Source organism: Haliotis asinina, chromosome 14, assembly GCF_037392515.1.
Source record: "Haliotis asinina isolate JCU_RB_2024 chromosome 14, JCU_Hal_asi_v2, whole genome shotgun sequence".
In the NCBI taxonomy this organism is placed as follows: Eukaryota; Metazoa; Mollusca; class Gastropoda; order Lepetellida; family Haliotidae; genus Haliotis; species Haliotis asinina.
This window is the reverse complement of record NC_090293.1, coordinates 22,051,170-22,195,348: the sequence shown is the minus strand read 5'-3', so window position 1 is coordinate 22,195,348 and position 144,179 is coordinate 22,051,170. Positions and strand designations below refer to the sequence as shown.

The following is a 144,179-nucleotide window of genomic DNA, read 5'->3' as shown; positions in this document are numbered from 1 at the left end:
CTCTCTCTTTTCTCTCTCTGCTATTTCAAGGTTACTAACTGTGACTTCAGAGACAAGAAACATACAGAGCTTCACTATTTGCCCAGAAACCAAGGTTTTTCTTCTCTCAAACAACTGAACTGTACTTCAGATCTAAATTGAACTTCTCCCACAGATAATCCGTGGGTTTCCCTGTATTCAGACTGCGGAACTAAATTTTTGTTTTCTGGTCAATATTTGTCGTACAGGCCATGAGTCCAATGCTCAAGCTCCAGAGCATGTCTTCACATTGAGTGATGCGATAAAATCGTTATCGCGCAGCCTCAACCCTGTGCGGAATCTCCCCGCATCGCATCTTTAAGTCGCCGCGACAGAGCCTACATGCCTATTTGGTCCCTTAACACAATAAACACTGTGTATATTGAATCAATAAGCTTATATCGAAGAATCACCACTCCCGATGGATTCCGACGGATATGTGTAATCGGTGTTCGTCACATCTCGCGGCAATTTACAGCAAAATACAAATTAATCCAGGCAATCGATTTCTTGTCGGTTCTATCGCTCGTCCATTTTCCCCAAGACAAGATTACAAACACACAATTTATCAAAACACAAATTTAATGGAAATGTTTTTACTTTAAACTCTTATTACATCCCAGATGCTTCTCGGTAATGTATCTATATATAGATTATCAAATGGACTCAGATTTTATACCGCCCAGGACCCTAGGGACGCGTTAGAATAGGGACCAAGCACGCTACTGGTTGTCGTGAGTGATGACTCTACCGGCTCGTGTGATCTGACAGTGTCATCGTGCCCCACGGCGTGGGACGTTGCTATTACATGTGGTGCACGGGTGTAGCGGTGGGACAGGATATGCTACCACTTTGTAAACATCTGACATATTCAATACTTTATTGTAATTCATTAACCACAAGCTTATCGTGGAATGGAGAGGGCGTTTGGTGCAGGTTTCTTATGATTTATGGATTAATTTGTTATCAAAATTAATAAATGCAGCAAAGAGGGTTCGGGTGAACAGTTAGGCTGGTTTGGCTCATCATCAGCTTATGGCCTTTGCCCCGTGTACATGCAGCACCGACAGCCCATGGGACTTCTCCTGGAGCCTTTGCCCCGTGTACATCCAGCACCGACAGCCAGTGGGACTTCTCTCGGGGCCTTTGCCCCGTGGATATGCAGCACCGACAGCCAGTGGGTCTTCTATCGGGGCCTTTGCTCTGTAAACATGCAGCACCCAGTCAGCGGGTCTTCTCTTTTGGTCTTTGCTCCGTTTACATGCAGCACCGATGGGACTTCTTCTGGGGCCTTTGCCCCATTTACATGCAGCACCGACAGTGACATTTAGTTCTCTTAGGTAACCGGTCGGTAGCCTAGTGGTTTAAGCACGCCAAAACGAAGCTTCGATTCCAAACATTAGGTTAGTGTGTAAAGCCAATTTCTTGTGTCCGTCGGTGGCAACATTGCTAAAGGCAGCGTAAAACGAGACTCCCTCCCTCCCAGGAAGCAATACCTAGTCAAACCCATGAAGAACCGTTTAGGAAATGGAAGGTACCAAACAATGGCACTAGAACAGTCGGGAATGAGACAACTTGGCACTTGGGATGTAAGCGCGACAATTCGTTCGTTGTGCCTGAATTTTGTCCATTAGTTTCAAGAGACAGAAATTCAGTGATATAAATGATGACATGGCATTTCGCAGAAAGACAGCGTCATTTTTGTTGAGGTAGTGTAGGCCTGTTACAGAGAATGGCATCATACGTCATGTATCATGATTACTTTTACATATTCTAGGTAGAACCATTATTGGCCCTCGGAGACAAACGATGGCGCCATCGTGGTGCTTAACATACTGTATTTGTGCATTCCAGACAAGGTAATAGACAGTCTCTATAAATCATATAGTCAACGTTTCATATTTACATTTTGGAACAACATCACTCATCGATATCTGATGACTGATACTCTGTAGCCAAGATAAAACATTCTGTGTCACATTTCAGGTTAAAAATAACATTATCATTACAGTCAACATCATCACGATCATCGTCGTTCCTGGGGGCGGTGTTGCACCTTTGTGATTAAAGCGTTTGCACGACACGCCGAAGACCAGGTTCGATTCTCCACATGCTATCCCTGTGTGATGTCCTATTCTGGTATCCCCCTCCCCTCATCCCCACGGCAGTGATATTGAAAGAACATTCCTAAAAGCGGCGTAAATGTAAATGCACCCACTCATTATCGCCCCATACTACTTTCGCTTTTATAGCCATTTTAATATTGCGGGAATATAGCTGAAACTGGCAAACAACTGGAAAATATGTGCCACAGTCACCTATGACTAAGATAGCACTTGGACCAGCTTCCAAACGCCAGCATGGAATATTTTGATTAAATTAATTACTCAAAAGCGTCAAATGTCTTTGATCTTCAAAGTTCTTCAGTGGGTATTATCCTTTCAATACTTCCTCTTTTTCAAACACGGAATCTGATTTTTAAATGTTGTAATATTTCCCATATCACGCAAGACAACTAAAAATACTAACAAAAATAATCCGGTTTAGCGTGACGTCAAACGTGGCCACGTATTGAATTACAAAAGACCATGGATGAGAAATTACCATACCGTAGAGATATAATTAAAACCATGAGTGAATGTTATGAAATTCACAAGTTGCGTTTGTGCCAACCGGACATAACACTTTGAGCAATTCATCCATGTGTATGTTTGTTTTAAAATAAATATATTACGACATAATGAAACACTGCAAAACGCTGAAATCGGAATTACGTAACGCTAAATATATAACAGTTAACATTCAAATTAGTTAAATTAGTTCAAATTGTTCATACTTTAGTTAAATCTACTGAAATGTGCGTATCACTCAAAGTTTGTTTGTTTCTTAATTATGTGTCTGAATGTATTTGAATACATTGTTTCTGTTACTGCCTCTGTTTCGACGTGACCTTCATGACCTATCTGGTGACTATAGTTACCAGACACGCGCAAACAAATCTTAATGCCAATATATATTGTGAACTCGGTATTTAGTTTGAGATCAAGAACTTCGTGGTTCTACAATACATATACGTATATACGTTGGATTGCGAACGTTCTGTCAATATTTCTGTCGCTTTCGATTGTATTCTCTGACCCAAAAAGCTTTTGGATAGGGGATTGTGTAAAAAACAAAATAACGCAGTGATCGATAGGGAGTCCTCATCATATACGTCATGACAGTCAAATGGTGAGTGACATTTCAAAATATGCAACTACGTTTCGTCATATCTCGCGGAATCAGAGCCCTTGCACTATATGAACATTATGTCCCAGCCTGTGGTAAATTACAGATCATACCAAGATTATTGTCAAGTACAAAGTCATATCACACACACACACATATATATATATATATATATATATATATATATATATATATATATATATATATATATATATATGATAAAGGTCAACTCTCTGTATAAGAGCGTCGATGGCGCCGTATTGGGAACATCTCGAATATGTGTCAGCTTAGTCAGGTATAAGGATCACTGATTGTAATGTATACAAAAATACCAAAAACGTTGCGTGACTGGAAACTATATGTAGGTGAAAAAAGGGATCGATAAATCTAGGTATTAGTATTAATCTGGTAGACCTTTTTGCTGATGGGGGTCACAGTACTAATGACATGTCCGCATTATCCAGGACAGGCAGAGTAAAGACATCCATACCTTTGACTCTGGCTTTCGAAATCGATAGCCATGACGTGCTCAGTAATAGTAGAATTGTAAACAAGACACGTGAAGTTTGGCGGTAAGTAATTGTTTCAGCCATCTCCCTGGGGATGGTCAGCAGTCATGACACTGTGTCCACGTCACTCTGCTGATGGTAACATCGCTGACACTACTGACCATTGCAGGATGTCAGCAATACTGAGACCTGACCACGTCTGTAGTGACGGTGGCAAACATAAAACGTGGATAGAAAACAACACAATCAGTTTTCTCTCTCCTCAGAAGCACATTCCATTTTGGCATAATGTACTAAGCAGTTACGAAAATGACACGACTGGACCACTGAAAATCAGTGATGACATTGGGTGTCCGCGGAAATGCTACGCATGCCTTGTCCTGCAAGTAGTACTCCACAATTTGGCTTAAAGAACAATCATTAAAACTGACTGACGCACGTCACTACCACCCCTGCCATGTGACGGTGGAAAGCAAGCAGTCCTTTCAATCACGTGATCGATAGACCCAAAACCCCAACTCAACACATGGTGGAGCACCTGCTGAAGTAGGAACTAAGTCATATAAATCTTGAAATACAGCTACTGTGAAGAGGTTCTGTGATGTCGCTAGTAATAATGGAACAACAGTTTGGCGACAGATGTATTGCAGTGTTGTGGGGCCGGTATTAAGGACTTTGTCATGTGGTTGACATAGATACTAAGGTACTGAGTCTATGATGAAATGCTAGAATTGCAGAAACGTCAAACCGGTGTTCGTAAATATGAGACGTCGAAGAAGAAACGTATGTACGTTTACCATCATCCAAAAACATTTCATATTTTGGAAAGGGCAAATAGCTGTGGGCATGTTATGAATGGAACGCTGAAAATGAAAGTCAAATGGTAAGTGTTGTGACAATGTGACAACCGATAGGTTGTAAGTAATACTGACAATGAGACCACACCACCATTGAATGTGGTCAGCAATACTAAGTGGCAATGTGACGGTAAATAGGAAAAGACAGGTAAGTACTGACAATAAGACCACAGCACCAATGGAAGTGACCAGCAATACTGATTAAGTGACAATGTGACAGTTGACACGTGGCAGATATCACTGTCAATGTGACCACTGAAAGTGGTCAGCAATACTAAGTGGCAATGTGACGGTTTATAGGTTGTAAGTAATGACAATGTCCCATTTGATAGGTAGTATGTGATACTGTAGATGTGAAAATATCACTAGTGGCGTGGTCACTGATACTAACTGACATTGTGACTTTTGATAGATGTTAGGTAATACCGACAAAGGGACCACATTACCATTAAATGTGGTCTACATACACCGTAAAGCAGTGTAAAAACATCTATATGTATCATGTATCTGTATCCATATGTTTATATGATGTATCGGAATTAACGCTGTTTTTGTGATGCTGGCTACCAGACATATACATTTTTTCAAACTCAACAGAAAATTCCACAAAATGTGCGTCTGTAAATTATATTAGTCTATAAAACCATGGTGAATATAAATTATGCTTGATCCCCACGGGCTAACCCAGAGTTAAATAGCCACGGAGGATACGAGCCAGTAAGCAGACTACATACAACCGAGCAGACGACTCCATTCGGCGGCAGACGACCTAACGAAGAAGTCTGGTCACATCTCCAAGCAATGCCTCGAGTAAGGGTCTAGAGAGAGGTGTTGACGCCTTCACCTCCCTAATATTGACTTTACAGGATATATTTGGATGGGTCTTTGTCTGTATCATTCTATTTAGAGTTGTATGGCATTCGCGGCTTCCAGAGGCAGCGGGGCCAGAAAAATCAAATTTCTCTTCACCGGGTCAGAAAGGATATTGCTTATTTCACCGCAAGCCGTAACTGTTGTCTGCTAATACCGCCCTCCACCTTGCTCTGTGTGGTGCTTGGCCTGTCTCCAACACCAATAACGTTTATGAGGCGGGAACCAGCACGAGCCATTACGACACTGTGACGTAAGAGGAGTCGACACTTTTTACACACCATTAGAATAATTTACGGGCGACGGTTTATTGTCGTCTATAAAACCAAACAGAGGATTTTGATTAAAAAAAACCCCAACAACTTTGGCTTTGATAATGAGGAAGTAAGGTAAAGGCGATTGATGAAACAGTGTCAGTTCCAATCTCAACTCTTTAACGGACGACAACAGAAAGGGTTGATAACTGGCGGAACGCTACAAGAAATTGAAAGATATGTACTTACATGACTTAGCCGACCGGCGGGAATGCTTAGAGGCCTAGCCAGACGACAGGCCGGTGTTGTAAGAGATATCTCCACACATGAAAAAGGGACACTATTGATACAACCAAAGACAGGCACAGAAGCGTATGAGACGTCCAAGTAGAAAGTCGTCTGCTCCAAACGCAGCTCGGATCACTGTAGACTCAACTGCCTGCCCATTCAGGAAGGCTCCAAGCGTCATTAAGGCTTCGAGCGGAGTTCTCGTCCCTTCTGCATTGATTTCCTATAAAACCGTAGAGGCGGAATGATTGCAATTTTGCCAACAAAGAACCACCAAGAAATAAGATTGAGTTATGTCAATAAGTTTGGAATACTTTAATACAGATTTAATAACTCCCGATTCTAACACTCTATCACCGTCTCTCGCTGATAGGGGTCGTTCACATTTGCCCCACCACGGACAACAACTCCGGCCCGGAAACACCTGACAACACTCGTCACTCCAAGCCGTCAAGGAATCTCCCTCGTCACCTGAAGCTGTTTGTGTACGTGACCCGTGACCTCTGATGTCACGTTTTATGGGGTTGTGTTTCTTGAACTGTTAACGTGGAGAAAGGCAACTGCAGAACTCCAACCAGGGTTATCTCTCGAATGATTTCTTATAACATATTAACATATTTCTGCAGTGAGCATTAGGTTATAACGGTGTCTGAGAAAACGTTCAGATGGGTAAATTATGTATGTTGATGTGATTGATGTCAATGTATGTATAGTGATAAGGAATTGTGTGTTTCCCTTTTGAAGGAGGAATGATTTTTTTAGCTCTCTTAATGAACCCTACACAAAATGATGCCACAGCACGCAACCAGGCGGTAACTGCACAAGCCATGTCTGTGCACTTATCCAACAAAACCTCAGGTAACGAGCAAAAGAACAGGATGGATATGAATGATGACAGAATGATGACTTCATTAATAGGCTGATTCCATGTAATTTGTAGTGAGTGTGCGAGTTCGGTTTTACGCTGGTTTTAGAACATTTCCAGGAATATACTTTGCGGGGTGAAATGACCTTGTAACCATGTGGGGAATCGAACCCGGGTCTTTGGCGTGACGAGCGACGATCTAGCCACTTGGCTACCCCGTCGCCCTTGTAATTTAAAGACTCTCTGCTGACAAGACTTGGTTTGTCAGATATGATGCTATTCTCAAGCAGGTTTCGTTCCTGTCCACAAACTGTATAATATTTATCTACTTCAACGTTGTGCCACGTGGAGCAGTCTAGATTTGTCATTATGTCTCGTCAGTGACGGTGACGATTCCAGAGTGTGCTGGCCTTAGACGTAAACCACATTGATGATGAGTATGAATGTGGTGCAGACAGATCAAAGGTCGAGACTCGAACCCTTGAACAACGGACTCCGTCACTACTTAGGGTTGAACCTTCTCCAGATGTGGGGTATGTGGCTGCGGCTGCTTGGCGACCATTTAGTTGGGATATGATGGGCACTACTTTGATATGACCGATGAGACTTGGATATGAGAGACAATGCTCGGTTATAAACGTCGAGGCTTGCTAAAACATCTTGGTTATGAGAGGCCATTCTTGCATTAGACACGTAATGCGTGCATTTCGTAGATAGTGCTTATATATGACGGGCTGTTCTTGGATAAAACTGGCAAAGCGTGATATGCATTCCTTGCACATGACATGTAACACTTGCACATGATAGACAATGCTGGATGTGACCAGTGATGATTGCATATGATAGACGATGTTGGATATGACCGATGGTGATTGCATATCATAGCAATGGTGGATATGACCGTTGAGGTTTGTATATGACGGAATTTACCTGGATACAATAGGCTGGGATGCAATACATGATGCGATGTCATAAGCGACGTCGTGGCAACAGAACACCGCGTCGACTGCACATTCAGCGTTTTACAGAATCAAATTGTTGACAGGTACCACCCTTAACCCTTAAAACAATAAAGTTTGCCAACAGAAGAACGTTCAGACCCTTCGCTGATGCGGCTCGATTCGGCCATTCATTAAGTCCGGCAAACGTCAACCCATGTTACAGTTAGGATAGTACGGCAGCCTTGAGGTCTGAACGTGTCAAACAAACAAGAGTTCTGTTCCTAACACGGGCACACTACATGAAGCATATTCCTAGTGTCCCCCACGCTGGGAAAACTGGAGAAGCGGCGCAAAACTAAGTTCACTCACTTTGTTATAGCTTAACACGAACAATATCCCCCCCACCACCTCCACCCGCACCCCAACCCCATCCCCCCAGGAGTCAGGACCAGAGTGTCCACCTACTTACTCAGTAAATATAATCTTTAAGCACAATAAAACTAAACAGCGTTTGTGAGGCATTGAAAGTGACGTCAATCTTTGATAACCTCTGTTTACACATTAATTTATTAATGTATTAAGTATTTACGTCCCAGCCGGCGAAATCAACGCCAGATATAGTATCGGACTTTCATTACTAATGATACTGGCCTATATAGCACGATGAGGCGCATGACATAATCGATATGTTGGTGACATTAATTACACCTCCTCTTCATCCAATTTGCCTCCCCTGACCCCCGTTCTCGATGATCTCTACAGAGCGATGTGGCCCTCGCTAATCACTCATTCAATGGGTCACAGCTGCTGGTAGTAAATCTCATACGGATTATAATAACAGTAACGACTACGGCTACTCCTGGACGGATGATTGATCAAGTTATGCGTGCTTGTGATGGCATAACGATGTTTACGTGTAATTAGGTAAATGTTTTGAAATGAAGCAAGGTAGCAGTATAGTCTCTCTAACATCTGAAACGATTGGTATCAATTAAATCAGAAGTAAAAGCCCTTTACAGTAACTGTGGAGAACACTTTTTGTGTTAGGGTCGTTTCCGACATTATATTTGTGTAGGAAGTTTTAGTTGAGTAGGCAAGTGGTTACGTCAGTCACTCATCACGATGAACACCCGAGTTCGAAACAAGTTGTCATATTCCGGGACGCCCGGTGCAGGTGTCCCGGTGCAGGTGTCCCGGTGCAGGTGTCCCGGTGGTTCTGGTAGAATACTGGAAGAGTCGTGAAACGATGTTCACTCACTCACTCACTCACTCACTCACTCACTCACTCACTCACTCACTCACTCACTCACTAGTTCGTACCAAACACTGAAAGCTTGTACTTATTTCACACTGCCTACCGCACGACATTAAAGGGGGTAAAATAACAGACAATCAGCTATGTCTGTGGTATCTTCGTTAACCCCGATCTGGTATCCCAGTTTGCACTAGGCTTTGTTTGATGTGACGTTATGACATGGGGAAGCTGGAAGTTGACGTCAATGTGACCACTTTTGGCGAAGTAGGGTGCAAGTTTAGCACCTGTAAAAATGTGACAAAATAAATATAAACCGCTCTTCATAATAAACCAGCAAGTTGTGCCCTTGATACTTCTCCCGCCCTGTTATCCCATTGGCATGGTAGTCCAACTTACTTCCAGAATACAGAATCTCGGACAAAGAACAAGAAGTAGAAATACATACTACAGCAGTTTATAGTGTTAGTACACAGAGTCTATGGTGTGGTGGAGTAGCCTAGTGGTAAAAGCGTCATGTCCAAGACCCGGGTTCGATTTTCCTCATGGGCCAATTTCAGGTGTCCCTCGTCGCGATATTGCGAAAAGCAGCTTAACATCTTATTCACTCACTTATAGTATATGAAGAAATCCATACAATAATGCTCTTTAACTAAAGCATATAATGCTCCTAAAATATTTGAAGAGTATATATAAAGAAATTCACAAAATAATGACAGGCACGAATTTTCCTTATACGTTAAAACTAAAGGGAGTGAGCGCAGGTACAGGTTGTACATCCCTGGTCGGATAGCAGCCAACTTTTATAGCGATCGACATTATAGGAGTAAACCCATGCATGTCTAGATATGTCAAGTGCACTTTACTGCAGATTTAATTTCAGACACTATATAGCTACATGTTGCTCTGACTGTTTTTTAGCTAATCAACCTTGTCGTACGAGGCAACTAACGGAGTTTGGTGATCAGTCTAGCTGGCTTAGTAGTTGACGCGTGTCATCGTATCCCATTTGCATAGATCGGTGCTCATGCTTTTGACCAGCGAATTTTCTGGTCCAGTCTAGAGAAGTGTTAATTTACATCTTTATATCATTGAAATTACATGAAACAATTCCTCTTAAACTAACGCAATAGCTTATTCTAAAAACGTGTTTTTGCGTTTCTTTCTCTGAAGAGTGTAATACAATGTTACACAATTTTTTTGCAAGGCGGTAAAAGCTTAGAGTAATCATGTTGAAAGTGTTTTGAATGTTGAAGACATGGGCATATGTGGTTTATTGCCGGTATTGAAAGCAATTGTTGTTGTTGATAACATATGTATAATTGAATAGCACCTAAATGTTTATATTTAAATCAGTGCAATAGAGAAACGTGGTTCCAATTGTTGACAGGTTTTTGCATCACACAAGAGATTGGTGACAGTATTGTTCTTTTCTATTTCTGTTTCTTCAATTGCTTTCTCGCTCATCTCAAACACCTGAATGAATGGTATCCATCACAAAGTATCCACGACCGACGGACATGCATCGTCAAAGATAGACGCCATAATTGAAAACGTGGAAACGTGGCGAGTACGTCAATTTAAAGCAAGAAATTAGGACTAAAGGTGCAGTTTATGCAAGTAAACATGGAGTGATGAAAGCATCAAGAACATTTTCATCGGAATTAAAGTGGAAAGTTAGTGAGTCGGCAGTACGAGGCATGAAAAGAAGTTTTCAAAAAAGCAAATGTAAGGCATAGAAACACTGTGTATAGAAAGTATAACATTACTATTTAATATTCAATCAAAGGAACTTTAAAATCCACATGTACTAACACTTACATGTTAATTAGAAACTTATTGAACAAATTCTGTTTATAATAATGCCAATGCCATATTAACAGTACGAATTTCATAATAAAAATACACTACATACTAAAACAGTAAGACTTATCAAATTCAAAGTGATAACTATTGAGAAAAAAAGTTCTATCATTCATTGTGTTTAAAAGCAAAACAAGGCGAAAATATAGGAATGGATTGCTGAACTCAGTAATGACACCAGGTGTTCACAACATGCGTGTACATATCCTACCTTACCAGATACACCACCGCAATTAGCATAAAACTTTAATGGTGTGTTGCCTACCTGAAAGAGTCAATGACCCCTTGAAGTTATATAATTAACGAGAAACGGAACAGTGACGACGCGTGATCACCCTCGATGATCACGTAACTTGTGTGGGAGTAGGTGTAGAGGGCTCGTTGATCCTACACATTCCAATCAACATGCAATCATGACTTAATATATTACATGATGGCTTCTGACACTATTTTAGACAGTCGTTAAACTTGAATCAACGTGCGTGTCTAGACCCCACGAAATCGTCAAATCCTGGTAGGTTACATGTTCCTATTGTAGGGATAGCTGAATAAATGTTTCAGATACAACTTTGGATTCGAATCTAATCAAAGCTACCTTACCATCCTAATGAAATATTTACCAAGGGATTATCTTCTCAAGGATAGAAACAAACAGATATTTGCAGAATTTCTGTCTGCCGTGAGAAAGAATTAAATCTGATCAGCTGTGTCAAGACTACAGTGAATAACGATTTGGTGGGTAGAGTTTACTCATTATCCAAGTGTAGAACATCAGAAATTGACTTCACACAGTGTGTCAATGAAGACATTGAGCTACCCAATAGCTCCACTACATAAACTGTTCGTATCAGATATCGGTCTAGTTTATGTACTGGTTTACTCTGAATCAATTTTAGCCAAGTGGCAAGACATGTCGTGGTGAAAGTAGGTTCGAATCCCAACGTGAAAACACGACATGTGTCTTTGCATGATATTGCTGGAAAATGCTATTTCCAACGAAGTAAGTGAATATAACTACTAGCAACATAAGACCTGCAAGGCTTTGTTCCTTACATATGACGATCCGCATTAGAATTGTTTTTCAGCACACGGACAGTTCTAGCCAGGACCCGTTCGAACGATGACGTCATACGAACGGTAGAAAACGTTATGAACAGCAACGATTGTTGACCAAATTGCAGCATTTTTAAGGGGATAACAGTAAAAGTTAATGGGTTTTGAAATGGAGACTTTTGGTTAAGCGTTCCTGATGTTGAGTGCTACAAACTTCTTGTCCATATCTTCTTCACAAATGGTTTACTTTACATCAAGAGATAGTTGTATATTTTTGTGAGGTTCAGAACACACTCATCACCCCTAGTACTCGGCATATATACTGAGTCAAAAAAGAAACTTCACAAAATGTAATTTAAAAAAAAAAAGAATAATATTTCACTGATGATACATCTATGTGTCCGAAATGGGATCCCTATCTTTCGACTCTAGAAAAACGTTAGCAAAATCCCATCAAACCCATCCATTCGTCGTGCAAATGACCAAATTAGTGCCAAATCAGGTTTTGCACGTGCAGTCGATCATGTAATCTTCGCATCGAAGTTTTCTTCATTTGCATATGTTTGCATTGGAATCAAGAATTGGCAAAAACACTTTTAAACCACAGTTCTAACGGTACTTTACATGCGATTGTCAAATGTGCAACGTGAACGTGCCGTTGGCATGTTGCAAGCGGGAAGATCAGTTACTGACGTCGCAAGAGCAATGGGATGCAGCCGTCGTACTGTGTATGACTGTGTCTGAGGTCGTCTACAACAAACTGGCACCACTTCTGATCGGCCAAGGTCGGGACGTCACGAGCAGAAGTCCGTCAAATCGTCCTACGTCACCTACGAGACGGATTTCTCCACACACACCAGGGCTGAGATGTTTAGAGGTGGAGTGTCCTCACAGACCATTCGAAATCGGTTGCGGGCTTCCAATCTCCATTCTCGACGTCCATGTCGTGGGCCAATATTGACGCCGTTTCATCACCGTCAGCGTCTGCTGTGGGCCCAACGTCACCTCCGATGGACCCAGGGAGACTGACATCGAGTCGTCTTTAGCGATGAATCCAGGTTTACCCTCAGATTCGCGGACGGCAGGCATAGAGTCTGAAGACGACGTCGTGAACGGTATGCACAATATTGTGTACAGGAAGGCGACAGATTCGGGGGCGGAAGTTGCATGACTTGGGCGGACTTGTTGTCATGCGCGGAAACCTCACAGCTGCTGCTTACCGCGACAAGGTGCTCAGTATAGTCACGTATATGAAACTGATTGTGGCACTGTCAGTGTATGGAGTACATCACACAGATCTCAGCAATGAAATATAAACAACTTAACCATCTTACAACTCTTGTTCTTTTATAGTGCCCTGAAGAAAGAATGTGAATTGTTTTTAAGATTCAGTATAGTCACGTATAGTATGCTTCGGAATTAGAACATTGGATATATCCGTGTCCAGCTAACGCTCAACTATGCGTGAAATTGGGACAATATACTACTTTGTGTTTTCTGATTATTACCCTAAGAGTAGATACTCAGTCAGTAGGGTGCATTATTTGTTGCACCTCAGAACAATACCAAGGTAGGTATTTCTGACGTTTCGCAGGAAGTGTCCGTTGAAGTCTGTGCCACGTGATCTCACTAATTTAGCCTTTTCATTAATTATTTACCATCGCAACCTTCAGCTGAAGTAATCCTGTCGCCATTGACAAGCACCAACATCTCCCATCATGTTACACAGATCTTTAACTTGGAAAAAATGCATCGACCGATGGAAGATTCTATAGGTCAGCTGGAGACATGAGCTGAACTGACCAACTTGCCAATAAAGGCGAAATTAGGCGAAGTCAGGGGTCCTGCCGAAGGAGCTGCATGCTTTCAAGGCCCCTCTATAATACGTAACGTTTGTGATCATATGCGTGTGCAATTCGACTGTTGTGTATTCTATACCTTCACCTTATATCAGCATTGTTTCCTCCGATATTTTCATCTTCCCTCGAAGATGACGCCAGGAACAACTCAGTCAAAATACCGACCTCATCAGGAACACGGTCACGTGCTGCAAAAAGCAAAGGTTCCTATTAGCGTCTCCGGAACAAACCAACGTGTATGTACTGTGGTAAAGAGAGTTTTCAACATAAAACCTTCCACGCTTTTCTCTGCATTATTTGAGCAGGCCTTGAAAGAGACAAAGTCCAGTATTTCCTGTCGTGTCTGACTGTGAATACAAACATTGTTTGCCCAACTAGCATGGAGCGGTCGATAGCGGACAGACAGTCCGCACGTAAACGCTGGTGAAAAGAAGGGATGATTAACTGATGCCACACTTATACTCTGTGCTATTTCTGAAACAATTATTACCACTTCCATTCACGTAATAATAACGCTCATCTTCTCTAATCTGATGGTGGACGGCTTGGTGCCTGTACCGGCTTCAGATGGCCGTAGACGAAGTCGCGTCAAGATTCAAGTGATTATTTCAAATGAAAATGACTTATGCTTGCATATAGCTTTATTTTTGTGTCAATGCTAGTATCATAAATGAACAATTATAATCATTGTAAAATTGAACGTAAATATTAAACTGCCGTCTTTTAGAGACTGTGAATGTTTTGATTTTCATTCATATCTTACGGGAATGATGAACACCGGTGACAATATTCAAGATCTATACGTATGTAAGGTTCAATATCGGACAAGCTGCATTATACGGCAGATAGGCTATTCACCTGCCTCGTTGGATGTAACATGTTACAACAATATCATGCAATGGCAGATTTAGTGATTTCACATTGGGATTCGAACGTACTTCTACACTGACAAACAAGCAGTCTTACTGATTCAGAGTCTAGATCAGTATATAATCTATGCTGATACCTACACCTCATTTATGAAGCTCGTGGGGTGGAGTGAGTGAGTGAGTGAGTTTAGTTTTACGCCGCACTCAGCAATATTCCAGCTATATGGCGGCGGTCTGTAAATAATCGAGTCTGGACCAGACAATCCAGTGATCAACAACATGAGCATCGATCTGCGCAATTGGGAACCGATGACATGTGTCAACCAAGTCAGCGAGCCTGACCACCCGATCTCGTTAGTCGCCTCTTACGACAAGCTGAGTCGCCTATTATGACAAGCATGGGTTGCTGAAGGCCTATTCTACCCCGGGACCTTCACGGGTTTTCGTGGGGTGGAAGGGGTAGCCCATTGTCTACACTGGCACAATGTGTGAAGCCTGTTTCAGATGTTCCGCTTTCGGACAATGTACTGTATATCGCTAAAAGTGGCGTAAAGTGTAATGCTTATGCACTCACGTACCATTAGTAATGTCTACGTACAAACTCGTTATTAAGTGTAATCTTGGCGTAGCTCATCAAATGTAATTCTGTCTCACGACAAACGGAAATTCTGCAAATATATGTTTTGTTTTCATTCTTGAGAAAACAATCCCTTGGTAAATATTTCATCGGGATAGCAGGGCAGGTATAATTACATTCCAGTCCAAATTGCATCTGAAACGTCTAATCAGTTATCCCTACCATCTCAAAATGTAGACTATCAGGATTTGACGATTCACTGGGGTCTGGACACGCACGTTGAATCAAGTGTAACGATTGTCTAACAGTGTCAGAAGCGAACACGTGATTATTAAGTCATGACTACGTGTTCGTATGTGTAGGATCAACAAGCCCTCTACACCTACTCCCACACAACCTGCGTGATCATCGACGGTGATGACACTTCATCAGTGTTCCCCCGTCGTTACAGCGTTTGACGGTAATTATATAATTTCAAGGGTCATTGACTCATTCAGGCAGAATTATTGTTTTATGTTAATTGTGTTGATGACCTCTGGCATGGAACACATGGCACAATGTGGTGATGACTTCTGGAAAGGAAGCACATGGACACCCTGTTTGTGAATATTTGGTGTCATTACATTTCGGCAATTCATTCATCTATTTTTCAAAGCATTTTTGCTTCAATGGATAATAGAGACTTGTTAGATTTCGTCGTTATCCATACCAATTTGGCAACTATATTCGCCTAATTGTTTTAGCATGTAATATATTGTTTTTCATAAACATATGTATTACATGTATTAATATTGCGTTGTTATTATAAACAACATTGGTTTTGTATGTTAATGATTGACAGGTAAGTCTGTGATACCAGTGTGTATTAATATTCCTACATTAAATATTGCATAGTAATGTTGTACAGAACATTTACTTCAACACATTCATATTGCACCCTGTATTATTGAACAAATGGTGCCATAATTATGTTTCAAACTGGGGTGATTAGGGTAGCCCAGTGGTTAAAGCATTCGCTCGTCGCGCCTAAGGCAAGGGTTTGATTCCCCTCATGGGTATAATGTCTGAAGCCAATTTCCGCTGTCCACCGTCGTAATATTGCTGGATTATTGCTAAATGCCACGTAAAACCATACTCCCTTAACGAACTGATTGACCATTGCTCCACGATAGAGTGGTTTCGTTTTTTGATGAAAAAATTAATACTGGCAGTATCTGTAAGGACTTCGGAAATGTTGAATTACACAGATATAGAACTTCAAAGAATATTCTAAGATGGACACTGGGGAAATCTGTGTGGGGCATGTATATGTGCGTTATCAGTCTTCGGTGAAAAGGAAGTTATACGGAAATAGTGCAGTCATATAAATCCTGTTTTGGAATATCCCTTGATAAATAAAAATGCGTACTCCACGCACACTCCGATGAGTGATATTCATCGTATGAAGTGTTTGATAAAGCACTATTATATGGTAACGTATGTCTGTGTTGTTTGTTCGTATGTTGATGCTGACAATATTCTTTTATCATTCGAATGCCACCTAATTACTTCGTCACTTCAGCGCTTCTTACAACTTAATGATATCTATATCAGTCAATAACATTAACATCATGCTAGCAGTTACGTCAACATCCGCATTGCATCGTCATATATAATGGCATGACGTCAACCGTGGTGTCTGTATTATGATAGTGATGATTGTGACGTGAGCAGTCCTGTGAAACTGTCATTATCCTATGCTTCAAACTCTTAGTCTATGCACGATAAATAAATAACAGATAATATCGTCATGGCCGATTCAGATAATCTTTCGCATTCAGAAACAACGTTACACCATTGCATTGATCTAAACGAAATTTGAAACAATTATTCCTTTACATATATGTGATATAAACATTGACAACAAATGCAAAGAATACCAATATCCATGCAAAATTTCTGTGAAACACAAAATTGTATTATTTTCGAATTTCCGGCGTTGAGTTTGAGAATGAAGTATGATGAAACATGCCCATTCCCATCCTACAAAACACAACAAGCTTTCAGCTCGTGTCACAGGCGTGTTACACGTGTTCTTAACGCGAATACTCTGCGAGTCCGTTGTCGATAGACTCCAAAACCCACCCACATTTTCCGAAACATACTATCAGAGAAAATACGAGCACTTCCACTGACAACTTACATTTCCAAAGCTGGGCGATCAAACTAATGGGCTGTGAATTCTTGGATCATTCCACTGCATCTTGACATTATCCATAGTGCATTTATATCATAAAACTTGGCGTTGACCGCGAAGATGTCATGACATTATTAAAGACCAGCCAATGTAAAATGTTTCAGTGATGTCTTAGAAACCGTTTCTTTCAGTAACTAAACCTCTACCGCCATGAATTACTGGCTGAACGAGTCTTTGTATTTATCTGGTCGCCATAATTAATAGAACTGTTACGTAATGGAATTATCGAGTTGGGAGAATTGCGGTAACACTGCTATTTATCATTCTGTAAAGCGGTAATACATTCTGTACTAAATGGCCTGGTGTGTTGATCCTTGAGGAGGAAATCGTTACAGGCACGCACCGACTAAATCATCACTCCAGATACAACATGTGAGGTGTCCTGAGATATGCAGAAATACAAGGGTCACTATAAGTGTGGTCAGGGTATTGCACTACCCGGAACATAGCACTGCTAAGACAATGTCGTCTGTGGTTGTAGCACACGTGATTGAGCAGTTGTACATCCTCGGCTGAAATGGTTTTACAATTCGGGGTTCGCTGACAGAACTTCATGAGATGCACTGAGTTTAGGTTTACTGATAGTACTACCTGTAGTGGGTGTGGCTAGCCTAGTGGTTACAGCGTTCGTTCGTCACGCTGAAAACACAGGTTCAATTCCCCACATGAGCCCATTTCGGGTGTTCCCTGCTGTGATATTGGTAAAACCATGAAAGCAAACTCACTCACTCTACTGCCAGGGATGTCCTAATTCCGCTATGAATGATGTACCTGTCCTTGTGCTTCTGAGATGTTGCGATCATATTATCTATGATACGTTGTTTCTGCTATCTTGGATGGCTATATAGTTCCACAGGCCATGATGTTCTGATTCTACATGACCCATCATGCTCCGGTTCTATTACCACAGATATTCTGATTCTACGTGACCCATCATACTCTGGTTCTATTACCACAGATGATCTGATTCTACATATGCTCTGGTTCTATCACCACAGATGCTCTAATTTTACATGACCCATCATCTTCTGGTTCTATCACCACAGATGTTCTTATTCTACATGACCCATTATGCTCTGATTCTATCAAACTCTGGTTCTATCACCACAGATGCTCTGATTCAGAACATCTGTGGTTTTAGAATCATAGCATATGTAGAATCAGAGCGTCTGTGGTGTAAAACCAGAGTATGATGGTTCATGTTGAATCAGAGCATATGTGGTGATAGAACTAGAGCATATGTAGAATCAGGGCATCGGTGATAATAAAACCAGAGCATCATGGGTTATGTAGAATAGAACCAGAGCATGATGGGTCAAGTAGAGAGAACATCTGTGGTGATACAACCAGAGCATAATTGGTCATGTAGAATGTCATTAGCACAGATGCTATGATTATATATGACCCGCCATGCTCTGGTTCAATCACCACAAATGATCTGATTCTGCATATGATCTGGTTCTATCACCACAAATGATCTGATTCTACATATGATCTGGTTCTATCTCCACAGATGCTCTGATTCTACATGACTCATCATGTTCTGGTTCTCTGTTAACACAGACTCTACATGACCAATCATGCTCTGGTTCTATCACCACAGATGCTCTGATTCCACATGACCCATCATGCTCTGGTTCTATTGCTACATATGTTCTGACATTACATGACCCATCATGCTCTGGTTTTACACCACAGACGCTCTGATTGTACCTATGCTCTAGTTCTGTTACCACAGATGCTCTGATTCTACATGACCCATCATACTCAGGTTCTATTACCACAGGTGCTGTGATTGTGCAGGACCCATCATGCTCTGGGTCTATTAGCACAGATGCTCTGATTCTACATGAGCTATCATGCTCTGGTTATATCATTTCAGATGTTCTCATTCAACATGACCCACCATGCTCTGGTTCTCTAATAAGACGGATGCTCTGATTCTACATATGCTTTGGTTCTATCACCTCAGATGCTCTGATTCTACGTGACCAATCATCCTCTGGTTCTCTATTAACACAGATGCTCTGATTCTACATAATCCATCATGTTCTGAGTCTATCACCACACATGTTCTGATTCTACATGACCCATCATGTTCTGATTGTTTATTAACAGAGATATTCTGACTCTACATGACCATCATGCTCTGGTTCTATTACCACAGATGCTCTGATCATAAATGACCCATCATGCTCTGGTTCTTTTGCCACAGATGATCTCATTTTACATATGCTCTGGTTCTATCACCACAGATGTTTTGATTCTATATGACCCATCATCTTCTGGTTCTATTACCACAGATGATCTGATTCTACATATGCTCTGGTTCTATCACCACAGATGCGACCCATCATGCTCTGGTCCTATCACCACAGATTCTCTGACTCTACATATGCCCTGGTTCTATTACTAAAGATATTTTGATTCTACATGACCCATCATGGTCTGGTTCCATTAGCACAGATGCTTTATTGTGTGTGTGTGTATGTGTGTGTGTGTCTGTCTGTCTGTGAGTGTGTGCTTAGCATCATCTCAAAACATTCAGATGTTGCAAAGTTCAACGATCCGAGACATTCTTTGACTTTACAATAGTTATCTGAAATTGTCTGCTGTCGTTTCAGTGTTTCCATAACATTTTGTCTCTCCTGGTGCTGGATTACATAGATGTATACGCGGGTGGGTACACTCCCTTTACTTGGCTCTGTTCAGTCGGACAGTGGACCAGAGATTACTAAGGTCACTTGTGTCTAAATGGAGCTATCGAAAACTAGGCTTACTGGTTATAGTTGGCCACTCGGGAACTAATTTACCAACCCAATTATACGGCTGTACCGGGAAATCAAGAATACACTAATAGCATTCAAAATCAATTGCAAGGAAGCCAGGACACAATAATTTAGAACACGTGGCTCACAAAGAACATTGTATACTCTTTTAAATGCCACTGTTATAATATCTGTGAATACACAATGTATTTCAGGAAATGGTCACATGTGATATTTCGGATAACACTTTCTGAGCAAAGAACAAATTATCAAATTCTAGGAGTTTTAGGGTTGTGTCTCATGTAGGACTCGAACCCATGCTCAGAAAGTGTAGTCCCAAATCTGACACACGTTGTATAATCTACGAAAAGTTCTTTTTGTGAATTTATTATATTCTAAAATGTTTTAAGCATGCATCTACAATGACATTTTCTGGAACGAATTGATTGATATTAAGAGCATTGATATTCACAAATAGGATACGATACCATGTGTAAACCAGGTCAGAGAACCTGACCAACCGACCCCGCTAGTTGCCACGTACAACCGGAATGCTAAAGACCTTTTGGGTACACATATTATAATTAGTAATTGTTTCAATGCACAATAGTGAAGTCATGATGTATACTGGTACAACGGACAATCAGTGCATGATAAAACAAAATTTCATCCAAATGAATGATTGGTAATTCGTATTTAGGGCGAACCTCACAGCTGTAGCCGATGATCAGTGGGTCCCTTGGACAAAACTGTCCACAGAATCATGTTCAAATCACCTTGATCATCTCTAGCTTAAGTTATTGTTACCTAGTGTTCCCTAATTTGTTGCTGACTACGCTGACATCTTGTGTAGCTACATCTTATGTCATAAATAGGACATATTGGATATATCCGTGTCTAGCTAATGATCGACTGGGCGTGAAATTAGAACAATTTTCTACTGCGTGTTTTCTGATTGTTATGGTAAGAATAGATACAGAGTCACTTTCATGTATTATTAGTTGCACCTCAGAACAACACCAAGGTGTATACTTTCGCAGGAAGTGCCCGTTGAAGTCTGTATGACGTGATCTCACTAATTTAGCCTTCTGATTAATTATTTACAATCGCAACCTTCCGCTGAAGTAATGCTGCCGCCATTGACAAGCACCAACATCTCCCACCATGTCACACAGATCTTTAACTTTGAAACAATGTCTCGATCGATGGAAGATTCTATAGGTCAGCTGGAGACATGAGCTGAACTGACCAACTTGCCAATAAAGGTTAGCATAGTGACGTTAGCTCCTAACATTGTCTTATGACATGTTCGTGAGGAACTATGCATCATGGTATACAGCTATTTGAACTGGGTACCTTGTCCATATCGCTGAAACATGAAGGATGTACCCTGGTATTTTAAATGATTTTGTAAGAGATGATTTCATTAACAAGGCAGCTGTCCTATAGATGGATGTTGCATGGGACTAGAAACTTAGAGTCCTTCCTATGGAATATGCTGTGGTATTAAGATTCGTTATAAAGACGTGACACAATTGACTTGTAAAACGTTTCCATTTTTTCAAATTTAGGTGGAAATAGGTTAATGCTTCTGTGAATTCGTAAAGCTTATGGACACTATGCCAAAGTAAATAGAGAATGCGTTGTCTAAAGTAATGGGTGTTAAAGTTGCACTGCTGATGTAATTGTTTAGGAGAGCTGTCTAGGGCACCAGCCTGATGCAACAAGCTTGAGGTGCCGAGATCGAGCCCACCTGTGACCGGTTGTAAAAACCTCGGAGTCATCTTCGTGTACAGTGATTTCACAACCCCTAGTGAACAGTACACAACCCTTTGCACTTAACAGAACCAACGAATTCGTTGTCAAATGTCCAGATGGTGGCCACATGAATACACTTAGTTGCGGGTACAGCAAGGTGCAGTAACTTTGGACAAAGTACTATCACTATGTGTCCAAGTCCACCCAGATGGAAATGAGTGGAGAAGCCACATTAACTCAGTGACTGCAGGTGCTGGATGAACCCCAGGGAGCTGAGACTGATTGTACAATGTGTCGTTTGAGACTGACATTCAATGAGAGAGGGAAAAGCAAAGCGCCTTTGAGCACCTGACCTAGATATTGGCGCAATACCAATATTAGTAGATATAGTATATAGTGTACTGTAGTATATTGTGAAAAGACTCATATATACTAATAGTATGTAATTCTTCCTCAATGGGAAATGTTGGCCACTAACTATTCAACGGTTCTTTGGATACTCTGATCAATATGGTTTCACTTCCTTGTTTAGATTTTACTGTTATCTCTGTTCCTTGTGACTGATATTGACAATCTCTTGCTTAAAAATAATAACCAGTTATATCAGTGATATATCAGAATTTCTTCTCGTGTCAGTGTTCGCCCTGTAGAAACATACTGTATGTACACATTCGTATCACCCGTGAAGATTACGGTCAGAACTGGTCGTCAGCAACCCATGCATGTCTTAGGAGACAACTAACGGGATCGGGTGGTCAAGCTGGTGGTCAAGTGATAGTACCCCAGTTACACTGATCGATGCAAAACAAAACACGTGGTCATTTCCAGATTGCAGTATATCTACAGTATATATGTAGCTATACAATATCAGAAGTTGTCAATCTAAGGTCTTTATACTCAACGAAACAAATTAGGGAACAATAAGTAACAGGGCATATCCTTTGAGCCAGAGATTATTGTTTGTCTGTTGGGTGCTAGCTAAGTCAAGGTCGCCCGACTTTATTTGTTTTTCACAGTTTAATCCCAAAAGTAGGAATCTGTCCTGGGAACCTGATTCTGTTTGCGGTGTGCAGTTCAGTCCCATAGCTGGAATCCATCTGTCATCGGGTTTCTACGAATTACCAATTATTCATTTCGAGATAATCTGGTTTTATAATGTGCTGAGTGTCAGTTGCTTCTGCATTCATCGGAACTTCAGTATCTGCGTGTGTTAAAGCTCTTGTTAATTCGTGTGCGTGTAAGATCCAGGTTTTCAACAGCCACATTCTGTCGGAAGAGGCGACTAACGGCATCGGTTTTCAGACATACTGACTTGGCTGACGCATGGAGAGTCTCACCCAAGTGTCTGCTGATATCAAATATATCAACACGAGTTGATAAAGTAACAAATATCCGAGGCTTGCCGACGATGCAACGATGCCATAGCGTTGTGACGTCATCAAGTTCATGACGTCACAACGCTATAGCATCGTTGCATCGTCGGCAAGCCTCGGATATTTGTTACTTTATCAAGTTCATGACGTCATAGCATTGTCAGGACATTGTGCAAAATCTACTGCCAAAGCAATATCGCCTAGGAGATATCTTCTGATCTCACACAAGCGATATCGCCTGTGGAACATCAGTTTTGGATGATAAATGTTATCGTATCCCAACTGCGCATGGACACTCACCACTCACTTGCAGTAGAACCACCATGGGTACTAAGACCAGTGCATCACGGGTACTGCAACTAGCTCTCTAGTGCCCACTATAAGGAATATGCATTGGAAAATTCTCAAACTTTGTTAAAATATCTCTCTCAGTCATATCTGAACCTATCTACCAATATCTGTACCATTGAGGGATTCACAAAATGTATCATATATGACACAATGGGAATAAGGTCATTGTGCATCACATATTATACAACATCATATAACAATTCAAACTAACATCATATTTGTTTAAGCAACTGTTTTACTGACTGAATTTGCACATACAAAATTGAATTAGCTTTGGGAAAATTGAGCTCAGCTGTATTTTGAGAGCAGAAACATTGGACGCGTTTGACTGTCAGTAGGATATGGCAAAGTTGAATCTAAATGGCCATGATTAACGAAAGTGAGTTACCATCTGTAGCACTTGAATCATATCGTGAGTAGGAAGGTTATACACATATGAGAAACACATTTAGTTTTAATATAGAAACCTACTATCGAAGGACAGTAAATAAGTGTAGTAAGCTGTCACAGGTGTTTACAGTCACTTTACATCATGAGCTACATGTCCACCCTGTGACCCGACCTCCAAAACAAAACCTATTTTTTCTGAAGCTGATATGTACTGAACATGAAGTCGAATAACATTAAAATATATCTACCTGTTTTTATCATATTCGTGTAGGTGACAGATTTCGAAAGTACCAAAGAGTCATTTTTCACGAAAGGAAATCGTTCAAAGGATGACCTAAATATTTCCAAATATTAAATGAAAGGAATGTATTGATGACATTTCCACTTGGATATCATGTAAAGTGTATTGATTATGAAATGTTTAGTTAATATTACTCAACAGTCATTCGTGACCAGCTCGAGTTGTGCCGTTATGAGATCATCTTTATTTCCACAGTTTACATGATACATGTGTAGTACATTCAGGTATGTGTCAAGGAAGGTATAAGTAGTTACACAGTGTATAGTTGCTTACAAAGATGTTTGCTTGATATACCTTTAACACACTTTTACAAATGAAAAAAAGACATGTTTCTGATAAGACAAACAAGGAAATTTTGTTGAAAACATATTACATTCATTGATTCTCTGCTGCTTGTTATCGTTTCAAATGTATATTTCTAAACATGGTTTAAAAGTTTATACCGAGGAAATTATGTCTGATGTGTGCAAATAAACCTCGATTTTCCCTGCCATTTGAGTAGCGTAAATGTGAATAGTCATTTACATTAATCCATTTAATCATAAGATTTGTCATGACAGATATAAGCAACATTTCCTTTTTGTATTCCATTATAAAATACCTGTTTCACGGTTTTTTCAGCCGATGTTTGACCAGAAAATAAGAAAACTGGTATTTATAGCTAACAAATTAAGATTTGAAAGACATCATAAGAAAACAATGTCAAAATGATCTCCTCTAATATACTGACATCTTTCCCGTTGTATGATACACATCACTTATCACACATGTTAATAGTAAATTAGAGTGGTTTATGTGTAAATAGCAAACTATAGAGATGCATGGATACCAAAAATATCAAAATTAAAATTTAATTTCACCTGTAACAGTGTGTAATATCCAGTGAATGTGCAAATGCACACAGACATGTGTTTTTCATGGAAGTCCTGGGTGACCTTTCTGCACTAAGCACGTAGAGGTAATATTTGTACGAAACTACTGAATGACTAGCAAAATTGCATGGAGGTCTAGTTAACCTTGTGTTGTATACAATCTGTCAGTGCACCCCGAGTTGTAAAACCATTATAGCCCATGTTGTACAAATGCTCAGCTACGTGAACCACAGCCATTTTACGTGTTGCATTACAGTCTAATCAGTGTTGTATCACGGGTAATCCAATGCCTCGACTGCACCTATTGTGCCCCTTGTGTGTCTGCATACCTCAGGACAGCGTACCAAAGACGCATGCTGTTGCTTCTAGAGTGACGAATTAGTCGGTGCGTGCCTGTAACGATTTCCTCCTCAAGGATCAACACACCAGGCCATTTAGTACAGAACGTATTACCGCTTTACAGAATGATAAATAGTAGTGTGACCGCAATTCTCCCAGTTCCTCCAACTCGATAATTCTATTACGTAACAGTTCTATTAATTATGGCGACCAGATGAATACAAAGACTCCTTCAGCCAGTAATTCATGGCGGCAAAGGTTTCGGAATTGAAAAAAAACCCCAGTTTCTAAGAAATCATTGCAATTTATATTATTAAATATCGCAATGTCTTTTTGACCAACATCACTACAGAGGACACAGTTATGAAAGAACGCGTAGAAACATCAACCGATTATAACCATCTGTAGTTCCTGTTACTAAGATTATTTCACATCCGTTCAGCTCACAATTGATTCCTTAACTAAACCAATATAACTGAACTCATCGTTTCCCAGTTGCGTAGACCGATGCTCATTCTAGTGATCACTGGATTGTCTGGTCCAGACTTGATTATTTACAGACCGCCGCCATATACCTGAGATATTGCTGAATTCGGAGTAAAACTCAACTCACTGACTGACAGCATAACTGTATACATGTGCATATAGGGAATTCTAAATACAAGTATTAAAGAAGTCCACTCAATAACGACAGGTTCAGGCTCAATGACACCAAACGAATTTCCATCCTGTACGTTTAGACTTAAGGGAGTGATTGCAGTTACAGATTATACTTCCTTGGGCAAGTTGTACCAAAAAGTGCCTAAGGGTTGTACTTGACGTTTGGTATTATAGGCTAGATATAGCAAGTGCAGGTTTTGCAGGTTCTGACATTAGAAAAGCACACTGGATCCGTTTTGCCATTATAATAGATTATTTAAATAGATCATAATAGATGATTTAAAAAGTCTATTTTCTTTCAACATTTTGTTCATTTCAGACACTATATAGTTGTATGTAAGTCTGACTGATTGTCTGACATTGTACAAGCCTTTGGTCACAAGAGCTGTTCATCCGTGAAGATCCAGGTTAGAACTATCTTTCACCAACCACATTCTCTTCCCACAGAGGTTTCCTGGAGTATCTTCCTACGAACCTGTTCTCATCCCAATTCTCATAAAATACCCTATGACTTATCTCCCTTTCTTCTATCCAATCAGGACAAGTTTTACGTCGACTTAGATCCAGCTAATCCAGACTAATACAAGCGAATGTGGGCCACAGATATCCCATCTCTGTCAGGGACATGTGTTGATGTGACTCGCAAAACATTTAATGGCTGACTTGTCCGTTGTCAACGAGGGGTATGGAGACGTCACTGATTCGGCCATAACAAAACAGAGTCCTGTCTAGAGGAAACATTTGAGCATCGCGCAGGGGAAGATGTTCTAGATTCCCGAAGCATACGGGAATTACTGAGGCTTTACGAATGATCACTTTTGAAACAACGTCGCTTATTGCACAACTGAAGCTGTAAGCATCCAATCACGAATCATGAACACATGCACCATGAACTGGTCGTATTAGAACAGAGTTTCATAGGAACATATGACAAGTAATAGGAACATATGACAAGTAATAGGAACATATGACAAGTAATAGGAACATATGACAAGTTTTAGGAACATATGACAAGTATTAGGAACATATGACAAGTAACCTTAGTGGGAAGGGACTGCAGCCACCCATGCTAGTCGCAAGAGATGACTAACTGAATCGGGTGATAAGGATCGTTGATTTATATGTCACATCGCAGTTGCCTAGACCACTGGAATATTGACATATCACCGCCACTTGAATATTGCTGAGTGCATTGTTAAATGACAAACAACGCAACAGTTACTCAAACTTGTCAGCATGCGTCCCAAATATATGAGTAATATCTTAAACTAGTATAAGCTGTCATATGTAGTGAGGCGATATATCTCTTACTTAGATGTTGGTTCACGATCAGTATATATTCTGTTTAATGGACGTTTACTCACCAGATTATGATTGGTTGGAAAGTACCTTATCAGTTTTCACCTCAAAGGCACTTACTGAACCACGCTAGAGTAAGAGGAGATTATAATCTCGTGTTTCAGGATAAAGCCAAATTTGTGATTGTTCAGCATTGGATATCTGTCTTACCTGACACCAGGCGATGTATCAAATACTCTTTGTTGGTTTATTGGGGGCACTGCAGTATAGAAACTGTCCTTCCCGCGATACGCATTTATCAGATGATATAGACACAGGTGTCGTTACCGTCATCCTTGAGCATTCAATCCTACCTAACTGTATCCTATCTTGATGAATAAACACCCTGGATTCATTTAACACCAAAGCTTAAATTTACTCTCTAAAAAGAAAACAAACAAAAAAGAAAAAGAAAACCCAAAAACAACCCCCACCCACCCCCCGAAAAAAAAAAAATTAAATAAATAAATAAGAAAATAAAAAAATAAAAAAAGTAAAAAAGAAAAAAAACCCCAAAAAATAAAAAAGGAAAAAAGAGAAATGCAACATGATATTTTAAAATATGTTTCTGCGCATGTGTCATATTATCATGCATTGAGGGTTGAATATAGTTGTTGGAGTAGTTTAGAAGGTTATCATAAACGATACTGAACGGTTTTATCAACCATGATTGCCATGAGGAACTTCACTGTGAAACACATGTTTTTCATGTACAAAACAAGATTTCAACCTAAGACTATAAAAGACCTAACAGCATCTCGCACATACATCCAAAATCTTTGCACACATTTGGATGAAATGGAAAATGTGCATTCCAATTAGACAAATGACCGTCCAAGATCAGAAAGACTGCGTATCACCACACCAGCCAACAGACTCTTCTGAATGAGAGTTCGGCCAAGACCTATATTTCATACAAACAAAATAGTCTTATATACAATGTATTACGTTTTAGCTGGAAAGGACTTTTTTTCCTGTTTTGAAGATCTGGGTAATGGGTAATAGACATTTCAGTTGAACTTGACGAGATGAGTTTTAATCATGAGACACCAATATGTATTATCATTCTTCGCTATGTTCAGCATCATGTCATGATGATAGTCTGCCTGGACCAATTCTACATTTTTATCTCTCATCACAGGCTATCTCTTGTTCAAACTTTGAAGCCCGAAATTGAATAGTCTTTTCTGAGCCATGGGGTCGGCATAAATCTATGTTTCGTGTCAACATAATGTTACAAATGTTTTTGCTTGAAAAACTCTTTTCCTGTTTTTCAAGACATAGGAATGGGTAATCATTATATCAATAGGGGTTCCAGTTGAGTCTTAACTATGAGAGAGCAATGTCATTTTACAGCACTATTTTCAGCATCGTGTCATTCGAAACTTGACAAATGGGTCAAAGATATGAATCAAAAGATACTGAGATATTGTGACCTGGTTAATCGAGGATGTCGCATGCAAAACATTAATATTCTTCACAGGAAGGGCTCATGTGTCGTAACCACACTCCTTACTCAACCGTTTCCTCCTTCAGCTGAAGATGTTCAGATATGTTCAATAACCTAGGTTTGTCATTTCAGAGCATCTGTACTATCATTACACATGGGTGACAAATAGACAGCGTGCACCATACATTGTCTCAAAAAACTCTACTATGATCTACTAACATTCCCATCACAGCATCTGAACAATCTCCAGGTTCATCCTCCGTAATTCCTACCAATATCCTCTCGCCTCCTGTTCCCAGAGGGGCTTCCGGCAGACAGATCTCGATACTCTTTCTCTTTCTATATGGGGTCGGCCAAGACGCGTCGGGCGCCACGATGGTTTCCAGATGAGGAAACGTCTAGCTTGGTTGATATCTTGTCCACCTACTTTGTCCTCGTCCCGCTGATCACTGCATCCGTGGGATTGTTAATGAGTTTAGGTTCCAAGATGCTTTATGTAACTGGCGTCTACATGGATTGAGTGGGACGTGGATGATGGCTTGTCGACGTCGTTAAACTTTGCTCATGATATCAACCATTGCTTTCCCGATCGGAGAGCGATTATTTGAATGCTACTGCCATATTTCTCCAGAGAAACTGTTATGTCGAGGCATCATGATTAATAACGTACGTCTGGAGTGGAGCTCACACGTACTACGTCTTATTATATGCTTGAGCAACCTCAACGCTGACCTTTCTTGTGGTCGTTGTCGTATATTTAACCGTAGACATCACTACCTTCATTGCTGCAGTCGTTGTACACGTTGTTTTCGTTGTAAGTGTAACCGTCGGGGTACTTGAACTGTAATCTTTCTATGTGGGTGTAACGGTATAAATAAATGTATCGGAAATAAACTCACCAGCAAAAGAAAGTACACAGGTGTAATTGTTGCAGCAATCCCAAATGTGCGTTCTACCTAGTAAACTTATTGAAGAACATTGATTGTATAGAACGCAACCATCATGTTTGTTTTGTCAAAATGCAACCGAAAACATTTGAACGTGTTTTGACGAACTTTCGCAAAATTGTGATTATTGTTCAAAGCACGAGCAATTCTTCTACAGAGGGCATAACAACATCTTTGTCGTCAAGACTGAACAATCACTTGACAAAAATCTGAAAATTCCAATATTGACCTCGGCGCCACGAGAATGGACCACAGGAGTGTCACAAAAGGGTACTTCCAACAGTCATATTGCGAAGACATTGAACTGCACAAGACAAACCATAATTCGGCTGTTTAACCGTGTCAGTATGACAGGCCAGATATGTGATCGCCCCAGAAGTGGACGTCCCAGAGTCACCACACCCCATGAGGGTCGCTATCCGCGGGTTATTCACCTACACAATGGGATGCTGACGGTGACGTCATCAGCTTCCACATCAGTGGGTCGTCGCGTGAGCCGATTCACAGTGACCAGACGACCTCGTGCTGTTGGTACACGGGCCAACCGACCGCTGTGTGGAATGGCCTTGAACTTCCAGCATCGTTCCTACCGTCTGCAGTGGCCACCACTACATCGCTGTTTATTGGTGCAATGTCAATTTGTGCTAAAACATATCTATTTCTGTGTGGTTCAACATGCATTTCCCATTTCATCAAAAGGTTTTGTGATTTATATTTTACTGGAAGAAACACAACCTGAGTATTTTCTCTTGCTCCTCAATTTATATCTTGTTTTGGTCACTGTAGCAGTCGATCTATAATCTTGTCATGTTGCGGTCACTGTGACCACAGATTAAATTTATCTGTAATATTTTATGTGTTTATAATTGTAGATGAATTGAATCTGTAACCATTTTATGCTGTTGTCGCCAACAGCCTTCTATTTCGCTTTTATTTCATCAGAAGGCTGCTTCTCAACTGTCCATATGTAGAAAGTTGTACGTGCCACCCGTATTTGGCTACCCGCCAAATCACGTGCGTTCCATGCCTGTGACACTTCCATGTCACCACCCGACTATGTCGGACGTGCAAAATTTTATAATGTTGCAATCTTGGTAATTCACAGGTAAGCACCCTCTCTACATCTATTCTTTCTACATCTATATCATTGCTAGTATGCATATATTATTATCATAAATATAGTAAAAGCACTTTGTCAAATTAGTAATAAATCGCGACCGCGTAATATAAACTTTCTTCAAGCAGATCACTTACTGACTTAAAGCACATGCTTTGCACGTAAGACGTGTGTGAATGGTTAATAATTATCACTTTATATCTACAGTATAGCAAATCATCAGTTTTATATAATTTTATATTATTTATAATGCGTGACGTCACATCAGTTGTAAATATCCTATACGAAGCGCTAATGCGTGACGTCATATATATTTTATCAGTTATACAATGATATCATAATTATTACATTCCAATCTCATACTTATAATTGTATTGTTTATTGCCTATGTATTCATATCACATATATTCGACTTCCCTGTCACCATCCGACTATGTCGGACGTGCAACATTTTATTATGTTGTAATCTTGGTAATTCACACTTCACAGGCAATAAACTGATTCACATCTTAAGCGACGTCCTCCATCTCAGCATTTATCGTCCTTTGGGACATTTCAAGACCAGAACCCGTGCCATTGTTAACTGATTGTTAACCATACAGCTCATCTCAGAAATCAGTTGAAGTTAAGTAACATTGAGCGTTGACAGTCCTTAGACTGGATGACCGTGTTTGGTAGCTTGACTTTCGAGAGTTTCTAGAACTTCAGTCCTGTCCCACAACGAAGCACATGTGATATCATGTGGTCTCATCTTAGGCAAGTGAGTTTGCTCAAAACTGCCTCTATTCACCCAGCAGGAAATGGGTACCCGGTGAAATAAATTGTCAGACCTTCTAGAGCCTAACAGGCAGCTAGGGTTGTCCAGATTGTGCGCTTTGAGCAATATATATCTAGCCTGGAAAAGGCGCGATATGAATATTCCCAACAAATTGCCACTGTGACCGTAGACGAATTGTATCTATAATCGCTTATTTGCGGTGACTGTAACAGTATACGAAGTCTTCCTTTAATCGTTGGAGAATGCTTAATCATTATAGCTGAAACTATAATCATAGGTCGTTATAACCTGAATTACGGTTATTATAAAAACCGTTGACAAAAGTAGCTTGTGGCTTAATTTTCCGGGTTGTTGAGAGACCTCCTTTAATTGAATTGATTGACAGGAAAACACGACTATCTCTTTTGGGAGGAGAAACTGAATTCTTGTTCTTTCAGCAAATTTAAAATGTTTAATATTTCTTGGGTTTCCTGTTGTCAAAACCGCTTATGACAAACACTGGATGAAAGGAAGGCTGATTACCCATTCATACCGTAGACGAACTTGCGCATCTGAATACTGGGGACCTAGACTATTGGGTTCTCGAAACCTAATTCGAGGCTTCTACAAGCCTTCTACTCTATCGATATTCATAAGCGCTGTTCTAAGTCTGCATTTCAGACGATAGTTCATCGTAAACGTTAAAAAAATGGAGATAATATATTATTATTATACAGTGACCTATTTGTCAAAGGACAACGTTGTTTGACGTCAAGAAATCCGTTTGTACGTCAGCATTCACTGAAAACAATCCACTGGCCGGTCTCTCGGTGTGAATATCAGGTGAATCGGTTCTACGTTCACAAAACAAAAAGAGTATAACGAATAGGAATTTGAGCTCCTATCGGAACCGTTAAAACTTCTTTGAATGAAATTCAAACCCCACAGTTTTGATGCTAAACGTGTTATTTAAAGTTGGAACAAAAAACACACTGATGAGTGACAGTGTAATAGTGTGTGATGCTATTCAGTCGAGTTATAATTTTATGTGCGTGCGTGCGTGCGTGCGTGAAATTACTAAAGGCACTACTGTTTAATAAAAAAAGACCTAACACATTTACTTGCTTTATTTTTTTTCAAATCGGAAACTCTCTTCGGGGTGGCTTCTTTGCGTATTTGTAATAATATTCCCCTTTCACTACAACCGTGAAAAGGACAAAACCAGTACACCCTTTGCATTTTCTATTAAGTATTTAGTTACGCAAGAGGGTTTCACTCCATGCTGGAAGACACAACCAGCCGTTTTAAACAAAGGATGAATACGCATGGGTTTTGTGGTAGATTGTTAGGATAGATGTCCTAACAGTCCGTTGTTCCGCTAGCCCTCATAGCTATAGTCCTAAGCGTTTTTCATTCGTGTACGATGTATTAGCCGAAAACTTCCTTTCTGCTTGATTCCATATGACAGGTACGGGTATAAGAATACACTTTTAGTCTAAGCTGACGAGCGAAAGGAATTGCTCCTCTCACTTGATTTTTTTAGATGGTTTTCATTATATTTGAACTTGAGTTAGCGATTCTATATCTACACGGGGTACATTTACCTCATCTCGCGCATAATAGGCATTGAAAGAAAACTTCCCGAAGTTTATATTCTTAAAATTATCATCTGATTGAAAACTTTAAAATATGTGACAATTTAAGCGTGTAATATAGAACTGTCTTCTTTTTTAAACAACATTAATCAGTCGCACACCTTTATATAAATTCTTGCAGAAACGATATGTGATTAAACAGATATGATGAAATTAATTAGCAACCCTTTTAACATAGTTTTACATATAACAGAAACTATCTTTGGCTACAGGAGTGGTGGGGGAGCCTAGTGGTTATAGCGTTTTCTCGTTACACCGAAAACCCAGGTTCGATTCCGCACATGGTTACAATGTATAGAACCCATTCCATGTGTCCTCTGCCATGATATTGCTGAAAAACTGCTAAACGCAACGTAAAATTAAATTCACTCACTTCTTTTGCCTAATTATATATGTATCTGTCCTTCCTGTTCTTGCCTTAAGTTTCTACTGCTACAGTCTGATGTATGTCCTTACATGAACACACAAACTGAAAACGACGGATTCCTACTTTTAGGATTAAACTGTGAACAACAAATAAAGTCGGGCGACCTTGACTTTGCTAGCACCCAACAGACAAATCATCTCTGGCTCAAAGGATATGTCCTGTTACTTATTGTTCCCTAGTTTGTTGCCGTGAGTATCTAGAAACATCTACAGTAGCTGTTTCTCTGATACATTCTTGTACAGCTGGGGTATAGTCACGTACATCTTACTTCATAAATAGGACATATTGGATATATCCGTGTCTAGCTAATGATCGACTGGGCGTGAAATTAGAACAATTTTCTACTGTGTGTTTTCTGATTGTTATGGTAAGAATAGATACAGAGTCACTTTCATGTATTATTAGTTGCACCTCAGAACAACGCCAAGGTAGATACTTCTAACGCTTTGCAGGAAGTGCCCGTTGAAGTCTGTATGACGTGATCTCACTAATTTAGCCTTCTGATTAATTATTTACAGTAGCAACCTTCCGCTGAAGTAATGCTGCCGCCATTGACAAGCACCAACATCTCCCACCATGCCACACAGATCTTTAACTTTGAAACAATGTATCGATCGATGGAAGGGTCTGCAGGTCAGCTGGAGACATGAGCTGAACTGATATTGTCAATAAAGGTTAGCGAAGTGATGTTAGCTTCTAACATTGTCTTATGACATGTTCGTGAGGAACTATGCATCATGGTATACAGCTATTTGAACTGGGTACCTTGTCCATATCGCTGAAACATGAAGGATGTACCCTGGAGGTTGTGAGAGATCACTTGGTTAACAAGTCAGATGTTCTATGCATGAATGTTGCATAGTACTACAAACTCAGACGCCTTCCTAAAGAGTATTGTGGTATTAATATTCGCCACAAAGACGTCACGGGAATCGCTTTTGAATTTTTTAAAATTGCGGATGGATATAGATTAATGTTTCTGTGGACTCGTGAAGCTTATGGACATGGCTTATGCCATGGTGAAAAATAGTTCTTTGTCTAAAGTAATGGATGTTAAAGTTGCACTGTTTACGCAATGGGAAAAAACGCCTGTATGATATGATTCAATGTTGACCACTAACTATTCAACGGTTCTTAGGATAATTTGATCGGTATGGTTGCACTTCCTTCCTCAGATTTTACTGTTATTTCTGTTCCTCGAGTTCATGACTGACATTAAGCATCTCTTGCTGAAAGATAATAACCAGTTAAATCAATTGAAAGTATTTCTTCTCGTCTCATTGTCCTCAGTATTTAACTGGCTCCATTGACTCAGTAACAATATAGTGCATATATGCATTCACATAAACTGTCAAAACTGGTCTTCAGCAACCCATGCTTGTCGTAAGAGACGACTAACGGGGTCGGGTGCTCAAGCTCGCTGATCTGTATCACATAGACTGATGTTAAACAATGTACATTCGCACATCGAGATATATATTCCCACATAGAGTGGTATTGGGTGTATTCTGAGTCTCACATAAATATATATTTATCTTTTGGTATAAAGAAAACCATCTGTGAAAATCATATAAACAGCGAGATTATAGTCTCGAAGATCAGACACTCTTGACTTCATTTCAAAAGACATTAAAATGCCTAATCTTTAAGGTTACCCCGTTAAAGATGACCCTCTTTGGACAACACTCTTGGCTGTTCAAGACGTTGTCTACCGATACTATGACGGTATCGTTTGGACCGAAGACTGTACTGGCCCCTAACTGTCCGTGTTTGGTAATAAGGAGGAAATAAGGCGAAGTCAGGGGTCCTGCCGAAGGAGCTGCATGCTTTCTAGGCCCCTCTATAATACGTAACGTTTGTGATCATATGCGTGTGCAATTCGACTGTTGTGCATTCTATACCTTCACCTTATATCAGCATTGTGTCCTCCGATATTTTCATCTTCCTTCGAAGATGACGCCAGGAACAACTCAGTCAAAATACCGACCTCATCAGGAACACGGTCACGTGCTGCAAAAAGCAAAGGCTTCCTATTAGCGTCTCCGGAACAAACCAACGTGTATGTACTGTGGTAAAGAGAGTTTTCAACATAAAACCTTCCACGCTTTTCTCTGCATTATTTGTGCAGGCCTTGAAAGAGACAAAGTCCAGTATTTCCTGTCGTGTCTGACTGTGAATACAAACATTGTTTGCCCAACTAGCATGGAGCGGTCGATAGCGGACAGACAGTCCGCACGTAAACGCTGGTGAAAAGAAGGGATGATTAACTGATGCCACACTTATACTCTGTGCTATTTCTGAAACAATTATTACCACTTCCATTCACGTAATAATAACGTTCATCTTCTCTAATCTGATGGTGGACGGCTTGGTGCCTGTACCGGCTTCAGATGGCCGTAGACGAAGTCCCGTCAAGATTCAAGTGATTATTTCAAATGAAAGTAATCTATTGTGGCCATTTTTACCTAAAGTTGCATAACTTAAGATGTCCTGTGATCGTAATGGTTCTATTGGAATGGGTTCTACCAGGAGAAAGGAGGTTATCGGTACTTCACCTACAGTGTATTATTGTGCCACATTTTGCATCATAAATGAACAGTTACATGCAATGTATAATTGAAAGTAAATGCTGAATTATTGTCTGTGTTTGGAGACAGTGAATGATTTGTTTTTCATTCATATCTTACGAGGATGATGAACACCGGTGACAATATTCAACATCTATACGTATGTAAGGTTCAGTCCCGGACAAACTGCATTATACGGCAGATAGGCTATTCACCTGCCTCGTTGGATGTAACATGTTACAGCAATATCATGCAATGGCACATTTAGTAATTTAACACTGGGATTCGAACGTACTTCTACAATGACGAACAAGCAGTCTTACTGATTCAGAGTCTAGATCAGTATATAATCTATGCTGATACCTACACCTCATTTATGAAGTTCGTGGGGTGGAAGGGTAGCCCATTGTCTACACTGGCACAATGTGTGAAGCCTGTTTCAGATGTTCCGCTTTCGGATGATGTACTGGATATCGCTAAAAGGAGCGTAAAGTGTAATGCTTATGCACTCACGTACCATTAGTAATGTCTACGCACAAACTCGTTATTAAGTGTAATCTTGGCATAGCTCCTCAAATTTAATTCTGTCTCACGGCAGAGAGAAATTCAGCAAATATATGTTTGTTTTCATTCTTGAGAAAACAATGCCTTGGTAAATATTTCATCGGGATAGCAGGGCAGGTATAATTACATTCCAGTCCAAATTGCATCTGAAACGTTTAATCAGTTATCCCTACCATCTCAAAATGTAGACTATCAGGATTTGACGATTCACTGGGGTCTGGACACGCACGTTGAATCAAGTGTAACGATTGTCTAACACAGTGTCAGAAGCGAACACGTAATTAGTTAATCATGACTACGTGTTGACTGGTATGTGTAGGATCAACAAGCTCTCTACACCTACTCCTACACAACCTACGTGATCATCGACGGTGATCACACGTCATCATTGTTCCCCCGTTGTTACAGCGGTTGACGGTAATTATATAGCTTCAAGAGATCATCGATTCTTTCAGCTGAGGAGCACACTATTATTGTTTTTTGTTAATTGTGGTGATGTGAAACACATGGCACAATGTGGTGATGACCTCTGGAAAGGAAACACATGGACACCCAGTTTGTGAATATTTGGTGCCATGACTGATTTCAGCGATTCATTCATCTATTTTTCAGAGACTGATTATATGTTGCAATCCTTTGTATTTGCGAAATGTACATGTCTAACTGTTTTAGTGTGTAATGTATTTTTGTCATAAACATATGTAACATGTTTTAATTCGGCGTTGTTATTATAAACAACATTTGTTTTGTGTGTAAATAATTGACAGGTAAGTGTGTGATACCAGTGTGTATTAAAGTTCCTGCAAAACGTATTGCATTGTAATGTTGTAAAGTACATTTACTTCAACTCATTCATATTGCATCCTGTATTATTGAACACTTGGTGGCATAATTATGTTTCAAACTGGGGTGATTAGGGTAGCCCAGTGGTTAAAGCATTCGCTCGTCACGCCGAAGGCAAGGGTTTGATTCCCTTCATGGGTACAAAGTGTGATGTCCATTTCTGCTGTCCACCGTCGTAATATCGCTGGATTATTGCTGAATGCCACGCAAAACCATACTCCCTCATTGTTAACGAACATCGCTCCACGATAGAGTGGTTTCGTTTTTTGATGACAATAATAATACTGACAGTAACTGCAAAGACTTTGGAATTGTTGAACTACACAGATATAGAACTTCAAAGAATATTCTAAGATGGACACCGGGGAAATCTGTGTGGGGCATGTATATGTGCGTTATCAGTCTTCGGTGAAAAGGAAGTTATACAGAAATAGTGCAGTCATATAAATCCTGTTTTGGAATATCCCTTGATAAATAAAAATGCGTACTCCACGCACACTCCGATGTGTGATATTCATCATATGAAGTGTTCGATAAATGGTAATGTATGTCTGTGTTGTTTGTTCGTCTGTTGATGCTGACAATATTCTTCTTTCATTCGAATGCCACCTAATTACTTCGTCACTTCAGCGCGTCTTACAACTTAATGATATCTATATCAGTCAATAACATTAACATCATGCTAGCAGTTACGTCAACATCCGCATTACATCGTCATATATAATGACATGACGTCAACCGTGGTGTCTGTATTATGATAGTGGTGATTGTGACGTGAGCAGTCCTGTGAAACTGTCATTATCCTTCAAACTCTTAGTCTATACAAGATAAAACATCTGGAACGTATACGTAGGGTTGGGTTATTTACGAGCATTTACCAACCCGCAACATTCCTGACAACTCAGTTGTTCACATGCCTATCCCGTGTATCACCATTCACTACGATTCTTAGAGAACTGGGGCTAGTAACAGTGGCTGGGCCGGATCCCAAAGGAATGGTTTAATAGGGACTCCTCCAGACTCGGATGTCACTTTTTTTTTCAGTCCTGCAGCCATTTGATCTATTTGTCGGGGTCTTCCGGCTCTCGCGTGGTCTAACAGTTGCATGCGCGTTTCACGCGCGCCACCATGTGTTTAACGAGTGCTGAACACACTTGCGTGTTACAAGTGTTCTCATCGCGAAAGCTCAGCGACTCTGTTGTCGATTGATTCCAGCTCCCATCCCCCAACCACCATGTCCATCCCCTCCCTCCGAATTATATGAGTCACTATCAGAGAAAACTTATATTTCCAAAGCTGGGCTGAATCGTTCCAGTGCATCTTGACATTATCCATAGTGCATTTATATCATGAAAGCTGGCGCTGACGGCGAACATTTTGACATTTTAAAAGACCAATCCATGTAAGACTTTGCAATAATTTCTTAGAAACCGTTTCTTTCAGTAATGAAACCTTTTGCCGCCATGAATTACTGGCTGAACGAGTCTTTGTATTTATCCGATCGCCATCATTAATAGAACTGTTACGTAATGGAATTATCGAGCTGGGAGAATTGCGGTCACACTGCTATTTATCATGCTGTAAAGCGGTAATACATTCTGTACTAAATGGCCTGTTGTGTTGATCGTTGAGGGGGAAATCGTTACAGGCACGCACCGACTAAATCATCACTCCAGAAACAACATGTGAGGTGTCCTGAGGTATGCAGACGTACAACTGGCACCATAGGTGTGATCAGGGTATTGCACTACCCGGGACACAGCACTGCTAAGACAATGTCTTCAGTGCTTGTAGCACACGTGACTGAGCAGTTGTACATCCTCGGCTGAAATGGTTTTACAATTTGGGGTTCGCTGACAGAACTTCTTGAGATGCACAGATTTTATGCAACACGATGTTTACTGATTCTGCTGCTTGTGATGATTGGGGTAGCCTAGTGGCTACCGTTCGTCACGATGAAGACCCAGGTTCGATTCCCCACATGAGTGCAATGTGTGAAGCTCATTTCGGATGTTCCCTGCTGTGATACTGCTGGAATATTGGTAAAGCCATGAAAGCAAACTCACTCACTCTACTGACAGGGATGTCCTAATTCCACTACCCATGGTGCACATGCCCTCTTGTTTCTAACTGAGATGTTGCGATTATATTATCTATGATACGCTGATTCTGATTTCACGAATGCCTATAAAGTTCCACAGGCCATGATGTTCTGATTCTACATGACCCATCATGCTCTGGTTCTATTATCACAGATGCCCTGATTCCACATGACCCATCATGTTCTGGTTCTATTGCCACAGATGCTCTGACTATGCATGACCCATCATGCGCTGGTTCTATTATCACAGATGCTCTGACTCTACATGACCCACTATGCTCTGGTTCTATTATCACAGATGCTCTGACTCTACATGATCCACTATGCTCTGGTTCTCTATTACCACAGATCTTCTGACTCTACATGACCCATCATGCTCTGGTTCTTTTATCACACATGCTCTGATTCTACATATGCTCTTCTTCTGTTACTACAGATGTTCTAATTCTACATGACCCATATTGATCTTTTTCTATTACCACAGATGCTTTGATTCTACTGATACAAATCCAAATGTAATACCATAGAGGAGCGGTGATGTATAGACATACAGGAATATGGACAGAGACGGTAACTGTCACCTCTCACCAACAGTAATCCAGCCTGGAGAATAGGCCCAAACAGTTTTCTTGAGCATCAAACGCAATGCTGGTTTTCTGGTAACTTGAGATGTCAGATGAGATGACAGACAATAGCCAGCACCCATTACATACACAAACATAGGATGCTAGAGATTCTATTATGGAATCAGCTCCTTATGATCTTTCTGTCTAGATCTAGTGCTAATTCAAATATAGCTCACTACTGTCTCCCGTGGTTAGCCACATAAACAATATATCACACTTGGAACATTGTTACACAACCATAACCTTTTACATTTCCCCCATACGGGCTAGGATACACGGGTGATTATTTTTGTGATTGATATTTTTTCATTGATAATTAGAATGTGTTGCATTCATACAATCCGAGATTAAAACAAAACAAAACAAAACATGAAGGGTAAATAATGTGAATACTCTTTCATTAGACACCATTTTGCAATAGAATCGCGTTATGAATAGTATTGTGATTAAAATAAATATATTTCATTCTTTCAAGCAGAGTTGTGTCTACCTTGGAGCTGGGTTATATAGATGCATACATGGAATGGGTATACTCCCTGAAGTCAGACGTGTTATTAGTCAGACAATGGACCAGGAATTGATAAAGGGTCACCTGTGCCTTAATGGCGCTACCACAAACAAGACATACTGGTTATTGTTGTCAGCTAGGGACCTAATTTACCATCCCTGTTATGCGGATGTACATAGACAGTAGACTAGAAACACTCAGAATCAGTTGCAAGGAAGCCAGAGCACACCAGATTCAGAACACGTGAATCACGAAGCAGTTTGTACACTATTGTAAATGCCACAGTTATAATGATAAATACACAATGACTTTTAGACAATGGTGAGCTGTGACGCATGTTATACTTAAGTTTACACTTTCAGAGTAAAGAAGTCCGCAATTGTAGTCCCAAGTTTGACACGTTATATAATCTATAAAACGATATTATTGTCGATCTATTATGTTCTGAAATGTTTTTCCGTATTCATTTAATATCTTCTGTGACGCATTCTTGACATGTAAGTGCTATTTTCTGATTGAAATTAACAGCATCGATTGTCACAGATAGGAAACAATTGCATGCGTAAACCAAATCAGCGTGCCTGACCAACCGACCCAGTTAGGCACCTCTTACGATGGTGATGGTTTGTTGTTGGCCGGATCTTTCCTGGTTTTAACACTTGCTTCAGCATACACGGTTCTAAAGTTCCGCTGTGTACTGATTCAATTGATAGTAAGTACATTATAAAGCAAACTTATCTCCAATGAGTATCAGATAAATCGCAAGTGGCTGTCTTGGAATAGGTCGGAGAATGACTATTTCATAGATTCATTGATTGTTTGAAATTCATTCTATGAGGTTTTCGGGTTTTCGTGAGATTAAAACCTGTCATTATTGGAAATAGCCTCCCGCCTTCAATCTAAGATCCTGTTCCATACATTAATGCACTGCTTATACAAACACACATCAAAGTAAATTAATTACCCCTTGACTCTGACATAAGAATCGATGTAACCTATTTCCCCCAAAAGCCAGATGTAATTTATTCTATTGGGTTATTTCTGGTGGCGATGTATCCTCTTGGCGTTGCTTCACCTCCGTGGCGTGTTAACGTTCTCTGACCCCGCTTCTTGCCCTATCCCAGTAGCGTGTGCAGAAGCCTTGATGCTCCAACCCAATGTGTTGATGACAGTGTAAGTATACACCGTCTTCATACGGAATGGACGCACATCGATTCTCGATCGGCGCACTCCTACATCATCTAACGCTCAATGCTTTGGGGGGAGGGGGAGGGGAGGGGTACACGTGGGGATGGGGGTAGAAGAGGGGAAGGAGGATTAAGAAATGGGAAGGGCGTGTTAGATTAACGTGCCCATCAGTAAAATGGTCGGTCTATGGTGGGAGGAATGATTTTGGAATTGTATATGAAGTTAAGCTGAGATTCGAGAAACTGGAAACTACGAAGTACGTACTAGGGCGTCGGTGAAGAAAGTGCAGAGTAGAAAGTAAAATTATATCATACTTAACGTTCAAACATCCTTAGGTGTTCCTGTGCACAACATACCTGCCAGTGGTAGGTGGTCAGGCTAGCTGACTTGGTTGACTCGTGTCATCGTATCCCAGTTATGTAGATTAATGTTCATGCTGTGATTTGATTTGATTTGATTTAAACATGTTTTATTCATTAAGAAAAGGATTGGGCACAAGTTGTCCAACTTAGAAAAGCCATCTCCCTGTAATTACAAATTCATCTTACAACATACACAAGAGACAGAGGTTAGGATATGTACAACAGATGTTAACTAAGAAAGTGTTTTGTTTGAGAGATATAGATATGTACACATTTGAAACGTTCTGACTCTGTTCACGCTGTTGATCATTGGATCGTCTAGTCCAGACTCGATTAATGACACATCGTCGCCATATTTACTCCCCATCAAAAGTTTAGATTCGCTTAAACACTCACAATATGTTATTATGTATATGGTAACATAGAAGATGAATTTCCCCACTAACTTGGGGGAACCAACTGCAAACCTTACACAGACAACTTGCTTGAGGATCCCGCCTCAAAAGCATGTGCAAATATCGTGCCTGTGAAGAGCTTTACTTTGTTGTAAAGTTTTGTTACGAATTCGCATTTTTTTCTTATTTCTAACTTTTATTGAACTCATGACAATAATGTTTTCAACGTTACTAATTTGTTTTCCAATATCTCAGCTCGTGTGTACACAGTACCTTTAAACAACAGGGAATATTTTTTCAGAACAGTTGAGTGAAGTAAGTGGCTAGATTTACATTAGTGAGTCTACACGTTTGATGGGTAGTATCGCTGGAATATTGCTGAGAGCGGCATATAATCTGATTCTGGTGGTGATGTTCTTAACTGAACTCTTACACAGTCTCACTCTCCCTTAATTGCATCCACAAGTTGCTCTGTCTTCTGGAACCGTATCCTGTACAGTGCCCTACCGTCCAAGGCTGTGTTGGTTATCCTATTCTGTGTACACCATGAACATTACGTGACAAGAATGCTATGAGTTTGAGAATAAATCTACTAAAACTGTCATGAATGCTTTTTTTAAGCTTTTGAACTCCAAGGAAGCCCGTTGAGAATTCAGGAATGGACCTTTTCTGTGCTACTTTACCCACTTATAGAACACAAATATCCCAATTTCTTGTACATTTGTTCTAGGTAAACATTAAGTGCAGCGAGTGAACATGCTCTGTTTCACAGTCCCTCCTACACGTTTAATTACGAATTACAATGTAATTTCCATATAATTATACTTTCTTACTGCCTGATCCTATATATCGCCTCTAATATAACTTGTATAAAACCCCATTTCACTGCCTCTTCGTAGCATGTATACAGCTCCATCTTATGCTAAGGACTGCTCCAGCCAAACTCGTAGACAACTTCATGTTTCCCTTTATACTGTCTCTGCTTAGCCTGTATACAACAACATCTTTCCTCCATACAGTGACAGTGATAAGATTGCATACAGTCCCATCTTACCCCATAAACTGCCTGTGATTAGATTGTACATAGTCTCATCTTACCCAATACAGTGCTTGTGATTAGATTATATACAGTCCCATCAGTATGCTTACCTCATACAGTGCCTGTGATAAGATTGTATATATACAGATCCGTCTTACTCCACGCACTGTCTATGAGTAGATTGTATGCTTACCTCATACAGTGCCTGTGATAAGATTGTATATATACAGCTCCGTCTTACTCCACGCACTGTCTATGAGTAGATTGTATACAGTTCCATCAGTATTCTTACCTCATATAGTGCCTATGATGAGATTGTATACAGTTGCACCCTACATACTTTCTCTGTTTTATACATATTCGAAATTTGTCATTGCGGAAACGTCCCTCACTCACTCTGGCATATGTAACTCACTCGTCTTCAGGATGAGGATCATGAATGGTTGGAATTATAAAGGCAGCCCTCACTCACTCAACCATATCTTCCTCCCTCCCTCACTCACACACTCGTCTTCAGGTGGGAATTATAAGGTGTCTCGTTACAGATAAGAAGAAGAGTGGGCTAGCTGTTATTCTGACTGTTCTGGAGTGGGATTGTAGATATGGCTCCTAGAAACCTCGCCACCGCTCAATATGTGCTGTATTTCCACAGTGCGAAGGTTTCATGGTCTGAAAGGAGGCGATAAATCTTCATATGTATCCCTCGTATCAATAAAACCATAAGCTGGAGAGGAGTGGGCAGAGTAGCCTCGTGTACAAGACTGGTCAATGAGAGACGTTGTCACTTAACAAGGAAAGCTGCGGAGGGGAGAGGGAATTATGGATTCATGAAAGTTCTTTCAATATGATGAATTGTGGGCAAGGTATGAGTACCAACTCGGCTACAGGAAACAGTATACTATCTCAGATAGTTCGATAAAGGAGCGGAGATTTCGTTTGGGAAGAAACCTCTTTTCTTCAACAGATAAATTCGGAATCTGTTTTCGTGGCTCCATCGTTGTTGGTATGGAAATGTTTCATAGCAACGTTATTCCGTCAAAAATCTTTCAGTGTTCTTTAGACGAATAGTGGATTGTGAGACCGCAAACTGCCTCTACAGCCCGCTGAAGTCACAGCCAATCAATGAAAGTATGTCTTGTGTCTAGTAGTTGAGCATAACATGGACACAGAATGTCCGTGGAGAAACATAATAGCCATAACTTGACCGCGCAGGTTTAATATAGTTAGGGTCTGTACGTTTCGTGCTGTAATAGCCTTCGTTGGGCCTTACAGGATTAACATGGCCATAGACTGGCCATGGTGGGATATATTAGCCATGACGTGACAAGTTTAATACATTTGGTTAGGGTCTGTCAGTTCAGTGCTGTAATAGCCTTTGTTAGGCCCTATAGGATTAACATGGCCATAGACTGGCCATGGTGGGATATATTAGCTATAAGTTGACAAGATTAATACATAACAGTTAGGGTCTGGAAGTTAAGTGCTGTAACAGCCATCCTTAGCCCCTAGAGGATTAACATGAGCATAGATTGGCCGTGGAGGGATATATTGACCTGACCGCACAGGTTTAACACATTCATTAACATGGCTCTAAATGTGATGCTGGATGTTATAATAGCCATAAACTGACCGCACGGGAAAAACACAGTCATTAACATGGCTATAAATTTGCTGTTGGGTGTTGTAATAGCCATAAATTGAAGACACATGTTTGATGTATTCACGATCTGGATGTTGACTGTTATACTAGATATAAGTAGAGAGAGAATAATCTAACACGTGAAGAGGTGGAAACCTTTATGACCGTCGAAATACGACGTCACTTGGCATCTTAAGCAATGTCAGTATTGGAACACCCTCACATCGTGCACTTGGACGTCATGACGTTAGCGGCTGTGTGGATCACAGCTGACCATGGTGTTCTCATCGTTGGTGTCTGAAAGACGCAGGACACAGACGATTGGCAGAACAATAACGCAAATATTGGAAATCAGCCCGAAACTTAAGCATCATGGGCGAAGTCTTAATCCTCACGACAAGGCAATGGAAGTTTATAGGTTTATAAGTGACGTGTAGCACAAAGCCCTCACTCGTTCAGTCTAACTTGTTGATTGCCACGTGTTTTCATTTACGGACCACGGGACTCCAATAACGAGAATCTCATGAATTACCCGAGAGTTTACATTTGTGATAACCTCTGTGTTAACTGCAATTGTGTGAACGAGAAAGGCGATCAAGGACATTTAATCTTGTAGCCGGGGATGAGTTTCCGATCGAGTACGTTCACAACAGATCCGTCACAAGAGGCCTTCTAACTCAACGCTGATCCCGCTGTGGGCGTGAGAACTCGACTAGAAACGGTTACATCTCAGCTGATCCAGTCCATGATGTTTCCACAATGGACTATTGACCCGTACCCCATCCACGGTCCATAACTGTAATAGAGGCACTGAAGTTGGTCAGCTAAATTCCATTTACTAGATTGGCTCTTAATTCGGACACACTGACTATTTAGAATGGCCACCACGCTGGCCAGAAAGCGGCGTCAGCCATTAAGAAGCAATGGCGAGTTTCCTCCAAGATTTTAACAGACAGACTTCGATTAGAATTCCTTCTGTGCACATTAAATCTATTAGTCCTATCAACAGGCTATCACGCTGACCTAATCTGATACACTCGTCAGATTTAGCTATTCCTCTAAAAGGCTTACTCTCAAGTATTGCCACAACGAATCCCTTGATCAAAAGGGCTACAACAGGAAAGGTTAAAGTGCGGATGATCTTCAAAGGGCAAAGACACAGAAATACTTCCTCGGGCATTTTTGCTATTACATGGTTTCGGAATCTCACATATGTGCAATGAAAAAAATGTCAAAGCATATTTTGTGTAATGTGAGTAATGACAAGAAAACAGAGGATCAAGACTGTGGTAGCGAAGTGACCATTTGTTCTGACGCAAACAATTGCTTCTCAGTGCTAGCAATGCTCTTTTTAAAATAACATTACGATATTTTTATTTTCGATCAATACTTTTAACCATCATTCCTGTTCAACTGCAGTCTGCATTAATGTGAGACAACCAAAAACTCGGCGCTGGCGTTAATTTTCATATTCATAATTCATAATTTTATACTCATGAATTCGCATTGCTTCACTGAACCACGATAAACAACCTCACTGACAAATGGAAATGACTTTAAATGCAAACAAGCAGCCGTAAAATTTGAATATGTTGGTCAATCTGACTGGTCATTGACATGCTTTCTGATTGGTCAAATGACAGTTAAAACACTCTGATGCTTGTTCATATGACACCACAGACACACCAGAGTTCCAGCGCGTCGTTTTTAACCCTGGAACTCTTAAACGCGTTGCTAAAACCAATTGTACTACTCTCACAGAAGACCATACTATTGCTGAGTGGTTAAAAGGCGACTGTCGGTGATTCCTCAAGTTGGCCTCACCCTATGAATACTTTGAGTCCATAGAATTATTATATTATTAATGTTTAGGAAACTATTACCTGTAATAAGAATGTCATCGTCATAGCCTCGGTGTTTTCATCCGAATGGGATAAGAGTTCAGGTAAACAAATACCAACAAAACGCTAATCCAACAGAATATAGTTGAACTGAAGTGTACTGGAGACAATGTATACAGTTCTGATGTATCAACTCCTATTTATAATCTCACTAGTGCCTTTTATTTCACGCGAGACCTATGGTTAGATCTCGTGATGGACATATAGGGACTTACTAAATAAAACACATTCTTCATTCAAAAACATAATAATATACATGGTAATATACTGATCGATGATGTCGTTACCTATTTCAACGAAATCCCAGCTCGTCATCCGTAGTTTGGGGGCACGGACGCTCCCCTTCGGTACAGCAATTACTGTGCAGAGTTATGTCCCCTGGTCCCAACAGGATCATAGATTAGAAGGTTGGAATCCCGTTTCATACGCAGACGTATTCGTTAATAAACACAGAAGCAGTGTCCATGAGTTTCACGGGTCGATGGGATAGCCTGGTAGTTAAAGGGTTGGCTCGTCACGCCGGAGACCCGGATTTAATTCCCCACATGGGTACAAAATATGAAGCCCATTTCTGGTGTCTCCCGCCGTGATATTGCTGGAATATTGATAAAAGCGGCGTAAACCCATCTCACTCACTCACTCGTCAGCTTGAGATTGAGTATGTCTGTCGACCAAGTGGCAGGTGTGTGGCAAAATGTGGCCTTGGTGTGCTGTTGTTATTCCATATATGCTAGATCAGTGTCTTTGAACCAAAGCCACTTAACTCCTTGAATATTTTCATTGGTGAACCTTTCTACTTGTCCTTAATTCAAAAACCTTACAATTTCGCGTTCAGTTTAGAATTTACCTCTGCATTGAAAACACAGTATGCATATTTCCCAATGGAAGATTTCATAGAGCAATCATACGATTACTTCAAATGCAGTCAGACCCCACTGGTATATGCAGATGCCTGTAATAGTCTTTCCGAAGCCATGATAAAAAATAGACACCAGTGTATTAATGTTCTTCGTTGAGGATCGATATCTGAAACTATGTCAGTCGTCATCTTGTTTTTGTTAGTGCCCACTTAATGACGTCAATGGCAAACACACGTGCACAGGAGCCGGGTAACAACCTCCCCAAGAGATCACGTGTACTTTACCGGAATGATACAGTGCGAAAACTGAGTCATGTCCTTCAAATGAATGGAGGCGGTAGCCAAGTGGTAACCTAGACCCGGTTCGATTCTGGACATTGGTACTGCGTGCGAAGCCCATTTCTGGTTCCCCGCCGTGATATTGCTGGAATATTACTAAAAGCGGCGTAAAACAAAACCCACTCACTAACTCTACACGTCAGGATGGAAACAAAGAGTAATCTTGTTTGTTTTATTAGTGATTACACTTTCTCAGTAAAGTACGGATTCTAGTACTTTTGGAGTTGGTACCATCCAGGATTCGAATCCACAATCTCAGAGTTAGGCAACTAATCGTAAACAAGGTAAATGCTTGACAAACCGTAATGTGTATACGTGTGTCGGTAATGTATCTATTACTCGTGTCTGTTAAACTGATACAGTTTAATACAGAGCTCCAATGTCATGTCAGAGATAATACCCAGGTGTCTGAGAGATGGAACCGTGAAGGTTCGAGGTAGAATAGGCCTTCAACAACCCATGCTTGCCATAAATGGCGACTCTTCTTGTCGTAAGAGGCTACTAACGGGATCGGGTGGTCAGACTCGCTGGCTTGGTTGATACATGTCATCGGTTCCCAACTGTGCAGATAGATGCTCATGTTGTTGATCTCTTGATTGTCTGGTCCAGACTCGAGTATTTACAGACCGCTGCCATATAGGTGGGATATTGTTGAATGCGGCGTAAAACCCAACTCAACTCACTCACTCACTGAGAGATTATGCTTTGATGACATGACTGATATCACGAGAGAACTGATAGTGAGTGAGTGGGTTCAGCTGTACACCGCACGCAGCAATATTCATGTGAAATGGTTGGGGTCTGTAAATTATCCAGACCACTCAATCCAGTGAGCATCAACATAAGAATTATCAAAGCCACTGGGATACGATATGTAATGTGTGTCAACCAAGTCAGCGCGTCTGACCATCCGATCACGTTAGTCACTTCTTACGACAAGCATCGGATGCTGCAGACCAATTCAAGAACTTATAACACCAAGGTATAGGTGATGTTGATCATCTGCGGGTAATGAAAATATATGAGGTGAATCATATAATTATAATGTGAATTAAAGACAATTTAGTTCATATAGAGATGTCAAATGCGCGGAAGTTAAGAAAATAAAACCGCACAAGTGAATAAGATTTTACTGCCGTTTCTCAAACAAGATGAGGATACCGTGCAAGTTTAATACTTTTCGAGGATACATCATGTTGACAAACTGAAAAATGTGTCACATAACGTTGAAGAATACAGCATTAAATTGTATTACTGGTAAATATGTTTAATGGGATATTAAAACTGTTTGTCATAAATACCTAACCTGATTACTGTCTCATGATGTTGGCAACAAGTAATTTTAAGTGAACCTGGGTAACTGAATGTTGTAAATGGGAATTCCTCGAGAATGATGATGACAGACCAATGTCAGAGCAAGGGTCACAGAAAGGGAGAAACTTGGGTTCAGATTATTGTCGATCCGGGGCGGTGGTGTAGGCTAGTGGTTAAAGTGTACGTTCGTCACACCGAAGAAGTGGCAAGGGGGGTCAATAAACATGTCGTAGAACACACAGCTTCTGCAGATGAGCCCGTGGACTTGATAAGCAGTGGATGTCTAAATAAATAAGTGTATTATACAGAGATCAAAGAAATATAGTGAACAAGGCTCCTCTATTTTCAACTGGTTGAAAGAAATAACTAAAGAAGGATACATATATAATTTAGTTTCCAAAATATCATCAAAGTACATGTATAAACAACAAAGAATTATATATTAATTGTCAATATTCCCGAGTGGCTGAAAATACGTGGGTCACGGGAGATGTGTCGGTGGTTGTTTTCGGGAAATTTGTTTAACTGGCACCACCATCGACCAGTCAGCCTGGATATGTATCCCTGCAACATGATAGCATGGCAGGCGCGTATATATGACCATGAAAAGAGTAAATTTAACATCACGCTTTGACTAATCACATTTTGCAAATAAATAGCACATGGTATATGTGTGAGTCATGATTAACTTGTGCATTAAGTTTGGTGAACAGAGCAGGTATAGTTTCTGTGATATGCTGTGGCCAAGTAACCATCAAACACATGTTTCACAAGGTCATGTTTCAAAGGAAACAAAACAAAAAAGACCCAAAGCCAAATTCTGAAAAAAACTTCAAAGTAGCAAAAGGCACATCAGTGGGTAATAATTAAAATGTGTGTGACGTTTGGTGAACCTAGCATGTAAGCGGTAAGAGATATGCTACGGAAACAAACAAACAAACAACAAGAAAAAACAAACAAAAACAACATCAAACACATTTGGCACTAAGTCGCGTTTCCATGGAAACTGCATAAAATAAAATTCTGAAAAACGTCAAAATAGTGAAAGGCACATCAGTGGGTAATGATTAACATGTGTGTGAAGTTTGGCGAACATGTAAACTTCAAGAGTAAAAGATATGCTCCGCACGAAACAATCCAAAAACGGTAACATTAAGGAGGTAGTGAAGAGCCTAAGCATGTTTTATATCTTGTAAGAGAAAACATATTTACAGAACTATCTGTCCCCTGAGTGGCACGTTGATCAAGTAATATGATATAGAAGAGATGGAATCTGTCCTTCTTCGACACTAGTGCCACTGTTGCTGTGCTGTGATTGTCTAAAGTTGAAACTAACACCAGCAGAGCCTAACGATCGTTTCTGTCCACCTTGTCCCTTAATAGTGTCTCTGCCCTTTATTATAGCTACAAGAGTATACCACACTCTGGCTGTCATGACAACAGGCTCCGCAAACATCACATCAAAAACTTCAGTGTTCACAGTGTATTTAAGTCTACCTTGAACCATGCTATGGCGAACATTATCCTCGTTTCCAAAGTAGGTGGTGACAGAGTAGGTAGTTGGTACAGTCTCACCTTTTGGCCCATACAGTCTGTAACCACAGAGCATCAAGTTTTGGCTGCTCTGAAAGGAAATGGCATCGCTCCTTTCTCCGTCAACAATCCAGCAGTCACTACCTTCTCTTGAAAACCGTGTTACGGAGTGCGGGGTTGTTCTTTGTCTTCGCTTGGTGTTGAAGGGTGTCACATCATTGCAAGGGCATATTATATTTTCCAAGATCTTAAGTCGTTCAAGATCTGTTAGGAGACCAACAGCTTTGACCTCCTTCGCCATAAACGTTTCCTTCAAAAGAGGAAATCGAACTTTCAGTAACGATTCGCCAAGAACTGATCGTTTGGTGTCGGGAGTTACCTCCCTTCCCTGGCGTCCACACTCGGCCTCTGCCCAGTTGTTGACAGCATTAAAACCCACGTGCTCCTCGGCCGCCAGATCATCTGACCCCACGATCTGATCAACCAACACTTGCCTGAGTGACAGGAAGCCAGCTGACTGAAGTGACTTGACACCGTTTTTCATAATCAAGGTGAAAGCCTTTTGAAATAGCAAGCGTTGATCAAAACGATGAGCAGCATCTAGAATTACACATGCATTATCAACGTCGAGGTTTTCTTCCAGAAAATCCAGACATTGGGATTCCAAGGCATTGATGGCATATTTTCTGGAGGCGTACAGTAGAGCTGTTACGTTGTGAGCATCAACACTTGTGTTGTCTGTGTAAATGTATCTGAAACAAATTAAAGATAACACATTTGATCAATTGTCAGACAGAACTCACCATCTCGATGACACGGACAGAGGTTTGGAAGCATGTGGAGCCTGTGTTCTGGTCTGTAGTTAGTAGCCAGGACAGCACTAATGTCACTGACGTTAACTAAGGAACACCAGACAGTGAACACAGAGAGATTGGGTGAGGTCAAATAAAAGACAATAAGTGATAATATTTAGGATTCCTACAAAAGATGAACAGATCCTAGGATAGAAAATAGAGTTTGTTAATGAGCTCCATGTTAGTGCTATGATTGTATTATCTAGCAATGATGTAATGAGCTTAACTTACAAGAGAAACTTGTTGAAAACGCTGGGCTCTATATCCGGAACACTGACATCGGATTTCTCCGCCAGAGACCCAGTAAACATGGCGTGGAACACACTGCTTCTGCTGATGAGGACGTAACGGTGGGCCTTGATAACTTGACCCGAACTTCCTACTCTGAAAGTGACGTCACACGAATCTTCCGCTTCTAACATGCGTAGATTACATTCAGCCAGGGTCTTCCCGCCTTGCCAGTTGCCCCTTTCAGCTTGTTCTACGTGGAAATCTGCCATTTTTATCTGAAAGTTTGCATGATGTGAAAGGCAGTGTCATGTATTTTTACACATGAAGACATAGATAAATAAAAACAATAGGGTTTAGGCGGCCACAGCGACTTGCACGTGGAAGTCGCGGTGGCTGAGCGGGTTAGAGGGCTGACTTTGTGTGCTGGTGACTAGATGCCTGACTCTGAGGGTGCGCTTTCGAATCCCGGACGGGACTCGAGCAAAATCGTACTAGAATTTGTACTTTACTGAGAAAGTGAAAATCCCGAATATGACATATGTTGCAGTTTTTAAACAGTTTTGTTTCTTTTTGTATCCATTGCACTAACATGTTATGTCATTTTTTTCACACAAGCCTGGCATGAATCTACCATAGATGCAAAAACATTGTACAAACATCTATTCTCTGATATGAACATGTGTTACAAAAACACTGTACAAACATCTAGACTCTGATATCAACATGTGTTACAAAAACATTGTACAAACATCTAGTCTCTGATACGAACATGTGTTACAAAAACACTGTACAAACAACTAGACTCTGATATCAACATGTGTTACAAAAACATTGTACAAACATCTAGTCTCTGATACGAACATGTGTTACAAAAACACTGTACAAACATCTAGACTCTGATATCAACATGTGTTACAAAAACACTGTACAAACATCTAGTCTCTGATATGAACACGTGTTATAAAAACACTGTACAAACATCTAGACTCTGATATGAACATGTGTTACAAAAACATTGTACAAACATGTGTTACAAAAACACTGTACAAACATCTAGTCTCTGATATGAACACGTGTTATAAAAACACTGTACAAACATCTAGACTCTGATACGAGCATGTGTTACAAAAACATTGTACAAACATCTAGACTCTGATACGAACATGTGTTACAAAAACAAATGCTCATAACCTAAATTATTTTAATGAACTAGGACCCAGAGATTTTCGTCATTTTCAGAAGCTCGGGTAATCTGGACTTGCCACGTGTTCTAAACTTGCGTGGGCAGTATTGGATATATCTTTTACAGGGTCTGTGTAAGAAAGTCGAATGTCAGTCATGGGGTAAGGGAGGTAATTCCTGTTGCAACTCCTGCTCCTGATCAGCAGGTTGGTCACGACACTGATATCTAATCGATTTACCCAAATATATTTAATAAGAATTGCCTGGAAGAAATGGATGTAACTGGAAGTCTATAAGAAAGGCATAATGCTCAGGAGTTGTATAAATCTGACGACAGACGTTGCACATGACTGCAATACTTCACACCTTAACCATAGGGAAGCTGTTGCTCAAATAGGTTGACGTAACCGAGATAAAATGACCAGTCTTCTTGTATGCGAGCGAAGGGAGCAACGGCTGGGAACTTACTCCCCTCGCTTCGGTTCAAATAATATTTTTCATGTCTGAACGAAATGACGCCACCATCAAAGGTACACACCCATTTCCAACCCCACATTTAATCATTATTCAAGTGAAATACATTCAACCTGCCGGCTTCCGTTCAACGAAATGAAGAAAAAAGAAGGAACAGAAATGAAAAAAGATTACCATGTTGCCAAATTTTACCATGAAACTGTTGGAGTTCATTTTATCTGTCACTGTTGTTAGAATTTTTGTAACATTTATTCTACATAAAACACTTCTGGTTTTGTGGGCGAATGAAGCATGGGAAGAAACTCCGCAAGTCTTTTTAATATGGCGGACACATAGTTCAGCAAGTATATGTAGATTTCACTCCTCTGTTCCTTCACTGAAAGAACTAAATTTCAACTGAAAAAAGACCATTAAAAATGAAGAATTTGAAAGATTCACAAACTAACAACATTATCACAAGAGCGAGTGCAGCATGCATAATAGTGACAAGAATAGTCTTTTGGTGATATAAATAATGAGGTGACGTGAAAATTTCACAAACCAACTAATTCACATGATGGAAACATATGATTGTTCGAGCACATGTGAGTAAAAATTTTTTTTTTCTTTTTAATTTATGAGATATGAATATAGCCAAGATGGCCGCCATTCAGTTTGACCACACTGAAGGGATTAAAAGGGCCAAGGACAAAAATTACCATAGAAAACAATCCAAAGTCAAGCAATGCTCATATTTCATTAATGGTATAAGTCTAGTTTATAACATAAGCACATTTATCATGCTTACGTTTAAAAAAACAAAAAAAATGAAAATTAATGTATCTTTATATGATAACTAATTAATGTTGCCAAATAGAGATCAACTCTCATCCATAAATGGGATGCCAGAAACAGTACGTACCAGTTATTTGATGTAAGAGACGTGCACACCATGTGTCCGGTTTAGATAATTAGATCAGGTCATATAAACACAGTAAACTCATCCTTGTTACCAGTATGAAAGCAGGGAGTGCTCCCAAAAAAGACAATGGCTCAGGATAAGGTCAGGACTGGGTTACTGAAAGAAGAAATACAACATTTGAAAAATTCATTACTATAATCTTCATACAGTGAATCTAATCTTTCGTGGCCATTTTCCCCCTCTCATGAGGTATAATATTTCATTTAGTGTGCTGACATCATGTCCAGAACAAAATACATATTTACCAACAATTTCAACATTTTCTGGCCATGGCAAAACACGACTCGCCCCTTTCCATGTCATACGTTTGACACTTGCTTTCTCACATCTATGTTGACGATCAGAAATAATGTTGAGGACTAAACCAACACACCAACCTTCATTGTATGCAACATAATCACTTTCTTTAAATTAACAGTAATAGGTCTGTAGTTTTGTTTTCTTGTTATCTCCCTGAAGCTGCTAAACCTTACTGAAACATGTTTGATAATTTGCTAGTTTTTCATATTTCATTAAATCTTTCAGAATTGTTAACTGTCTTGACTTGGTTACTCCATTTAAAAGTGCAGTCAAAGACGAGATGGAAGTAACCGGTCCACCATACGAACTGTTTACTTTCTGGATGATAGAAAGTATATTTTGAATAGCTCTATTTTCCCTCATAGTTGTTTTTCTGCCTTCTCTTATGCTTTTTCTTTTATTTTTTGTTTAAAAAGTATTTTACGTTCTCTATGTTTTACAGGTAATTCTGGTGCAACTGACCTGCCTTTTCCAATTAATCTCTTTCTCTAGATCTGGAGGTGACAAAGAATCAAGAAAATCTGTACCAATGTGTTTGCAGTAGGCATTTGTGATCCAAACGATCAAGGCCTGAAAATAATGTTTCTGTAGCAGCATTATGTTTTGGAACAGAAAATGTCTCCCGAATTATTACGGGAGAAGGGCAATGATATTTTCAACCACGGGTTTTTAGCATACGCTCAGTTACTAGAAGAAAAATCATGCAACCAACAAAGAGAGCTTGATAAGTTATAAATTCGATTTCTTCCTCAACAGTCATATACAAACAGGCATAAACACCATCCTTTACAGGTTCAAGATCATTGAATAAACATGAACTTCCATCAAGTACTTCAGGATCACTTGACAAGTTCTTCATCAAACTTTGGAAAATGGTATAATAATGTGAAACATCTACTGCAGTAATATTATTTTTAGCCATCAGCATAACCAGAATTCCCACAGCACGGACGCCTGCAATGATTAATTAATTTATCATCGGCATCTACTTCAATTGCTTTTATTTGTTTGTTTTTGTCAATAATAGTCAGCATGTCTTGTAAGTGGTCGTTTGCATACGAAGCATTGATAAATGAATGAATGTAACACAACCAAATCGACATTGCTGAAGTGCATAACAGCTGAAGCAGGTGTCGTAGCTAAGACTGCAGCAGCAGTCCAAGAATCCAAGTGTGCGGAAGACTGGTTGCCTGTCTAGTGACGCATATGTTTGGAATCATTTCTTCTTCATCTAGACACATGAACAAAAGTTAAGCGCCACCCACTATTTTTGTGATCTGCTACTTTGGATACTCAGTGGTAACTATCATAACGAGATCTATGCCTGTCACAGTGAAAGGAGAATCTCACAACAGACCGGTGCAACCAAGTGTGTGAACCTTGATTTTCAAGATTCAGATGGTAGGGAAATGGAGTTGCACCTACAGAACGTTTTCCTTGTCATATTTTCAAAATCTAGTCTATTCAAGAATCTACGGAAGGCTAATTCAGTCATAAACATTTATAGCTTCTATTTCTGATCTTCAGTGGTGAAATCAAGACGCCGTGAAAATAGTGGCGCTTAACTTTTGTGCATGTGTATATTTCACAGCCAAGTGGAATAAAGAATATAGACAGACATTCATAATAATACTGTTTTATATTCAGCGAAAGGATTTTGGCTTCATCTAAACATATAATTCTCAGAATATTTTTTTCTCTCAAAAAAGGACTAGTCAAATTTGGATGCAGGGTTCAAATGCGCAATGTTTATAATCTACATATATACGTAATAATAACTTGATAGTAAATGTATAGGTAAAATTTCCCCTAACAACTTTAAAAATATTTGGTAAATACTGTTTTTTTTGTAACGGGACAGCTCATTTATTCCAAAGGTTTAGTGGTTAAAGGTGGTGGGATGTAAGGACAGCTCAGCAATGTTTCAAATAAATTTACTTGAATAAATAGATAAATAAATACATACACCCACCCTCATGTTTTCATTAGTGTTGAAATACAAAATATAGGCAAATCCAAATCGAATTATTTATTCTATTCTTTACAATTACGTAATTTATATTGCGAATTTTAATACCATGTTATCACGTAACAGTCAAAGCAAACACATTTCACCAGTAATTATTTCATTGTGATAATAGCAGGAGGGTTAACGAAGAAAACTGGAAGTGAAATTGAGAAATAGTTTTCTCGGCAATTTACTTAAAATTAGCTGTATGTTGTTGACATTATCTTATTTCGTGACAGGTGTGTTTAATGGGAGCACACCTGGCTGTCCCTTTCTCTGCACTCCCCCCTGGTAACAAATAGTGAACTGTGTCAATATTCTTCAATATTTTAATGATAGTTCGTTAATCCACTTTTTTAGTTTAAGGAAAAATATTGTGCAAAAACTTCACAGAGTCGGTATGATGTTCTGATTATGATCAGCGTTTCATTGAGTATTTTATGTTTATTAGTTTTCAAGCTAGACTGTAAGTCATTGGTCCGCTTTCGAGCCAAACGGAATTTACATTTGTCTACTAGAGGCACTGTTCTTTGCCCACTACTTCCTCTCTCGTCACCCCCACTTCGGAACAAGCCCATTCGATCAGCGAAAAAATTGCTATTTTCTTCTGTGATTTATCATTTTTTCCTAAAAAATAACATTAATTCACATCAAAGAAATAACATACATTATGCCTTATGAAAGTCCTGTGTATTCACGTAAGGGTTTACCTGTCACAACGTCCGTAGCAACACTTTCATGTTTGGCGCGCTCTTTTCCTTAGTGGATTTGTCTGTTTGCGCGTCAGCCCTCGTGTCTGATGCGAGAAAGGGGAAACCGTGGAACTTTGTATGCAAAATAGTATGTATGTCTATCACTAAGATATGGATTTTATAAACTAGAGAGCCTGGTAATATACCCTGGCCATTTACCCTCCATTTTAACATTTTCTCAGAACATATTATTCAACTTACCTTTCAATGATTTTGTCGTTTTGTCGCCTCTAGTTTCAGAACGAGGAAATACAGTCTTCCTTCTGTCATGTGATGTAACTATTGTAGTCATGTGAATCAAGGCACACTTCCAATTTTTACCGTAAACACCGAGTGTGCGAATATTAGATGGTGCCGTTTTGGCTAATGGAAGCATGTCCTTGTAAACTTAACAAGTTGCATATGTGAAGAAACATTCATTTCAAAACAATAGACTTCATGTTTTATTTTTGCTTTCTTCACAAGCATATTCATTATGTTTGTTTCTGTTTATGAAGATGAGCTGTGATGAATTTTGATTAGTTTCACTTTCAGAACAAGATGGCCCCCGTGCCAGACCTCCCTATTTCAATTCCCCACCTAAATACATTGAGATGTTTCCAACGCAAGTAAACTTAGAACGAAATCGGAAATTTCGGCACGCACTGGAATGCATTGGAAATACTGTGTGATCATGTATTTACCGGGGTATCTGTTTAGCAATTTGTGTTTGGAAATACCAGACAATCCGGTCATGGCATACATGAATGAGATGCTTGTGCATACGAAAAAATGCGATGAGCATATGTGTCAAAGGTGTCGATTTGTATGAAGTATATGTCCGACGTTAGGAAATAATTGCAAACATGCCTAAATCCGTGGTCATAGCGTGTGTTTTCTACTGTATTTAGAGAGTTTACATGTACTGTCCTCCTTTTGTCCCGTGAAAGCAGTTTACCTTTGCCTTAACATGCGCACAAAGCCAAACACTGTACAGTGACATGGTGTAAGGGAGGTAACTCCAGCGTGTTCACTGTTGGAAAGATCGGCTTTTCATGAATAACTGACTTTGTACCGAACCAGTTTGATCCCAATAATGGTATGAACAGTGGAACCTTCAGTTCGGGGATGTCTTAGATAGTTTGCATACTGACTGTATTGATATACAACTACTTCGTCAACGACACAATACACAGCTATGACAGATAACACTCCACACCTGTCTGGTCGATGAACGTTGTAACTTAAACCAACAATATTTACATCCAGGATGAACACAGCACCTTTATGGGACAAACTCGTCATTACATTCATTTACATATTTATGTACTTACCTGTATCTTGAGAAACAAACTCAGACAGGGCTGTCAACAGTTTCATTTTTCTGTTTGTTGTCATAGGACACTTCCGTGTGTGAGGCAAGTTGTCTATTTTCGGTTTATGCGTAGAGGTGAGTGAGTGAGGGAGTTTAGCTTTACGCCGCACTCAGCAATGTTACAGCTATATGGCAGCGGTCTGTAAATAATCGAGCCTGGACCAGACAACCCACTGATCAACAACATGAACATCAATCTGCAGATTAGGGTCCGATAACATGTGTCAACCAAGTCAGCTAGTCTGACCACCCGATCCCGATAGTCGCCTTTTCTGGCAAGTATGGGTTGCTGAAGGCCTGCTGTACATCGGGACCTTCACGGGTCTATGCGTAGTGGTGAAAGGTTCACTTGTAAATGGAGTGTGGAAACTTCATGAAAATTTTAATGCTGGAATGCACACATAATTCAGTTGCAGGAAAATCTATCAAAGATATGTATCACTGAATGCTGGGCGCAGAGTTTCAAAGCTCTCTTATCGCTTAGATAACCATACATTAACATTCATAGAACAGTTGACTGATATAAGTGGCTACATTTACACCAGTGAGTCTGATGGGTAGTATATGTATTGGTAACAGGGGAATGTCGGGGGCTATTCTCGGATATGTTCAGTAAATAATTAGCTCTCTCAGATGAATATTTGTATGTCGAGTACAGGTATAGCGGTTGTGTTGGATGTGAAAACAAGCTTTTCAGAGAGCGATATGGCTCTCTGTGATGTCTTTGTTGATGAAATGGAAAGTTTATATATCCGTCACATTCATGATCGTTAATTTCATTTTAGATACGTGTGAAAGGAAATGACCCTGATTATGATGATGATTAATCTTATACAGCAATGTGTGCGTGCGTGCGTGCGTGTGTGTGCGTGCGTGTGTCCGTGTGTGCGTGCGTGCGTGATTGTCATGACCCAATTATCCTTTGCTTGGGGGCGTGACTAGCGAAAGTTCTTAGCTCAAATCCACCCCACCACTTTGCTAAAGTATAAGCCTCGGAATATGATATACGAAGCTAATTCAGGCGGAAATATGCTTTAAAATATGAAAATAACAACAATAACGAAGTTTATTACCTACGAGAGCTAACATATCGGGGTTCACATTTTTCATACGATGTCACATCGTCATGGTAACCTGACGTCATGAACAATGCTATGGCGTCACGGTTCTTTTTTGACGTTGCACTGTACACGCGGCGACATCAGGTAGACATGTATGTTTGAAAACAGACTTGTGTTTATTTTCCTCAATTTGACGACTTCGGTAATAAACAGAATATTATATTCATGCCCATGACATACTAAAATTACGACACTCGTCCCTAAATATCGGTATATTCCTCGCACTCGCTCGGGAAGAACCAATATTTAGGCAATGGAGTCGCAAACATAGGATGACATTGCAAAAGATTTTCTCATTGAATTGTGTCATTTGAAGTCATTTCCCCAAATCAATGTATAGTTAATATGAAATAAAAACAAGCTGAAGTAGTTGTAGTCTCTTTTTAAAAGCTGACAAGAAACTGGAAACCCAGATCAAGTAAAAAGTTTAAATATACAGAAGTCAGTAAAGCTCCAAGTCTTCACCGAAAGATCCTGTTTCTTTGCGCTACGCATTGTTTTAATCAACTGAAGTCATTTACAAAAGTATCGGTAGTCACACATACATCGATGATTTTTCATTTCTGCCATCGATTAATTGCTATCGGAGACGCAACAATTGCAATCCTTCATGTGGTCGATGCTTCGCCACAGTCCCATCATTAACACCGACGCATATATGTCATCGTATCCATATTGTGTAGGTCGATGCTCATTCTCTTGATCACATGATTTTCTGTCCCAAACTCGATTATTGACAAACCGGTGCCATATACGCTCGTAGCTGAAATATTGCTGAGTGCAGCGCTAAAAACCAAACAACTAATCAAAGATAATACTCCGGTGTCTGAGAGAGGAACATGAAATCAGAATCAGGATTCGGGATTGGGGATTCGAAATCCGAATCTCAATATTTTTTTGCAGATTCAGGATTCAAATCCTGAATTGTATGGTTCTAAATTAATCTGATTCGAAATTCTGACGAACAGTCTCAATATACATTATATCACCCCTTTAAATGTACCAGGTGACCGTTGTTATCCTGGGTACATTAAAAACATAAACAACCAAACTGCAGGCTTTCATATTTCAACCTAAAATTTGAGTTTTCTTTATATTCTTGTTTCGGCACTTGCATCCCGAATCTGAATATTGTTTTCAGATTCTTGATTCAAATCCCGAATCTGAATATTTTGTTCAGATTCGGAATTATGACCCACAGTGTTAATATACATTATCTCACCCCTTCTAAGGTACGGCCCTAGTAAACCCGGGTATCGTAAAAACAGGAAGACCCAAACCTACACTTTTCCATATTTCAGCCTCATATTTGACTTTTCTTTATATTCGGGTTTCGGCATTCGAATCCCGAATCTGAATATTTTTTTCATATTCGGGATTCAAATGCCGAAATCCGAAAATGAAGAAAAGTCAAACTTGTTGGAACACTTGACAAAGGATACACGCAACTTTCACACACAGCGCGAACGTGCTAAGCAATGCATGTCTAACCTGAGATGTGCATTGCGTTGAGATTAAATAAATAAATCGTGCACGTTACAACGGTAGTGGGGCATCACATAAGCCTGTTACACTTCAATCAGTATATAAATTCAGTAAATCTATAACAAAAGGCATAACAAATATTGCCATAACACCAAGGCTTTTCTACTTTCCACTAAATGAGAGAAAAACCTACAGAGAGATACAATTAGTATATTTCAGTTTCTAAACTGTCATCAAAATATACCACAACAAAGATTTATGTATTACTTGTCAATATTCACGAGTGGCATTGTAGAACCCGTGAGTCACATCAAGGAGAATGTTTGTCGGTGTATGTTTTCGGGACATTTGGTCAAATAGCAACGCTGTCGACCAGTCAGCCAGGACACGCAACACTGTAAGATGATATCATGACAGGCCCATATTGCACATATGCATCACTCTGAGAATGTGGGTTCAAATCCCCGATAGGAAGGTCCTAAAACTTGTATTTTACTGAGAGTTCACCCTGGAATAACATCTACTACTCCATACCACTTCTTTGAGAAATCATTGTGTGTTAAATCTTTAGTAACATAGCTCAAATCCGCCCATTCATGTGTGAAACAATAAATATATGACTTTACTTATACAACCTACATTTAGGAAATAAATATGCAATTACATTAGTGCTAACACTACTGGGGATTCCTAAAGAGGTTACGGTGAGTGAAACCCATTTTGGTCACCCATCGGGATATTCCTGTAATAATACTCCATGGCTCAATGTCACATGGTGTCTGCCGCGCCGTTCTTTCAGCCGATTTGCAATCTTATGTTCATTGAGTAAAGAATATGAAACTGCATGTAATAGACGACTTGACACGACTTGCTTTGATTAACATCGTTATATGATTTCCACATGTTATCTAGAATTGCAATTCTAATGCTAGAAACTTCACCAGATCGCAAAAACACAAAAATGATGCCTTGTTCAGATTTGGGCGTGGTGCAAGGGAGAAAACGCCCACGTGCATTTTCTCTAGAAAGAACTCATTAAAATGGATTGTGAAATACGCTGCATATATGTGAAACAAACTCATCTTGATAACTGTTATAAAATGAAATGTATTTAAAGAACTACCTCCTGAGTGGTGATGTAATATAGGAGAGATGGAATTTGTCCACTATTCACGTTAGTGCCATTCTTACTGTGTAGTGATTGTCTGAACGTAAACTTAACATCATCAGGACATAGCAGCTCTTCTTTTCCATTTTGTCCCCTAAAAGTCATTCTGCCTTTTATCAGCATTGCAAGCGTATACCACACTCCAGCTGTCATGGGAACAGGCTCCGCAAACGTGACATTAAAGACTTTACTGTTGACTGTGTGCGCAGTCCTATCCTGAATCTTGCTCTGGAGAACATTTTCCTCGTTTCCAAAGTAGGTGGTGACATAGTAGGTGGTTGGTGCAGAGCCACTTTCAGACCCATAAAGTCTATATCCACAGAGTAGCAGGTTTTGGCTGCTCTGAAAGGAAATTGCGTCCATCCCTTCTCCATCAACACACCAACCAGCACTTTGTTCTGTTGGAAACCGTGTTATGGAGTGTGGGGTTCTGTCTCTTCTCCTCTTAGTGTTGAAGGGTTTCACATCGTTGTGAGGACATATTATATGTTCCAAGATCGTAAGACGTTCAGACTCAGTAAGAAGACCACACGCTTTGATCTCATTAGCCATAAACGTCAGCTTCAAAAGAGGAAATCTAACTTTCAATAAAGTGTCTCCAAGTACTGATCGTTTGGTGTCGGGAGTTACCTCCCTTCCCTTACGTCCACATTCTGCTTCTGCCCAGCTGTTTACAGCATTAAAGACCACGTGTTCCTCAGCTGCCAGATCATCTGACTCCACGATCTGATCCACCAAGACATGGCTCAGTGTCAGGAAGCCAGCTGATTTTAATGACTTCTCACCTGCATCTTGTATTACGGTGAGGGCCCTCTGACACAGGTGTCTTTGATCAAAACGATGAGCAGCATCTAAAATCACACAGGCGTTGTCAGCGTTGAGGTGTTTCTCAAGAAATTCCAGACATTGGGATTCCAAGGCAGTGATGGCATATTTCCTGGAGGCGTACAGTAGAGCTGTCACATTGTCAGTATCAACAGTTGTGTTGTCCGTGTAAATGTATCTGAAACAAAGATGACAACAGACACGATCAACTGCCACACAAAGTACAACATCCCGATGACACGGACAGAGGTTTGAAGGCACGTGGAACCTGTGTCAAGATGTCGTGAGCAGCCATGTAAGACAATTACCGCTGTTAACTGAGGCAGTAAATAGTAATATAGCGTACTACACTTCAAAATAGAAGCGGAATTGTTGCAAGATGCAATAACAAAGGTTTAATAATGCAGTTACAGTTTCAAATAGTTGTGAGTATGTTGGGTTGAACAGTTGCTCAATAATGAAATCATTCCAGGAAGACGGAACCAGTCAGAAATGTCTAGGTGAGTGCCCAGGTAATATTAGACAGTGAACACAGAGAACATGGGTGAGGTCTAGACCAACGATCAACAGATCCTGGGAAACAGCACTGTGTTGGTTTTATACTTGTGTAATGATGTTAAGATCCTAACTTACAAGAGAAACGTTTTGAAATCGCAGGGCTCTATATCTGGAACACTGACATCGGATTTCTCCGCCAGGGGACCACTAAACATGGCGTGGAACACACAACTTCTGCTGATGAGGACGTAACGGTGGGCCTTGATCTCATGACCCGAACTTCCTACTCTGAAAGTGACGTCACACGAATCTTCCGCTTCCAACATGTGTAGATTACATTCTGCTAGGGTCTTCCCGCCTTGCCAGTTGTCTACAAATCCCGACGCCCTTTCATCTTGTTGTACGTTGAAATCTGCCATTTTTATCTGAAAGTTGGCATGGTGTGAAAACCAGTGTCATGAATTACATATATAAATAAATCAATTCAAGTGAGTAGGGCGCAGGATAATTACAGGTGACCACTGCAGAAGTACTCAGGTAAGGCAAGTGCCTGTCAAGTAAATCACATGTGATGACCCTTTGTGTCCGTATCTCAGACACTAGGGTAAGGTGAAATGACGGTCCAATAGTTAGCTATGTATATGTCGTTTGCTTATTTATTAAACGCTTAACTAAATGAATGTCTTATTGTTTTACATATATTCCATCAAACATGAATAACTGAATCAACTTAATCCGGTTTTAATCAGTTGTGTTTCCCTCAGTATTTATTAAATTTTTAAGTCATATTTTCACAGACGACTGGCATATATCTACCACAGATGTAGAAGCGCTGGATTAACAGAGACTATTCTCTGAAATGAACATATGTTACAAAACAAATGCTCGTTTCTTAAATTATGTTGATGAAATACGATAAATTGTTCAGGTTATCTGGACTTGCCATACATTCTAAACCTGCGTGGGCAGTATTGGATGGGTGGATCTGGGCAAGAATTTCGAATGTCCGTCATGGTGTAAGGGAGGTAACTCCTGCTGCTGATCAACAGGTTGATCACACTCATATCATATCGATTTTAGTCCAGCGGGTAATGGCATGATTTGTATGCAATTGTGCATTTTCATGTTACAAGTGAAATTTTAGTTATAATACTTAGAAAATAATATTCTAACATGTTTCAGATAGGGAGGCACTCAAAATATGTTTTATTTTTTTGGTATCAACTTCCAAAAAATATTGCGAAATATTGAGTCAGTGTTATCTGTTGTGTGGAAAGTACTAGAAATAAGGTTGAATGAGAGTGATCTCCCCTTTGTTATGACTTTGATGTTTTGTCATCAGTCAAGGTTAAGATGACGTAATCAGACAAATATACATATTTAATTGGAGGATTTTGCACTGATTTTGCACAAGTGGCAGGAAGAATGTTCACTGTTGCTGAAGAGACATGAATGGTGAGTAAAACTCATTTTACAGTGGTTTTTTTGTGCAAGCGGCACCTAGGGGCTTCATCACTGACAAGTTGCAGGGACATGAAATAATGGACAAGACAAATAATATATATCTCCTTCATGGGTGTATAATTTCAGAATTGTCTAAAACTAAAAACTGCCCAATTTACATTGTTCAGATGACTTGGTATTTCAAAAATATTGGTATCAAAGGTTTTGTAGAATTTACATGTAATAATACTTCCCTTCCACTAATCTTATTTCTTTAGATGGTGGGGACTGTTGAAAAGTTTGTTGAATTACAGTTTTGATGGCATTTCACTGCCTATTAAGTAAAAGCCATATGTGGTTTGTTTTGTGAAGTTTGTTATGGTTTGATAACAAAATAATGTCTCTGTTATGTGAAAAAAATTAGCTTCAGATTTCAAAATGATCTGGGTGTTCAAATTATGCCCATGATTGTAACTAATAACTGTAATATTTCTCTTATCAACATAAATAGAGCATGTTCACAAGTTATTCCAATTCTCAAGGTACCAATCATGATTTAGGTATTGATAAGGACATTTTCAAATAGAAAGATCACAGCATCATGTCATGAAATACTCTTATTTTGGTCACTTCTCCAGAAAATAAGAGCTTTATTGTTGTCCAGATTCCACGGATGATGACTAGTTACACAGAGTCCACAGATGCTTCGAAGATGGATTGGAGTTTGTGTGTATTTTGCCAGAAATACACAAAGGATCCTGTTGTCTGCCCTGCCAATGCTAAGAACAAATCAGGAAATGGTTACGCCCCAATGGCTAGTAATTTAGAAGCCTTTTCTGAACTTGAACAGCTGCCTATGGACATAAATTTGAGTTGTTTTGGGGGTGTTCCGAATACTTTCACCACTTTTGAATCTCAACAAAAACATGCTGCAGAGGGCAAGGAAAAGACGACTATCAAAAGAACTTGAAACTTCAACTATTGACTGTGGTGACTGCCTTTACCCATCACAACCCAGTGAAAGTAAAGCCGGATGAAGTGCATCTTATGACAGGATCAAAACCTCAGATACCAGCAACCTTTGCTTTGTTTGTGAGCAGTCAGGACAGCCTTCAGAGTTAAGATGTGTATCAACATTTCAACTGGACAAACGTGTACGCGAACGTGCTTTGAAGTTGCAAGATAGTCAGCTGTTAACTAAGCTCAGTACATCAGATTTGATGGCACAGGATGCAAAATATCACCCTGTATGTCTTTCCAATTTATACAGAAAAGCAGCTCAAACAGAAGAAGGTACACAGTCCGATGATATCTGTCATTCCCAAACACTTAAGGAAGGTCTAGCTTTCGCTCAGCTTAAACAGTATGTTGATGAATGTCGACAAGAACATCTTCCTGTACTGAAACTGTCAACAAGCTGTACTCAAGCTATACACCTGGAAATTAATCAAGCAACACCCCAATTTTTTCTATTGGAGCAACTTTGAAGTGTTCTGACAATCAAAATATGCCGGGTTGATATAGTTTGACACTTTTTTATTCAACAGACGATCTCTGACAAACAACTTAAAGGGAAAAAGTATCAAGACTTTGCTTTATTGCAACGAAATCCAAATTCTTAAAACTGTCTTAAATTCATGAAAAAATGGACACAATTTACTATTCATCCACAGACGTTGTTGTCAGGTGTATTAACACAAATGTCACATGGAAAGAAAGAACAGTCATCTGAGAGTCTGCACACCGACTTTCATCAATATCTAGTGTGTCCTCCCTGCGCACGCACCACCGATTCCAGACGCCTCCTCATTCCTTGGATGAGTCTCCGGATCTGATTCTGGGGGATCCTGTTCCACTCCTCATGCAGGGCAGCCGTCAATTCGTTGAGATTATGGACTGGTGGGTCTCTCTGCCTCACACGACGGCCAATAAAGTCCCACAAATGTTCAATGGGGTTGAGGTCAGGGCTCATGGCAGGCCATGGAATTCTGTCAATTGCATTTTGCCGCAAAAAATCATTTACAGCATGCGCCCTGTGAGGTCTAGCATTGTCGTCCATAAATATGGGTCTCGTTGCCAGAGGATGGTTCTCAAAATGAGGTACCACAGCCCTGTCAAGAACCTCCTGTTGGTAACGAACACCGTTAAGGTTGCCACGGATGGTAATGATATCCAACTTGCAGTTCATGGAAATGCACCCCCATACCATAACGGAACCTCCCCCAAAGGCCACAGTCTCCTGGATGTTCCGTGGAGCCATTGCTGTGTTCCTCTGCCTCCAGACCCGAGTACGACCGTCCACCATGTGCAGCAAGAACCGGCTCTCATCTGAGAAATGGACCTTCCTCCAAGAGGCAATGTTCCAGTGCAAACGGTCATTACACCAGGCCAGTCGGGCTGCCTTATGGGCTGGAGACAGTCTGGGTCGCTTGATTGGCCTCCTTGCCCGGTATCCTGCAGCTTTCAGACGATTCCGAACAGTCCTGTTCGAGATGGGTCTCCCTGGAAGCCACTCCTGTCTCAACCGAGAGCTCGAGTCGAAGGACCTGCGCCGTACAAGTCTCAGTAAAGCTCTGTCCTCCCGGACTGTGGTCTTCCTGGGTCTTCCTGGTCTAGGCAGGTCTTTAACTTCATTAGTGGCCCGGTATTTTTTCAAAAGTTTTGAAATTATGGAATGATGTCGTCCGATTTGAGTCCCGATTTGTCTTAGAGACATACCAGCATTCCTCATGCCGATTATTTGCCAACGAGTGGCCTCTGATAATTTCCTACGTGCCATGACATTGAAATGAATGAAAAACCGAATGCAATCGACAACCTGCGCTTGTAAACACCCCAGGGAAAAAGTGCATTTTTCGAAAGTTGAGGTTAAAGCAATGCACGTGCGCTGTGCAAGCTTCACGCGCGTCATATCAACCCATGAAAAGCTCATGCTGTATGTCAATACATCAAAATTGAATAATCAATCATCAAAATTACTTCGTTAAACTTTGTTAAGTTTTTATGTGTCTTTGAATTTGGTGTTGCTTAATTAATTTCCATATGTATATTTGCAATATCATGGCCTGAAATATGACATTCACAGCACAAGACTGAAGAACAAGATACTAGATGAGTTTCAAGATCTCCAAGCTCACTCAAGTGGAAGGGAAACACTTTTGGTCTTCACAGAACATGTAGGGGAAGCTCTGAAAACCTTTCATTATCAGGACTTTGATGATAATGGTCAGATACTCTGTAAAGCAGCTCAGCTAGTTAGAAAGGACATTTTGTCAATGACACACAAACCTTTTCCAGGAGCGTTTGATGTAAACTGCCAGAAACAGTCTATTCCACACTCTCTACTTTCTCTTGTTGAAATGATTCTGGAAGGAACAACTCCTAATTCACAGACAACTGCTAGGAAACAAACTGCCTTATCACTTTCTCAGCTACTTGTTTACAACTGTAGTAAACATGCAAAGGAAGGAACTACATCCCTTCGGCACAACAAGGAGCGAGAGACACCACTTCCCTTGTATATTGGAATGACACTTCATGCCAAGACACGGAAAAGAGACTTGATTGTCTTCATGTCAACTTTGGAATGTCTGTATCATATGACAGAGTTTTGGAGGTTTCCACAGAGGTAGCTAATGCAGCATGTCAAAGATACACTGAGGAACAAGTTGTCTGTCCTTCAAACCTCAAATTTAACCTCTTTACAACATCAGCAATAGACAACATTGATCACAACCCAAGCTCAACAACTGCACAAGGGTCCTTTCATGGTACAGGCATATCCATCTTTCAGCATCCAAGTAAAGACAATCAAGGGGCTGACAGAACGGGACCTTTAAAAGATGCAACCTCCAAACCACAGTCAAAGTCTGTGAGAGAGCTGTCTGATTTTTATGAAGAGGTTCCACCAGTTATCCCGAAGAAAGATGTTTCATCCTGTCCAAAGACACCAGGCTATCATGCTTCTACAGTTGTGAAACTTGATGACTTCATGCATCAAGAAAATGAGTAAGTGAATTTAATTTCTTCCAGAAAAAAATCCTCAATTATGTGTCAATTATAATAAGAGTCTTCAACCTTTTAATGATGTAAATATTGTATAAATACTCACTTACACTAATCTACTGATAGTAGATACAAGTAGGAGAAAAGTTGCTTCCTTTTTAACATGTCACTATAAAGTCTGTGACATTGATCAAACTTTCACCTTTACATATTGTACATACATATCCACACGAAGCATGCATGATAATTGAACATCGAAAAATTATTCAAAGGTTATTTCGTTTGTTTTCAGGTGGTTAACACATGTGGACACATTGATTAAAGAACGGCAAGCTGATCACCCTGATGTTTCCTGGGCTGTTTACCATGCAAAGAAGCAACATTCAGATCAGATCATCAAGTCCATTTCATGTCTCCTTCCACTTTTCACAGAAAATGCGGACTCTGCTGCAATGTTGAAACATGGCATGGATGTGATTGCACAGGCAACATCTTTCCTCAATCCTGGACAAACTCCAGTCATAGCTGCAGACCAACCATTGTATGCCACAATGAAACAGATACAGTGGCAGTATCCAGCAACACATGGTGAGGACAAAATGATAATAATGATGGGAGGATTGCATATAGAGATGGCATTTCTCAAAGTGTTGGGAAACTGGCTCATGGACAGTGGGTGGACAGATATGATAGTTGAAGCCCAGATTGCATCTTCTGGCAAAGCTGATTCGTTCCTTCAGGGATCACATGTCAGAAGGACTAGACGAGCACATGAAGTCACTGCTTGTGCACTTTATCATCTTCTTCTTGAGGCTCATGGAAAATCTTCAGCACCATTTGAAGACTGGATCAACACTACATCGAAGATATCTCCAACATTCCACTTCTGGTTGATGGTTCTAAACTTGGAACTCATGCTCTTGTCCTTTGTTGGATGCTTAAGAAGCGGAAACTTCTGCGAGTATATCAGACTTCTAGAAGTCATGACACCGTTGATGTTTGCCTTTAACCATACAAACTATGCAAGATGGATGCCAGTGCATATTCGAGACCTAAAGAGTCTCAGTCATGTTCATCCAAACACCACTGAAGAGTTCAAGAAAGGGAATTTTGTTGTTCACAAGACAGAAAGAGTTTATTCTGCAATTCCAATGGATCATGCTCATGAACAAAATAATGCAAGCATAAAAGGTGACGGAGGTGCCATCGGTCTTACAGAGAATGCGTCTGCCTTGAGAAGATGGACAGTTGGTGGTCCAGAAGTGAACAGAATTCTTGAAGAATTTGATGCCTCTTTGAATGTTCAAAGTATTTCTTCTGTTTCACACCACGAACAGAATAAGGGAATACAAGAATCATTTTACAAAGATGTTATTGCTCTTACGAATGTAATCAGAGAGTTTGGAAGTCCTTTTCTTGAGCATGGGCATGATCTTCTTGTAATATCAACAAGGGACATTGCACCATCAGCCGTTGTAGAAACTTTGAATAGAATTGAACGCCTTGGGAAAGATCAATACGAAGACTTTGTCGAGGAACGGTTCATCAAAGGTATTGCACTTTCAGAACCTATCAAGAAAAACAAACTGACGCTTTTGTCATCACCTCAAACAAAATCACAGTCATCTTCAAAGATGCAGGTTGTCAGCCTAAAGAATGACTGTAGTCTGTTCTCTCGCCTTTACATATCCTGTCAAACTAGAGAAGGCAATTTAGACGAGTTTTTCAAGCATGAGAATCAAACTTGTCCACCATCACTCTCACATCTTGGTATGCTTCGACCATCCACTAAATCACAGCTTCTTCAGTGTCTGGAAGATGTTTCCTGTCCCACCGTGAAGAGACCAGAAGTTGAGGCCACAATACTAGATGGAGCAACAGTTGTGAATAGGATGAAACCTGGAGAACATAAAACATTTTCATCTTTCAGTGAGGGAGTGTTTAACAAGTATCTGGAAAACCAGCTGGAAAACACAACAAGACTTGATATTGTCTGGGAGGTGTACAAGACAGACAGTCTAAAGGCGAGTGCAAGAAACAGGAGAGGCCATGGACAGAGAAGGCGAGTTGAACCACATTCCTTCATTCCTCACAACTGGAAAGAGTTTCTTAGAAGTGACAACAACATAACAGAATTATTCCAGTTTCTAGGAAAAGAAGCCATGAAAACCAATACTGACAAACTGATCATCAGTACTATGAATGAAACAGCTCTCTCAAATAAGCCATATGATGTTTCAGATATCTCACCATGCAGCCATGAAGAAGCAGATACCAGGATGATACTGCACTTGTCAGAAGCCAACAAGAGAGGATTCCTGCGATTTATGATAAGAACAGTGGACACAGATGTTGTGGTGTTGGCCATTTCATCAGCAGCAGTTCTTGATATCTCAGAAGTATGGCTTGCCTTTGGTACAGGAAAACAGTTTCATTACATACCTGCACATGAAATAGCTGTTTCACTGGGTCCAAGGAAATCACTCTCTCTCCCTCTCTTCCACAGTTTCACAGGATGTGATACTGTATCTTCCTTCAGTGGATGTGGTAAAAAGGAAGCTTGACAAGTCTGGTTTCATTTAGAGGAAGCAACTGAAGCATTTGAATTTCTGTCCAAGCATCCTGATCAAGTTACAGATTCTTTGATCAGCACACTTGAACGTTTCACAATATTGATGTATGATAGAACCAGTGACCATGTAAATCTGAATGAAGCAAGAAAGTACATGTTCTCTTCGAAAGGTAGAGCAATAGAAAATATACCTCCAACATCTGCAGCTTTCAAAGAACATGTTAAGAGAGCAGTTTATCAGGGAGCATATATATGGGGACAGTCAACCATCCGTTGTCCTGATCTACCTGATCCATCCATATGGGGTTGGCAACGCAATGCATCGAACATGTGGGAGCCCGTATGGTCAACAATACCAGATGTGTCAAAGACCTGTCAAGAACTGTTGAAGTGTCGATGCACCAAAGCATGTTGTGGGAGATGCAAGTGCCTCAAGGCTGCCCTAAAGTGCACTGCACTGTGTCTTTGTGGTGGAGACTGTGAACAATAATGTGGTCATATGTTGCTCTGAGTAGGTAAGCGAAGAAATCCCAGACGAGCATTATTCATGGAAATCTGGATTAGATTTACTCCTGATATCAAGGAAAATGGTATCATATTCAGGTTTTCAATGTTCCGATATATATGGAATGCTACGGGCAACATACGTGTATCTGCCAAATTCCAAGCATACTGTTAGAAAATTGTGGCATTTACATTTACTAAATCGTTGACGGTGTGATTTTGAGTGAAAAATGGTGGCAATTTCGAATATTCAATGCCTCCCGCTCTGTATATTATCTTTATAGTACAAACTGCCAAATCCCATGCATATCGTATGAAAATTGTGGAATTTACATTGAATCTAAGTCTCTCACAGTGTAATTCTGAATGGAAAATGACGGCCATGTTGAAAAACGGCGGCCATCATGAAATTTCAAAGTCTCCCTTTCTGTATATTATCTTTACAATACAAACATTATAACTGCCCAATTCCATGCATATTGTAGGAAAATTGTGGAATTTACATTGAATCAAAGGCTCTGACGGTGTACTTTTGAGTAAGAAAGGCAGCCATCTTGAAAAGTGGCGGCCATCTTGAATTTTCAATGCCTCCCCATCTGCGTATTATTTTTATAGTGCAAGCATCATATGTGGCCTAATTCGTGCATACTGTATGAAAATTGTGGAATTTACATTGAATCTAAGTGTCTGATGGTGTAATTCTGAATGGAAAATAGCGGCCATCTTGAAAAATGGCGGCCATCTTAAATTTTCAATGCCTCCCCATCTGCGTATTATTTTTATAGTGCAAGCATCATATGTGGCCTAATTCGTGCATACTGTATGAAAATTGTGGAATTTACATTGAATCTAAGTGTCTGATGGTGTAATTCTGAATGGAAAATAGCGGCCATCTTGAAAAATGGCGGCCATCTTAAATTTTTAATGCCTCCCTATCTGTATCTTATTTTTGTAGTATAAGCAACATATCTGCCAATTTTCATGCTTGTAACATGAAAATGCATAATTATACCACTATCTGCTGGACTATTTTACCCAAATAGATTTAAAAAAAGGTTGCTGGGAAGAAATGGAAGTCTATAATAAAGGCGTAAAGCACAAGGACTGTATAAAGCTAACAACAATAAGTCATGATAACAGCCTGAAATACATCACTGCTAAACGTTCAGGGTCTATCGCACAAGGCGGAACACTACTGTGATATGGTGCAAGGGGGGTAACTCCAGTTTCCTCGCAGTTGAGAAGATCAGATTTTCATGAAAACCGGACTTCGTGCTGAACCAGTTTGATTCCAGAAAGTGTGTTAACAATGACAATGGCAACGTCGGAATGGAACTTCAGGGATGTCTTAGTCAGTCTGCACATTGACCCTACTGATAATACGACGACGGCGACAACGACACCCGTGCACAGCTTTGACAGATTACACTGAGCACACCCGCCTGGTCGGTGAATCTTGTAACTTAAACCAAGACTATTTACAGCCAGGATCAACAAAGCACCTGTATGTAACAAACCCGTCATTACATTCCTCCAACACATTTATGTACCTACCAGTATCTGGAAAACAAACTCAAGTCGGACCGTCTTCGAGGTGTTTCTGTTTCTGCTAGTCGTGGGGCACTTCCGCGTCTGAGTCATGTGGTCTACTTTCGGTTTATGAGTACAGGTGAAAGGTTCATTGTTGAGTAGCGACATAGCCGTTGTGATGGATGTCAAAACAACTTTTTGGGACTTTTTTGTGTCTTTGTTGTGAAGTGAAGAGATCATCACTTGTGATGTAAATTTATATTTCCTTGATCGTTATTTTCATTCATGATCGTTAGTTTCATTTTAGATACGTGTTTGATTATATTGAAGATGATTAAACGTATAACTGAAATGTTTGTGCGTGCGTGCTCCATGAGCGTTGTGCTGTGTCGCTTTCAGCAATAAGCCAGCAACGTCACGTCTTCCAACAATAAGCCAGCAACGTCACGTCTTTCAACAATAAGCCAGCAACGTCACGTCTTTCAACAATAAGCCAGCAACGTCACGTCTTTCAGCAATAAGCCAGCAACGTCACGTCTTTCAACAATAAGCCAGCAACGTCACGTCTTTCAGCAATAAGCCAGCAACGTCACGTCTTTCAGCAATAAGCCAGCAACGTCACGTCTTTCAGCAATAAGCCAGCAACGTCACGTCTTTCAAATAAGCCGGCAATATCACGTCAACAGGAATGGGCTTCACACATTGTACACAGGTATCTGAAGGTGGGTTTTTGCGTGACGAGCGAAAGCGCTTAGCTCCAATCCAACCCTCTTCCCCTCTAAGGTATAAGCCAAGGATGCATGACACACTTGGCTGAGCAGTATCTCAGCCATATAGTGACGGAAACTGTTGAGCATATACAGTAAATATAAATTGGTTTAGAAGAAGTTATCGACGAATTGTAAAACATCTAGAGTATCACATATATGGATATACAACTAGCATGGAAAACTAAAACATTTTAATTAAAAGAGACAATACACTATAAAACACGAGCTATAGTTTGCTATTATCAAGATTCGGGATTCAAATGCCGAGACCTGAAAAGTGAAATTTGAAGTTGAAATATGGAAAAATGTAGATTTTTGTCTTCATGGTATTAAGATACCCAGGCTTGATAGGGGCTTCTAGTACCTTAAAAGAGGTGAGATAATGTATATTGACACTGTTGGTCATAATTCTGAATCTTAACAAATTATTCACGAATATGAAGAAAACTTAAACTTGAGGTTTAAATATGGAAAACTGCAGTTTGGTTATGTTTTTAATGTACCCAGGTTCACAAGAATCACCTGGTATTGACATTGTTCTTCAGAATCTCGAATCAGATTAATTTCAAATCAGATTATACATATAACACACACACACACACACACACACACACACGTACACACGTACACACGCACACACGCACACACACGTACACACGCACACACACATACTCACATACACACATACACAATTGTGTAGATCGAGGTTAATGTTTTTGATCACATAGTTGTCTGTCAAAGTTTCAGATATTGACAAACCGCCGCCATATACCTGTAATATATGAGACAACCAATTAATGCAAACAACCAAACAACCAATCAAAGATAATACTCCGGTGTCTTAGAGATGATGCTTGTGTGACATGACTGACACCAAGCAAGAACTGACTTGGCGATGTAGTTGAAATTGACGTGTAGGCTGTGGCCATAGGAAACCGACAACAGGAAGGTAATTTCTTTAGATGAACAGTACTTAAACATGTATTTGCAGAATGTGCATTACACCAACGATTGAGTTCATGCAAAACCGTTAAATATACAAAATGAAGAACACAGAAAGGTACACGTGAAGTAATATTTTATTAAGATTACACAACTGATATTTAGAAAGTCAAATGTTAATATTTTACTGGCGCTTCTGAAAGGAGTGGGAAAGGCGCAGGATAAATAACATTTGTCGAGGTTCTATACAGAGCCAAACACCGTTGTCTCGAGCTCGGGACCAAGGGGAAGTTTTGACTTATCCGAGTGTTCGACACATCCGTCAGCATAGACATAACCAAGTACCAACTCGACCAAAGTGCTTACAACATCGTTTTTCTTCAGTAGACTATGTATGCTGCAAACAGAAGGTATGGGAACACCCTAAAATCTGAGAGTCCTTCATACACTAAAACCGTGGTTAGGTTATTTATACTCTGTTGCAAATGAAACTTTTTGTGTGCTTAATAGGAACATGCTATGTCGGACCATGCAGTGAAGCAACTGATTGAATATTCATTGACTTGGCGTGAAATGAAACATTGTCAAAAAAGCGAACAGCATGGATACATAAAAGGTTGACAGAGATCTAGATGTTATAAGATACACTTAAAATGACATTGTACACACTATGTTGGCACAGATGACATAGGAAACATGTTGGCGGAGATAATATGAGTTATCTTATGTTGGAACACTTGACAAAGGATACCACAACTTTCACACGTAGCGGGAGCTTGTTAAGCAATTGATTTCCATACTGAAATGTGTATTGCACTGATATTAAATAAATAAATAGTACACATGTTATAACGGCAGTGGGGCATCGCATAAACAATGTTACACTTCAAACATGAAACATGAATGAGTATCTAAATTCAGCAAATCTGTAACACAAAGCTAAGCAAACTACCGACATGACGCCACAACAAAGATTTATGTTTTACTTGTGTATATCCCCTACTCGTATTGACAAATCAGGATGGTTACGTATCACTGTAAAATGACATCATGACAAGCGCACACTGCACATATGCATCACTCTGAGAATGTGGGTTTGGATCCCTGATAGGAAAGTCCTAAATTCTATATGAAATATATACCATGCTAGACCACTTTCCTAAGAAATTATTTGTTGTATTTGTAAACATAGACAAATAGTCGAATATTTCTATTCATTTGTCAAAAGTATAATGCATCCCCTCTGGATCCGCCTATGGTGTGAAACCTATTTTGGTAACACCCCGACGTGATATTACTTTAAAACGATTTCATGGCACAGCGTCACATGGACGTTACACATGAGTCCATATTTTTGTCAGATGGGTCCGTGTTCAGATTTGCAATTTTGAGGACTCAAACTTCATCAGGTGTAAGCACAAAAAGGCTGCCTGGTTCTGATATGGGCGTGATGTAAGTGTGATAGATGTACACCACTTACAAAGAGCTTACATTAAAGAAGTTGTAAAGGACGTAACAAATATACACATGGACAAAAGAAACTTAAATAAATCTTGTAATAGAAAATAAATATATTTAACGAACTGTCCCTTGAGTGGTAATTTGATCATGGAATACGATACAGGAGAGATGGAATCTGTCCATCTGTGACGCTTGTGCCACTACTGCTGAGTTCTGAGTTCTTGAAGGTAAACGTAACTCTGTTAGGACATTGGAGTTCTCCTTTTCCATCTTGTCCCATAAATGTAAGTCTGCCTTTCATGATCACTACGAGCGTATACCACACTCCTGCTCTCATGGCAACAGGCTCCTCAAACGCCACATCAAAGACTTTACTATTGACCGTGTACGCAGCCCTATCCTGAATCATGCTATGGAGAACATTTTCCTCGTTTCCAAAGTAGGTGGTGACAGAGTAGGTGGTTGGGGCATGCTCACGTTTAGGCCCATACAGTCTGTATCCATAGAGCATTATGTCTTGGCTGCTCCGGAAGGAGATGGCATCTTTCAGACTGTCGTTAACAGACCAGCCACATAACCTGCATTCTGTTCCAAACCTTGTTACGGAGTGCGTTGTAGAGTTCTCTGTCTCATGGCGTCTTTGCTTGTTGTTGAAGGGTTCCACACCATTGTCAGGGCACCCTATGTACTCCAGGATCCTGAGACGCTCCAGATCAGTCAAGAGACCACTACGTTTAACGTCTTTAGCCATGAATGTATGCTTCAAAAGAGGAAATCGAACTTTGAATAGCAAAGACTCACCAAGCACTGTTCGCTTGGCTTCAGGAGTTACCTCCCTTCTCTGACGTCCACATTCTGCTTCTGCCCAGCTGTTGACGGCATTAAAAATGACGGGTTCCCATGCCGTCAGATCATCTGACTCCACGATCTGATCAACCAACACTTTGCTCAGTGCAAGGAAGCCAGTTGACCGAAGTGATCTGTCACCTTTTTTCAAAATCAAGGTAAAGGCCTTTCGAAATAACAAGTTTAGATCAAAACTATGAGCAACATCTAGAATCAGACAGGCATTATCAACGTCGAGGTTTTGTTCCAGAAACTGAGTACATTGCGACTCCAAGCCAGTGATGGTGTATTTTCTGGAGGCGTACAGTAGAGCTGTTACGTTGTGAGCATCAACAGTTGTGTTGTCCGTGTAAATGTATCTGAAAAAAGATAACAGACACGATCAACTGCCAGACAGACTTCACTGTCCCACTGATAGGAGCAGAGGTCTGAAGACTGTGTTTAGATATGAGGTTAGCCGTCAGGACAGCTCTAAGAAAATTCTTTCCGTCAATTCAGAGAGTAAATAGGAATAAATCACACTACTATTCCAAATAAAACCGGAAATGTTGCATGATGCTATCACTGAAGTTGAATGACGTAGCTACATTTTGAAATAGTTGGGAGTATGTTGGCTTGAACAGTTATTAATGAGGGAACTATTCCAGAAGACGGAACGACTCAGAAATGTCTAGGTAAGTGCAAAGGTAATATCAGACAGTGAACACAGAGAACACGGGAGACGTCCGGTCAAATAAAGGATCATAGTCGGTCATATTTAGGATTTCTACCATTGATCAAGAGATCCTAGATAACTGTAGTTGTTTACTTAGCTCCGTGTTGGTGTTATTACTGTATTAACAAATAATGATGTAATGATGATTTTAACTTACAAAATAAACTTGTTGAAAACGCCGGGCTCTATATCTGGAACACTGACATCGGATCTCTCCGCCAGAGATCCAGTAAACATGGCGTGGAACACACAACTTCTGCTGATGAGGACGTAACTGTGGGCCTTGATCACTTGACCCGAACTTCCTACTCTGAAAGTGACGTCACACGAATCCTCCGAAACGAACATGCGCAGATTACATTCAGCCAGGGTTTTCCCGCCTTGCCAGTTGTCTACAATACCCGCCGTCATAGCAGCTTGTTGTACGTTGACATCTGCCATTTTTATCTGAAAGTTGACATGATGTGAAAGACAGTGTCATGTATATGCACGCACGTAAATCAGTCAGTACAAGTGATTGAGTCACGGGAAAATTACAGAGGACCATCGCAGAGGGACAAAAGTACTCAGATAAGGCTTTCAAGTAAATTACACTGAGGTGATGAACCTTTATGTTCGTTTCTTGGATGCTAGGATAAGGTGAACAGAAGACCCATAGTTAACTGTGTACATTACACGTATATACTTATTTATTATATTATATATTATATATTGTATTATTATATATATATATTGTATATTACATGTATTTACTTATTTATTAAACACTTGATGTATGTCATATTGCAATATCTTTCGTTATATTTTCTCACAAGACTGACATTTCTCTATGACAGATGTAAAAAATACTGGACACATCTAGTCTCTGCTATGCCACGAACAACACTAATTTCCTAAATAAATAAAATGTGATAAAATGGAAACCACAAACTTTCTTCATTTTCAGAATCTGTGGAAATCTGACTTATTTTAAACCTGCGTGGGCAGTACTAGATATATCTGTTACAGAGTCTGTAAAAGAAACTCGAATGGCGGGCATGATATAAGAGAGGTAAATCCTGATGCAATTTAAACAGGTTGATCACAACATTGATATCTAATTGATTTTCCCCAAGACAGGTTAGTAAAGGTTTCTTGGAAGAATTCGACGTAACTGGGCGCCTATAATAAAAGTGTAACGCATAGGGATTGTAATATTCCAACGACAGTACGACAATACAGAAGCTTTCACACCTTATCTTTCAGTTAATCACCGGTGTATCGCACAAGGCTGAACACTACTGTGACATGGTGTAAGGGAGGTAATCCAGCTTGTTCACTATAGAAAACACCTGCTTTTCACGTTGACTTCGCACTGAACCAGTTTGATCCCAGTAAGTATATTTACAATGGCAATGGCAATGGCAGCTTCGGAATGAAGTTCGGGGATGTCGCAGATAGCTTGCTCACCGACCGTATACGACGACTTCGACAACGACACTGAGCACACCTGCCTGGTCGATGACTGTTGTAACTTGCATCAGCAATATATAGCATGAAGCAAAACGTAATACTTTTATGCAACAGTCACGTCAATACCTTCCTTCAATATGTTTGTGTACTCACCAATATCTGGAACCCACACAAACTGGACTATCTTCAAGGTGTTTGTGTACTCACCAGTATCTGGAACCCACACAAACCAGACTGTCTCCAAGGTGTTTTTGTTTGTTGTCATGGAATACATTTGTGTTGGGGTCACGTGGTCTACTTTCGGTTTAAGAGTAGAGGTGAAAGGTTCACGTCGTAAATAGATTGTTAAACGGCTCATTGGTAATTAAAAATACACACATAATTCCATTGCCGAAATGTCATCAACATATATATCACAATGTCATTATATTGTACTTTACTTCCCGAAATCGAATGCAGAATCGGAAGAAACTATGTGGGGTTAACATGGAAGTGTCGGGGTTATTCTTGGAAAATATGTTCAATAAATAATCCATTCTTTCAGATGACTATGTTTGTTGAGGACCGACATACCGGTTGTGTTGGATTCAAAACAACCTTTTGGGAAGAACGGCATGACGCTCTGCGAAGTCTTTGTTAGGACGTTGTGAAGTGTAGAGAACATCTCGTGTGATGTGAGTATGTATTTCCTTCTCATCCGTGATCGTTAGTTTCATTTTAGAAACGTGTGAAAAGAAACAAGTTGACTATACTTAAGGTGTATGTGTGCGTGCGCGCGTGCGTGTGTGAGCGTTGTGCCACGATCAGCAATAACACTCTTAGCTCAAATCCACACCATATATGATATACTAGGCTAATAAAGTCTAAAATGTCCTTTAAAAGTGTGGAATAACAACAACACCGAGGCACATATGAATACTGACTGGGCGCGCACAAATCAACGTACCCAGGCTCGATTATTAACAAACCATATAGTTTGAAAATCGCTGAGTGCAGCTTTAAACAACTAGCTAAAAATTCAAAGATAATACTTCGGCTCCTGATAGACTGACAAAATGGTGTAGTTGACATTGATGTAAAGGCTGGCCATGGGAAACTGACGAAGAGAAGAAGGTGAATAAAATCATATTTGTCAATATGTACGGTTCAATTGAGTCAAAATCTCCCCAGTGAATTGCACTTAACCAAAACACACCTTGCTACACCCATGTCACAAGTCTTGCAGTATCGAATGAAAATAATGAAGGTTTGTTAAACAACTTATATTTTGTTGACAGATATTATAACAAAATTGTGCAGAGTTGGTGTGTTTTTCCTGTTATACTTTAGTTTGAGTCATTTACGATTAATTTTGGAGTTAGAGTGCAAGTCAATGATTTGGGTACACAACACCCGGTGTATCAACGAGTTCTTCATGTGTATCTTCATCCACAGGTAGAACGTCAACACTACCATCAACAATATAATCTATATATAGCTAGTTCAGTGCCAGTTCTACCATTTATTAAAATCGCCACAAATAATAAGGTTAGTATCTGGAAATTTGTTTTTCATTAACACAATGTAACTTTCCGGTCGCTATATCTCATCGTTACCTTTTGCTTGTCCTTAAACGCCGATTAGACGCAAGAAACACTGCGTCCAGACACTCCTTGTGAACACGACGGAGCGACAGATGAAACATTGCCATTCATCAGTACACCGACACATCCACTGAAACAGTCGATGTTGTTTGCCATACGACGAACTGATTGAAACGTTGAATGACGTGCGATTAAGTTACTAAAGTCACTATAGGACTTGGCCCAAAGCATGTGATATTATATTTAGAGATTACGTCACCAGAATCTGGTTGGATAAGTTTACTGTATAAACCGTTTACGTTCCAAGACAACAGGCGTAATGGCTGCAGAGAATGTGATGCAAATTTTAAAAACATTGGAAATGAAGTACGGTTTGAAGGGTCTTGGTAATCTAAAAGAAAACTTATTCAGTTATGTTAGCTAATTGAGAAAATATTGTTTTCGACACTGTCCACAGACAGGGAGAACAGGGAGGCGATCCAGCTGTCATGATCAAGTCCGTTTCCATAGACGACAAACTCAGTGTCCGCAACAGGGCTAAGGCAGAGATGAAAGGCAAAACGACATTAAGAATTTCTTTCTCTCCAAAAACAATACATGGAGGAAAACAACTCATACACCACATCACTCTAACCAGTGATCAAGACAAAATAGCACACATCAGTAGTGAATCTTTATTTATTTGATTATATTAAAGTCATGCCATGTAGTTCAGAATTACCGTAGATAACCGGGGACTGCCATCTTCGCTAGGTCATGTCGACTCAAATCATAATGTTTTGTAGTAGGTTGACATTCGTCCGTCATTGATATTGATCTTCGATAAGAAAGCTTTCTTTCTTGAACCATTCGATAGTCTTTCAGATCATGCAATATGAATAGAAGCCAGTCCAATGTGAATGAGTGAGTGAGTTTAGTTTTACGTCGCTTTGAGCAATATTGCAGCAATATCACGACGGGGACACCCGAAAATGGGCTTCACACATTGTACCTATGTGGTGAATCGAACGCGGGTCTTCGGCTGACGAGCGAACGTTTTAACCACTAGGCTACCACACCGCCCTGAAGCCAGTCCAAGTAATTGATCTACGTAATTAATGTTCCTGATGCAATCAGTTAAAAACACACAATAATCGGTTATCAGTAATTTCATTGAGACACTTACAACTGTTTTTACTACAGATCAAAGGCCACTTTAGATATCTAATCCGCGAGTGCATCTGTGCGTCTTTTAGATATTGTCTAAAAGATCAAACATTAATTTAAAATCTAAGCTGTCATTATATGTGATTTCTTCATGTTTATGTGTTTTTTTTTGTAAAAAAGATCTTTGATGTCAATCATGAGAAATCAGTAACTAAATCAGTAAAAAGGACTTCCTTGGTAAAAACGTAGCGGTGAGGTACTTTTTCACCAAAGACATTTTAACGAGGTGGGAATTGTTTCCTATAATAATTTTTTACAACTCTGGTATGCCCTTCTAGATCTCTTGATTTCTATATTACGACAGTGAGTATCTTAACTAACCACTAGGCTATTCAAACGTCTCCATATCACAATAAGTGAATCAACAAACAAACATTTGGTGGAAACCAGTTAAGAACAGTTTTTTTAAGACAAACTGGCACAAATTACCTGTCATTACTGATGATGATGTTGCATACGATGATGTGAACATGGTATAGAAATTATCAATGGCTATTTCGCCAAGCAATCTGAAGTTATACATACCGATGGCAATCTCCCTCCTCTTGATAAGTGTTGTAATACTACCTTTAATATTATCGTATTGGATAGTTGGTAAGTTAAGGTTATAATGCTATCTGTAGACACTGCAGAAGCAATATACCTGATAAAATCGGAAACGAAGTTTTAAAAAATTGTCTTAATCTTCTAGCTCCGATTGTAACTAAATTATTTGTTTTGAAAACTGTCCAAGTTCCCCATTTTTGGAGAAAACCGTGCGCAATGCCTATCCGTAAAACAGGCAATATATACGGATGTTCTAATGACAGACCTGTTGCACAAACTAATTCTACTGCTAAAGTGTTTGAAAAATTGATCGATAAATATATGTATATGTTTCTGAGAGATAATAACTTACTGTCAAGTCTCCCATATGGGTTTACTCCTGGCGACGCAAAAACTAATCAGATAGCCTATCTGTATGATTTCACAGCTAAAGCACTAGACGACTGAAAGGAAGTAAGAGCGGTATTTGTGACGTTAGCAAAGCGTTCGATAACGTCTGACACAAAGCAGTCCTGGATTTACTCCTGGCATCACTGTATTAATGTTCTTGGTTGAGGATCGATATTTGAAACTATGTCAGTCGTCATGTTGTTTTTGTCAGTGCACACTTAATGACGTCACTGGAAAACACAGGAGCCGGGTAACACAGTGCGTCAACCTCCCCACGAGATCATATGTACTTTACCGGAATGATACAGTGGTATGAAAACTGCCATGTTCTTCAAATGAATGGAGGCGGTAGCCAAGTGGTAGCCTAGACCCGGTTTGATTCTCCACATAGGTACAGCGTGTGAAGCCCATTTCTGGTTCCCCCGCCGTGATGTTGCTGGAATATTGCTAAAAGCGGCGTAAAACTCACTCACTAACTATACACGTCAGGATGTAAACAAGGAGTAATCTTCTTTGTTATATTTGGGATTACAAAAGTAATCTAGATTCTAGTACTGTTGGGGTTGGTATCATCCATCCAGGATTCGAACCCACACTCTCAGTGTCAAGCACCTTATCGGAAACAAGGTGGATGCTTGACATATTCTAATGTGTATAACTGTGTCAATAATATCTCTGTTATTCGTGACTGTTATGTTGATATGAGCACATTGATATAAAGATTAATGTACAGCTTCAATGGCATGTCAAAGATGATACCTAGGTGTCCAAGAGATGATGCTTGGATGACATGGCTGATATCACGAGAGAACTGATAGTGAGTCAGTGAGTCTAGTTTTACGCCGCACTCGGCAGTATTGGCGGCGGTCTGTAATCCAGACCACACAATCCAGTGAACAACATCATGAGCATCGATCTAAGCAATTGGGATACGATGATGTGTGTCAACCAAATCAGCGCGTGTGACCATCCGATCACGTTAGTCACCTTTTACGACAAGCATGGGTTGCTGAAGATCAATACAAAAACTTACAACACCAATGTGTAGGTGATGTTGATCATCTGTGGACAATGAAAACATGCGTCCGCAAGGTAACATATTTGAGGTGAATTATATAATTATAAAGTGAATCAAAGACAATTTAGCTCATACAGAGATGTCAAATGCACAGAAGTTAAGAAAATAAAACAAGTGAACAAGATGGTTCTGCCGTTTCTCGAACAAGATGCAAGTTTAATAACACGTTTCGAGGATACATCATGTTGACAAACTGAAAAATGTGTCACATAACGTTGAAGAATACTGTATTAAATTGTATTACTGGTAAATATGTTTAATGGGATATTAAAACTGTTTGTCATAAATACCTAACTTGATTACTGTCTCATGATGTAGATAACAAGTACCTTTAAGTGAACCTGGGTAACTGAATGTTGTAAATGGGAGACCCGTGAAGGTCCCGGGGTAGGCCTTCAGCAACCCATGCTTGCCATAAAAGGCGACTCAGCTTGTCGTAAGAGGCGACTAACGGGATCGGGTGGTCAGGCTCGCTGACTTGGTTGACGCATGTCATCGGTTCCCAATTGCGCAGATCGATGCTCATGTTGTTGATCACTGGATTGTCTGGTCCAGACTCGATTATTTACAGACCGCCGCCATATAGCTGTAATATTGCTGAGTGCGGCGTAAAACTAAACTCACTCACTCACTGTAAATGGGAATTCCGCGAGAATGGTGATGACAGACCAAGGTTTGACCAAGGGTCAGAGAAAGGGAGAAACTTGGGTTCAGATTATTGTCGATCCGGGGAGGTGGTGTAGGCTAGTGGTTAAAGTGTATGTTCGTCACACCGAAGAAGTGGCAAGGGGGTCAATAAACATGTCGTAGAACACACAGCTTCTGCAGATGAGCCCGTTGACGTGATAAACAGTGGATGTCTAAACAAAAATGAGTATTATACAGAGATCAAATAAATGTAGCGAACTGGGCTCCTCTATTTTCTATTGATTGAAATAAATAACTAAAGAAGGATACATATATAATTTAGTTTCCAAAATATCATCAAAGTACATGTATAAACAACAAAGAATTACATTTTACTTGTCAATATTCACGAGTGGCTTAAAATACGTGGGCCACAGGAGGTGTGTCGGTGGTTGTTTTCGTGAAATTTGTTCAAGTGGCACCGCCGAGGACCAATCAGACTGGATATGTATCCCTGTAACATGATATCAAGGCAGGTGAATATCGTAGATATGTATCACTGTGAGAGGTCGAGTCCCGATACAAAGTCCTAAACTTGTATTTTACTGAGAGTTATCCCATGAATACAAATACTACACATCGCCACTTCTTTAAGAAATCATTGTGTATCAAGTCTTCAGTAACACAACCAAGAGATGTACAACTTGAAAGCTGTAGTTATACACTTTACATTTACGAAATAAATGCACGATTACACAAGTGCCAATAGTAAAAGAAATTATTTTGGTAGAAATGTCGCGTGTTTTGATGATGAATGGTCGTCCATTACCGTCGGTGGGTAGATGGCGTAGTTGCATGGCGTCTACCGCTTTCACGTCGCCTGTTCACCTGTATCATTGTCAACGGCCTTATAGTATTGCACTGTTACCGGGTACGGCCACGGTAACAACACGTCTGGATTCCCATGCATCAAATCAGCCATCGGAGATGTTCCTATGGGCTTCAAGTTGGAATCACTCTCTCTGCATTTTTCCAAATCATGACGTCATCACTATCTGACACTGATTCACGAACACATGCTCCTGTTATAGCCAGAATTGCTATAGTTTAGAAGTTATAGCCAATCATATTTGTCCAAACTATCAAGGTCAGCACAGTTATGTATGTCAGTGTGTCAGATTACACAACATGGAACCTTTTTCACCACTGCTACGCACCTGTCTCTTTAAATGTTCAAAACATATCAGTATGTATGTTATAGCTCGGTGCTGCGGTTGGCATAAGATGCTCACACTGTCAATCAGATTCAATGATCCACACTTCATCACCACATAGAGAAACTTGCTTTCACACTTAAGTATAGGAAAGGCGACAGCAAGGTTTGGGTATGTACAGCATTCATACGTTACCGGGAAGATGCGGGTGCGATTTCCAAAGTGATTGCGATGTGTGAAGCCCAATTTGGTTCACTCCGTCGTGATATTGCTGTAATAATCGTCACACATGAGTTCATTTTGGACGGTGTTAATGACACTAACTTTATCAGATAGCAGCACAAAAAAGTGCTGCTTGGTTCTGATTTGTGAGGGGGAAAACTCCTGCAAGTACACTATTCACAAAGAGGTATCAATAAAGAGATTGTAAAAACATAACATATACACTAAACATTTCTTTTGATACATTTTGGAAAAGAAAATATATTTGTGATAATTTGATCATGTAATACGATATAGGAGAGATGGAATCTGTCCTATGTCGACGTCCGTGCCATTTGTACTATGTTTTGACCTCTGGAAGAGAAACTTAACACTACCAGGACATAGCAACTCTTCTTTTCCATTTAGTCCCTTAAGCGTCTCTCTGCCTTTTATGAACACTACCAGCGTATACCACACTCCAGCTGTCATATCAGCAGGCTCCTCAAACGCCACATCAAATACTTTACTGTTGACACTGAAGTCTGTTCTATGCTGAATTGTACTGTGAAGAACATTCTCCTCGCTTCCAAAGTAGGTAGTGACAGAATATGTAGTTGGTTCAGACTCGCTTACAGGACCATACAGTTTGTATCCATAGAGCATCGCATTTTGACTGCACTGGAAGGAAATGGCATCTTTCGCTATTCCATTCACATTCCAGCCAGCATCAGTTTCATTTTGAAACCGTGTTATAGAGTGCGGGGTTCTTCTTTGTCTACGCTTGGTCTTAAAGGGTGTTACATCATTGTCAAGACATATTATATTTTCCAAGATCCTAAGTCGTTCAAGATCAGTTAAGAGACCACAAGCTTTGACCTCCTTCGCTATGAACGTTTGCTTCAAAAGAGGAAATCTAACTTTCACTAAAGTGTCTCCAAGGACTGATCGTTTGGTGTCGGGAGTTATCTCCCTTCCCTGACGTCCACATTCTGCTTCTGCCCAGCTGTTTACAGCATTAAAGACTACGTGTTCCTCAGCTGCCAGATCATCTGACTCCACGATCTGATCCACCAAGACATGGCTCAGTGCCAGGAAGCCGGCTGATTTTAATGACTTCCCACCTGCATCTTGTATTACGGTGAGGGCCCTCTGACACAAGTGTCTTTGATCAAAACGATGAGCAGCATCTAAAATCACACAGGCGTTGTCAGCGTTGAGGTGTTTCTCAAGAAATTCCAGACATTGGGATTCCAAGGCAGTGATGGCATATTTCCTGGAGGCGTACAGTAGAGCTGTCACATTGTCAGCATCAACAGTTGTGCTGTCCGTGTAAATGTAGCTGAATAAAAAATGAAAACAGACAAGGTCACGTGTTAGACAAAGTACAGCATCCCGATGACACGGACAGAGGTTTGAAAGCACATGAAACCTGTGTCAAGATCTGTCGTGAGCAACCAGGACATCACTAAGAAAATTACCGCCGTTAATTTAGGCAGTAACTAGTAATATAGCATACTACCCTACAGAATATAAGTGTTGCGAGATGCAGCAACTAAGGTTTAATAATGCAGTTACAGTTTCAAATACTTGAGAGTATGTTGGGTTGAATAGTTGCTCAATAATGAAATTATCCCAGGAAGACGGAACCAGTCAGAAATGTCTAGGTAAGTGCTCAGGTAATATTAGACAGTGAACACAGAGAACATGGGTGAGGTCTAGACCAATGATCATCAGATCCTGGGAAACAGCACTGTGTTGGTTCTGTACTTGTGTCATGCTTGTCGTAAGAGGCGACTAACGGGATCGGGTGGTCAGGCTCGCTGACTTGGTTGACATATGTCATCGGTTCCTATCGGATCGATGCTCATGTTGTTAGTCATTGGATTGTCTGATCAAGACTCAATTATTTACAGACCGACACCATATAGCTGTAATATTGCTGAGTGCGGCGTAAAACTAAACTCACCCCATCAATCACTACCTGTGTAATAATGTAATGATCTTAACTTACAAGAGAAACGTTTTGAAATCGCCGGGCTCTATATCCGGAACAGTGACATCGGATTTCTCCGCCAGGGGACCAGTAAACATCGAGTAGAACACACAACTTCTGCTAATGAGTACGTAGCGGTGGGCCTTGATCACATGACCCGAACTTCCTACTCTGAAAGTGACGTCACACGAATCTTCCGTGTCCAACATGTGTAGATTACACTGAGCCAGGGTCTTCCCGCCTTGCCAGTTGTCTACAAAACCAGACGCCCTTCCAGCTTGTTGTACGTTGAAATCTGTCATTTTTATCTGAAAGATGGCATGATGTGAAAAGCAGCATCATGAATTACATATATAAATAAATGAGTACCAGGGACTATTTCGCGGGATAATTACAGGTGACCACTGCAGAAGCACAGGATAAGGCTACTCCCTGTCAAGTAAATCACACCAACCTGATGACCTTTTACAGATACTAGGGTAAGGTGAAATGACGGTCCAACAGTTAGCTATGTGTAGTTTGTTTATTTATTAAACGTTTAACTAATGTCTTATTGTGTTACTTATATTCCATCAAACATGGATAACTGAATCATCTTGTTTCCGTTTTAATCAGTTTCCCTAAGTATTCATTAGATTTTACGTCATATTTTCACACACGACTGGCATATATCTACCATAGATGCAAAAACGCTGGATTAACAGAGACTAATCTCTGAAATGAAAATGTGTTACAAAACAAATGCTCAGTTCTTAAATTATATGATACTAATGAAATATGATAAAATGGGACCCGGAGACTTTCTTCATTTTCATAAGTTCAGGTTATTTGGGCAGTATTGGATATGCGGATCTGTGCAAGAAACTCGAATGTCAGTCATGGGGTAAAGGAGGTAACTCCTGCCGCAACTACTGCTCCTGATCAACAGTTTGATCACGCTCATATTATATCGATTTTACAAATCTAGTTTATAACGGGCTGCTGGGAAGAAATGGACGTAACTGGAAGTCTACAATAAAGGCGTCATGCACAGGGATTGTAAGACACAAGTCTGTAACACATCACACCTGAACGTCTGTCGCACAAGGAACACTTCCTTGACATGGTGCAAGGGAGTTAACTCCAGCGTCTTCGCTGACGCTTTTCGCTGTTGAATACATCAGCTTTTCATGAATAACGGCCTTCGTACTGAACCAGTTTGATCCCTGTAAGTGTATTAAGAATGGCAGTGGCAACTTTGGAATGGTATTTCGTGGATGTCTTACACAGTCTGCACATTGGCCGTGTTGATATACGACGACGGCGACAACGACACCCGTGCACAGGATTGTTATGTTACACTAAACACATGCCTGGTCTGTGAATGTTGTAACTTAAACCAAAATATAGTTTAGATAGGCTCAGCTCAACCCAGCACCTGTATGTAAAAAACTCGTCCTTACATTCCCACGACATATTTATGTACCTACCAGTATCTGGAAAAGAAACTCAAATCGGACTGCCTTCCAGATGTTTCTGTTTGTTTGTCGTGGGGCACTTCCGCGTCTGAGTCACGTGGTCTGCTTTCGGTTTATGAGTATCGGTGAAAGGTGCCTTCGTGCATTCGTGAACAGATTGTGTGGCAATGTTATGAACATGTTAAACGGCTCATTGTCAGGAAATACATACGATTCCATTGCAGAAATGTCATCAAAATATATATCACACATATATTTAACTATACTTCTGTCTCTGGAGAAACAATGTGTGTGTAACACGGGAGTGTCGAGGGCTATTGTCGGAAAATATGTTCATTAAATAATTCGGTGTTTTATGTGAATGTGTATGTAGAGTACCGGCATAGTGGTTATATTGTAAGGACGGCATGACGCTCAGTGAAGTCTTTGTTGGGAAGTTGGGAAGTGTAGAGAACATCTCGTGCGATGTGAATATATATTTCCTTCTCAGCATTCATGATCGTTAGTTTCATTTTAGATACGTGTGAAGAAAAATGAGTTTGATGATGTTCAAGATGATGAAACTTCCATTAGCGTTGTGCTGTGTCACTTTCAGCTATAAGACAGCAATATCACGACACTAGGAATGGACTTCACACATTTGACAAAGGTATCTGAAGGTGTTTTCTTTTTGCCTGACAAGCGAATACGCTTAGCACAAACAAACCCCACTTCCACATCAAGGTACAAGCCAAGGATGTATGATACACCAGTCTCATAAATGAGTGAGTTAAAATTGAACGTTACCTCGGCAATATCTCAGCCATATAGTGACGAGAAATGTTGAGCAAATACAGTAAATATATCTAGGTAAATAACCAGTCATCGACGGATTGTAAACTATCTACAGTATCACATATATGGATATAAACTAAATCATTTTAACTAAAAGAGACAATACAATATAAAACACGGTCTATAGTTCGCTAACAACTGAAGGTAGATTACCATACTTGGAACCATGGGGACGTACATTACGTTTGCTACCTGCATGGATCTAGTGGGTTTGCACCATCCCTCAGCAATTTAGACACATCTATCAATGCATTAACAGACATGATCCGATTAAATAAGTGAAAAGTTTCAATTGACTTTCGATGTCTTTGGACTTACGTACCCTCTCAGGACGACAATAACTTTACAATACTTTAACCCCACTTTGAGGGTACAGCCACTAACATTCTAAGTTACTTATCTAATCTACCAAACATTAAAATACATCTATCTACAATATAGAACAATCAGAATTCATCAATGAAATAATTAATATTTAAATGAGCATTAACAGTGGTAAAAGGTTCCTTACGTGTATACCTTGTGATGGAGAATTCACCACAGTCAAACAGGGTATGCTTGACCGTGACTCTCTCATCACAAGGGGTACAAAGCGGAGGATCTTCACCTTTGAACAAGTATTTGGGAGTATATCTCGTATGGCGAAAACAACATCGTCGCATTGTGACCTCTTCAAATCTGGACTGACAACCAATGAAGGTGTAACCGATACAGGGTTTTGTTTCATGTAAGATATTTATACCTACTTGAGTGTGCCACTTCTTCTGCGTCAGATCACAGATGTAGGTTTCTAATGTTAGCTTTATAATCAGGGTATGGAATAACAAGTGGAGTCACAGATTTGTTGTTAGCTGCTTTGCAGCAAGATCGGTCATTGCATTCCCAGAAATGCCTACGTGGCTGGGTAACCAACAAAAGACGATGTCGTACTGGCCAGTAGCAAGATCATTATATAGTTCCATAATTTCTGTTTAAAGTGGATGTTTACAAGAAATATTTTTAATTGCCTGAAGGCAAGAAAAAGACTCTGAATAGACTATATATTGTTTATGTTTAGGGTGTGTTTGAATATATTTAAGAGCCATTAATATGACTTGGTTAATAAAGGTTGCAATGTCCCCACAAAATGAAGAATGACAGCGATAACGAAGTACTGGTATATATTGGTTAAACCATAATTATGTCATCGCATCCGAATTGTGAAGATTGATGTTTATGCTCTTGATCACATAGTTGTCTGCCCATGCTTCGAATATTGACAAACCGCCGCCATATAGCTGAAATATTGCAGAATGAGACGCTAAACAACCAATCAAAGACAATACTCTGGTGCCTGAGAGATGATACTTGGATGACATGACTGACACCAGGCAAGAATTGACTAGGAGGTGTAGTTGATACTGATATGTAGGCTGTGGCCCTTGGAAACCGACAGCAGGAAGGTAATTTCTTCAGATGAACAGTACTTAAACATGTATTTGCAGAATGTGCATTACACGAACGATTGAGTTTACGATTTGGGTACACAGGATCCGGTGTATCACCAAGTTTTTCAATTGTATCTTCATCCAAAGATAGAACATCAACAAAACCATCAACAATATAAACTAGTTCAGTGCCAGTTCTACCATTAAAATCTCCACAAATAATGAAGTCAGTATCTGGAAATTGGTTTTTCATTGTCACAGTGTAACTTTCCAGTCGCTAAATCCCATTGTTCCTGTTCCTGTTTTCATGTGTTGTACAGACACAAAAGAGAATAAGCCTTTTGCTTGTCCTCAAACGCAAATTAGACACACGAAACACTGCGTCTAGACACTCCCCATGAACAGGATGTTATATCATATTTAGAGATTATGTCGCAAGAATCTGGGTGGGTAAGTCTACTGTATAAACCGTTTAATGGTTGCAGAGAATGTGATGCAAATTTTAAAAAACATTGGAAGTGAAGTACGGTCTGAAGGGTCTGCGGAATCTAAAAGAAATGTTTATTCAATTCGTACTTTATATTTGCTAAATGGAGTTAATATTCTTGTCGACACTGTCCTCAGACTGGGAGAACAGGGAGGCGATCCGGCTGTCATGATCAAGTTCGTTTCCAAAGGCTAATGCAGAGATGAAAGTCAAAACGACATTAAGAATTTTATTCCTTCAAGGCGCAGAGGAAAACAAACTTATACCCCACATCCAACAAACCAGTGACCAAGGCAAAATAGCATACATAAGTGGTGACTTCCATCTTCGCTAGGTCATGTCGACTCAAATCACAATCTTTTGTAGTAGGCTGACCTTGGTCCGACATTGATATTGATCGTCGATAAGAAAGCGTTCCTTCTGGAACCATTCGATGGCCTTTCAGTTCATGCTATATGTATAGACGCGAGTCCACGTAATCGGGGCGCTCTAACACTACACCACGGGGGCGTTCTGACCGAAACATTGTTACATTTGAACATAAGTAACAAAGAAATAAAAAATCTGGGTGTCCATGCGCTATTTCGCTAAGACAAAGAGAGCCGGGGTTGAAGTGCACGTTAAAGAAAATATACTGGATAAAATTGTTAGGGATTTATGTAAAGTTGGAAATTATGAATAATGATCTATTTATCCATTGACGAAATATCAAACATGAAAATACCAATATCCCGAACTTATTTTGTCCAGTATATATGCGCAATGCAAATGCATAATTTAGACACAACTGGGCTCGAGACAATAGGGATAAAGCTTAAAAGAAACATATCTAATCGGTACATTCTCTGGAGCAGGCAGAAGTGAAGTGGCCATTGTCCAGTGTACGTTAACAATGGATCAGATGTACATAAAGAAACCTGCTGTAAACGGAAAATTTAAATTACTCTCGAGCAAATACAGATAGCACGGAACAAGCCATAACCCATATCGGTAATATCCTAACGGGAACCAAAGACATCGACAAGATATCCCAACTAACCGACCACCCACTTTGATCTGCAACTAAAACACACCAAACAAATCCATGATGATCAGGGCAAGAGACCTGGTATGATAGTAGTAGTAGTAGTAGTAGTAGTAGTAGTAGTAGTAGTAGTAGTAGTAGTAGTAGTAGGCAACACAACGTCGTAAAGAAAACTAACTGTCCATCTGAAACATTCAGATGTTGGTGCTTCCTGCAAACACGATATCATAATAGTGAATATAGTCTTACACAGCGTTTTTCGATAGTGCAGCAGCAATATCCCGGTGGGGAAACCAGAATATATATATACCCTTGTGGGGAATCGAACCCGGGTCTTCGGCGTGACAAGCCAACGATTTAACCACTAGGCTATCCCACCGCCCCCATGTCACAGTAAGTGAATTAACTGAAACAAACATTTGGTGGAATCTAGTTAAGAACAATTCGCAGGAAGAACTGGCGCAAAATACATGTCATTATTGATGATGATGTAAGTTCCATCCGATGATGTAAGCCACGTTACAGGAATTATGAAAGGCCATTTCGCCAAATAATCTGAAGTTATACATTCCGATGACGATCTCCCTCCTCTTGATAAGTGTTGTAATGGTACCTTTGATATTATCGTATTGGAGAGTTGGGAAGGTAAGGTTATAATGCTATCTGCAGATATGCCAAAGCAATATATACTGATACAATTGGAAACAAAGTTTTTAAATAATGTATTAATCCACTAGCTCCGATTGCCACTAAGTTGTTTCTCATTAAAGTTGTCCAAATGTCCCCCAATTTTGGGAGAGAAGCGTACCCAATCCCTATCCACGAAACCGGCAATATATACGGATGTTCTAACGATAGACCTGTAGCACAAACTAATTCTATTGCTAAAGTGTTTAAAAAGTGTCTATAAATATGTATATATTTTTCTGAGAGATAACAACTTACTGTCAAGCCAACGATCTGGATTTACACCTGGCGACGCGACAACTAATCACATAGTTTATATATATATGCTTTCATAGCTAAAGCACTAGACGATGGAAACGAAGTAAGAGCGGTGTTCTGTGACGTTAGCAAAGCGTTTGATAAAGTCTGGCACAAAGGAATCCTGCATGAATTAAAATCATGTGGAACCCAAGGTAACCTACTTAATGGTATTTGAATGATATAACCCTTCGAGTTGTTATTAATGGACACACATCATATCCTAGACCAGTATTAACAAGATTCCCCCAAGGATCAGTTTTAGGACCCCTAATGTTTATAATTATTATATATATATTAATTATACTGTAGATGGTATTGATAGTCGCAGATGACACGTCTCTGTATGTTATACTTCATGACCACGGCATAGCTACTGACTGTGTAAATAATGACTTATGAAGAATTTCAAACTGGAACGTTTCATGTAATTCTTACAAAACGAAATCAATACACTTAATCAGAAGTACCAAACCTGGTATTATACGGTAGTATACAATTATAAAAGAAAAAAACCTCTATGTACAAAGCTAACAAATAATCAAAACGTGGCTAACACTATCCAGTTAAATCCCATTTATTGTGAAATTCGTATATAGTATAACAGCATAAATGACACAAGTTAGTACGAGCAAGTAATCCACATTTCTGTTTTCACACAATCAGGTCACATCAGCAAAAACAGCTTTGTTAGGAGATGTAATCCAACACATGGTCAGGTAAGACTAGAGACTGACATTCCATTACTCCAGGGCCCTACCAGAGCACTGAATCCAGATACAGTCCGTATATAACAGCATGCGCACAGCGATCTAACGAACATAATGAACTGCTGTATATGTGTTAGTGAAATGAGTGTACCCAACTACAAGGATAAACAGCTAAAATTGGTGGTCCCTGGACATCATAACCGAAGTTTTCTGCGACTTTGGTACATTCTCAGATCATTCATTCACCAGGAATAGTAGTCTTTGGACGTACTGTCTTTGGACCCTATAAACCAAGTTTATATCATGTTCTTTGTGGCTGATATTCCAAGGATATACTGTTCAGTTGTAAGTTCTTCAGTGTGACTGGATCAATAATATCGGTGCTCACATCAGTCCTGGTCACACGATATTACTCTCACTCTCTACACTCAGTAGGTACCTAACCTTTCGAGCAGCTTTTAACAACATTCTGTTAACATTGACTAGTAGTGAGGGTTTAGTTTGCGCCGCACTCATATTCAAGCTACATGATGGCGGTCTGTAAATAATCGAGTCCGAACCAGACAATCCATTGATCAGCAGCATGAGTATCGACATGTGTAATTGGGAACCGATGACATGTGTCAACGAAGTCAGCGAGTCTGATCATCGGAATCCCGTTAGTCTCCTCTTACGACAAGCATAGTCGCTTTTTATGGCAAGAATGGGTTGCTGAAGGCCCATTCTACCCCGGACCTTCACGGGTCTACAAAAGAAGGTGACCCATGTAGTTGTAGCGGACAGCCTAGTTCCCTGGGTCTGTAGTCACTGACATAGGCAACCGTCACCGCATGAAGGCCGGCACACAAGGAAAACCAAGCATGGGTTGCTGAAGACCCATTCTACCCCGGACCTTCATGGGTTAATTTACTCATAGGATGATTACATTTGATTAAATGGTTTAAGGATAAAGTATATCTATATTACTGTCTTATATATATATATATATATATATATATATATATATATATATTGTGATGTTGAAATAGCTCTTCTGTTCATCAATATCAGTTCAGGTTCAAGCAAGACGATAAATGAGAGATGGTATTTGTCCCTTATACACAGTTGTGCCATTTTCGCGGAGACGGGAGTTCCTGAACTCAAAGATCACGCTTCCTTTGTCACATACAACCTGCTCACGTCCTTCTGTTCCACACCAAGCGAAACCTCCATCCAACTTCACTTCCAAGGTGTACCACTGACCAGCACAAATGGCAACAGGCTTCTCCCACAACACATCATACGTTTGATGATGAGCTGCATAAGTCTTGGCATCCTGAATACAGGTCAGAACTGTATCTTCTTTACCCAAATAGGACGTAACACTGTAAATATCATACCCACCTACTGCCCCATACAGTTCATAACCAGTTAGTGTCACATCACTGCTGGCTGAGAAGGAAATGCTATGTCTTTTCTTAAAATTTCCAAATAATGTTGTTTTCGATTTATATCTACTGACATGGTGAATATGAAGTTTCTTACACGCAGTTCTCTGTTTAGCATTAAATGGATGGATGTCATTACCTGGGTTGTCTCTGTAATCGAATATCTTAAGTCGTTCAGAGTCAGACAAGAGACCGCTAGCTTTCACTTCACCACCCAGAAAGGTCGGCTTTAAAAGAGGAAACCTGACCTTCATTAACGTTTCTCCAAGGATCGATTTCTTATTTTCTGGAGTTATCGCCCTTGCCTGACGTCCACACTCTGCTTCTGCCCAGTTGTTTACTGCAGTGAAGATCACGTGTTCGCGTGCTGCAAGGTCATCTGACTCCACGATCCTATCCACCACTTCTTGGCTCAGTGCCAGGAATCCTGATGACTGCAGTGACTTTTCACCTTCGTTTTTCACTAAGGCCAAGGCCTCCTGGTACAAATGTTTTACATCCAAACGATCAGCGGCCTCCAAAATAACACAGGCGTTGTCAACAGAAAGGTTTGTCTTCAAAAACTCCAGACACTTCGATTCTAAAGCAGTGATGGCATATTTTCTGGATTCGTACAGAAGAGCCGTGACGTTGTGAGCGTCAATGTCTGTGTTGTCAGTATAAAGGTATCTGTGGATAGACAGATAAGTCGGAAAAGGTAGTTCTCAGAAAGGGCGTTATAAAAGAACCTTTACTCCACCTGACCACCAATATACCTTTGGCCTTTTCGAGTTTCGACAAATGTCAGAAAGCAATAATTCAATTTCAGTAACGTTTCAGACAAGGTAACATTGTTCACTTCCCAGTGTATCTCTAACTTCTAAAGTTGTAAATAACCAAACAAACAATGTTCAAAGCATACCAATACGTAGATTAATAGGTCACAATGCTTTTAGGAGAGACTGTTTGCCTTGTGTTTGCTATTACAATTGTTAACTGTCAGTTTACTAAGCTTACAAAAGAAACCAAATGTTAGTGAGCGACAGAATTTAAAGTCACTTTGGCAATATTTCAACAATATCGTGACTAAAACAATATGTAGATTAACAATAATTAAAGACAGATCATGCAATCCTGTCAACGAAGGACAGTAAAATAACTAGAACATCACAGATATACATGTAAAACAAGCAATTAAAGCTAAACATTTTAACTATAGGGGACAACACAATATAAAAGCCATCTAATGACCATAAACAACTGAAGATAGAACACCATTATAGGGACCATGAGGACTTACAATACCCTTACCATGAACCCTTACCATGGACCTTTGTTGGAGTTACTAAATAATGTAAGGTATATCACAGAAAGCAATTCAATACCGGCAATTACTGAGTAATTGATATTTTGAATGTGCTGACATTTCATAAATCCACGATTATACTTACAACAGAAACTGCCTGAAGTGACTCGGCTCTATTTCCGGAACACTGACATCGGATCTCTCCGCCAGAGATCCAGTAAACATGGCGTGGAACACACAACTTCTGCTGATGAGGACGTATCTGTGGGCCTTGATCACTTGACCCGAACTTCCTACTCTGAAAGTGACATCACACGAATCTTCCGCATCGAACATGCCAAGATTACATTCAACAAGGGTCTTCCCAGCTTGCCAGTTGTCAACAAACCCTCTTGGTTTGACTCTTGAAGTCGCCATTCTGGTGGTAAATCTGGACGATATGTCTGTAAGTATCAAAGATATAGTAAACATGTATATTGTTGTTCTATCTTTCTATTATCAACGCTAGCCTTTGTAATACGACTAAATAAGCCTTACACATAAACGTATGAGTGAGTGAGTGCTTGAGTTTAGTTTTACGCTGCACTCATATCATTTTACACACAAGAATTAAATGTTTTAATGCTGTCGTGTGGTACAGCTCTGCAACGGTTGAATGCAACATATCAGCGATCTATCCAGTGTGAACATATGAGTGAGTGTGAACATATGAGTGAGTGAGTGAGTTTAGTTTTACGCAGCACTCTGCAATATTCCAGCTACATGGCGGCGCTCTGTAAATAATCAAGTCTGGACCATACATTCAAGTGATCAACAGCATGAGCATCGATCTGCGCAATTGGGAACCGATAACATGTGTCAACCAAGTCAGCGAGCCTGACCCTCTGATCCCGTTAGCCGCCTCTTACGACAAGCATTGTCGCATATAAACATATGAAGAAAAACACTAAAAGAAGAGTTATTTCTGTGTCATCACGAAGTGACGATTTCTTCATAAACCAAGAAATGAACAAATACAATGAACGAAACGTAAATCAAACACAAGGAGGAGGACTACCAAATATGCCTGCAGCTGACTTGCATGGTTTATCACATCATTCTAAACATTTGTATAGCGCCGATATCCAGTTCGCCAGTTCAGCTGCTCAAGGGTGCTTGTGTTTCCCCCAATCACAGGATGTCCATCACACCGGCCAATCAAACTTTCAATCTCAACTCCCTGGGGTCATACAATTCTTGCAGCCTACTATGCGCACCGAGTGAATGTGACTTTCCCATCCTTACGAAGTAGCCATTCAGAGCTGGGTGAATTGGGACCCAAAGTTCCTGTACTTTGTCCATGTTTACTACATGTATCTCTACCCGGAACTAGGTGTTTGCACGTATTCGTGTGGCCACTGCTATTGCACACTAGGGGTTGTGACAACACTGAAAGAGTCGGCACACAAAGTTGACTCCAAGGTTTTTTACATCCGGTCACAGGTGGGCTCGGTCAAGACATACACCTACATGTAAATGTCGTGTTGATACCATTTTCAAATAAGTTTTTGAACATCACAGAACGTCTAATCCTCTCAACTGTCATCACATCAGTTACATTGCAGATGACAAATAATACAATACTAGTAAGGTCATTTCAAATCCATGGGAGTTCCATGCTGGTGAATTTAAAAAATGACTTATTTAAAAAATTGGTTGACACATGTTATCGGTTCCCAATTACGCAGATCGACGCTCATGTTGTTGATCACTTGAATGTATGGTCCAGACTCGATTATTTACAGAGCGTCGCCATGTAGCCGGAATATTGCTGGGTGCGGCGTAAAACTAAACTCACTCACTCATATGTTCACACTGGATAGATCGCTGGTATACTGCATTCAACCGTTGCAGAGCTGACAGAGAAACATTTAATTCTTGTGTGTAAAATGATATGAAACGATTGAATGATATTGAGCACCACATAAGATATAAATGAAAAAAATGAAGTTTTCATGATCGATTTTATTTGAACTAGACGTTATGCATATCATGGGCCAGACTCCAGAACTGTCGAACACGTTTGTCAGGTACTACGGTAGTGGGCGTTGTTTATGTGGGTAGTGTAGTGGAAGAATAACCGAAAAATATACTGTAGTTCTAACCAATCAATTGCCAAGTGATTACATGCAATATGTACATTATCAGGAAAACCACTAGTTTGTCTGGTGAACAACATGAAACAAGCTAACATTAAAAATTCGCCCACAGACAAACACATCGATCGCCTGTCATAGAGGAAGTTGCTTACTGTAACAGCGATAGTTGGGAAAGCGCGGCAAACGGGTAGCAACTAGCCGTGAGCTTGGTTTGTTGTGTATGACGGAAGGGAGGTAACTCCAATATTGTATGCCTCGCTGTTTCGGTGATTCAACGAAGGGTTCACAAATGGGACGGTTGCCACCTTGTACAGTAACATATAGCTGGATAATAGGTATCATGAGCAATTATATTACTGACCAACTGATAGCTGTATCTATCGCCTTGTGTCAGTTCATGTCTCTTTCTCATATTCATTGATTCACGCCACGGTTAGAAGTAAGTCTGTGTCGTATGGGCCGACCATCTGGATAAACCGACTTGTACTGGTCTAATAAACAGCAACTACCTGAGTCTCACGTTGATTTCACACATGGCAAGCAACCATTTGTTGGGTAAATGAACTCACCCCAAGAAGGACAATCTGCATGAACAGCCAGCTGACAGTGCTTACTTTACTTCCTAGTACGCGACAGCGAGTGCGCTTCTATGTCCATGCCTGACAAAGTAGCTAAATATAGCGGCGCATAATAAGTAGTAACATGGAAATGAAACGGAATATAAGTCATTTTCAAACTGTGTTTTCAGTGTGTCCATTGCATTGTATATTATATATATATATATATATATATATATATATATATATATATACATAGATAGATAGATAGATAGATAGATAGATAGATATAGATAGATAGATAGATAGATAGATAGATAGTTAGATAGATAGATAGATAGATAGATAGATAGATAGATAGATAGATATAACCAATGAATCCCTCCTTCCCCCCCCCCCCCCCCCCGGACGAATTGACAGTTATGTAATGAATGATAGATTATGCATTTAAGATACAAATTCATCGATTTTATTGACGGAATATTGCATGTTTCATCAGTGGCGTCTTGTATGCTAGCCAGTGTTTTTGTTTAGGGGACATTTGTTGTCGGTAATGTGAAATGTTAAGTAACTGATTTCAAAATATGCATATATTGTGTATATAACAGTGTATACAGCAAACCATATTGGTTTTCATAGTATGACACATAAACATTTGAAATCATGAAGCAGCAAATTTTCAATCAACTATCACTTGCTAAAAATTGTCCAGCGGCCTAAATCAATGAGATTGTATAATTTTGGGGAAATAGAAGTGTTACTACAGGATTGTTTAGGAAGACACCTGCATCAACTTCAGTTGTAATGAAACTCGACATCATTTCACAGCGTATCAAGCCCAGATAAGAGCGCATGAAACCAGGGATACTCTACAACATATAGATATAGACTCCCTGATGAAACATGTACTATTTATGCAGACCGGCTACTGTCGTAGGCACCTGGACGAGGTATGACTTTTGTCAGGGGATAGTGACGAATTGATAAACAAAATCACACCAACTGACGGCGCTTGTTCTGAATGAGGTATTTTATTGGTTAAAGCGTTATCTCATCACCCCGAGGACCTGGGCTCGATACTACCCCTACCCACCCCCACCCCCCGATGGGTACTCATTTGTCCCCTGCCGTGATATTGTCGAAATGCAAGTAAGCGATGAAGTCAAAGGAGAATTCCAGATCGGACTGCAGTAAGGCGAAATGAAAGCTGTAAGTTAGCTATGTGTGTAGTATTTACTTACTATAAATACTCGACTCATGTGTTTATCTTGTGTCTGGCATGTGTTTTCATATTTGAGCACATCACGCATAAATATCTGAGTAACCTTTATCAGGTTTTAATCAGTTTCTCTTTGTATCATTGCACTAAATGTTATGTAATTTTCAAAGAAGACTGACTAATATCTACCATAGATACAAATACTCAGGACACACATCTAGTCTCTCAAATGAACAGACGTTATAAAAATTAAATGAAAAATGTAATGAAGTATACAAAAGAACCCAGGGATTTCCTTCATTTTCAAGGAGTGAGGTAATCTTGACGTGTCACATATTCTAGACTTGCTTAGGCCCACTGGGTAGATCTGACACAGGTTCTGTCAAATAAACTACAAAAAAGAATTCAACCCCATTGATATTTTGGTAGGAATGCGTGATGTGAAATAGATGTAGGTTAGAACAGAGAAGCTGTTGAAGTAAATTACATCAAATGAGACAGCTCATTAGAAAAATCTGTTGGTAAAGTTAGTCGCAACAGATAGTTGTTTCCTCTCAGCATCCATCCCTATCTGTTACAGGGTCTGCATAAGAAACAACATGACACTTATTTTCTTGTGCTTTATGATTTAAAAATAATTTATGTGTTTCACGAGTCTAGTTTGAAAGAGGGAAACTGTTCAAGTAAACCCAAGTTCAGGTTAACACCTAAATATCGGTATCTCCTTTCTATTTTCACTCATTGACTCCAACACTGACACCTCAGTGGCAGGCATGGTGTAAGGGGGGTAGCTCCTAGAGCAGTTTTAAACAGGTTGGTCACGGCATTGATGTCTCATCGCTTTTACCCAAGTAAGTTTAATGAGGGTTGCTAGAAGAAATGGACGTTATTGAAAGTCTAAATAAACGTGCAATGCATAGTGATGGTATACACATAACGACAGTAAAATAAAATATTATACATGGGAGGTTACTTTACACCTATGTTCGGTTAATTATGAGTCTTTCAAACACGGCAAAACAGTATACACTGTACTAACTCCAACTTGTACATATGTGAAATTTCGGCTTTTCACGGAAGGTTAATGAACCAGTTTGATCCTAAATAAATGTAAAAACACACACAACTTCGGAAACGAAGATCAAAACCATTCTATTACCCCTCCAAGGTATAAACTACGAATATATGACAGGGCTCGATTTAGTGCTAGTGTATCCCAATTTTACAAACTGCAAGCTAGGTTTTAGTCTAACTTGCACCGGGTGCACGTCAATATCACAGAAGTAAATCAGCAATAAATGTAATACCATAAGCACAATTATGTCAGCTCATTTCTCTTCTAAACTGTGAATAGCTATTTACAGACACGACTGGGCTATAACAGCTCTTGAAAACAGGGATCAGCTGTGTATCTTTGTTGGTATGGTTCCATGGGCTATTTACAGACACGACTGGGCTATAACAGCTCTTGTAAACAGGGATCAGCTGTGTGTCTTTGTTGCTATGGTTTCATGGGCGCTTCATCACGGAAACATGTTTATGTGCACTTATACCTCTGACATTTTAACACACTACGTCATCATTTTGAGTGACAACTGACATCTTTAACGCACATGCCGAATGAAAATAACCATGATGGACAGCAAAAGTTAACAACAAACAAACATTAAAGCTTTTTCAAGCAATCAAGTGAAGATGCTGACAAGTGGTAAACTCGGAAACAGAGACACGTGCCGATAGCGACGATACCAACAGGAGTGATTCTGTTAACAAAACGAAATCAGATTTGCCATTTGAAAAGGCAGAAAAAATGAGAAAAAAAACATTTACAGATTTCTCTAAGATGCTTGAACTTTACCAGGAATTAAATTTTTACAGACATGTGCAAATGACAACAAAACGAGATATTTTATTGACCCAATTAGTGAATCTTCTTGTCTGGAAATTGTTGGAGAACTTGAGACAGCTGATTTTTTGGTATTATGTGATGGTTCAACAGACAGCAGTGTTTTGGAACAAGAAGCGGTGTATGTGAGACATCAAACTTGAACAAGCCAAAGCTGTGATTGCGTGTGCACCAAATGTGGAAAGAGGTGATGCTGTTCAGATCAATGAGGCATTGTTGAAGATGTTAGGTGAAAAACTTGATTTGTTAGAGATGAATGGAAAAGTCTAGCTGGTTTGCGAGTTGACGGGGCAGCCATGATAGTGAGGGTGTAAGTCAGGTGTGCGAAAGACAACACAAACAATAGCCCCTCGTATAGTTGAAATCCACTGCTTTAAGCAAGTGAAAGCAATATCCATGCCTTGAGGTAATCACGAATGTTTTAGACAAGAAACCATAACAACTTTGCTCCATCGATGCCTCACATGTAGTGGATGATAAATGTTTTCAAACATCAAACGCATCAGTCAAATTACACCATCAGTAAATGTTTGCTTCAGTTATATATAAGTGTTCCTTTACGTTTTTCATGTTTCGTCACAAGCTATGCGATATAAAACTTGTAAAGAAACATGGAAAACTAAAGGGAACAATTGCATTTTCATGACTGTGATCCCTTATTTTTTGACCTCAGTATATCTACATAAGGATCTCTACTTTTGAAGCTAATTTTCAGGTACTGCATAGATGTAAAACTGCGATATAAAACTTGTAAAGAAACATGGAAAACTAAAGGGAACAATTGCATTTTCATGCCTGTGATCCCTTATTTTTTGACCTCAGTATATCTACATAAGGATCTCTACTTTTGAAGCTAATTTTCAGGTACTGCATAGATTTACTTTCCAATTGCAGACAGGGCTCTTCGACAACCTTGATACAAAGTGGATTTGACGTCCAGGGTGACACTGAAATGGTTCGACCCTGCGAAGATTCTTTAAGAAAAGTTCTTCATCCTTAACAGATGAAGGAAGTTTGTGCTTCTGTGCTCTGATTAGGACATCAGCTTGTTCATCCAAATTCTCAGAAGTACATTCTGACGAAACAAACACATATAACAAGAAGTAATCCTCAAATTCAATCAAAAATAAATATTTCTATTATTTTGTATCTGTTCATTTTAAAATATATCCTGTCGCCTCTTACAATACCCCCATTGTGTTTCCAGCAGACTAATATCTGAGTACATTCCATCTCTGCTGGGCATACAGAAAACTGAACAATCTCGAAACATTCAGATCTCGTGAACAAAAGCAATAACAATAATTACTGCACTCACCTAAAGATATTTGAAACTTGCTAGTACGAACATGAAATTGTTAGTTAACAAATCCAGTGAAGCTTCTCCGGGTCAAAGTAAAATCACTAATGGTGTTACCGTATGTACGTACGGATGGATGGAGGCATATGCAGTGCTGTAAAATCATTAGTGTGTATCATCTGTATTTCAGCATCCCCCGGAAGGTATCCCTCATGTCCTACATGACATCAGTGTATATTCTCCAATAATGACAGACCTTATAGTCCACTATGTGAGTAATATTTTATAGTGGTCACCGTTATTCACACGGTTCACAATAAAATTGTGTAAAGTATCCAGTTTTCATCTTCAAGTATTACATGATCTCTGTCAGCTGATATGACGTTTTGAAATCATAACCTTCCTGTTTCATATGTGTTTTAAAATACTATGACAAATTCAAAACGCTGAGCAGTTTCTTTGTAAATAATATAACTAAATCACTTTCTTGTTTAATGGAGAATATCGTATTTTTGATTGTTACTTAGAAGATGTGCTCTACATAACATTGATAATAGTGCACTTGAATAGAAAATTATTCAACAGTTCATATTTCATTTATTTCATGTATATTTCTTTACAAAGGAAGGACAATTCGTTTGAAAGTTTCTAAATAACAATGTAGTCAGGATGAAATCACATGCAGAACATAAACACTTGTAAACAGGTGACAGACACAACATCAAGTCAAAAAAGCCCCAATTAGTATGGAATGGATAAGTAGCATTATCATAGAAATATTTGTACTGTATTCCTGAAACGTAACATGTATAACTGGCTCACCCATCACTTGAAACTTGGATCTGTCATTACATAATGGTTTCAACAGAACAAAACTTAAACTTGAACAGGTGAACAAAGTGTATATTAAGACTTTTGATGGACCTTTTGCTCCTTATTGACCATTGATACCACTACCTGCACAAGATACAGGTCTTTCCATCTTGCTTTCATCACGCACTCATACACAAATCCTAGGATTTAAACCAAAGACTCCAGATATAGCCTTGCACATAATTTTTTCCTTGTGACCGTGTAGGCCAAAAGCACATCACCCAGTAATTCATGCAAGTGAACTAATTCCTCTGTGATTGCTAACCAGTTAAATGCTGCAAGTGCTTCATAGTCCTTGTGAAACAAGACACTACTTCTTCCCTCACATGCTGCCCTTGAACTCTCCGTCATTTCATCAAGAAGCAAAGCCCAACTTGCTTTCTTCTGTTGATCATGACTGAAGACTTGTTTAGCCAGACAAGACAGCTTAATGAGTGGTTGCTCTACACTAAGCACAGACATCCCTTCTTAAAAGCCTGGTCAATGTCTGCATCCTTCCCTCTTCCAAATATCTCGTTGGTCTTTTCTGCAAGTAATGTGGCAGGTGGTGATAAATCCAAAGACCTTTGACTTGATTTCCTCAGTCGCCATGTCAATGTGAGCTCTGTAAAGACACTGCGATATCCAAGTTACATGAACACGCTCACAGTTACGGTATACAAAATATCATAGAATTTAGTTATTCCACTGACAATAGTTTCAAGAATATGAATCAGAAGCAGTTAAAGAACATTATATGCGTTGACATCTTTGCTAGGCTTTCTAGAAGTTGAGTGGATGAAGAATGAGGACTATGATTTATGGATATACAACATCTGTTCTTCTGTGAGTGCGACGTTTCGACATAGATACATAATGTCGTTGCCAAGCAAATGGTACCATTAGTATCTATGTCGAAACGTCGCACTCACTGAATTAAAGAAGTTGTATATCATTTGCTTGACAACGACATTCGTATCATTCTTCATTGTATGCTTTGCCATGACTACAGTTAATCCATCCCATCTTGTGCGAGGTATGTGCACAATGTACACCGAAGAAATATTTTCACATTATTCTATTTGTACAAGATCTATCTTGAGTATGTTTCAAATGTTTCAAAGTACCAAAAGTTCTTGACTGTGTTCGAGTGATAAGTAAATGGAAAAAAACACTTTTACCCGCCAAGGAGGACAACAGGAATAACTGGCTCAGTTTGGCATTCCACGCGTCGAGTAGTCATTAAGAGGGGGCTCCATCCAAGATGTTCTGACATCTGAATTTTCGTGACTCGCAATATCGAAGACGACATAGCATACAAAGAATTAAATGTTACCGTCATCATTGAAACTACTGATGATTGTACTGTCATTCAAACTGGCTTGCTTACCAATAACTGCACTATCACGAATAAACTAATAACATGTGCTTTAAGTACGAGAGCAAAGCACACGCAATTTGAACCCTTGGGGCACACTTTTCCCAAACTGATGTGACTTGGTGGAGAGGCCGTGTTCTCCTGGCAATGTACACCGAGTATGATAGCTGAAATTGATTAAATGTAAATAAATTACTGGCTTATGAGCTAATGGAATATGCATTTTCTGCACGATATGATGATGTGCATATGCTATTTTAACGACGATTGATTCATTGACATTAGTTAATTAGCATTGCTTACCCTCATCTTACGTTTAGAATAAGGTGTATGACCTGTATGACCCTCGAGGCCTTTTCTTGGTTGTGCTGCTATAAGCGGTGGTGTCCGGTTTTCTTAGTCGGGTTTGCAATGACTGTGAAAAGACTAATAACATATTGATCAGTACCGGTGTCAAGTACATTTGGACAACTGCACATAGCTGGGTCTACGTCTCAAAAGCAATCTGATACAGCACGTACATTGGGCAAAGAACGGCAACATTATCATGATTAAATTTTCTAAAGATTCTAGCGATGTTTTATGGCTGTGGTCGTTCGCTTCCGTGTCTTATGAACACGATTTCGTGGCCATAGCGAGCTGACACGTAATATTAACGCAAATATTGCTGTTGAAATGGAGTGCGCGTCAGTGTTTACGTTTTGTGGTCGTGACGACGATTTCCCTGTCTCGAGTCGGGTAAGCCGTGCACTGAAAAAGATATGGACCTTCTTCTCGATACTCTCATACATTGCAACTGTAGTGATGAAAATGCTATGAAAAAGTTCTAATTACCCGTTCTAGCTTTTACCCATGTTACCTTACCTTGTCCACCATGTTGGTTTTCCTTGTGTACCGGTCTCCATGCGGTGGTGGTCACCTGGATCAGTGGCGGATCCTAGCGCAGGCGCAGTAGTCCCAGGGAACCAGGTTGTTATAGGAGACAGCTCAGTAAATTTGACGTAACCTAATAACCTAAATGCTTTATTTTTTTAATACGAATGTTTTGCTAATGTGTGAATGACATTTGCAATTAATTTCTATTTTCCTCGATGGGGACATTGTTTTTCCGATCAGAAAAAAATGATGTCCTTGTATGAGGACATTGGGTCTAAATGAATTCTGATCAAACTTCAAAGTGAGATGATAATAATTTGTTCAGTAATTATTTTCTTTCATCCCAAAACAAAATGACGGTTTTGAAAATCCACTTGGCCCGTTTTAATTTGCTTTTTAACGTAGATCGAAAGAGAAAGTCAAAGTGATTCAACTGAGATACCATACACATGTACAGTGCACAAACTATGTTGGATGACTAAAGTTTGTCTGATGGTGACTTTTCAGAGGACGAAAGTTTTGAGGATTCTGATGGTGATCCTACGTCTGGACTATCAGAAAAGGAATCAGATCCAGAATCAGAACTGGAAGCGGATCATGGTGTATATGTACAACCAGCAATGGAAGGGATTGAAAAGTCTTAATCAGAACAATTCACCTCCTTTGAAAAAGTGTCAGCTTACAGTCCGATAGTGTCCACAAAGAAAGATCAGGAGTATTTTTGCATCCTTTGATTACGTTCTAATTGATTCTCAGAAAATCTTCATTTTGTACAAACATGGGAAAGGATTTTGACAACTAATGAAAACATGAACGTCTTTGCCCTTGTACGAATCATCATTTCACTCGGCAATATGTGAAAGAGGATTTTCTCATGAAAAGAGTGAAATCTGACTGGGGAGGTTCACTGACAGCTCTGCTTTCTGTAGCACTAAATCTGAGTTGTGACAAGTCGGCAAGCTTCAGAATAAAACATCTAAACAAATGAATAGCATATTTCTTTCACTACATATTGCAATAAAAGCAGTGGACTGGTGCAACTAGGCTTTGTCTATGGTTGCACCTGGTGCAAGTAGGTTAGCATCTCTTAAGAGAGTTCTGTTGTGATGTACTGAGCCACAAAAGGCTGATACCTGCTCTAAAACAACTCAATTGTTTCCGTCGTATTACATTAATGTGAACTCTTCAATGTGTCCTCTGTGTTACATGTAATGTGTAATTATGAATATTTCTGAACGTGTGTACTGTGGAACTGTGGAGGTGTCCTCTTTGCTACATTCAATATGTCATCGGAAGGTTTTCTTCCTGTTGATAAGCGATTGCAAATGTATCCTCTTTGTTTATATGCAGTTGCAGCTTTTTCCTTCGTGTTAATGTACAGTTGTGAAATTTGCCTTCTTTGTCAGTTTTTAATTGGATGTTTCCTTGTTGTGTACAGCTGTCATCAGTGAACACTCATACAAGTATGACAGGAAACACGTAGGCGCTGATTTAAATCATCCGGTTTTACACTTGCCAGGAAACTGATAGTCAACCCCATGCTTTAAAGTGAAAACTGCAAGATATAGTCACATACAGTGTGCATATCTCTCACAGAAAAGCACCTACAGCACTGGGAACAGATCACTCACAACGTCTGTTTAACTGATCGTCACAGAGGTGAGTAAGTATTAGTCTTCACACTATTCGTATTTCCTAGCTGAATTCCACGATCTGGGCACTATCGCCTGACCATACATCCGTATTCTGACCAAGGGACGGTGGGGTAGCCTAGTGGTTAAAGCGTCCGCCTGTCAAGCCGAAGATGCGGGTTCGATTCCCAACATGTGTACTAAATGGCGAAGCCCATTTCTGATATCCCCCACTGTGATGTTGCTGGAATATTGCTAAAAGCGGCGTAAAACTAAACTCACTCACCTACTCTGTCAGCATCATACTGGTGTGTGGTTTTCAGCAAAGAGACGAACGTTAGCGATATGTGTCACTTGTGTCTCCACTTTCACAGTAGACTAAAAAGTCAGGACTCAACTGAAATATGTGAGCGAATGCATTAGTAATAGGATATGTTTTAATGATAAGCAAGACAAAAATATCATCGCTCAGTTTCGTTTTTGAAGCCTATTCATATTCGTCCATATATGCTGCTAAAATAGGCCCCATAGTGATGTTGCTGGAATAGTGCTAAAAGCGACTTAAAGTCATACTCACTCACTTACTGCTAAAATCTAATAAATTCCTCTACTGAACATTTGGTCCTCAGCACTGATGCTACTACTGAGATCGGTACTCAGACCCGCTGACATGGTTGATGCTCGTGATGTTAATCACTGGGCTGTCTTAATCTGACTAGATTATGAACATTTACATATGACATTCCTACATCTTGAACACTGCTGAATGCGGCACTGATTAACAAACTCGAAAAACTCAAAGAACACCATATTTCTTCCAGATCACAACAGTTAATCTGATATGACAATTACATTCAGTAATATTTAGTCTTTTAAAGTCACTCCTCTACTTCTTAAGCATATAACATTTTCTATATGAACATATGTGATCATACCCCATTCATGCGAACTCGCCCCATTGCTGGAAATTAAAACCTATTCCGTGTGTCGGCTCTGTTTCAGATTCCATTGAAGAATGGCGACTCATACACAGGCTGTCAGCAAATCTGAATTTGCTGACAACTGGCAAGCTGGGAAAACTCTTGCTGAATGTAACCTGCGCATGTTCAGTTCTGAAGATTCGTGTGACGTCACTTTTCAAGTCGGTAGTACTAGTCACGTGATCAAAGCTCACCGCTACGTGCTCATGAGCAGAAGCTGTGTTTTCCATTCCATGTTGTCTGGGTCCCGTTCGAAGTGGTCTGACATAATTGTCCCGGAAATAGAGTACCATCACTTCAAACGCTTTCTTGTGTAGGTATATCATGAAGACTAGTCATTTCATTTTGGTGGTGTTTGGGTCACAACCCATTCTTAATGTTTACATGTGTTTTGGTTTTTGAAAGGTCGGTTGGTGGTATCAGTACTGCTATACTGATAGTTCTGAAATTTTGAACAATAGACTGACATATATTTACATGCATTTTCTATCTCGCTCCGTGAAACAGGTCATGTATCAAGCTTCGAAACATTAATGAGAATATTCAGAACTGACCATTCTGCAACTGATATGCTATGTAAGAATACCATAATAGAATAAAGGTAAACTATACCTGACGTTTGTAATCATTTAATTATCTCCATTAAACTGAAGGGAAACATCCTGAGGACAGGAGTTGAGGTATATTCTGAAAGTTGGGTAGAGTGGTGTGGGGTGGCCATGAAATAGAGAGTCAAGAAAATGTCTTTCATGTGTTTTGCTTCCTCTTTGGCAGATACCTCTACACCGACAGCACACACGTTGACGTTGATAATGCACCAGCTTTACTGTACATCTCCAGAAAGTACGCCATAAACACATTAGAATCGCGTTGTATGGAATTCCTCGAAGAACACCTCTCAGCCGACAATGCCTGTGTATTTCTAAAGGCGGCTCATCGCTTTGGCCAAAGTGAGTTGTACCAGAGAGCCATGACTTTAGTAAAGGATGAAGGTGAAAGGTCATTACAGTCCCCTGATTTTCTGGCACTGGGTCAATCCTTGGTGGACCAGATCGTGGAATCGGATGATCTCGTTGCTCGTGAGCATGTTGTCTTTCACGCAATCAACAGCTGGGCAGAGGCAGAGTGTAGACGCAAAGGGAGGGAGGCAACTCCCGACGCCAAGAGATCACTTCTGGGTGGGACATTAATGAAAGTTCGTTTCCCGCTTTTAGAACACGCATTCCTAAGGGAAGAGGTGAAAGCCAGCGGCCTCTTGACTGACTCCGAGCGTCTTGAGGTATTCGATTACACAGCGAACTCCGCGTCTGATTTCAAGCTGTTCAATACAAAACGGAGAGCTAGATATCACAAAACGCCCATACACTATGTCAAGAGACTGACAGCAATGTATAAAGGGTATTCGTGGAAGTACAGCGGCAAACATGATGCCATAGCCTTCTATACCAACAGGAGGTTGATGTTGGTTGGGTACCAACTGTACGGTCCTTACAGCACCACTGGCGATTGTGTGTACAGTGTAACCTCCTTTCTCGGGAACGACGACACGGTTTTAAACTCCAAGATTCAGGACACCGTGGAGTATAAGGTTCGAGGTCGCGTTTATGACGTGATGCTGCAGAACCCCGTGACCATCACGGCCGGAGACTGGTACACTTTGGCAGTGAAGATAAAAGGACCCATCACACCTCGAGGAGATGATGGGGCTGAGCAGGTTGTGTGTGATGACGGAGTTCAGTTCAACTTCAGGAACTCCAGTCACAGCAAAAATGGCACGAAGGTGTCATATGGACAAATACCAGCTCTCATCTACCGTCTTGTCTAAAGCTACATTGTGACCTTTGATAACGGATTCAAAACGAGTTTGTCGAATTTGGGTTTGAACCACAACATAGTGTGCTTTGAGCGTGTTGTCGCGGAACAAATTTACCAAACACCCTTTCTTCGTTGGTATTGTGTGCATTTGTGTTTACGTTCAAAATTGCTCTGCCATTTATGTGTAAAGAGGCAAGAGTGTTATCACTGTGTGTTGTATGATCTCGTTAGGTGTAAATGTTTACTCCAGATGAACTAATACCTTCCCGAAGGCATCGAGTGCCTGCATTTCAAACTTCAGAAAACAAACATCAGTTTTCACGCTGCTCTGTAAATTCAGGTACAGGTAGGAGGCAGATCACTCAGTTGCACCTTACTCAAGGTACATGGTACCTGAGGCATGTTACTCCCTGAATCTTTGTGTTCAAGATATGATAATGGAATGTTTGGAGGATCCTGGGAATCTGATCTAAGATCATGTAGGATGTGATAATTGATACCTCCAGTGTCTTTGAGTACATCAGCATCGGAGCAATGGATATTTTGTTGTAATAATTTTGGATAGCAGAGATTTATGTTGGTAAAAACTATCAATATCAAGGATTAGTACGAATCTCAAACACAATATAGAATAATGCAAATAGAAGTGAAACGTATGTTACTAAAATCGTAAAATCTTTATTTTCAATATGCGTTTCAGTTAAGAACACAATTATTGTGCTTAAAATTAAAATAGCTTATTCTAATTTAGTTATTTGTTACAAAACATGTAATTCATAAATTTGTACAAGCCATAAGTACATAATTATGTACCACCTGTTGATTACAAATGAATGTCTAAGTTGTTATGCTATTCTGGTTTACTGCAAATGCAAAGTGTCTATGTTACATGTGCATGATATTACATACAAATCAATAGATCATATCTGCTTGAATTTTGTTTTGTGGAATATATCGCCAATGGTTTGAATCACGGTTTCAATCGTCAGAAAGACTTATTTCAAAGAACGGGCACTTCTGTAAATGAATGTAAAAGCTTTCAGAACCTCTCTTGAAACTCGTTAACAGTAAATCAGTTCAATGTCTGTCTAGTGTCGATTGTATGTTTTCGTGACGTGTGAAGAGGCGACACTGATTCCAGCACAGCGCTTTATTTTGAGAAATCATCCTGCTGTTGAGGAGCATCGGGCATTTGGGACACGAGAAAGTACTCTCCTTAAAAATGTATGATAAAGTATCACGATGACGCTTTGTTGTTGCAATAGCCTGCTATACCAAAAGGAGGGTGATATTAATTGGGTACAAGATATACGGTCCCTATACCACCAGTGACGAGTGTGTGCACTCGTACCATGCAGAGTGTCAACAGGTTCAACTCCAAAGTGGTCAAAGCTATGATGGTGATAAATAAAACAAATATTTTACAATTATTGTAATGGTCACCACTATTGCACACCAAATGGTCACCACTATTGCACACCAAATGGTCACCACTATTGCACACCAAATGGTCACCACTATTGCACATACAGTTTGAAAATAATGAAATTCCAGTTTGTATAACGCTTACCCATATGAACTTCCGTTGTATTGTGTACTTGCTTAATGTATTTTGTATACAGATTTGAATGAATAAAACAAATTTAGTCTCGTAAGTTTCGATTAGACACTTGAAACGCCCTCGCATGGACTTAAATGTTACAGTCCGTTTTCTATCCGTTTCACGCCTTCATACATATTGAGAAAACCGGCCCATATACGGTGGACAGGAAAACGAACCCCTACTTTTATTGGTATTGTACACTCTTCAAAAAAGTAGGGGAACTTCAGTTCTTTTATTTACGATTAAACATATCTAGGAGATTTATCGCAGTCAGTCAATGTTGATAATATTGCATGTTTTGAGAGTGCGTCACCATTTGCACTTTCTCACAACCATAGCTTTTGAAAAGTAGTCGCATTTGAAACATGACCGATGTATGGCATGTACCTGAAATGTTTGCCAACGTTTACACTTCCTATCCAAATTGAAAGTTCAGGTTCCCCTACTTGGCATGTTGCACGTAGTGATTGTTGGAGTTTGCCTTAGTTACATTTCGACCAACGTATCAAGAGCAATATGTTATTTCACCACGTTACGTCATGGCCATATTTCATACACTGCTGTGAGCAACATTTCTCCATACATTCACAATTTCCTTCATGTTTGACTATTTGGTCCCAATAATCACGTCTTGTGTTGTGAAGTGATTGAGTGAGTTTAGTTTTACGACGCACTCAGCAATATTCCATCTATTTGGGGCGGTATATCGAGCCTGGACCAGACATTCCAGTGATCAACTGCATGAGCATTTGAGCTATTGGGAACCGATGACATGAGTCAACCAAGTCAGCGAGCCTGACCACCCGATCCCGTTAGTCACCTCTTACGACAAGCATAGTTGCCTTTTATAGCATTTGAGCTATTGGGAACCGATGACATGAGTCAACCAAGTCAGCGAGCCTGACCACCCGATCCCGTTAGTCACCTCTTACGACAAGCATAGTTGCCTTTTATGGCAAGCATGGATTGCTGAAGGCCTATTCTACCCCGGACCTACACAGGTCTTGTGTTGTTAAGTATTTAGACGGTGTCAGATTCCGAACAAAATTACTCGGTACGGCTAGAATATTTACCTAAAATAACTCTCCACACTTTTGGAGGAATTTCATTCATTCATTCATTCATTCATGCCACTACGCATAACGAAACCCACTGTTTCAGTGTGGATCTACAGTATCATCGACTTGGGCTGTTACGTATCTGCATAAATGAAGACCTGGGTACACTTTGTGAAACTCATTTTCTGGTGTCCTCCGCCGTGATATTGCTGGAATATTGCTAAAAGCGGAGTAAACCTAATCTCACTCACTCGCTCACTCACTCACTCTCTGCATAAATAGTCCAGCAACACGATATTGTTCTTGGATATATCTAACACCAATACATATTGAGGATAATTAACAAAACAGACACAACGATATAAGCTGCAAGCATTTAATCATTACTATATATTTGAACATTACTGTCATTAGACTTTGCACAGTCAACACACGAACGTGATTCAAAGTTCAAACACACCCTGTCAGCTCATCCGATGGTGATAATATTTCCGCAACAGACATACATACACATAGTCCAGTCTAAGTACTTTTCGTTACACTCCACCACTGAGTCTAACAAAACCTTATGTGAGGTCGCGTCAGGTAACCTTTGAGATTGACCAATGAGAACACAGCTTACCAAATCGCGAAAGTGGACATTCGCACATACCTTCTGAGCTTTTTATCTCGAAAAGGTTCGTACACGAACGATTCCGAATGCTATTTAGTGAATGAATGAATGAATGAATGAACACGGCGCACGTTACAACCATGACAACAGTGAGTAAACAGTCCCTGAAAATAGTGTTTTTGGCAATATTCAAGGATGTCATCTTGCGGAAATATTGGCTAATGGTAACCATGTCAACAGAACCCCCAAAGCGTATATACAGCTGGTCAAATAACTGTGTTATATACAGATTTTTGTTTTGTGGAGAGATCTGTGTCGGTAACCTGAATATTTTGAAAGTCCCACCGATCCCTAAACAGCAGCCGTTGTTTGATTGGTTAAATCTATTTAACCGTCTCGCGTTTGATTGGACGGTTATAAGTAGCTCAAAGGTTACCTGACGCGACCTTCTACTAGGTTTTGTTAGACTCAGTGGTGGAGTGTAACGAAATACACTGAGACTAAGGTTACTTAGACTAACACATAGTCCAGCTAGGTCTTTCAATTCAGACCATAACTACACAATCCATCCACGTGACCGTGATATAAGTACATTGTGGATTTCAGCTGGCTATATCGCTCTTTTACTCTTGCACGCATAGTACCTGATACTATATCTAGTGAAAATATAAAATACAAATATTCAACTATAAACGAATACACAGAATAAATAAATTCAAAAAACAAACAATTGATCAAAACTATGGTTAACACAAATAAATCTCACTGATCTTAAAATTCAAATAGCATGGCGCAACACTATCAGAAACACGAGTGACTTAAACATATCGTTTCAGTCAACGACATTCCTGTTTTAAAAACATGAAACTGATTGTCATTTAAATGAAAAAGTCATTATACAAATATAAATAATGCAAATACAAATAAGTACATTATTGAAAGCAGATTCCACTGGAAAAAGACACATGGCTCCCAGCTTTGTCATACTGATCAAGTCCAGATATGCGGACAGGAAATATATTCATGAAAACAAATACATTAACACACGAAAGTTCAAGCGTCTAGAAATGGTTTAATCCCTTATCACCCACATCTCTACTCGTCTGCGGCGTCAATCGCTAACAAAAACAAAGCTGACTAATAAGGATGAAAAAATGCACCATTATGCTTACAATGAAACCAGCTGATCAGGGCTGTAATGATTCTGACTGACTATTGCTACAAGAATATTTAGTGGAGTAGGAAGATAAGTGTATCCAATATGAATTCCATTATCTATTTGAATATAAAGCATCGACAAATGAACGTTCATCTTTTAGCAGTTATTATATTTGTTGGTGGCCTAACATGTCAAAATGTGAGCAACTTTTTATTTTTTTTTATTTCCAAGAGATACAGGTTTGCTTGGTCGCCATGTGCAAAGGCAATACATTTACATGATTTGCAGTATATTTTTTATCTCACTGTTGGTATGATGAAAGTTTGGTTTAACTTTTTTTCTGTTCATATTTTAGATATTCCTCTCTACTACTAGGCAGATAATGTTAAGAAGGTTGTTATCTCCCCCTTTAAAACAAAATAATACATTTTCTAAATTCATGTTATTTCAATTTATCCTTCGCCCAAAATCTCGAGCCATGAGAACAATTCGGTCCACACTCCCTTCACAAACTACACTCCAACAGTAGATGCCATACCGACTCTCGGGTCTGTTTACAAAATGTGCACAATGGCGATTCTCTAATTCCAATCTCGTGTCAATAAGTATAGTTAATTGTTAAAGTATTCTGAGTAATCTTGTATTGAAAATACTTCAAATTTACACTCTGTGTACATCTATTGGGCATTAAATGTATATATCCTAATCATTCTTGGAAATCGGTTTCCTAATATTTCTTCCCATTAAGACATTAAATACCTTTGAATATCAATAATATCATTTTTATACCACTGTATACCTATTTTTCTTATTTCAAACAGAAGAGTCCAGTTTCAGATCACAGGGGTGATGCTCGTTTATCATTGCGTAAGCTGTTGTCACAGACCATGCAGCGTAGTTTTTAGAATGTAGAACAGAGAACGCCCCCATCTTTATCGTCAAAACCAAAGTCCGGTAAAAATACAGATTGTCATTCCTTTATTCAATGCAAAATAATGCTCATGTTGTTTATCACTTGATTGCCTGGCCCAGACTTGATTATTTACAGACCGCCGCCATATAGATGGAATATTGCTGAGTGCGGCGTAAAACTAAACTCACTCACTGATTGGCAAAGAAGATACTGTCCAGTGGACATCGAAACATTAAGACTTATCTCTAATACCGATTCCTGCACATGCTAACATTCTGTCACGGATTTCCCACCCACGATAGGAATCTGTCTTTTCGTGTAGCTTGTAATAGCTTAACAATTCCTGTTTACATTTACTTAAGGATTTGATGAAATATTCATATTACTGCAATGACAGGCTGTTGTGTTCACAGAGTTGAATGTATATAGCGATTGCAGTTCAGGTTCAAGCAGGACAATAAATGAGAGCTGGTATCTGTCCCTGCGTTACACGTGTACCATTTACGATTTGATTGGAATTCCTGAAGTTGAATATCACATTCGTCGCGTCACATGCCACCTGCTCACGTCCCCCAGTTCCACAACACGTGTAATGTCCTCGTATCTCCACTTCCAAAGTGTACCACAAATTGGCACTGATGGCAACCGCCTTCTCCCATAACACATCAAACGTGTCTTCGTTAACCTCATATTTCTGGGCATCATGGATCATCGCGTTCGGATCTGCATCTTCGTAATCCAAGGTGGACGTAACATTGTAGAAAGAGACACCACTTGGCGTATGGGGGCCATACAGTTGATAACCAAGCAGCATCACGTCATTGCTGGTTGAAAACGAAATGCTATGTGTACTCGAATTACGGACACAAGGCAAGGTTTCTGTTCTGTATCTATGGACATAGTGCATGGGCAGTTTAATATTTGCAGTTCTTTCTTTTGTATTAAATGGATGGACGCCATTACCTGGGTTGTCTCTGTAATCCAATATTTTACGTCGTTCCGAGTCAGACAGGAGTCCACTAGCTTTCACCTCATCTTCCAGAAACGCCGACTTTAAAAGGGGAAATCTAACCTTCATTAAAGTGTCACCAAGGATAGATTTCTTAGCCTGAGGAGTTATCGCCCTTCCCTGACGTCCACACTCTGCTTCTGCCCAGTTGTTTACTGCAGTGAAGATCACGTGTTCCCTAGCCGCAAGGTCATCTGACTCAAGGATTTCATCCACAAATTGTTGGCTCAGTGCCAGGAATCCTGATGACAGCAGTGATTGTTCGCCTTCGTTTTTCACTAAGGTCAAGGCCTCCTGGTATAACTGCTTTTCATCGAAACGATCAGCGGCCTCCAAAATCACACAGGCGTTGTCAACAGAAAGGTGCATCTTCAAGAAATCAAGACACTTTAATTCTAATGCGGTGATGTCATATTTTCTGGATGCGTATAAAAGACCAGTGGCGTTGTCGGCGTCAATATCTGCATCGTCAGTATAAAGGTATCTGGAAACAGATGGACATATTCAGGAAAGATAGTTTTCATCGTGGAGAATTGTAAAACCATCTTTATCCTCCACCTAACCACCAATATCACATTGAACGTTTCAATCTTCAGTAAATGAGGACCAAATTAGTATGTATTTGATAACTTTGATCAGTTCCCTGAGTACATTTCAAGTCGTAAGTAACTAAACAAACAATATCTAAATCGGGTGAACAATCAGACTGATAGGTCACATTCCATTCAGGAAAGGATCTTTGCAATATGTTCGTTCATACAACTGTTAACTGTTAAGTTTATTAAGCTCAAAAATGAAATATTAAGGTAAGATATGTCTAGGAAAGCAGTTCAGTACAGGCAATTCCACGATAATATTAACAGTGAGTGATTTTTGTTGTACGCCGCAATATTCAAGCAGTATGGTGGCAGTCTGTAAATAATCGAGGCTGGACCACACAATCCAGTGATCAACAACATGAGCGTCGATCTGCGCTATTGGGAACCGATGCCATGTGTCAACCATGCCAGCGAGACTGACCACCCGATCCCGTTAGTCACCTCTTAAGACAAGCATAGTCGTATTTTATGGCTATGTAAGTATGGGTTGTTGAAGGCCTTTTCCACGTCGGACCTTCAAGGGTCTAAAGTTAGCAAGTAATAATGTCATAATTAAAGCTTACAACAGACACTGCCTGAAGTGACTAGGCTCTATTTCCGGAACACTGACATCGGATCTCTCCGCCAGAGATCCAGTAAACATGGCGTGGAACACACAACTTCTGCTGATGAGGACGTAACTGTGGGCCTTGATCACTTGACCCGAACTTCCTACTCTGAAAGTGACGTCACACGATTCTTCCGTATCGAACATGCGCCGATTACATTCAGCAACGGTCTTCCCAGCTTGCCAGTTGTCAACAAATCCTGGTCGGATGTCTGAAGCCGCCATTTTTGTGGTAAATCTGGAACAATCATGTGTCCATAAAATATCAAGATGCACTACACATGTATCAAGAAAGTCATACAGGTAGATGGTTGGGCTACGAAACCACGTCTTGACTGTCTACTGAACTCCTGAAAGAGTATTATAAGTTTAGGGGCAATATAACAGTTGGACATATAAGGTACTGACAAAATGACCATGTGCGATATTAACAGAAACGTATTAGTTTTGTTTAACTGACCTTTAAGAAAAATGAGTGCGTGAGTTTAGTTTTACGCCTCACTCAGCAATATGTCAGCTATATGGCGGCAGTCTAAATAATCGAGCCTGGACCAGACAATCCGGTGATCAACAACATGAGAATCGATCTATGCAATTAGGAACCAATGACATATTTCAACCAAGCCAGCTAGCCAGACCACCCGATCCCCTTAGTCGCCTCTTACGACAAGCATAGTCGCCTTTCGTGGCAAGCATGGGTTGCTGAAGGCCCATTCTACCCCGGACCTTCACGGGTCATAAGAAAGATGGTTTGTGCAGGCTTAGACATCCTACAGCCCTGACAGAAAGAGTTGGCACTGTAAAGTACGGTCGGAAATATAAAAAAAATACAAACTATTTTAGGTTTTACTATGTATCCCTAAAATGTACAAAGCTGCAAACAGGATATGTCGAAAGAGCCCACTTCGGTCTAGCTGGGCATTCAGTGGGAAGACTAAGAGGATATCCAGAAAAACTTTACTCCCAAAATCGGGCAAAACGTAGCAAAAATACGTATAGCTGCTGATAAGAATACATCAGACTTTCACAAGGCAATTAGGTCGCTCAGCCAGGTATGACGACGGACCGTCAACTCACCTGGCAGGAAAAGCATGTGCCGCCTATTGGCAAAAAGGGTCATCTCAAATATATTTCTTCTTCTTGTGAGTTGAATTTGTCACATCTCTTGATTAATATCTTCCAGATTGTATATATCTTTATTTCATAAGTTTAGCCTGAGATGTGTGAAGGAGCATGATGCCCGATACCCACATTGTATTAAATTTCTCAAAATATGTACATTCTTAGCTACATCCTCGGGAGACCCGTGAAGGGTAGAAAAGGCCTTCAGCAACCCATGCTTGCCACAAAAGGCGACAATGCTTGTCGAAAGAGACGGGATCGGTTGGTCTGGCTAGCTGGCTTGGTTGAAACATGTCATCGGTTCCCATTTGCGCAGATCGATGCTCAGGTTGCTGATCACTGGATTGTCTGGTCCAGACTGGATTATTTACAGACTGCCGCCAAACCGCTCGAATAACCTTTCGGATTGACCAATCAGAGTACAGCTTAACAAATCGCGAAAGAGGACATTCGCACATACCTTTTACCCACTCAAATGTTTGTACATGTATATAGAGGATTCCAAATACTATTTTCCCTACGACCGCTTCCAGGTGATGCACATGGAGCACGCCACAGCAGCGAATAAACAGTCGCTGAAAATAGCGTTTTTGGCAATATTCAAGGATGTCATCTTGCGGAAATATTAGCTAATGGTAACCATGTCAACGGAAACCAAAAAGCGTATATACTGCACGTCAAATATCAGTGATTATATGCGGATTTTCTTTTGTGGAGATATCATTGTCAGTGACCTGTGTATTTTGTAAGTCCCTCCAAACACTTAACAGTAGCTGTTGTCTGATTGGTTAAATCCGACTAACCGTCTTGCATTTGATTGGACGGTCATAGGTCGTTCAAGGGTTACTTGACGCGACCTCCTATTAGGTTTTGTTAGACCCAGTGTAAGAGTGTAACGAATAACGCTGGGGCTAAGTTTACTTAGACTGTAATGACTGATAAGTCTAATTTTAAAATGGGCATTTAAAGAGTGTCCTTTGTAATACAATGTAATCGCACACTAATTTGCATTAAGCCTGGGAGTGTTCCAAGTAAGTCGTTTTGTTCTTAGGCAAAAAAATGCCTTTGCTTATTTCTTCACTAATTTCTCCTCAGTAAAGTAATCTTTAACGTTTCCTATCCCCCTACCACTAAAACTGTAGTTAGGCCAAACTTAGTTTAACAGATATTTCACACTTTCACACATCAACTACAAAAGTTGTAGAGATGCTAGAAAACAGGTTCTTAAGTTCCGACAGTGCTTTAGTATATTATTGGGTAACACTAGAAGGGAATGAGTGAGTGAGTTAATATTTAACGTCACATCGGCAGTAATTCAGTCATATCTGGAAAGGATATTATGTAAAACGCCTCTGTAGTCACTTACAACGATTTAAGCAGATTCTATGTTGTCTGAAGGACAGAGAAGATATGAAATCTGATATATGCATATAATTCATGTAACGGAAAATGGAAAGTCTCGTGGCATCCAGCGCTGTAACATTCAAACAAGTCTTGAAAGAGTGTCTTCAATGAATTGTCATGATGTTACGCACTCGCCGCGGTTATCAAATTGCGTAATGTGAAATCGTTAATTCCATGACGTAAGCATGTCCTCTGCTGCTCTAAAATCTGCTGTTTAAAGGGTGTTGCTATATACATAGCTTTATCTTTTAACAGAGTAGCAAAAGTGTTTCATTTTATGTCTGTCTGCACATAATATGGTCTCTTTAAATTTAAGATGTACCTCTGAAAGCCCACGAAATTATACTGAGAAATATATAGCTGGTCAAGACATACACCTACATGTATCGTACATGTTAACATTTTCAAATCAGTTTTAACATCACAGAATGTCTCCGCCTAACAAGTCTGACGTCATGAGTTAAATGACAGGTGGTAAACAATACAACAGGAAGGTCATTTCAAATCCATGTGAGTTGCAGATCGGGTTCATTTAAAAATGACTTTTATTTGCGTTTAATGGAGGTATAAACGTCAACACCGGTGTTCACACAGTGCAAACCGCCGTAGATGTTGCATCAGCCATTGCTGAGCTGTAGCATACAACACTGCAATCGAACATTGATTAGTTTTTTTTAAAAAAAAACCCATTTAACTCTTGTGTTTAAATTCATTTTAAAACGATGCAATGATAATGGGTGAAACAAAGAGAAGTAAAAAAATCAGTAAAGTTTTGTTTCAGGTTTGCTTAGGCTTATATGAAAGTTCAAAGTCTACCGCAGTTTCCTCTATTTAGGTATACCTAGAATAAAACATGCCCCTACATGTGATGAGCCCGAGTGGTTAGGCACAACCTGTGACGGCCACGGGGAGAGCGCGGCAAACGTCCGTCATTAGCATACAGTGAACTGGGCTGGTGGTTCACGACGTAAGGGAGGTAACTCCAAGATTTATGACTCACTGTTGATGATTCAGCGAAATGTTGGCAAATTGGGCTCTTGTTATCTTGTACAGGAGCAGATACAAATAATATTTATAAAGTAATATGTTAAAGAAGCTTCACCCAACAATTACCAGAGAAATCACCCAGATAACTAAAATCCAAAAACCTAACTACCATATATGAGGCTGAACCACGTAGTGTTACCTCTGTTAATCTGTGGAAGACAGAATATAGGGGCACGGGAGGAACTCTTCCATATATTGAGCAATCACATTACTGACCACACGACCTCTGAATATACCATCTTGTGTCAGGTCACGTTGACCCTCTCATTGATTACAAGCAAAACAAGTATGGGCCACCCTTCTGGCTACGCCGGCGTATGTGGGTCAAACACATAGCGACCAACTGTGTCACACTTTGATCTGACACCAGGCCCCTTTCTGGGGTATCATATCTCACCTCAAAACGGACAATCTGCCTGTACAGCCTGGCCTGTTGACAGCGGTTACTTCGCTTCCTGATGAGCTCCAACGCGAGGTGCTTCTATGCCTGACCAAGTATCTAAATATAGCAGCGCTTAATAAGTAGAAACGAAAAATTGAAACGAAATGTAAGTCATGCTTTCATGCTGTTTTACGTGAGCATGAGCTTTTTCGAAGCAGCGTGAGATTACAACCACCACGATCTACTCACAATTTAGTTTTGAATCCTTGACAATGTGCAGTCCGTTTGTCATTCATTCAGCATGATTGTCCTCTTAAGGTTTCACAAGTTTTCACCATCATTCGTCGATAAATGAAATGAGATATTTTTGTCTATTTTAAGTGCCTTGGCATTTGACATTATTTTGTTTATATTACTTTCGGTAACTAAAGTTAATGAGAATCCCCGACGACTTTACAGCATGATAGCTAGTAAGTTCGCGTCAAAAGTTTGTGTGAAACGTTGATGTTTACTCATTAACACCGTGTTGTGTCTTCCGTTAAATGTGTTTTGTTGGTTATTGAAATCTATTGTGGAAGTCGTTACCCATGAAGGTCCGGGCTAGATTAGGCCTTCAGCAACCCTTGTTTCCCATAAAAGGTGACTATGCTTGTCATAAGAGGTGACTAACGGGATCGGGTTGTCAGGCTCGCTGACTTGGTTAATACATGTCATCTGTGCCCAATAGCGCAGATCGATGCTCCTGCTGCTTATCACTTGATTGTCTGGTCCAGACTCGCATATTTACAGACCGTCGCCATATAGCTGTGTAAACCTAAACTCACTCACTGACTCTTTAAGTCGAATTTCTGTGTTGTTCTTTTAAATCGCATTTATTTACTTCGAGGGAAATGGAATGACAGCGACAATCCTAACGTTCTTTGATCGACATCATTGCTTAGCAGAATTAAAACGTACGTAAATTTCGAACATCCCTATTTGGCAATTGGTTTGTTTTTATTGTTATTCGACATGTTCAGGTTTATTCCATTCTCAGTAACCAGGTACATCCCGTTTAACCTGAATTCTTCTAGAAGCGCCATTAAAATGTTGCTTTTCTGGAACTGCTTCATCTGAGATTTGTGCAAGCTATTAATTGAATGAAAATATTCAATTGCGTAAATACGAGGTTCCAGCGTTTGACAAGCTCTCGTGCTGAACTGTAACAGCAACCTCGTATCGAGAATACCCCGCTGTTAGATGGAAATTAGACCACGTGACACATACTAAGGGGTTGGTGTAGACATTCAGGCTGTACAAGAAGATTCTCCATTCACAACAGGTGGTCCCTTTGAGTTAGAGATGGCGAAGCATGAAGGGCGTCCCTTGCGACACCGTCTCACGTGTTACCGTGCGGTCAATTGGCATATAAAATGTTTAATATGCCCAGAATTTAGATATAAAAAAAAACATACTCAGGGATGCATTTCAGTTATTAGACTACGGCCTAGTCTCTGAATATATATAATTTTGATAGTAACAAACAAGCCAATCTTAATTGGAAAGGAGCCCCAGGAGGAACAGAGAACCCGAGGAAATCTAGACTTGCTTCATTTAAGGCTTTAGCTCTGCAGAGAGGGCATGGCAGTAGCCAAAATAATGTGTTTCAGGGACTGTGAGAAAGACATTTATTTATTGTCACACATTGACAAAACATACGAATTTACTCATGTGGAATGAATGAGCGAGTGAGTGACTTTAGTTTTACGCCGCACTCAGCAATATTCCACCTGTATGGCGGCGGTCTGTAAATAATCATGGACCAGACAATCCGGTGATCAAAAGCATGAGCATCGATCTGCACAACTGGGAACCGATGCCAGCTAGCCAGACCACCCGATCCCGTTAGTCACCTCTTACGACAAGCATATTCGCCTTTTATGGCAAGCATGGGTTGCTGAGGACCTATTTTACCCCGGATCTTCACAAGTTTGGACTGAATGACAAACGGACTGAACTAGTATTCACAACTGAATTAACAAATAATGTGGAGATAATAATCTCACCTTAATTCGGAAAGGTTAAAATTCAACACAATAAAAGAAAATTATATTCCGTTTCAGTTTCACGTTTCTACTTATTACGTGCTATATTTAGCTTCTTTGTCAGGTATCCAATAAAGCGTTGCCGTTGCCCCGTACGAGAAAGTAAAGTATGCGTTGTCATCATCCCAGGGTGTACAAGCAGACTGTCCATCTTGAGGTGAATTACGGTGCCCCACGAAGGGCCGTGTGTCAGAAAAAGGTGAGAGTCGGATAGTCGCTATGTGTTAGACAACACACGTCAGCGAATCCAGAAGTGCGGTCCTTGTGACACAGTCTTATTTGTTACCATGCCGTGAATCAATGAATATGAGGCATCGATCACCTGATATAGGGTACAGTGTTCAGTTGGTCAGTGTAGTGATAGCTGATAGCCTGTGATACCTATAATACTGCTGTAAGAATAGGAACCGTCCCATTTGGAAACACCTTGCTGAACAATCAACTCAGTGAGGCATACGAAGTTGGAGTTACCTCCCTTTTGTCATACACAAGCACAGCTCACGATATGTGATAACCCATGTGTTGCGCTCTCCCACCACTACCGCCGTCGTAACTTTCCTTTATGACAGGAGATCGATGCCAAAGCTTGAACGTACTCCTCATCTGATAATGATGAAATCGACATGTTTCTTTAATTGTATACCGAGAGACATAATCCAACTTCTAACAATCCAACTCAAAGAAAGTCTTACTCATTGTTAAATTTTTACGGGGGACGTGTAGACGTTATGCTTCCGTGGATTTTCATGTGTACATTTTAAAGAGACCATGTAATGTGCGAAGGGACTTAATTAAACACCCTTGCTTCTCTGTTAAAATACAAGGCGATGTATACTGTCACACATTTTAAACAGCTGATTTTAGAGCATCAGAGGACGGGCTTACATCTTGGCAGTAACGATTTAACATTAGGCAATTTAACTGTGACATGAATGCAGTTGACTGTGAAGACATGTTGTCGGTGCTTATCCATCTACCTGTAACAGCGTCATGCTATTTGTTGTATTTATCTTGATATTTAGGGACATATTGTTCCAGATTTTACACAAGAATGGCGACTTCGGTCCTCCAACCAGCAGAGTTTGTTGACAACTGGCAGGCTGGGAAAACCCTTGCTGAATGTAATCTGCGCATGTTCGATGCGGAAGATTCGTGTGACGTCACTTTCAGAGTAGGAAGTTCAGGTGATGAGATCAAGGCCCACAGTTATGTCCTCATCAGCAGAAGTTGTGTGTTCCACGCCATGTTTACTGGATCTCTGACGGAAAAAAACAGTGTCAGTGTTCCAGAAATAGCACCGAAACACTTCAGGCAGTTTCTGTTGTAAGTATTAATCACGGCCTTATGACATGCTGAGACAATCGTAACATCAACTTGGCCCTCAGTAATTGTCTGTATTGAATTGCTTCCGGTGATGTATCTGACCTTAGTATTCAGTTTTCCTAAGTCAACCTAATATACTGAAAGTTTACAGTTATATTAACAACCTTATGGCATACATTCTTTCTTGAATGGACCGTGAGTTATTAATCTGATGATAGATAGATTTTAGTGAGTGAGTGAGCTTTACATCGGTTTTTGCAAAGTTCCAGCAAAATCACATGAGTGACACCAGAAATGGACTTCACACATTGTACCTCTATGGTGATATGATTCTAACAGTTTCTGTTTGCGACTTTCAAAGTTACGGATACACATGGAAGTGAACAGTTTTATAATGTCTGATTGGAAATAATTTATCGTTGTCTCACATTTGTTGAATAGAAGCTAAAGTGACATTGTAGTCAGGTGTGTACGTGTCCTTGCTGAGAACCACCTTTCCTGAATATAACTGTCTGTTCACAGATACCTTTATACTGACGACACAGACATTGACGCTCAAAACGTCACGGCTCTTCTGTACGCATCCAGAAAGTATGCCATTACTGCTTTAGGAGCAAAATGTCGAAAGTTCTTGAAGATAAACCTTTCTGTTGACAACGCCTGTGTGATTTTGGAGGCCGCTTATCGTTTCGATGAAAACCTGTTGTACAAGAAGGTCATGACCTTAGTGAATAACAACGGTGAAAAGTCACTGCAGTCATCAGGATTCATGGCACTGAGCCAAGAATTGGTGGATAAGATCGTGGAGTCAGATGACCTTGCAGCTCGGGAGCACGTGATCTTCACTGCAGTAAACAACTGGGCAGAAGCACAGTGTAAACGTCAGGGAAGGGAGGTAACTCCAGAAAATAAGAAATCGATCCTCGGAGAAACGTTAATGAAGGTCAGGTTTCCTCTTTTAAAGCCGACCTTTCTGGGTGGTGAAGTGAAAGCTAGCGGTCTCTTATCTGACTCTGAACGACTTAAGATATTCGATTACAGAGACAACCCAGGTAATGAAATCCATCCATTTAATGCTAAACAAAGACCAGCGTATAATAAACTGCCCTTTCACGATGTCTGTAGATTTCAACCACAGCCGATGTTTAATGGATGTACTTCTGGGAGACACAGTATTTCCTTCTCAACTAGTACCGATGTGATGCTGATTGGCTATGAACTGTACGGCTCACCTATATTTGCCGATATTTACTCAGTTACGTCCTACCTGGGGGACGAAGATGCAGTTCTGAACTGTATTCATGATGCCAAGGACTATGAGGATCTACACGATACGTTTGATGTCTTGTGGGAGAAGCCTGTTGCAATTCGTGCCGGTCAGTGGTACACCTTGGAAGTGGACATGTGTGGATATCACACATGGTGTGGGACAGGAGGACGCAAACACGTAGTATGTGACAAGGGAAGTGTGATCTTTCACTTCAGGAATTCCGATCTCAGCAAGAATGGTACAACTGTGTTCGAGGGACAGATACCATCTCTGTTTTATCGTCTTGGTTGAAGCTGAACTGCAACCGAATTCGACGATCACATGTATTTAACACGTTGAACAAATGTTACTTCTAAGTTCAGAATAAGTTGAGGAAACAAAACGCTGGAGCTACTCAAACAATTGCGTTCATGCACTGTATCAGCTAAGGATATGTGATATTGATTGATATTATAATACACGTGTGTGTGTGTGTGTGTGTGTGTGTGTGTGTGTTTATATTCATTTCATGTTATTTAGCTTTTTATTTGACCAGATTAACTAACATACACAACAGAAACCGTGTTCATAAAACACGTTCACGTGTACACATAACGGTATAATGTTGATTGGACGGAACTTTTGGAACTGTTTCGCATCACTCTTGAGCGAGTAACTGGGTAGCGCGTCACACCACTTTGCTTGTGGGCAGTGTCGAAAATAACAAGCTGTGGAGGTTTTATTTTTAATAATGATTTCAGTGTTGTAGTTTTATGAAATCTCTTCAACAAAAAACCGTTTTTTTCCGGTGGCACTTCGAAGTCGCATAACAAATCCACTATATGTTTTGGGAGTGTATCTCGGTATGTGGATATTCCGCAGGCAAAATCCACGGAAATTTACGTTCAGTTGAGACTGAAATGCAAAGCGAGCTGCCTCGCAGACCCATTTTGGGGGCACAGTAAGAGTTTCAGCAATGTCTGATTCAGCAGATAAGAGTTTGATTTCTGTAAATGGGTAAATGGAAAATACAAGAAACACGCGAAATGGTAATGTTTATGCGTTAGTCAGTGAAATGTATAGAAACAAAATAGTGAAAATGTGGATGTGGAACATCTAAAGGTTCTCGTACAATGTTCTAGTATGTATGTAGGTATGTGTGTGTGTATGTGTGTGTGTGTGTGTATGTAGGTGTGTGTGTACGTTTGTGCGTGCGTACTTGTGTGTGGATGGATGTGTATGTGTGGATGGATGGATAGATGGATAATATCGATTTCATTAATATTTCGATTCATACTATCTGACCACGTTCGGTCTGAGAAAAGGAACACACAAATCTGAGGTTTAGAGAGTGAAAAGAGTATTCACATCAAACTATATACATTCAGGGCTATTTCTCACTTTACTGAGATACTTATTTCTTGTGCAGATCGATGCTCATACTGTTGATCACTGGATTGTCTAGTCCAGATCAAGTATTTACAGACCGCCGCCAAATAGCTGTAATATGGCTGAGTGCGGCGTAAAACTAAAACTAAAACTACTCACCCTCAATAAGGCCATTTCTAAACCTTTGCTTTAAAAAAGCTTCCTTCATATTTTCCCAACCTCAAGAGCTCACACTGACATTAACTTGGCACATATCAATCTCAAATTCTGAAGAACGTCAAAGTTCCTAAAGTACCATCTCATAGTTTCAACTTTCTGCAGAAACATTGAACACCTTTTCCGCTGAATGTTCCATAGAGGGAAGTGACTTGAACGACCAGAAATATTTATCCCACGTAATATCTAATTATACTCTTCAAAAAAGGTAGGGGAACCTCAACTTTGGCGTCTGATAGAAAAAAACCCAATGAGGAACGTTACAATGACATTCATCTTGTGTATGCAGCATCATTTCAAGTTATTACTGCACGCAAACACAATGCATGGTAAGCACGTGCACAATGTCATTATGAATCTTGACCTTTTTCAGGCAAATCGATAACTGTAGACCATTTGTTCCGATAAGTTTCTTGCATCTGTGCATTGTCGGAGTTTTCAGGGTCCAATCACACACTACTGACTGAAAATTGTAAACCTGAAATTTTCATGTCATACTCCAGTTTCTTAACAAGGTGGGTAACTGGACGAACAGCTTTGCTTTGAATGAAATCCGTGTGGTAATGCATTCTCAAAACATCCATTATTCTTGTGTCAACATTGATCCAATCCCATATATCTCCCAATTTCGACAATCGTACATTGAAGTTTTTGAAGAGTATACAATGACAATAGTATTAGGGCGTGCTGCAAGTCTCTAGCCTGTACTCTTGGTCTCTGTATCGTGATTCTTGTGACAATACCCCTTGGTGTAAATTCAAGAGGGCTAATTCGGCACTGTTTTCTACTCTGTGTGCTGAACATATCACATCCGATCTTAGGAATGGTGATGTTAATATGCCTAACGAAAATATCACAATACAATTGATAAGAATTGCAGAAGAGTCTAATGAAAAATCGTCTGCTTTCCCGCCAAACGCCTATTTGAATGACAGCTGTGAAAAAGCCAATACCGCAAAGAAAAAATGCACATAAGAAGGTTCGCCACTCACCATTTCCGTTTGATTTGGCTGATTTTCGTAAGAAGCAAGCCACTCCGTACAATACGCTTGAGTTGGTTGGACTATTTTTCTAATATTAATAGATTTACTAGTATTTGGACCAAGGTGAAAATAATATTTGTTCACCTAGGAAGGTAATCTGAGAAACTGGAGAACTCGTCTGTAAACGTCAGAAGGTAAACTTACTTGTGAAATAATTTAAATCTGTTAGCAGTTCAGAAATTCAGTCATGAATTCAGAAAACATAAACAGGTGCATGATACAGGCTTTCTGCCTAAACTGTCTTCTGTCATTGGGGAAAGTAACTTTGAAATGAATGCCGATGAGTTGTGCTATGAAATGTTTAAACATATGCCATATCCTACTCTAGCTGTTATTCGGGAACTTAAGTTGGTGTACTGGATCCTTGCCTAGGACATGAAGACAAGCAATAACAGTTCCAGTGCCCAAACCAAAATCTGTCGCTTCCTGCATCAATTAGGCCGATTCTTCTCACTTCTAATTCACGCATGATCATAGGGAGAATAGTAAGTAATCGCCTGAACTACTATCTTGAATGAAATTAGCATCTTACTCACATCCATTCAGGATTCAGAAAGTTACGTTCATCTATATATAAACGTGCACGTCAGGAAACTGAACTACAGAAAGCTTTATGCCTGCGAGGAATACACACTGTATGTATTCGTTAAACTGTTTTAGAGGCATTTTAGAAGTTGCTGAGCTAAAGGTGAAGGAACAAGTTCTATGGATGATCACCTTCTTTATTTTCACAATGGCGACGTTTCGGTATGGATTTTTATACCGTTTCCTTCACCTGTATGTATTCGTTGATATCAAAAAGGCTTATGACATGATTTGGAGAAAGGTTTTGCATTTTAAATTGTGAAAACTTGGAATTACAGGCAACCAACCAACCTTGTTAAAAAGAGGCAACATTGAAGAGATTGTAAAGAATGCATATACAAACCAAACGTACTATTATTCTGGGACACCTGGTAAAATATACTTAAATAATGATAATGTGATCATACAATACGATACAGGAGCGATGGAATCTGACCTCTACTGACGCTAGTGTTATTCTCACTGTGTGTCGAGTTTCTGAATGTAAAACTGACACCGTCAGGACATAGCAACTCTCTCTTTCCATGTTGGCCCCCAAACGTTCTCATGCCTTCTATCAACACTACCAGAGTGTACCACAGCCCCGCTGTCACGGCGACAGGCTCCTCAATCACTACATCAAAGTCTTTACCTTTGACCGTGTACTGGGCTCTATCCTGAATCATGCACTGGAGAACATTTTCCTCGGTTCCAAAATAGGTGGTGACAGAATAGGTAGCTGTTTCATGCCTCCTTTCAGGGCCATACAGTTTGTACCCACAGAGTATCAAGTTTTGGTTGCTTTGGAAGGAAATGGCGTCTTTCCTATGTCCACTTGTTTTCCATCCAATTCTGTTTTCTGATTTAAATCTTGTTATGGAGTGTGTTGGAGAATGCTTTTGGTGCCTTTGCTTGCTGTTGAAGGGTTTCACATCATTGTCAGGGCAACCAATGTACTCCAGGATCCTGAGACGCTCTGGCTCAGTCAAGAGACCACTGGATTTAACGTCCTTGGACAGGAACGTATGATTAATGAGAGGAAATCTAATTTTCCAAAAAGTATCTCCAAGGATTGATCGTTTCGCTTCGGAAGTTACCTCTTTTCCTTGGCGTTCACACTCTGCTTCTGCCCAGCTGTTGACGGCATTAAAGACCACATGTTCCTCCACTATCATATCATCTGACTCCACGATCTGATCCACTAACTCTTGGCGCAGTGTGAGGAAACCGGAGGACTGTAGTGACGCCTGAGCTGTATTTTGTATGAAGGTCAGGGCCCTCCGAAACAACTGGCTTTCATCAAAACGATGGGCAGAATCTAAAATCACACAGGCATTGCCAACGTTGAGGTTTTCTTGCAGGAACTCAGTACACTGAGTTTCCAGGGAGGTCATGTCATATTTCCTAGATGCGTATAGTAGAGCTGTTACGTTGTCAGCGTCAACAGTTGTGTTGTCCGTGTAAAGGTATCTGAAAACGGCCAGTAATAAAATGTAGACAATCCTTTAGAAATGCAAAGGGCCTTTGGGACAAGTTGAACCGAGCAGTCAGGACAACACAAAATTCTTGCTACTAACTCAGTCAGTAAATAGAAATAGATCACACTGTCGTAAAAATGTAAAAAGAATTTAGAAAGTTTATTTGGTACGATATAGTAAACATTATTATAGCTTCAATTTGGTCACGTTCATGTCGTTGCACTTGTGAGTGAGCCATTTGGTGGGAAGATGGAACCATGAGAGAAATGCCAAATTAAGTGACGAAGGTAACGGGAAAATGGCAACCGAGTGAATATGGGTGGAGTCACATATTTAGTTTCTACCAATGATTACTGTACTCCGGTTTGATAAGTGTTGGAAACGTTGGGCTATTCTTCCTTTGGGCCAGACAGGCCTTGACAATGTGACCTTAATGTTAAGGCGTGATATTATCAAAGACATATATAAAATAGAATATATTACTGACATGCTAAATATTACATTGTGTTAACATGTGATAATGTCAGGTATAAAAAACCTACAACAGAAACTGTTTGAAATCGTTCGGTTCCATTTCCGGAACACTGACATCGGTTTTCTCCGCCAGGTTGCCAGTAAACATGGCGTGGAACACACAGCTCCTGCTGATGAGGATGTAGCTGTGGGCCTTGATCACATGACCCGAACTCCCTACTCTGAAAGTGACGTCACACGAATCTTCCGCATCGAACATGCGCAGATTACATTCAGCAAGGGTCTTCCCAGCTTGCCAGTTGTCAACAAACCCTGTTGGTTGGACATCTGAAGCCGCCATTCTTGTGGTAAATCTGGAACGACATGTACTAAATTACAACGTGAAGATAATTATATTAACCACTCATTATGAAGCTTACACGGGTAGATGGGAGGAATCTTGGCAGGTGAGCACTGCCATTAGTTTAATTGTATTTATCACAATATGTTACACAAATTCTCCTCCATTAAAAATGTTTTATGATACATCAGAATAAACCCTGCTCAATCTATCACACAATGAACAAATTTACATCCAATGGGCATATCTGGGATGCTTCTGACCAAATATGTGTGTGTTTCTTATCGCGGCATTCATCATTATTCCAGGTATACAGCGGCAGTCTGTACATAGATAAGGACAAAACTTTATGGATGAGCAACTTCTTTATTCTTACTTGCTTGATAACGATACAAGAAGCTGTATCGAAACGTCGCTCCATATGAATAAAGGAGTTGCTCATCATAAAGTTTTGTCCTTATCTGATTCACCAACTTCTAAACATACCTCTCAAAGAAGTCTGTACATGGTCACGTCCAAACCATAGACCCAACAGCATGCATGAACTTCGATCTACTCAAATGTGATACGATGACATGTGTCAACCAAGTCAGCGCGATTAACCACCCGTTAATCGCTTTTTACAACAATCATGGGTTCTTGATGACAAGTTCTAATCCGGAGCTTCACGGGTCCTTGACCAAGTGCAAAGATATGGTTGATTATATCGATACATTTAAGAGTTCTTTAGATATTACGTCATCCTTCATGCGCGAGCTGTTGATTTTAGTGTATTATTGCGCACCGGTGCCTTAAGCATGGCCGAATATTATAACAGTACTGTAAATAATTCTGAGACACTGTGTTATCTTTTGAATCACGAGCTGGTACTGCAAGTGTATTTTTGGCCAATGCTATCCCGTCATGTTAAACGTACAGTATAGATTTGAAAACCATATGAATGGAACACAGACCACTCACAAAAGAAAATTAAAGTAAAAAAACGCAGTGAGATATCCCTTGATGCAGTAATTCTGTCATTTGACTCAACAGAAGGAAAACAGACAGACATTCTTGTAACCTATAGACTGAAACCTCCACTGATGTATTAACTGATTTTGTAAAAAGGGGCATAATATGCTTGATAAGTTTTGAATTGTGTCTGCTCTGTACGTTTGCTGCATAGAATAAACATGATGAAAAACAGAATAAGGTCCTGTCGATTCACAGATCTTCAGGTCTGTTAAAAACTAGAATCGACTTGATGTAGCGCACTAGCGTAATCGTCATTATGTTCAAACTGCGTTATGTTAAATCGTTACTTTCAAGATGTAAGCACAGTATGGCTGACATATTGCCGATCTGACATGAAATATCCACTCACTCACTCACTCACTCACTCACTCACTCACTCAGGATGTAAGCCCGTCCTCTGATGCCCTGAAATCGACTACATAAACATATTATGCATTTGCGTACACTTCGCGGATCTTGTTACTGCGTGAGTGAGTGAGTGAGTTTGGTTTTACGTCACTTTAAGCAATATTCCCGTAATATCACGGCGGGGGACACCAGAAATCGACCTCGCACATTGTATCCATGTGGGGACTCGAACCCGGGTTTTCGGCGTGACAAGCAAACGCTTTTACCACACGGCTACCCCACCGCCCCCTGTTACTTCCAGGATGCATAAGCCATTCATCTGACAATCTAAACTAGATATCAGCACCAAATAAACTGCATTTTTAAGAGGTAGAGAACGTTCTTCTCCATATGTTTGTTTGCATATTACATGGTCACTTTAAAATGTTTACCCGAACGTCTACACCAGTATTGTGAGATATGTGTAGCTGGTCAACCTTATATCAACTTATCGTGGCTGTCTGTTCATACTTACATTTCAAATACGCTTGTGCATTGTACGAAAACGGCATGAAACATTCCGATTCACTGTATGATATAACACACCTTCACTGTATGATATAACACATCAAACAGCTTGAATATTGCTGGGTGCGGCGAGAAAATCAATGTTCGATGTCGTTAGATACAAGTATTTACAATATCGTAAAGAGACCACAGTGATATCAAATAACATTTTGTTTTAAGAATGTTCTCAAATTTAGACGCTGAGACGGTACGCACTTGAAAGTTCAGTTTAAAAGATACTTGGTCGGGACGTCTTCTCCAAGTAAGTTTAATCTCATGGAATACATAACGCGTTACGCAGGACAATAATGCCATTTCTAGTCCACGGAAGGCGACTGTTTATCGAGTGTAACAACATGAAACTTCAAAGTAGAACGCAATTCTCCTTCCAGGGAATACCTACAGTAAACAACTCGCCTACATACAATGACATCGATCGCTCACCTGTGACGGCAATCGTGCAGGAGCGCGGCAAACGGGTTACGACATGCCGTGAGGTAGAATGGTTGAGAATGATGAAACATTGTATACCTCACTGATTTGAGTCTTATACAGCAACAGAGAGTCCACTTATAAATATAACATTGAATCATTTTACTGACCAACCTATCACTCTATATACCATCTTATGTCAGGTTATGTCTCATTCTCATATTCACTGATTCACGGCATGGTAACAAGTTCGCCAATATGGATACCCGACTGGTCTAATACATAGCTGTCACCTATGTCCCACCTTGTTCTGACCCATGGCAAGCAAGCTTAAGTGTTTGTTGGATAACTAAACTCACCCGAGGAATGGACAATCTGTTTGTACAGCCTGGGACGAAGACAGCGCTTACTTTACTTTCTGGTATGCGACAACGACAGCGCTTCTTTGTCGATACCTGACAAATTAGCTAAATATAGCAGCGAGTAATAAGCAGAAGCATGAAACTGAAACGAAATAGTAGTCACTGCCGTGCTGTTTACTTTCAACTTTTCCGAAGTAGCGTGAGATTTCGAACACCATGTTTTGTTTTCACAATTCAGCCGTGTATATATTGTTTAGTCCGTTTGTCATTCATTCAACATCATCATATTCATATTCGGCACCATACGTTCATAATGTCAGACTATCTTTTCATTTTTTATATTCGACATCATACGTTCACAATGTCTGACTTTCTTTCGTAGATAAATGAACTGCAAACATTGAATATGTATTCAACGTCCAATGCCATGACATTTTATAGTTTATATATTCAGATAAGGTCTTTCCGCAACCAAAGAACATCCCCAACGGATTTACAGTTATGTAATGAATGATCGATAATGCATCGATGACAGGTACAAGTGGATAATGTCATCCGTGGCGAGAGAGAGAGGGGAGAGATAGATAGATAGAGATAGAGCGCAAGCACAGGTGCACTGAAGGCTGGGCGTGCCCAATACCATAGTGGTGGTCTGTACATAATCGAGTCTGGAACAGACAATTCAGTGATGCTCGTTACCTCGCGAAGCACTTTTATCGTGCCCTCCCCACTGTATTCATGCATTTGTAACGTAAATGCTCATCGGAAGCCATGATTGCCGTTACAGGCAACTAACGGGATCAATTTGTCAGGCAGACATGTCATCGAATCCTATTTGGGAACATTGATATTCATGACATCGATAACTTGATTGTCTGGTCCAGATCATTTATAGATAGCCATCCTATAGATCGAATATGCCAGTTTACTAAAACAACAAACAAATATGCCTTGAAGAGAAAGTGATTACAGAAGTGTCCATGTAGCTTCAATCATTCTGGTAACCACAACAGGTCTGGTGTTTTCAACATGTTGTACAACCTCTTCAACTGTAAAAACTCAGATACCCTTTATGTATATATTTCTCCTTGTGCATAATGATGGGTATCGTATGCTTGATAACGATGCCAGGGTCCACACCGAAACGCGTCATCTATTGCAATAATGAAGTTGTGTATCCATACAAAGTGTTTCTCTTTATCATACCAGCTTCTCAATGCCACTCAAAGAAGAAACAAATATATGCTTCTGTTAGTTACTTGATCACAGGATTGTCTGGTCCAGACTCGATTATTTACAGACAGCCGCCATGTAGCTGGCATATTGCTGAGTGCGGCGTAAAACTAAACTCAATCACTGTTAGTTACTATATGTGCATGTGTGAGATATTTATTAGTCAAGCTCCATGGAGGCAGGGTGGAATTATTGTAACGTGCGGATTTTAATGATAATACGCACCGTAAACTGTTTGAGAGGCATTCTAGAAGTTGCTGAGATAAAGATGACAAGAATTTTTATGGATGATCAACTTCTTTATTGCAGGGTAGCGACGTTTCGGTATAGATTCTTATACCGTTTTCAAGCGTGTGGGGAATGGCAGGGGGGAGTACAATATATATACAGCAGAGATGAGCATGTGATGACAATACAACAATAACAGGATTAACAATAACTATTTGAGGTAACAATACATTAGAGAAGTGTTGAGGTAAGCTGATTAAGGACTGAAGCCAGCGGGTGAGTTGACAGAAGCCAGAGTGAGATGAGTGGATTAATTGGTGGAAGCCAGGGTGAGTTGAGTGGATAAATTGAGACTGGGGGCCAGAGTGGGTTGATTAATTAGTGTTAATGATGCAGTTGAATGCCGGAGAGACAAAGACGCCTTGATCCCTGTTGATTGTTGGGTTGTGTCTGCGGATTTGTACTGCTTCAGCAAGTTTGCGTTGTTTGAAGTCATGTTTGTTGCTAGCAAGTGTTGTGACAGTGTCCCAGTTGATGTTGTGGTCAGGAAATTTGGTGATGTGTTCCGAAATGGCTGATTTTGTGTCACCTTTGTTTGTGGAGGTTTTGTGTTCTTTGATGCGTATGTTGAGTGGTCTGGATGTTTCCCCAATGTAGTTGCTGCCGCAGCTGCAGCTGATGTTGTAGATGACGCCTTTAGGGTGTTGTTGTTGTGTACTGTGTTTCCTACCGTTGGCCTTAATGATTGTTTTGAGGGGTGTTCCTGTTGTAAAGTAGGTGTCAATGCCTGCTTGTTGCTTGAGTAGGCGACTGATGTGGTGTGATGTTTTGCCGGTGTATGGTAGTGAGATGCGTATGGGAGCGGGATCAGGCTTGGTAGTAGTGGGTTTGGGAGGTGGGTTGACAGTGGAGTTAATGACACGGTTAACAAGTTGGGGAGGGTAGTTGTTTAGTTGAGTGAAGACATGCTTGAGATGGTTTAGTTCGGGTTGAGGAGAGACAGAGGATAGGTTTAGGGCACGGCGGGTGAGGGTAGAGATGATGCCCGTTTTAGTTCGGAGTGAGTGGTTTGAGTCAAAGTGGAGGTATTGGTCAGTGTGAGTGGGTTTACGATAGACAGAGGTTTGGATGGTGTTGTCAGTAGTGCGGGTGACGAGAACGTCAAGGAAGGGGAGTTGTGAGTTGCTTTCAGTTTCAAACGTGAACTGAATGCGGGGGTGTTGCTGGTTAAGGTGCTGAAGGAGAGCGGAGGGGTCGTTAGCTTGGGGCAGAATGACAAAGGTGTCGTCAACCTTCCTGAACCAGCACTAGCCTGCATCGTGCCATATATTCCTTTGCATACACGACCTTTACTGGTACACTGTTAAATAACTGATTCAAATGTACATAGCAATGATTGTGGATGGGAGGCATCCACTGAGAAAGTAAAGAAAATTTCCTTCACAAAAACATGTAAGAAATCCTGAGATACGAACCGAAGTGTTTCTTCTGTATATCAATAGTGTGATAAATGTTAGATATTTAATCCGGAACCGAGCTACCTCACAACAGCAAAATTGTAAAGTTCGAATAGTGGTACATTCCAGATGTGTTAACACTTGACACACACATTGTAGACTTGTTCCGTCACATCTGTATATTATTAAGGAATCTGTCATGGCTGTTGAAATGTATTCGTCGTGTCCTAGATCGGCCCCTTTCTATAACTAAAGTCATAATAGTCAAGTATCATATTATCCTAAAAGACGGCAGTGCTTACAATTGCAGCATACAGAGATTGTGACAGATACAACTTTCAAACCAAAGCATGCACTAAGAAAGAGCCAACACAAACACAGCATACACTGTGAAAGGGCGAGCCCAGAGATCTTTCAGCATGAGCGAGCAGCTTTGCTACATATAGCACCGACTATGGTATGAATTGTACGCCTGACTTTGTAGAGAAACACGAACAAAGGTAGATTGGTAAAGCAATAAAATGCCCATGATACTATTCTTGATTATGCAAAAGGGTGTCTTCCCACGATCTGAGACGCCATACTTTACTGGTCAATTCAGTTCGTGACGAGTCTACTGGATATATAGAATATACACTTGTATTGGAAGTTCTCCGTTCCCATCCCATCTGTGATATATTAACATTCACTTCAGAGATTGGCGTTACGGGGTAAGTTACCATATGCACGTCCACTGTTAGTATAACACTCATTTATTATTTCTAATTTACTTATTTCTTGCCTTGCATTACACAAACATTGACACCCATGAATAATGCTATTCAGTGATGCTTGTCTTGATAAGCGACTTACGGGACCGAGGTGTCGGGCTCACTGACTTGGTTGACGCGCGTAATTGTATGCCATTTGTGTAGATCGATGTTCGTGCTGTTGATCATTTGATTGTGTTGTTCACACTCGATTATTGTGTTAAAGAGCAAATAGCAATTATTGAACCACATTAATTATTGTAACCAGGTAGGTTTCTATGTCCAGGATTTTGCAACCATTATGTAGAAATGAAATTTCAGTCTTTGGAAATTAACATAACACGTATTTACACTTTACTTTACATTTTCTATAAGGGAACAGTAAGTGAAAGCGAATAGTTGGGTGGTCTGGTGCCCCAACTCCAGTCAGTTGTAGGTTCGACGCAGCTGGAAGCCTAAAGTTATTTACCCTTAAAAAATATCATGTTACATATACGCAACTAAATGCACTTAAGTTCACTTGACCCGTCAGTTCGTTATACCTTTTTTCGTTGTCAGCGTAGTATATTGTAATGGCAAACCAAGGGTCCGAATCCGTGAGAATCTTTGGATCAGAACCAGCTACCAGCAGATCAAAGGGTAGATACAATCACTAGCTTTCTGATTTCTCCTTCTAATGTTGTGTTGTTGTGTAAAATGAAAGGAGGTGATACGTCTATATCCCATCTATATCTAATCCTCATACTCATCATAACAGTATGTTGAAGGTTCCATCAACAAACATTTCTTGGTTGTATAAGCAATCATAAATACGTTGCGACCAACCTCTTCTCAGCATAAGCTATAACACATGCATGTATATGTGTTATTATATTCCCTTTCTAATAAATTTCTTTCTTCGGCCCGTATTGTACTGAAGGGACAATGGGGTAGAGGATTCAAGAATTTACCTTCCGTGGCGAAAACTCAAATCCCGACATGGGGAAAATATAAAGCCAAATGCTAGAGTTCTCCGCTGCGTAGATCAATGCTCATGCTGTTGATCACTGGACTGTCTGGTCCAGACTCGATTATTTACAGACCGCCGCCATATTGCTGGAATATTGCACTAGGCGTCGGGAAACTACACTCATTTGTATTTTGGGTTCGACTTAGTACTGAAACACATGCTCGTCAAACGAGGTTAAGAAAGGGCTGTTTTATTTGTTTGTTGTTTAACGCCGTACTCCAACAATATATGATATCTGGACCACTCAATCTAATCCAGTGATCAACAGGATTAGCATCAATCTCCGCAATTTGGATACGATGATATGTGTCAATCAAGCTTAAAGAACAAGCCTGACAACCCAATCCGTACGGGTTTCTGATGTCATTGGCCAGAAAAGGAATTGGGTGGTCACATTTGATGTGAAGATGTGATTGGACTGGTTCATTCAAACGGAAGGAATATCTAGAGTTCGCCGTTAAAAGGTATGATATTGATGACAGCGGCGTTAAGCAAGCAACAAACGTCAATACTTGACTGTAAATTTATCTTTTTTATCTAATTTAACACTAACTGACGTCTATTCCTGAGTTCTCGAAAGTTAGCACACTGTCAATTCGAACTTCATTCACTATACCTTTGGGGAGGATGTCTCTTTACAGAGGTGACGTACTACCGGCATTCTTTGTGTCGAGCTACATTTTACTCGATATCATTTCACCTCGGCACGTCAATCCAAAAATGT

General features: G+C 40.0%; 9 protein-coding genes across 12 annotated transcripts; 2 read left to right on the top strand and 7 right to left on the bottom strand.

Moving 5' to 3' along the window:
- Positions 1-51,268: 51,268 nt before the first annotated feature.
- On the bottom strand, positions 51,269-53,148 carry LOC137261862 (BTB/POZ domain-containing protein 6-like). Its single transcript, XM_067799666.1, has 2 exons — positions 52,906-53,148; positions 51,269-52,572 (listed from the first exon to the last, which is right to left on the bottom strand). Exons 1-2 carry the CDS (start codon positions 53,094-53,096, stop codon positions 51,531-51,533), a joined length of 1,233 nt encoding a protein of 410 aa, XP_067655767.1. The 5' UTR covers positions 53,097-53,148; the 3' UTR covers positions 51,269-51,530.
- Positions 53,149-61,152: 8,004 nt separating this feature from the next.
- LOC137261363 (BTB/POZ domain-containing protein 6-like) lies at positions 61,153-75,192 on the bottom strand. 2 transcript variants are annotated; one of them, XM_067799103.1, is made up of 3 exons: positions 75,112-75,192; positions 65,169-65,458; positions 61,153-64,713 (listed from the first exon to the last, which is right to left on the bottom strand). In XM_067799103.1, exons 2-3 carry the CDS (start codon positions 65,450-65,452, stop codon positions 63,654-63,656), a joined length of 1,344 nt encoding a protein of 447 aa, XP_067655204.1. In that variant the 5' UTR covers positions 65,453-65,458; positions 75,112-75,192; the 3' UTR covers positions 61,153-63,653. The 2 variants fall into 2 exon arrangements, with proteins under 2 accessions (XP_067655204.1, XP_067655205.1); XM_067799104.1 differs by having other exon boundaries at positions 63,630-64,713; positions 75,108-75,186.
- A 1,726-nt stretch (positions 75,193-76,918) lies between these two features.
- LOC137261635 (BTB/POZ domain-containing protein 6-like) lies at positions 76,919-81,533 on the bottom strand. Of its 2 annotated transcripts, none has more exons than XM_067799413.1 (3): positions 81,427-81,533; positions 79,979-80,268; positions 76,919-79,465 (listed from the first exon to the last, which is right to left on the bottom strand). In XM_067799413.1, exons 2-3 carry the CDS (start codon positions 80,260-80,262, stop codon positions 78,406-78,408), a joined length of 1,344 nt encoding a protein of 447 aa, XP_067655514.1. In that variant the 5' UTR covers positions 80,263-80,268; positions 81,427-81,533; the 3' UTR covers positions 76,919-78,405. The 2 variants fall into 2 exon arrangements, with proteins under 2 accessions (XP_067655514.1, XP_067655515.1); XM_067799414.1 differs by having other exon boundaries at positions 81,481-81,527.
- A 5,495-nt stretch (positions 81,534-87,028) lies between these two features.
- LOC137261324 (BTB/POZ domain-containing protein 6-like) lies at positions 87,029-91,662 on the bottom strand. Of its 2 annotated transcripts, XM_067799059.1 has the most exons (4): positions 91,584-91,662; positions 90,133-90,422; positions 87,533-89,460; positions 87,029-87,217 (listed from the first exon to the last, which is right to left on the bottom strand). In XM_067799059.1, the coding sequence occupies exons 2-3, from the start codon at positions 90,414-90,416 to the stop codon at positions 88,419-88,421; spliced, it is 1,326 nt and encodes a 441-aa protein (XP_067655160.1). In that variant the 5' UTR covers positions 90,417-90,422; positions 91,584-91,662; the 3' UTR covers positions 87,029-87,217; positions 87,533-88,418. The 2 variants fall into 2 exon arrangements, with proteins under 2 accessions (XP_067655160.1, XP_067655161.1); XM_067799060.1 differs by lacking the exon at positions 91,584-91,662 and having other exon boundaries at positions 87,632-89,460; positions 90,133-90,548.
- Positions 91,663-96,888: 5,226 nt separating this feature from the next.
- LOC137261493 (BTB/POZ domain-containing protein 6-like) lies at positions 96,889-102,560 on the bottom strand. The gene is made up of 3 exons (XM_067799248.1): positions 102,457-102,560; positions 99,895-100,192; positions 96,889-99,133 (listed from the first exon to the last, which is right to left on the bottom strand). The coding sequence occupies exons 2-3, from the start codon at positions 100,164-100,166 to the stop codon at positions 98,095-98,097; spliced, it is 1,311 nt and encodes a 436-aa protein (XP_067655349.1). The 5' UTR covers positions 100,167-100,192; positions 102,457-102,560; the 3' UTR covers positions 96,889-98,094.
- Positions 102,561-111,507: 8,947 nt separating this feature from the next.
- On the top strand, positions 111,508-116,056 carry LOC137261663 (BTB/POZ domain-containing protein 6-like). The gene is made up of 3 exons (XM_067799441.1): positions 111,508-111,634; positions 112,609-112,899; positions 113,361-116,056. Exons 2-3 carry the CDS (start codon positions 112,622-112,624, stop codon positions 114,409-114,411), a joined length of 1,329 nt encoding a protein of 442 aa, XP_067655542.1. The 5' UTR covers positions 111,508-111,634; positions 112,609-112,621; the 3' UTR covers positions 114,412-116,056.
- A 3,739-nt stretch (positions 116,057-119,795) lies between these two features.
- LOC137261969 (BTB/POZ domain-containing protein 6-like) lies at positions 119,796-126,021 on the bottom strand. Its single transcript, XM_067799775.1, has 3 exons — positions 125,933-126,021; positions 121,919-122,200; positions 119,796-121,240 (listed from the first exon to the last, which is right to left on the bottom strand). Exons 2-3 carry the CDS (start codon positions 122,185-122,187, stop codon positions 120,193-120,195), a joined length of 1,317 nt encoding a protein of 438 aa, XP_067655876.1. The 5' UTR covers positions 122,188-122,200; positions 125,933-126,021; the 3' UTR covers positions 119,796-120,192.
- A 2,032-nt stretch (positions 126,022-128,053) lies between these two features.
- Positions 128,054-131,153, top strand: LOC137261664 (BTB/POZ domain-containing protein 6-like). The gene is made up of 3 exons (XM_067799442.1): positions 128,054-128,200; positions 129,040-129,324; positions 129,847-131,153. Exons 2-3 carry the CDS (start codon positions 129,053-129,055, stop codon positions 130,883-130,885), a joined length of 1,311 nt encoding a protein of 436 aa, XP_067655543.1. The 5' UTR covers positions 128,054-128,200; positions 129,040-129,052; the 3' UTR covers positions 130,886-131,153.
- Positions 131,154-133,929: 2,776 nt separating this feature from the next.
- Positions 133,930-138,884, bottom strand: LOC137261556 (BTB/POZ domain-containing protein 6-like). The gene is made up of 3 exons (XM_067799320.1): positions 138,777-138,884; positions 135,806-136,090; positions 133,930-135,255 (listed from the first exon to the last, which is right to left on the bottom strand). Exons 2-3 carry the CDS (start codon positions 136,075-136,077, stop codon positions 134,208-134,210), a joined length of 1,320 nt encoding a protein of 439 aa, XP_067655421.1. The 5' UTR covers positions 136,078-136,090; positions 138,777-138,884; the 3' UTR covers positions 133,930-134,207.
- Positions 138,885-144,179: the final 5,295 nt, after the last annotated feature.

Coding starts and splice junctions, on each gene's coding strand:
- LOC137261556 (XM_067799320.1), bottom strand. CDS start 136,077: ATGGCGGCTTCAGATGTCCAACCAACAGGGTTTGTTGACAACTGGCAA. Junction 135,256..135,805: donor GATTTCAAACAGTTTCTGTT/GTAGGTTTTTTA, acceptor GGCCGTTTTCAG/ATACCTTTACACGGACAACA.
- LOC137261635 (XM_067799413.1), bottom strand. CDS start 80,262: ATGGCAGATGTCAACGTACAACAAGCTGCTATGACGGCGGGTATTGTA. Junction 79,466..79,978: donor GTTTTCAACAAGTTTATTTT/GTAAGTTAAAAT, acceptor ATCTTTTTTCAG/ATACATTTACACGGACAACA.
- LOC137261969 (XM_067799775.1), bottom strand. CDS start 122,187: ATGGCGGCTTCAGACATCCGACCAGGATTTGTTGACAACTGGCAAGCT. Junction 121,241..121,918: donor CACTTCAGGCAGTGTCTGTT/GTAAGCTTTAAT, acceptor ATCTGTTTCCAG/ATACCTTTATACTGACGATG.
- LOC137261363 (XM_067799103.1), bottom strand. CDS start 65,452: ATGGCAGATTTCAACGTACAACAAGATGAAAGGGCGTCGGGATTTGTA. Junction 64,714..65,168: donor GATTTCAAAACGTTTCTCTT/GTAAGTTAGGAT, acceptor TCTTTGTTTCAG/ATACATTTACACGGACAACA.
- LOC137261493 (XM_067799248.1), bottom strand. CDS start 100,166: ATGGCGACTTCAAGAGTCAAACCAAGAGGGTTTGTTGACAACTGGCAA. Junction 99,134..99,894: donor CACTTCAGGCAGTTTCTGTT/GTAAGTATAATC, acceptor GTCTATCCACAG/ATACCTTTATACTGACAACA.
- LOC137261663 (XM_067799441.1), top strand. CDS start 112,622: ATGGCGACTCATACACAGGCTGTCAGCAAATCTGAATTTGCTGACAAC. Junction 112,900..113,360: donor CACTTCAAACGCTTTCTTGT/GTAGGTATATCA, acceptor CCTCTTTGGCAG/ATACCTCTACACCGACAGCA.
- LOC137261862 (XM_067799666.1), bottom strand. CDS start 53,096: ATGTTAGAAGCGGAAGATTCGTGTGACGTCACTTTCAGAGTAGGAAGT. Junction 52,573..52,905: donor GTTTTCAACAAGTTTCTCTT/GTAAGTTAAGCT, acceptor AATTTGTTTCAG/ATACATTTACACAGACAACA.
- LOC137261324 (XM_067799059.1), bottom strand. CDS start 90,416: ATGACAGATTTCAACGTACAACAAGCTGGAAGGGCGTCTGGTTTTGTA. Junction 89,461..90,132: donor GATTTCAAAACGTTTCTCTT/GTAAGTTAAGAT, acceptor TTTTTTATTCAG/CTACATTTACACGGACAGCA.
- LOC137261664 (XM_067799442.1), top strand. CDS start 129,053: ATGGCGACTTCGGTCCTCCAACCAGCAGAGTTTGTTGACAACTGGCAG. Junction 129,325..129,846: donor CACTTCAGGCAGTTTCTGTT/GTAAGTATTAAT, acceptor GTCTGTTCACAG/ATACCTTTATACTGACGACA.